Raw genomic sequence first — 131,018 nt, forward strand, 5'->3', positions numbered from 1 at the left:
CTAGGCAAATAACCAACCTTATGACTATGTTCTTAATTGTTTATTTTTGACCTTATTGATATAGATGTATATTGACAAGTGAAAATAAATTTGAATACTTCCATGAATATCTCATTTTGCGATATGGGTATTCCCTCTAACAGTGCACAATCTGTACCCCCTTGTTTATAAAATTCTTGTCTATGTCTCCCCATAAATCTTCCACAGATTATCAATCCTATTAATTTGAGGCCTTATCCTCCAGGAATCTTCCTGTTCTTCTCCTTGCCCATGATTCATGATGACTAATCAATTTTTTGGTCATAGGTTTCCAGGATGGTATCCTTTCACCCTGCTTCACTCGCTCATTTAGCTGACCTGGGTTTCTTGAAAGTTGTGCTAACAAAACATGTCTCTGGCAGGTTCTATCAACCTGGTAACACTTTTAGGACTACCCCAAAAGAAGACTGTGCCTGCCGTCTCAGAAACAGCCTAGTACAAAGAGGCTCATCACCAGTAATAGGTTGGTCATTAAATGATGAATACACTCTTTAAAAAAGAATGCATCTCCTTTCTATGACAGCACTGTAAGAATACTTGCTTTCAGACTGCTTTAAATGTCTCAAGAATGGATGCCCTGCATAAAGGGATGAGATGGGGTCTCCCTGGACATCCTGGTCAAGCTTTAAGTTTCTTCCCATGGTCAATGAACACAACACTAAAGAGCTCTCAGTACTGCTAAAAGCTTGCTGCCCTCTTGTGGTCTATTTTGCCCTATTTCTCATCACCTTCTAAAACTTAGATTTACTACTTATTTTCAAACACTTTTTTTCCCCTTCTCATTCTAGGGGGTGGCCAATAAAAATTTTAAAAATCTTAGGACATGGTTAAAATCCAATATAATGTCATTGTGTTTATTACTCAGATAGGAAAATACCTTACTTCAGAAGACCCATCATTTCATTTAAAAGGATCTCATTCCTGTTTCATTCCTTTTGCCAGGCTAGGAACATGTTCTTTGTCCTAAGTCTTCTGGTTACATTTAGGAAATAATCCCATTATGTAATAGGAAACAAAGAATACACAAAATGAAAGCTAAAGTTTTCAATGAGTTTTTTATATATGAAGAATGGTGGGAATGTTTGGATAGGATGCATTCAACAACCTAAAGTTGAATAAACTATAAAACATGAAAGGGAAAAGGAATTTTCACAAATGTGGACTTCCCAGAGGCCCCTCTTCCAAAAAGTCAAATCTATGTTAATTGTACAATTACATACATGTTGGGCAAAGCCCCTGTGAGAATCTGAGTCATCATATCATCATATAAAGGGGCTAGGAAGATAGCCAAAGGGGAAAAAAGTAACATAGTCCTCTGCATTTAGCTTGCCTCTTTACTTTTTGTCTGACTGCTCATCTACATCAGCAAACTAGACAAATCTAGGGTTTAAAAATTGGAGAAACCCAAACCCCAACCCAAAGCTATTTTATTTAAGCAAATAACCATTATCTGGCTAATAAGCTGGTCTTCAGGAATGAAAATTTGGGAAATATATTACATTGTCACCATAAGCTAGTATGAGGTCTCTGAGGGTACCAACCCCCATATCAGTCATAATAATAGAAAAAAAGCCTAAGGGCATTAGCTATTTGGGAGGGATCTACTCTTGTTCTCTAAAGTTTAGCTTCTTGTCCACAAGCATCTTCTGCTCAGGAGACGGGAAGTTTCAGAGCCCACACTTGGTGAGAGAAAACTAAGGATTTGAGGTTTTCTTGAAAAGCTGGCTAAAATAACATAATGACACTTTAGCCAAGGATCTCAGCGAAGCCAAAAACTAGAGGTGGTAGAAACTGAAGTCAAGTAACATATGCAAGAACTCTAGTAGAAGACAGTGTGTGGAAAAAAATGTAGCAGTATGCAACAGTAACTAACATGTAGTGGAGACTGAAAGATAAGCATGGAGCAGTCTCTATCAGTGGGAACAGTGTAGCGATATCACTAGAAAGTGTGGCCTTGATCACACCAATTCCCTATGTATATATCTCTCCACTTGTGTTCTCTAGACTATGTAACTCTTCCTGATGATAGTGGTGGGTAGACAGTTTTATGGGAGAAATGTTATACTGATATTATTCTTACCCTGGCATTTTCATTAAATGCTTTTTGTTTGAGTTAATTGTGTTCTGTGACAAGGAAAATCCAGGGGTGGGGGCTCATGAGCTATAGCTTTAGAGATATACACCCACAGCATACTTTGAATCTGAGGTAGCTTTCTGCTAGGGCATTCACCCAGGGGGTTGTTGACAAATGTTTAACAACTGCCTATGACTCTCTGCACTATTAACATTTTATCCATTACTTCCGTAAGTTCAAATAATCAACAAAATAATAAATCAAGTGATGTAATCTATACAACAATAAATCAAGCCCTGATTTGTATTCTTTGGTGAACTGAGGTATAAATGTTCATATTGTAAATTTAAAATTCAGCTCTCAAAAGCTAGTTCAAGATGGCTCCAGCACACACCTGAACTCACCCTACAAGTGAATGCACAGTCACTAAATATTAATATTATATTCTCATGATAATCTGTTTACATTAATAAAAATGCTACCACCTCTATCAACTTCTGTAAAAGTAAATGAGAAGTAATCTCTGAATGTCTAGGTGTACTTAGAGCAAGAAAAAACTTAATTATCATCAATATCACCTGGACTTTGGAACAAATAAACAGGAACTAGACAGAGCACATGTGCTTTTCATTTGTTCTAAATGAAATATTTTAAATACTCAAAAGAATCCATGATCTTAATGATAATGAATATTCCCTCCAAAACATCTGTCCATCCTGTATAACTCTCAACTGTAGTCCCATAAATTTGTCGTGGGAAATTTATCTGATATGCTGGAGACCTTATTCATGCTCTCTTGACAGTTGAAAGATACCAACAGAGCATGGGCCCATCCATGATGTGAGCAGGTCATCTTTTTTGGTCAAACATTTCTTTATGTAAAGTTGATTAATGTCTTTTGCCTTTACACCACATTCATTTCTTAAGATACCCCTCTTTTCCTTTCCTAATCTACAATCTTTCCTTTGTGAAAAAGATTCTGAAAGAATAAACAGTTCAGGAAAGACAACAAACACAGAATTAGTCATAGACTTTTTTCAATTACATCCCATACACCAGACTCTTTCTTTTTATATAATCCTTTGTTTATAATGTGTCATGGCCTAATCATAACTACTACACATGCCTCTTCATTGTCATTTGGGTGATGCTAGGTTTAAATTCTTCATAGATTAGAATCACCCATGACTCACTATGACTCTAATAACCACAGAAGAATATTGACATTAAGAAGATGCATCTTTGATTCAGGGAGAAGCTTGAGGTTATTAGAAAGAATTTGGTGATTTCCCAGAGTCCATCCCTTCATGCTGTTTAATTTTGACTGCAATTTATAAAACGTTTACAACATTTTTCATATAGATATATATCCATATGTATATGTGAGTATATATGTGTCTGTATACATACATATACACATACACATGTCTGTAAGTTGTCCATCCAACTACAAAACAAGTCAGACTTATACCATCCACCTCAATAATGTTTTACATACAAGTCAACTCCTATGAAGTTTTCACTGACCTGTCATTTTTTTAAAAATACATTTTCACCTTAGTCATGTTGCACAGAAGAATTACAGTGAATAGGAGAAACCATGAAAAAAATAAAACATAACACAAGAGAAAATAGTCTGCTTCATTCTACAATCCAATAACACAGTTCTTTCTCTGGATGTGGACAGCATTTTGCCTCAAAAGTTCATTGGGAATTTTTTAGGTCCTTCATTGCTGTGAAGGGTTAAGTCTACCAGAAAAATTCTTTACATATTGTGGTTGTGGCTGTGTACAAAGTTCTCCTGGTTCTGCTCCTTTCACTCAGCATCAGTTCATATAGGTCCTTCCAGGCCTCTCTGAAGTCTTCCTGTTCAGCATTTTTTATAGTACAATAGTATTCCATTACATTCATATACCATAACTTGTGCAGCCATTCCCCAATTGATGGACATCCCCTTGATTTCAGTTCTTGACCACCACAAAGAGAGCTGCTATAAATATTTTTGTACATGTGGGATCCTTTCCCATTTTTATGATCTCTTTGAGATGCAGTCTTAGTAGCAATATTGCTAGGTCAAAGGGTATGCACATTTTTGTAGCACTTTGGGCATACTTCCAAATTGCTCTCTGAAATGGTTGGATCAACTGACAACTCCACCAACAATGAATTAATGTTCCAACTCTCCCACATCTTCTCCTTTTATCGTCTTCCTGTTTTGTCATGTTAGCCACTCTAATAGGTGTGATGTGGTACCTCAAAGTTGATTTGATTTGCATCTCTCTAATCAATAGCGATTTAGAGCATTTTTTCATATGACTATAGATAGCTTTAAATTCTTCCTCTGAAAACTGCTGTTCATAGTCTTTGACCATTTATCAATTGTAACCCCTCGTTTTTGACCTATTATGTTCTCTCACAATTCTCATAGAACAGTATTTGTACCTGTGTGATTCATTCGATTTTTATTTTGCATCATGGTTATATACATGTCTCTTTCCTCTTTAAGACCAAAAATAAGGTCAAAAATCTTGTTTTATTTTTCTTTGTATCACCAACAGTGCCTAGCATGGTGTTTTGTACATGCATCCCAGGCAAATGCCTGATACCATACCTAGGGCAGGATGTCAGGGATTTGCTCCAGGGATGGATTGGTAGGGAAGGGGAGTGTTCATTTCCTCCTTCCTGTGGTCCTCAAATCATTATTCTCACATTTCATGCTCCTAAAATAATAAAAAAATCATGCTTCCCCTATGATGGCTGAAAGGAAAGATGGGAGAGGGCAAGGAAACAGGTCCATTGATCAAGGGAGGTAAGGGGAGAAAAGGAAGCAGGGAAATAAGCCTTTATTAAGCACTTACTATGTGCCAGGGCACTGTGCTAAGTGCTTTACAAATATGATCTCATTTGATCCTCACAACAACCCTAAGTGTTATTATCATCATTGTATCATTGAGTAAACTGTGGCAGAGAAAAGTTAAATGACTTGCCCAAGTTCATGCAGGGGAATCAGGAAGACACTAGCACAGATGGGATCACTGACTGATGAGCTTGCCTATGCTCTAGCTCAGTAGAGGAGATCTCCTGTGGCCAGACCACCCCTCCCCTATACTTAACACAGCTAGCTCCAGGGTAACTCTGGGGTAATCCAAAAAGACTTCACCTAGCCTCTGCTTTCCAACACCAGCCAGCTCAGCACCAGGTAAGATGCACCATTTTAGCTTCTAGCTAAAAGAACCAAAGGCTACAACATATAAAGCCTCAAGTTTTAGGCACAAGAACTTTGGGACAGAGCCCTCAGTGCCCCAGACGCAGAGATTTACTTTAAAAGCCAGGAAACAGGTGATCATCATGAGTAAGAAGCAAAGCAGAAAAGAAAAGACCATAGAATCTCTCTATGGGGACAAGGACCAAAACACAAAGACCAAAAAGGTCAGCTTTGAGACTGTACTCTCATCTGAAACTTCAGAAGGAAATATAAACTGGTCAGAAGCACAAAGAGCATTCTTAGAAGAGCTCAGGAAGGATTTTAAAAGCCAAATTAGAGAAATAGAAGAAAAATTGACCAATGATTTTTAAAATATGAAGAAAGAAATCACAGAAGAATTTAAAAGGAAAATTGGACAAATGGAAAAGGAAGTGCAAAACCTAACTGGAGAAAGTAACTCTTTAAAAGGAACAATTGGACAGATGGAGAAGGAGATGAAAAGTTAACTGAACAAAAAAATTTGATAAAAATTAGAATCAGGCAAATAGAAGCTAATGACTCTATAAGACATCAAGAATCAGTCAAACAGAATCTAAAGTATGAAAAGATAGAAGAAAATGTAAAGTATCTCACTAGAAAAACAATTGATCTGGAAAACAGATCCAGGAGAGAAAATCTAAGGATTATTGGTCTACCAGAAAGTCATGATGACAAAAAAGCCTGGACAATATCTTTCAAGAAATCATCAAGGAAAATTTCCCAGAAGTCCTACATTCAGAGGGCAAAAGTCATCAAAAGGATCCACTGTTCACCTCCTGAAAGTGATCTCAAACTAAGAACACCAAGGAATATCATTGCCAAATTCCAGAACTATCAAGTGAAGGAGAAAATTCTGCAGGCAACCAGAAAGAAACAATTCAAATATTGAGGAAATACAGTCTGGATCACACAGGACCTTGCAGCTTCTACATTAAAAGATCAAAGGGATTAGAATACAATATTCTGTAATGCAAAGGAGCTGGGATTGCAACCAAGGATGAATTACCCAGCAAAGCTGAGCATAATATTTCAGGCAAGGAGATGGACTTTCAATGAAATAAGGAATTTTCAGACCTTCCAGATGAAAAGGCCAGAGCTCAAGGTCAGACCTTCAAATACAGGCCTTAAGAGAGGCATAAAAAGGTAAACAAGGGGAAAAAAACTTATTATTCAATATGGGCAAACTGTCTACATCCCTACAAAGGAAGATAATGCTTGTTAATCTTGCTAATTGTATATTTATTATGATATACAAAAAGGATATGCATAGATAGAGGGAGCAGTATAAAGTAAATGATGTCATAATAAAAATGTGATTTAAGAGTACAAAGGGATTGTAATGGGAAATGTGAAAAGGAGGAGTCAGAAAAAGGTAAATTACATCACAGGAAGAGGCACAAAAATATATTACAGTAAAGAGAAAGAGGGGAGGAAGATGAGCATTGTTTGAGAGTTACTCTTACCTGACTGGGTTCAAGGAGGGAACAACAAACTCAATTAAGGATAGAAATACAACTAGCACTACAGGCAGTAGGAGGGAAGGGGGGAAAGAAAAGGTAGGGGAGGCTAAAAGGGAGGAAAGAAGTAGTAAGAGGAAAAGGGATTTAAAGGGAGGGGGGATGAAAGAAGGGAAGGAAGACTGAGGGAGGCAGTGGTCAAAAATTAAAACTCTGTTGTGGAGGGGAAGAGAGAAGGGAGAACTAAAAGCATAAACAAGGGAAAGGGGATGGAGGGAAAGACACAGATAGTAATCGTAATTGTGAATGTGAATGGGATGAACTCTCCCATAAAACAGAGACAGAGAGCACAATGGATTAAAAATCATAATCCAACAATATGTTGTTTACAAGAAACACTTTTTAAATAGGGGCATACACACAGGGTAAAGGGAAGAGGTTGGAGCAGAATATATTGTGCTTCAGTTGATGTAAAAAAAACAGGGATAGGACTCTTAATCTCAGATAAAGCAAAAGCAGAAATAGATCTAATCAAAAGAGATAAGGAAGGCAACTATATCCTGCTAAAAGGCACCATAGATAATGAAGTAATTTCATTACTAAACATATATGCCCCAAGTGGTATGGCATCTAAATTCTTAGAGAAGAAGTTAAGGGAGTTATAGGAAGAAATAGACAGCAAAACAATACTGGTAGGGGACCTCAACCTTCCCTTCTCTGAACTTGATGAATCTAACCTCAAAATAAATAAGAAAGAAGTTAAGGAGGTAAATAAAGCTCTGGATAAGGTAGATATGATAGATGCCTGGAGAAAACTGAATGAGGATAGAAAGGAATACATCTTTTCCTCAATGGTACATGGCACATATACAAAAACTGACCATGTATTAGGCCATAAAAATCTCACAATCCAGTGCAGAAAGGCAGAGATAGTCAACACATCCTTCTCAGATCATAGTGCAACAAAAATTATATGTAATCAAAGGCCATGGAAATATAAACCAAAAACTAATTGGAAACTAAACAATTTAATCCTAAAGAATGAGTGGGTTAAACAGCAAATTGTAGAAACAATCAACAACTTCATTCAAAAGAATGACAATAATGAGACAACCTACCAAATCTTGTGGGATACTGCAAAAGCAGTTCTTAGGGCAAGTTTTATATCTTTGAATGTCTACATGAATAAAATAGAGAAAGAGGAGATCAATGAATTGGTTGTGCAGGTGAAAAAGCTAGAAAAAAAATTGAAAATCCTCAAATAAATACCATATTAGAAATACTGAAAACCAAGGTAGAGATTAATAAAGTTGAAATTAAGAAAAATATTAAACTAATAAATAAAACTAAGAGTTGATTATATGAAAAAAACAAAAAAATTAATAAAACTTTGGTCAATTTTATTTAAAAAAAAGAAAGAAGAAAACCAAATTACCAACATCAAAAATGGAAAGGGTGAACCAACCTCCATTGAGGAGGATATTAAAATAATAATTAGAAATAACTTTGCCTGATAATATGCCCATAAATTTGACAATCTAAATGAAATGGATGATTATTTTTAAAAATATAAATTGCCCAGATTAACAGAAGAGGAAATTGAATACTTGAACAACCCCATCTCAGAAAAAGAAATTGAACAAGCCATCAATGAAATCCCTAGGAAAAAATCTCCAGGGTCAGATGGATTTACAAGTGAATTTTATCAAACATTTAAAATACAGTTAATTCCAATACTATATAGACTATTTGGGGAAATTGCCAAAGAAGGAGTCCTACCAAATTCTTTTTATGATACAAATGTGATTCTGATACCTAAACCAGGAAGAGTCAAAACAGAGAAAGAAAATTATAGACCAATTTCTTTAATGAATATAGATGCAAAAATTTTAAATAAGATATTAGCAAAAAGAATACAGCAACTTATCAAGAGAACAATACATTATGATCAGGTAGGATTTATACCAGGAAAGTAGGGCTGGTTCAATATTAGGAAAACCATAGGCATTATTGATCACATCAACAACAAAACAAACAGAAACCACATGATTATCTCAATAGATGCAGAAAAAGCTTTTGACAAAGTACAACACCCATTCATATTGAAAACACTGGAAAGCATAGGAATAAATGGAACTTTCCATAAAATAATAAGCAGTATCTACCTAAAAACCATCAACAAGCATTAAATGCAATGGGGATAAGCTAGATACATTTCCAATAAGATCAGGAGGTGCAACAAGGATGTCCATTTTCACCACTATTATTCAATATGGTATTGGAAATGGGTCTGTTGCAAGAACAGAAGAAAAAAGAAATGGAAGGAATTAGAATAGGCAAAGAAGAAACTAAATTATCACTCTTCACTGATGATATAATGATCTACTTAGAGAATCCCAGATAATCAAGTAAAAAACTACTTGAAATAATAAACAACTTTGGCAAAGTTGCAGGTTACAAGATAAACCCAGATAAATCATCTGCATTTCTATGTATTCCTAACAAAGCCCAACAGCAAGAGATAGAAAGAGAAATCCCATTTAAAACTAGGGTAGACAATGTAAAATATTTGGGAGTCTATCTGCCAAAAGAAACCTAGGGACTATATGAACACAATTACAAAACACTTTTTGCACAAATAAAGTCAGATCTAAGTAAGTGGAAAAACACCAGTGACTTGTGGGTAAGCCTAGCTAATATAATAAAAATGACAATTCTACCTAAATTAATTTACTTATTCAGTGCCATACCAATCAAATGACCAGATAATTATTTTCTAGAGCTAGAAAAAATAATATCAAAATTCATCTGGAAGAACAAAAGGTCCAGAATATCAAGGGAACTAATGAAAAGAAATGCTAGGGAAGGTGGCCTAGCCCTACTAGATCTCAAACTGTATCATAAAATAGCAATCATCAAAAACACTTGATACTGGCTAAGAAACAGAGGGGTAGACCAGTGGAATGTGCTAGGTACTCAAGACACAGCAGTAAAGGAAAATAGCAATCTACTGTTTAATAAACCCAAGGACCCTAGCTTCTGGGATAAGAACTCACTGGCTGACAAAAATTGCTGGGAAAACTGGATAACAGTGTGGTGGAAACTGGGCATAAACCAATGTCTGACACCGTAAACAAGAATAAAATGTAAATGGATACATGATCTAGGTATAAAGATTGAAACTATAAACAAATTAGGGGAGCAAGGAATAGTGTATTTGTCAGATTTATGGAGAATGGAGAAATTTATGACCAAACAAAAGATAGAGAACATTATGAAGTGCAAAATGGATAATTTTGACTACATTAAATTGAAAAGTTTTTGCACAAACAAACCCAGTGCAACCAAGATCAGGAAGGAAGCAGAAAACTGGGAATGAATTTTTGCAACTGGTACCTGTGATAAAGGCCTCATTTCTAAAATATATAGAGAACGGAGTCAAATGTACAAGAATACAAATCATTCCCCAATTGATCAATGGTCAAAGGATATGAACAGGGAGTTTTCAGAAGAAGAAATTAAAGCTATCTATAATCATAACAAAAAATGTTCTAAATCACTATTGATTAGAGAGATGAAAATCAAAACAAATCTGAGTTACCACATTACACCTATCAGACTGGCTTAACATGACAAAACAGGAAGATGATAAATGTTGGAGAAGATGTGGAAGAGTTGGAACACTAATTCATTGTTGGTAGAGATGTGAGCTGATCCAACCATTCTGGAAAGTAATTTAGAACTATGCTCAAAGGGCTACAAAAATGTGCATACCCTTTAACCCAGCAATTTCACTTCTGGGACTCTATCCCAAAGAGACCATAGAAATGGGAAAGGGTCCCACATGTACAAAAATATTTATAGCAGCTCCCTTTGTGGTGGCCAAAAACTGGATGCCCATCAACTGGGGAATGGCTGAAAAAGTTGTGGTATATGAATGTAGTGGAATATTACTATGCTATAAGAAAGGATGAACAGGAAGATTTCAGAGAGACCTGGAAAGACTTATATGAACTGATGCTGAGTGAAAGGAGCAGAACCAGGAGAACTTTGTACACAGCAGCAACCACAGTGTGAGAGGAATTTTTCTGGTAGATTTAGTATTTCATTGCAATGCAAGTTTCCAATGGGCTCTTGAGGCAAAACACCTTCCACATCCAGAGAAAGAGCCATGAAATTGGATCACAGACAGAAGCAGACCACTTTCTTTTGTGTTATGTTTTGTTTTGTTTTATGGTTTCTCCCATTCATTTTAATTCTTCTATGCAACATGTATTTAATAGGAATGTACATGTAGAACCTATATAAGATTGGATGCCATCTCAGAAAGGGAGGAGGGTATGAGGGGGAGAGAAGGAAAAAAATCTAAGATATATGGAAGTGATTTTTGAACACAGAAAACAAATAATTTAATTTTAAAATAATTAATTAATTTTAAAACAAAGATTTCCACCCTGATCTTCCTAATTCCCAAGTCCAGAACTCTTGAATATACTAGACTGTCTCTGGTTCAAGAGTTCTTAGCCTGGAGTCAGTGACATTTTCTAAACCTATTTTTGATAATTGTAAAACAAAAAAGACTTTCCTGGGAGGTTTGCATACCTTCCCCATCAAAGTTTGCAGGGACACCATCTAGACTTTCTTGGAAATAGTCCCAATACCTTTCTCCAGGTGCCAGGATTCCTAGTTCTGGCTCTGTTACTAAATATTTGTTGAATTTTAGAGTTCACAAAATAGCAACCTAGTCTTTTTTGTTTTGCCATACCTTTCCTTTTTTGCATTTTTATTAGCATACTACCATGAACAGACTGATTTTTGTTTTTGTAATCCTCTTCTATCTATTTCCATAATGCACAAATTCTGGGTTACTGATAATTCACATGAAAACAAGCTCATTACTGCCCCTAAACTTAGCAATAAGTTTAACATTATTAGCTCTCTGTTGATTATTATTCCTCAAAGAGCCCAATGTGTTCAAAGAAAATGAGCAGCAATAAATGTCATGAAGGTATACTCCTTTATGGGACAGGGCATTCTATTTTAAGAAATTATTATACATTTGTGTAGAAATCCATGAAGCCAAGAAAAAACTCAATGGCAAATAATTTTAGTGAGGAAATAAAAGTGATATTTTGATGGAAATATACAATATACTTTTAAAAACTTAAAGAAAGATATGGTCAATGGAGATGCCAACTATCAGGATATATGCAGGATGAGTCATGCTTTTTTAAAAAAATAAAGTACTACAAGTGATAGAAAAGACTGGAATGATCCTATGGCAATATATAGAAGAGAAATCGGTTTAAGAGGGATTGAGGCATAAAATTCTATACAAGGCTTAAAAATTTGAATTGGTCAAGTATAGTATAAGGGAGACCTGGATAGATAGCATTTCATGTGAAAAAAAAGTAATGGGAGTTTTAGTTGACAACTAACTCAATAAGAACCAACAGTATGACATTATTCCCAAAAAATTGTTGAAGGAGTTGTGGAAAGACAGAAACACAAACTTTGTCCAGCCATTTTGGAAAGCAATTTGGAATTATAGTAAGTAACTAAAGTAACTAAAATATCCACACCCTTTGAATCCAGATATCCCACTACTAAGTAGGTATGGCCTCCCTCCCCTGTGGTAGAAGATAGAAAGGAAACTACAATGTTTACCAAAATATTTATAGCAGCAATTTTCAAAGTTTCAAAGAAATAGAAACACAGTAGGTACCTATCAAGTGGAAAATGGATAAACAAACTGTGGCACACGAATGTGATGGAATATCAGTATGAGGTAAGCAACTATTAATACACTGGGCAACATGGTGATGCTGGCCTGTAATCTCAGCTACTGGGAAAGCTGGGTCTAGCAGATTTCTTGAACTTTGTACTACACTGCGCTAAGCTTATCAAGTTTCCTCACTAAGTTTGATATTAATATAGTGATCTCCACCCTTACCCCAACTTCAAAGCAAGGAAGAACACCAAGTTACCTAAGGAGGTATGAACTATCCCATGTTTTAAAAAAAAAAAAGCAGATCAAAGGTCCATGCCAATCTGCACTTTCAGTCTGGGTGAGATTGAGAGACAAAGGCAGGGAGGGAGGAAGAAAGAAAGAAAGGAAAGAAGGGAAGGAAGGAAGGAAGGAGGGATGTAAAAATATATAAACTGATGCAAAGTGAAGTAAGCAGAAACAAGAAAACATTATACACGACTACAACAATGTAAATGAGAAGAACAAAAACACTGAAACTGAATCCAAATATTGTGTAATCATAATGATCAAATTTGGCCACAGGTTATTCCTTGCTAGCCCTTCCCTTCTTCAGTGGGAGACTATGAAAGTAGAACACAACGTACATTGTTGGATTTTATACATGTGCCTGTTTTGCTGAACTCTTTTTTAAAATTTTTGCCATATAGCAACAGGGCTGATCAAAGGATCCTTGATCAATTAAATTTCTCCAGCTCACATAATGAAAGTACTGAATGAGCAGGCAACAAAGACAATGAAATGTTTCAGATTCAGTTGTACTGATACCCTGTGTAGGGTTAAACCTTGAATAGTTCCCACTCTGAGCTGCTTATCCACAGATTTTAAAGGGTTAGAGATTGAGAATCAATTCACAACTTATAAAGGAAGTATATATAAAGAAACCAAAACATTACATTTCATTGCTCTTTTAGGAGGTAGAAATTTCTTCTGTCAACTAGATCAGCAACACCTCTGTCTTTAAAAAGCAAATGACCCAGCTCTGCAAACATACTCACTAATGGAATTCGTTATCACTGAAAGTTGAGAAATTGCTTATATTTTCCTTTATACCTCTCAAGAGGAGAAAGGGACAGATGGAGGAAGGGAGAAAGGGAAACCTCGGTAGGAGAGACTTCCCCTCTTCTCCCCACTCTCATCAGTCATGGCATCTTTCAGTGAGGACCAATAGGAGATGCTGCTTCTGAGAGAGATTCAAATCTAGGATGCACACCTATGGAATGGAACAATGTCTCTAGCAAAGATACTGTGCCCGACAGGAATCAACTAAGACATGCCAAGAAACCATTTGCAGTCCAAGGGTACTAGGGGTTGTGAGTCCCCTGACCAACCAGGATCCCTCTGAGCACCTCTCTAATATATGAACTCACTCTTACCACCAATACTCTATATTTGTGGAAGAGTATACCCTGGGTTTTGGGGAGGAATGTTTTGTAGCTACTATTTTTACTACGCTACTTCAATAAACACCTTGCTTTAAGCTAATGTCATTGTGTAGTTGACTATTAAAAGTAAGCCCGCTGCTGGGGGCTTATGAATTATAGTTTTAGGAGCGTAGATTCAGAGAGTACCTTGAAACCTAGGGTAGTGATTCTTCAAAGGAATCCGAGTACTGAGGGGAGTGGGACAGTCCAGAGAAGGTGCTATAACTATAAGGGTTGGGTTGCAGAGGAGAAAAGGATATACTGAAAAAATGAAGGTGATACAAGAACAAAAGATATCAATAAAAGAGGAAAACATTATTAGCTTAAACCACATGTCCTCATTTAGGGAAGTATAGTCTCAATACTCAGACTACATATGGAATACTGTGTTCTATTAGTGACATGCCATCTTAGAGAAGGACTAACAAACTATATTGTGCCTAAAGGAATGTAACTAGTGTCATGAATGATACAGAAACGATCCTACAAAAATAAAGAAGAAACTGTAGTATTTGGAGAAGGGAAGACTTAAAAGGTACATGGTGGGTGTCTTCAAATATTTGAAAACCTACAGAGGGCAATGGGTTCATGATGTAGTACAGTAAGGTAATGTAAGAAAGAACTTTTAGAGGGCAGAGCCAAGATGGCAGAGCAAAAGTAGGGACTTGCTTGAGCTCTCCCCCAAACCATGTCAAATACCTGTAAAAACTGACTCTAAATAAATTCTGGAACTACAGAACCCACAGAATGAGGAAGTGAAGCAAATCTCTAGTCCAAGACAGCCTGGAAGGTCAATAGGAAGTGTCTATTGTGCTGGTCTGGGAGCAGAGCACAGTGTAGCATGTGTTGCACCAGCACAGATGGCACCTGAGCAGGCTTCAGGGGACTGAATCACTGCAAGCTGTGGTAGTTTTCATACTTCTTGACCACAAAGCACCAAGGACAACTGGAAAGGTCAGTGAAAAAAACCTGTTGGACCTGGGTGAGAAAGCAGCACCATCTAGCCCCACCCCCAGGACAGCAGAAGAGACTGCAGCAGCTGCAGCAGCCACTAGAAGTGGTGCCCATCAGAGGAAGCTGCAGCCACTATTTCTGGAGCTCTAGGCCCACAGATTGTGAAGGGATACAGCTACTGACAATACACTCCCCCACCCCACTGGAAGCAGACAAGTACCCATGACAAAGAGCTCAAAAGTCAAGTAATTGGCTGGGGAAATGAGCAAAAACCAGAAAAAGAATCAAACTATAGAATCTTACTTTGGTGACAAGGAAGATCAAAACATACAACCAGAAGAAGATAACAAAACCAAAGTTCCTCCATCCAAAGCCTCCAAGAAAAATATGAATTGGTCTCAGGCCATGGAAGAGCTCAAAAAGGATTTTGAAAATCAAGTAAGTAGAGTAAAAAATTGGAAAAAGAAATGAGAGTGATGCCAGAAAAATCATGAAAATTGAGCCAACGACTTGCTAAAGGTGACCCCAGAAAATACTGAAGAAAATAACATCATAAAAAAATTAAGTAGCCCAAATGTCAAAAGAAGTCCAAAAAAGCCAATGAGGAGAAGAATGCCTTCAAAAGCAGAATTGGCCAAATGGAAAAGGAGGTTCAAAAGTTCACTGAAGAAAATAATTCCTTCAAAATTAGAATGGAGCAAATGGAAGCTAATGACTTTATGGGAAATTATAATTATAAAACAAAACCAAAAGAATGAAAAAAATAGAAGATAATGTGAAATATCTCACTTCTGGAAAAGTAACTGACCTGGAAAATGGATCTAGGAGAGACAATTTAAAAATTACTGTACTACCTAGAAGCCATGATCAAAAAGAGCTTAGACATCATCTTTCAAGAAATTATTGGGGGCAGAGCCAAGATGGTGGAGTAGAAAGACAAAAAAAATGCAGGCTCTCCCCACACAGCCCATAAAATACCTGTAGAGAGGGACTCTCAACAAATTTTGGAGCAGCTGAAATGGAGAACAACAGAGTGGAGGAGATTTCCAGCCCAGGGTGACCTAAAAAGCCCATGGGAAAGGTCGGTTGCACCAGACGCAAGCCCAGCGCTAAGCCCAGCCCAGCCTTGGCTGCTTGGCACTGCGTGATGAGACTCTGGGAGGAGGATACATCAGGGGTGAAATCTCCAGGTGCAGCAGCGGGTCCTCAGATCCCTCAACCCACAGGCACCAAAGATCAGTGACGAGGATTTTTTCAGGTGGCCAGGAAGGGAGAAGGGCCTTCCCATAGCTCCTGCCTCAGGCAACGGCCCACAGAGGCCACATCAGGCAGGCAGCAGCAGATCTCAAGACAGCCCCTACAGCAGCCCAAGACCATTGCTGGATCGTAAAAACCCCTGGGAGCACTGAGGGAGCTGGTCTTTGTCTTGCACTGAATGGTGGCCCTAGCCCCACAGCTTGATGGAATCCCACCCCCCAGTGCTAGCTTGGTGGAACTGGAGATCAGGTGCCTGTGGAGAGGAAACTCTGATAAGATTTTGGGCACAAAAATCCTTCCCTGTGCCCAGACCAGTACATGCTTGATTGTGCCACCTTGGAGGAACTGATAACTTACAGGTCGCCAGAGTATACCCTACTCTTGACAAAGGACCCAAAAGTCAAGTAACTGGTTGGGAAAATGCCCAAAAAAGGGAAAAAAAAATAAGACCATAGAAGATTACTTTCTTGGTGAACAAATATCTCCTCCCATCCTTTCAGATGAGGAAGAACAATGCTTACCATCAGAGAAAGACATAAAAGTCAAGGTTTCTGTATCCCAAACATCCAAAATAAATATTCAATGGTCTCAGACCATGGAAGAGCTCAAAAAGGATTTTGAAAATCAAGTAAGAGAGGTGGAAGAAAAACTGGGAAGAGAAATGAGAGGGATACAAGAAAAGTATGAAAAGCAGGTCAACACCTTGCTAAAGAAGACCCCAAAAAAATGCTGAAGAAAATAACACCTTTAAAAATAGGCTAACTCAACTGGCAAAAGAGGTTCAAAAAGCCAATGAGGAGAAGAATGCTTTCAAAAGCAGAATTAGCCAAATAGAAAAGGAGGTTCAAAAGCTCACTGAAGAAAGTAGTTTTTTCAAAATTAGAATGGAACAGATGGAGGCTAATGACTTTATGAGAAACCAAGAAATCACAAAACAAAACCAAAAGAATGAAAAAATGGAAGATAATGTGAAATATCTCATTGGAAAAACAACTGACCTGGAAAATAGATCCAGGAGAGACAATTTAAAAATTAGGGGACTACCTGAAAGCCACAATCAAAAAAGGGCCTAGACATCATCTTTCATGAAATTATCAAGGAAAACTGCCCTGATATTGTTGAACCAGGGGGCAAAATAAATATTGAAGGAATCCACTGATCACCTCCTGAAAGAGATCCAAAAAGAGAAACTCCTAGGAACAATGTGGCCAAATTCCAGAGTTTCCGGGTCAAGGAGAAAATATTGCAAGCAGCTAGAAAGAAACAATTCAAGTATTGTGGAAATACAATCAGGATAACACAAGATCTAGCAGCTTCTATATTAAGGGATCAAAGGGCATGGAATATAATATTCCAGAGGTCAAAGGAACTAGGACTAAAACCAAGAATCACCTACCCAGCAAAACTGAGTATAATACTTGAGGGGAAAAAAATGGTCTTTCAATGAAATAGAGGGCTTTCAAGTATTCTTGATGAAAAGACCAGAGCTGAAAAGAATATTTGACTTTCAAACACAAGAATCAAGAGAAGCATGAAAAGGGAAACAGAAAGAGAAATCATAAGGGACTTACTAAAGTTGAACTATTTACATTCCTACATGGAAAGACAATATTTGTAACTCTTGAAACTTTTTTCAGTATCTGGATAGTTGATGGGATTACACACACACACACACACACACACACACACACACACACACACAGCACAGAGTGAATTGAATAGGATGGGATCATATCTTTAAAAAAATGAAATTAAGTGGTGAGAGAGAAATATATTGGAAGGAGAAAGGGAGAAATGGAATGGGGCAAATTATCTCTCATAAAAAAGGCAAGTAAAAGACTTTTTAGTGGAGGGGAAAAGAGGGGAGGTGAGAGAAAAATATGAAGTTTACTCTCATCACATTTGACTAAAGGAAGGAATAAAATGCACACTCATTTTGGCATGAAAACCTATCTTACAATATAGGAAAGTGGGGGAGAAGGGGATAAGCAGGGTGGAGGGGATGATGGAAGGGAGGGCAATGGGAGAAGGGAGCAATTTGAAGTCAACACTCTTGGGGAGGGACAGGATCAAAAGAGAGAACAGAAGCAATGGGGGGGCAGGATAGGATGGAGGGAAATATAGTTAGTCTTACACAACATGACTATTATGGAAGTCATTTGCCAAACTACACAGATATGGCCTATATTGAATTGCTTGCCTTCCCAAAGGGAATGGGTGGGGAGGAAGTGAGAAAGAGAAGTTGGAACTCAAAAGTTTTAGGAACAACTGTCGAGTACTGTTCTTGCTACTAGGAAATAAGAAATACAGGTAATGGGGTATAGAAAGTTATCTTGCCCTACAGGACAAGAGAAGATGGGGACAAGGGAAGGGAGGAATGTTAGAAGAGAGGGTAGATTGGTGATAGGGGCAATTGGAATGCTCAGTGTTTTGGCATGGGGGGAGGGGAGAAATGGGGAGAAATTTTGGAACCCAAAATTTTATGGAAATGAATGTTGAAAAGTCAAATAAATACATTTTTAAAAAAAAGAAATTATCAAGGAAAATTGCCCTGATATTCTAGAACCAGAAGGTAAACTAGATACTGAAAGAATCCATCAATCACTGCCTGAAAAAGATTCCAAAAGAAAAACTCCTAGGAATATTGTAGCCAAATTCCAGAGCTCTCAGGTCAAGGAGAAAATATTGCAAGCAGCCAAAAAGAAATAATTCAAGTATTGTGGAAGCACAATCAGGATAACATAAGATCTAGCAACTTCCATATTAAGAGATCAGTGGGTCTGAAATGTGATATTCCAGAGGTCTAAGGAGCTATGATTAAAGCCAAGAATCACCTACCCAGCAAAACTTAGTATAATACTTCAAGGGAAAAGAATGTCCATTCAATGAAATAAAGGACTTTCAAGCATTTTTGATGAAAAGACTAGAGCTGAATAGAAAATTTGACTTTAAAACACAATCAAGAGAAGCATGAAAAGGTAAACAAGAAAGATAAGTCACATGAAACTTACTAAAGTTGAACTGTTTACATGCCTACATGGAAAGATAATATTTGTAACCCTTGAGAGTTTTCTCGATATTAGGGTAGTTGGAGGGATTATATAGGCAGAGGGCACAAGGTGAGTTGAATAGGAAGGGATGATATCTGAAAAAAATAAAATTAAGGGGTGAGAGAAGAATATATTGGAAGGAGAAAGGGAGAAACAGAATGAGGTAAATTATCTCTCATATAAAAGAGGCAAGAAAAAGCTTTTACAATGGAGGGGAAGAGAGGGAGGTGAGAGGGAATGAGTGAATGTTATTCTCATTGGATTTGACTTAAGGAGGGAATGACATGCACACTCAATTGGATATGAAAATTTATCTTATCCTACAGGAAAGTAGTGGAGAAGGGTAGGGGGGGTGGGGAATGACAAAAGAGAAGGCAAATGGGAGGAGGGGGTAATTAGAACAAAACGTTTTTGAGGAGTGAAAAGGCCAAAATAGAGAATAGAATAAATGGGGGGCAGGATAGGATGGAAGAAAATATAGTCAGTCTTCACAACATGATTGTTATGGAAGTGTTTATATGACTACACATGTATAACCTATTGCTTGCCTTCTCAATGGGAGTGGGTAGGGAGGGAGGAAGGGAGAAAATCTGAAACTCAAAGTTTTAAAAATGAATGTTAAAAATTGTTTTCACATGCAAGTAGGAATAAGATATACAGGTAATGGGATATAGAAATCTATCCTGCCCTACAAGAAAAAAAAGGGGAAGGGGATGAGAGAAGGTGGTGTGTGTGATACAAGGGAGAACAGATTGGTTGAAGGGTTAATCAGAATGCACACTGTCTGGGGATGGGCAGAGGGGAGAAATGAGGAAAAAATCTGTAACTCAAAATTTTGTGGAAGTGAATATTGAAAACTAAAAATAATTTTTAAAAAACCTAGACAAAAAGAAAGAACTACTTTTATTCTAATATTTTGAGCGATACAACAAAGAAACTGTTATGAAGGGAGAAATTAACCTAGTCATTACTGAAAATGTTCAGGGAGTAGATGGAAGATCATGTCAGAGTTGTAGAAATTATTTCTGAATTCAGGAGGAAAGTCAAGACTAGAGGATCGCAAGGTTCCATTCTAAACAGATGATTTCTGGTTATATCTTGTCAAAAGTGGAACTAACAATGATAACTCTAGTATGAATTGCCTATGGAGTAGATTTTTATCTAATTTGTTTGTTGAACTGAATTTTTCTTCACAGAACTTGTAGTTTCAATATCTCTAAAAGGTCATATGTACCTTATTAACAATTTGTGAAGGGAGAAAAAAATGCTCCTAAATGTCCACTTGGTTCATGTGAATTAGTGGGATTGTTCGCCTGGTGTAATAGAAAGAGCAATGGACTGAGAATCAGGATTCTACTTAGCTGATTACATAAGCTTGAGCAAGCCTTGCTCGGCCTGTTTCCTCATCTGTCAAGTGAAAGAATTAAACTACATAATCTCTAAAGTCCCTTCTTCCGGTTCTAACATTAGAAAGGTCTATCACTTCTAGGTTTACTCTACTTTAAATTCTCTTTTTAACAGGGTATTTAATAATATGAGATTAGATAAATGTTGCTAAAATGGTACCCAAAAATGAGGCAGGAGTTTTTGAGAAAAAAACAACTAGCAAAGAAACTTTTAACATCGGAACTGCTTTTAATTTGGATAGGTATAGAAATTTTTGTGTGAATAAGAAAATAGTCCATTAAAATTCATTTCATGGTAGGTGATTTAAAAACCAACAATAATTCTGATGATTATATTTTCGAGCTATTCTGAAAAATATATACACAGATTCTTCATAAACAATACTTTGGGAATGACAATGTGTATTTCCTTTTAAATTCAACAGGTACGAAAGTGGCATTTTTCTTCCATTTAAAAATATTGATTTTAGTAGCAACATTGTAGTCAATAGTAAAATGAATTATATACAGAATATATATATTCTATATACAGAAATATACATGCACATATATATAGTAGGTATTAAAGTATACACCTCTTAATAATACCTAATGCATTTTTAATTATTGAACAAAAATTCCCTGGGTAATGCTCATTTTTTATGAATCCCTCAGAAGACTATTTTTCTGTTTCTAGAGGGCATCCTGCAAAAACAAACGCAGTCTCTTTTGCTCTTCCTTCTTGGGTGATGTCCATTTCTTCTTCAGGTACTGAATTTCAATCATCCCAGATGTTTTGGCCAGTGCCAGACCAAGGAATCTGTTTGTCTTTTCTGGATTACCCATGACTGTTGCAGTTATGAGCCTAAAATGAGAAAGCATTTATTTGCAGTCAGATCAATTATGAGGATACACACAAAACCCCATGTTTTCTTTTCCATTCCCCATGAAACCCTTTTGACCTCCAAACCAAGGAACAAAAATGGAAAATTAAAAAAAAACAACTCTGGATTAATGTTTGAGTACGTAAAAATGAGTGCTCTATGGCCTGCTCTCAGACCCATAAAGGGATCAAACATTAATTAATCAAACATTTATTAAGCACATACTATATGCTAGGCACTGCACTAGGTGCTGGGGCTACAAAGCTGGTAAAAATGAAATGGTCCCTGGCCCTCACAGACCCTGCGCTCTATTGGTGGAAACAATATGTACATATAAATACATACAAGATAAATACAAGATAATCTGGAGGGGAATCAGGAAAGGTGTTCCACAGCGAGCGCAGCTGGAGATGAATTGTGCAGGAAAACAAGCGACACTAAGAGGTTCAGGTGAGGAAGGAGAACACTCTGGGGGGGGGGGGAAGTTTGACAGTATGAAAGGACAATGCACATAAGACCGGAAAGGTAGGTTGTAGGTTGTGGCGCAGTAAGATGTGTGCTTTTGGGGAATCACTCTGGCAGTAGAGCGGAAGACGGACTACACTGGGGAAAGCTTGAGAAGAATAATCGATTAGGAAGGGACCAGTTTTAGAAGTACTACATTCTCTTGCCAGCCTGGAAGGAATTAAAGGCTAGGTCCAGAGAGGCTCCCTGAATTTCCAAGCTTCTGAGAAATAGGATCAATTTGGCTGCATTCCGTTATGGAACCACCCCAGGAGCAGGAAGCCATTAATTCATCTATTCAATAATTTAGTCAAGTGCTTATTGAAGTGATTGTAGTGAAGAGCTACAAAGAACTCCAATCCCACATCTTGCCTGTCTGCCAAACATCTCCATCTGGCTGTTCTATCAGTACTTCACGTTTAACATCTCCAACACAGCAATTCAGCTCCACCTCCACCACCACCCAAACATGCATCTCCTCCACACATCTGTATTTTTACTGTGACCCTGTCAGATTCACAACATAGGAGTACAAACTGAATCTTGAATCAAAAAACCTGGGTCCAAATCCCCACTATCCCCTGTGACCTTGGGCAAGTCATTCATCCTCTCTGGGCCTTGCTGTGCTCATCTTTAAAATGAAGCTCTAAAATTACACTGCTTTGATCTTATTGTCCCACATATTACAGACACATATTACCCAATCACAGATGCTAGATTCAGTTGATTCTATTTCCGGAGCATTTCTCCCATTCTCTCCATTCACACAGCCACTATTCTGGTTCAGGGGTCATGATTTTTCACCTTGATTTCTGTAATGGCTTCCTAACCGATTTCCCTATTTATAGACTCTCCTCTTCCCAACTCATCCTTTCATCCATCCAACTGCCAAAATTATCATCCTGATATTAAGTAAGGTCTGACCAAATCATCCCCTGCCCCTCCAATACAGTCCATGGCTCCCTGTTGTCTCTAGGTGCTGGGGCTACAAAGTAGGCAAAAATGGGGAGTAGAAACACACACATACGCTAGCTCCGAACCCACAGCCCATAAAATATCGGTAAAAAAGAACTGCCAATAAATTCTGCAGCAGCAGAAGCCACAGAACAGCGGAGCGGAGGAGATTTCTGTTACAGAGAGCCTGAAAACCTCTTGCAAAAGGTTCTTCACGCTGTGGACACGGAGCAGAGCTCAGCCCTGCGTTGGCCGCGCAGCGCCGAGAGGAGAGGATCCGAGCAGGCTTCAGGGACAGAATCTCCAACAGCCGCGCAGGTCCCCCACCCACAGGTGACAAGGGTTGGTGAGAGGGTCTCTTTGGAGGGTTGAGAGGGGAGTGGGGTGCCCCCATAACTCAGGACCCCTCAGGAGGCAGCAGCGGAGGTGGGAGCAGACCAGGGCTCCCCAAGCAGGCAGGAGCCTGGATCCATTGTTGAAGGTTTCTGCATAAACCCCCTGAGGGAACTGAGCCCATGAGGTGGCGCTGCCCCCACCTGAGCACCTGAACTTGATCTCACACTGAATAGCGGCCCCGCCCCCGCCCCAAGCCCTGAGGCTGGGGAGCAGCATTTGAATCTCAGACCCCAAGCGCTGGCTGGGCGGATCCGGAGGAGAAGTGGGTGTCAAAAGGATATTCAGAAGTCAAGTCACTGGCTGGGAAAATGCCCAGAAAAGGGAAAAAAACCAAGATTATAGAAGGTTACTTTCTTGGTGAACAGGCATTTCCTTCCTTCCTTTCTGATGAGGAAGAAGAATGCTTACCATCAGGGAAAGACACAGAAGTCAAGACTTCTGTATCCCAGCCCATTCAATGGGCTCAGACCATGGAAGAGCTCAAAACGAGCTCAAAAAATTTTGAAAATCAAGTTAGAGAGGTGGAGGAAAAACTGGGAAGAGCAATGAGAGACATGGAAGCAAAGCATGAACAGCAGGTCAGCCCCCTGCTAAAGGAGACCCAAAAAAATGCTGAAGAAAATAACACCTTTAAAAATAGGCTAACTCAACTGGCAAAAGAGGTTCAAAAAGCCAATGAGGAGAAGAATGCTTTCAAAAGCAGAATTAGCCAAATGGAAAAGAAGATTCAAAAGCTCACTGAAGAAAGTAGTTCTTTCAAAATTAGAATGGAACAGATGGAGGCTAATGACTTTATGAGAAACCAAGAAATCACAAAACAAAACCAAAAGAATGAAAAAATGGAAGATAATGTGAAATATCTCATTGGAAAAACAACTGACCTGGAAAATAGATCCAGGAGAGACAATTTAAAAATTAGGGGACTACCTGAAAGCCACGATCAAAAAAAGAGCCTAGACATCATCTTTCATGAAATTATCAAGGAAAACTGCCCTAATATTCTAGAACCAGAGGGCAAAATAAATATTGAAAGAATCTACCAATCACCACCTGAAAAAGATCCAAAAAGAGAAACTCCTAGGAACATTGTGGCCAAATTCCAGAGTGCCCTGGTCAAGGAGAAAATATTGCAAGCAGCTAGAAAGAAACAATTCAAGTATTGCGGAAATACAATCAGGATAACACAAGATCTAGCAGCTTCTACATTAAGGGATCAAAGGGTGTGGAATAGGATATTCCAGAAGTCAAAGGAACTAGGACTAAAACCAAGAATCACCTACCCAGCAAAACTGAGTATAATACTTCAGGGGAAAAATTGGTCTTTCAATGAAATAGAGGACTTTCAAGCATTCTTGATGAAAAGACCAGAGCTGAAAAGAAAATTTGACTTTCAAACACAAGAATGAAGAGAAGCATGAAAAGGTGAACAGCAAAGAGAAGTCATAAGGGACTTATAAAAGTTGAACTGTTTACATTCCTACATGGAAAGACAATATTTGTAACTCTTGAAACTATTCAGTATCTGGGTACTGGGTGGGATTACACATACACACATGCACACACACACACACACATAGAGACAGACTGTGCAGAGTGAATTGAAGAGGATGGGATCATATCTTAAAAAAAAAATGAAATCAAGCAGTGAGAGAGAAATATATGGGAGGAGAAAGGGAGAAATGGAATGGGGCAAATTATCTCTCATAAAAGAGGCAAGCAAAAGACTTCTTAGTGGAGGGAAAAAGAGGGGAGGTGAGAGAAAAACATGAAGTTTACTCTCATCACATTCCACTAAAGGAAGGAATAAAATGCACACTCATTTTGGTATGAAAACCTATCTTACAATACAGGAAAGTGGGGGATAAGGGGATAAACAGGGTGGGGGGGACGATGGAAGGGAGGGCATGTGGAGGAGGGAGCAATTTGAGGTCGACACTCATGGGGAGGGACAGGATCAAAAGAGAGAATAGAAGTAATTGGGGGCAGGATAGGATGGGGGAAATATAGTTAGTCTTATACAACATGACTATTATGGAAGTCATTTGCAAAACTACACAGATTTGGCCTATATTGAATTGCTTGCCTTCCAAAGGGAGGGGGTGGGGAGAGAGGGAGGAAAAGAAGTTGGAACTAAAGTTTTAGGAACAACTGTCAAGTACTGTTCTTGCCGCTAGGAAATAAGAAATACAGGTAAAGGGGTATAGAAAATTATTTGGCCCTACAGGACAGAGGAGAGGATAGAAACAAGGGCAGAGAGGGATGACAGAGGAGAGAGCAGATTGGTGATGGGGGCAATTGGAATGCTCGGTGTTTTGGGGTGGGGGGAGGGGACAAGGGGGGAGAAAATTTGGAACCCAAAATTCTGTGAAAATGAATGTTAAAAGTTAAATAAATAAATTAATTAAAAATTAAAAAAAAAAAAACCAAAGTAGGCAAAAATGAAATGGCCCCTGGCTCTCAAAGACCTTACACTCTATTGGTGGAAACAATATATAAGATAAAATATCATCTCTTTAACCTGGCATTTAGTACCTCCCATAATCTATCCAACCTCATTACATATTGCTCCCCTTCACAAAATTCTCTTTCTCAGTCTCCTTTGCTGGATCTTCATCCAAGTCATGTCCTCTAACCATGGACATCCCATAGGGCCCTAGACTGTGTCCTGTTCTCCCTTTATATTACTTTGCATGGTGATCTCATTAGCTCCCTTAGATTCAATTATCATGTTATGATAACGATTTTCAAACCTACTTATCTAGCTCCAACCTCCCTGCTCAAATTTCTAACTGCTTATTGTATATTCTCGAACCACATGTCTTCTAGACAACTTAAACTCAACATATTCAAAATCAAACTCATCTTTTCCCCCAAACACTTCTCCTTTCCCAACCTTCTCTATTACTTTTGAATGCACCACCATCCTCCCAGTCCCCCCAGAATTTCAATCTAGCTGTCATCCTCAATTTCTGTCTCTCTCTCACCCTGCTCCCCATATCCAATATACTGCTAAAGCTTGTCAACTTTGACTTTGCAACATCTCTCAAATAAGTCCTCTTCTCTCCTCTGATAAGGCCACGACCCTGGTGCAGGCTCTCATCTCCTCATGCCTGGACTACTGCAAGACCACTGGTCCATCTGCCTGACACAAGTCTCCCCCCACTGTAGTTCATCCCACACTTAGCTGTCAAGACGATTTTCCTAAAGCACAGGTCCAATCATGTCACCTATGAAAAAACTCCAGTGGTTTCCTATTACCTCAAGGTTCAAATATAAAATCCTCTAGTTGGCATTCAATGCCCTTCATAACCTATTCTCCCCACATCATTTTCAGTCTTACACTTCACAATCCTCTCCGCGTCTTCCATCCAGTGATTCAGGAACTTCCCCTGGCTGCCCCTCATATAGGGAATCCTCTCCTTCCTCTTATCTGCTTCATGGCTTTCATGGTCTTCCTTAAATACCAGCAAGAATCCCACCTACTTCAGGAAGCCTTTCCCAACCTCTCTTAATTCTAGTGTGCTCCCTCTGATGATCATTTCCTATTTGTCGTGTATATGACTTATTTGTACATAACTGTTTGCATGTTATCTCCCCCAAAAGACTGGAAACTCCTTAAGGGCAGGTGCTATCTTTGCCTCCTCTGGCATACCCAGCACTTAGCACAGCAAATAAAATAAAATAGAATATATTTATTGACTGAAACAGCTAGGTGGCACAGCACACAGAGCACTGGGCCTGGAATTGGGAAGACCTGAGTTCAAATTCAGCCAAAGACACTTACTAGCTGTTTGACCTTGGTCAAGTCACTCTGTTTGCCTCAATTTCCTTAACTGTAAAATGGGGATAATAATAGATAATTAGAACAGCAATATAATACCTACCTCACAGAGTTGTTGCAAAGGCCCAAATGTATAGTGCCTATCACATAGCAGGGACTACACAAATGTTAACTATTATTTTAACTGTTGTTATTATTGTTGACTGACACTGTAGATTCCTACCAAATTGGATTACTATCCAATTCCCCTCTATCTCCTGCCTCCATTCATCAGTACAAACTGCGTTTGCCAAGGACACCCCTAATCACCTCTTTTCACTATACCTCACACATAAACTTGAAAAATCTACATCAAATAAAAATGTGATAAGATTTAAAACTAGATAATGCAGGTTCAGAAATAACGCATCATTAAAAATGTTTATAGAAGATGTTTCATTACTCATTATGCAAGGATAAAAATAGTTTTACAGATGAACTCCATAAACTACAGTTTTTGCTTTACGTAAATTTGCATTAAGCAAATTGGTTTCTGTATTCCTTCAGATGAAAAGGCAGGTTTCCACATTAAAAAGAAAAATAATATTCGTAGGAACAGATCCACCAGCTGAGACAAAGTATGTCCTGGAACAGGAGTTATTTGTTTGAAAACTTGAAAATTGCATGAGAAGGTATAAGATTTTGAGACCACTCTGAAATCCCTCTTCCTTCTAGGATTGTTAGAGAAAGATGACCTTTCCCTGGCCTATCCTGTGTAGGTATGGAGAGAATACAGCAATTCCTGTTATTCTTCTAGGTCTTACAGATAAGAGGGATAAACCAAAGGTAACTGACTTACTTGCCCAAGATTGATCTAAACTAAGCATTAGCTTAGAATGAAAATGTCTTTCAAGATCACGCATTTTACAGCTCTGTTACCATCTCCTTGGTGAAGTTTTTCCCAGTTGCTAAAGCTTTCTCCTTTCTTAACTCAGCACATGTAATCTTAAAGATGTGTACACTGTATATCCCCATATATAGTGCCCGGGGGCAGAGACAGTTTAGTTTCAGCATGTGTTTTGGTGCCTTGAAAATAGGAGGTGCTAACAAATGCTTGCTGAAAGGACAAGTAGGATAGACTTAGTCTCCATCCTGAAGGAGGAGTTATAATCTAGATTAAAACTATTCTCAGGCATTAAAGGATGAAGTCATGACAGAACAGAGAACAAAAATATTTATACTACTGTGATCTCCTGTTCCTCTCTCCCTCAGAAAGTGTGCTGAATCTTGAGGTAAAGGGCCCAAGTTCAGATCCCAGTTCTGCCACTTTGTAATTGTGTGACCTTGGGTAAGCTACTTCCCTTTTCGGGACCTGAGTTTTCTCCTCTGCAAAATAAGGTTGATGGACTCTAAGGTCCCTCCCAGTTCTACATCTATGATCTTATGATGCTGTGACAAAAATACAGTGCAAATCAAATGCTATAGGTTTCCAAGAAGAAACACTGGCTGCTGCTGCTTTTGTCCTCCACTCTCAAAGAGGACCATGACATCAGGGAGGTGATGCCATGACACGCAAGTGAACTGGATTTAAGTGAGGAAGGGCTGTGAAAAGTCCTCAACCTCACTTCCTCCTCCTGAGCCATCTGGGTCCAGTGACCAGATATGGATCAGGACAAGTGGAGATGACCCAGGATGCAGTGGGAGGATCTTGGCCTCTTCAAGTTAAGGTCTTTAACAGGTCTCTGACTGGGGCAGTGCTCATTTAGTGATTAAGGCTTAATAAAAAAAAAAAAATGAGACAAAAGAACGGCCTCTTTAAAAAAAAAATCTGTGAGGGAAGACCCTCAAAGTCTCTGGCCAAAACAGAAACAGTTGTTATTTACATTCATTCTGAGACAATCAGGGCCTGAACAGTGACCAAGCAGAGCTTGGTTTGGAACCAAAAAATGATTTGGGGCTAAGGTCGGTCTTTAAGAGAAGAAATAAAAAGTTTTAGAGATTAAAATTGACATTCCTTTTGGGAAGAGCACTGGCAGGTAGGGCTGTGATACTCTATATGAAGAGGAAAGGAAAGGAAGGGAAAGGAAGGGAAAGGAAGGGAAGGGAAGGGAAGGGAAGGGAAGGGAAGGGAAGGGAAGGGAAGGGAAGGGAAGGGAAGGGAAGGGAAGGGAAGGGAAGGGAAGGGAAGGGAAGGGAAGGGAAGGGAAGGGAAGAAGACGTGTTACCCAATTGGAAGTTTGGTACCTAGTGGGCAGCTCCTTCTCTACTCACAGAGGTTGCTGTTTGTCCTTCACTCTGGAAGAACATTTAGCTGCAGCTTGAAGGATATAAATAGGTTGAAAAGGAGAGGTGGAATTGCACAAGAAATAAGTAGTATTAGAAAAGGCACAGAGGAAATAAAGAATGAGACAAATGTGAATAAAGTTGAACAATCCAGCTTGGCCAACATTGCCTGATTCTATCACATTTCCCAGTGTCTGTTCCCAACCTTCTCTTCTTTTCTAAAGCCCCCTTTGCTACCACCTTCACTCCCCTCCTCTTTACATGCCTACTTTACTAAGAAAATGGAATCTATTCAATATGAGCAAGCCCTTCTGTGTCACTCCCCAAGTCTCCCCTTCTTCATGCCAGTCTCTATGGAAGAGGAGACCCTGTGCCTTGGATCCCCTCCCTTCTCTTCTAGGAGATTCTGTCTTTAACCATTTTCCCTTTCTCACATCTCCAATCTTATCTACTGACTCCTTCCCTGATGCCTATAAGCATGCTCAGATATCCCCCATATTTAATAAATATTCATTTAACCATGCCACCCCATTTCAAACTACTGCCTTTTCTTGCATCTCTTTCTCCCCACTCAAACAATCATGGCAATACCCTACTTTAGGGCCTCATCATCTCTCACTGGAATATTAGAATAGCCTCCTAATTGGTTTCTTTATTGCATTCTGCCCCTTCTCCAATCCATCCTTCATACAGTTGTTGTATTAGTATCCCTAAGACATAGGTCTGCCCATGCCACTACTCTACTAAACATTACTAATGACTCCTCTTGCCTTTAGGATAAAATACAAGCTCCTCAGACTTCCATTTAAAGCTCCCTACAATCTGGCTCCAGCTTGTCTTTCCAGACACTTCATATTTTTCCTTCACCTATTTCACGTTGCGGTCCAAACTTGTCTTTCCTTTCATTCCACATCTCATCTCCTATTTCCAGGTGTTTTCCCATTTCTTATGCCATGCATACACTACCTCCTCCACTCTGCCTTTGAGAATTTGGAGCTTCTCTTAGGGCTCATCTCAGGTACCTCTTCCTCTGTGAAGCTCTTCCTGACTCCCCTCATTGTCTTTGTTCACTCTATCTTCAGGTTATCTTGTTATACAAGATAATTATTTGTGTACATATTCTGTCCCACTCCAGCCTCACACATGATTCTCTTCTGTCTCTTCAGATTCTTTGTCTTTTCTTGTTTTTACCTTGAATCTCTTTATTCATTTTATAAAGGAACCTATTATAAGGGAAGCTATTTAGAGACTACAAGAATACTTATATAACATGGTCATATCTTGCAAACGAAATACTCAGAGAAGTTTGGTGTATCCCTACCTCTAAATCCCACACCCATTAAATAACTAGGGAACAATGTGTGCTTATAAATTCCTCAAAAGCTGAAATATAACTTATGTTCTTCAACTGATTTTGCTCTCAGGTGCACTTCAATTCTTGCATATTAAGTATGAGTCCAACACCCAAATAACCTGAATTTAGCCAAACATGAACAATAATTAATTTTTAAAAAGAGGAGGAACAAAGTTGTAGGTTGTGATGTATAAATATAGGTAGTCTTTCTGAATTCATAACATTTTGATGTGGCCTAGTGGTGTCTTACATCAACTGAAAAGAAAAAGGAAAAATCAAAGGATCACAGAGTGACCATCAAAGATCTTATGCAAAGAAATGCTGCTGACAATCCATCGAAAATTTTATCTGACTTACTTATCTGGGGAGATGAGTTGTTTGGCTACAGGTCCTAGATCATTTTCTAATAGGTCCCAAATATAAATATTGGATATGTCATCCTGGACCAAAAACACAGCAGGCCTTGTCTGTGTCCACTTTAAGGAGATAACTGCCTGGCCATTGGTGCTGTTATTCCACTGACAAATTGGATATTCAGAATTTAGCTGATGTAATCTAATGCTTCCATCTGAACAACCAGCCTGTAACAGAGAAAGAAATAAAGTAAATAGGCTAACCAAAAATAAACAACTCATAAAATTTATACTGTTGAGAGTTAAAATAGATGTTGATTACTAATAAAAGCTGAAATATTAGATATTAATGTACAGAGTACCAACGTCGCCTTTGGATACAAAGGAAAAGCTAACTATTTTTATAGTATCACACCTCTGTTCTATCCATTAGCTACTTACACTACCCAAGTGAAAATCTCCACAGAAGCAAAATCCACTAAGTTATCAGCCTTCACACTTGCAAAATGATAGGCTAAACTGAGGAGTTATGATTCCTTCTGGCCAATATAACATGAATCAAATGTCCCTTGAAAAAAATGTGTAATTGATTTCACTCATTTTCAAAGTCATTTCCCAAAGGAGAAAATATTCAATGGCTAAAATCCAATTAACATTCTCAACATATAGAAAACAAGGGACAACAATCTGGAAAAGTTAAGTTATTGAGAACTGACAAAATTTAGAAATTCAACAATTGTTTTATCATTATAACCTCAGATAATTTAAGTAGATCAGTAATCTCATTTATCACTTGACAGCTACGGCTGAATGAAAACTATTTTGACACCACTATAGTTCTCATATTATCTCCTCCCCCCAAAAAAACCTCACTGCTTTTTTTTAGTGTTTTTTGGAATGAGTGTTTGGGTTTTTTTTAACTTATAACCTTTGCAGAATATGGCTTGCCACATTCACTGATATGTAATTATGAATGAAATTAGGCAACTTCTTCAAGCAAAAAAAAAAAACACTGATTTTTTTTCCTACTGAGCCTCAGTTGTTATATCCTCAGAATAACAATAATAACAATAACGAATTCTGAATTTAATTGAAAAAGAACAATATTATTATTAATAATTCATATTTTGATTAAACAGAAAGAGGAGTATCAGAAAATCATTATTACACTTACCTTTTTGATCATTCTCCCTGGATACATGATCTTTGTGATTCTCTAAACTGTAGGGTGCAGATTTTGAGGGGCACATATAAAGAGGTGTTGAACAAGGAAGATTTTACTTAGTGAGGCACTTATTTGTTTTATCTCCCAGGGCAAAAACCATTACTAATATACCAATGCACTATTTGCAGTGATTATACATTCATGCTACAATCAAGAAAGGTCAAGTCACCCAATCTGTATATTCTTTGGTACATGCTTCTTGAAAATTGGGGGAAAGGATTAAAATTGGCAGGGGGAAGACAGAAAAGCATGAGCCACTATTTATTTCAATTCAATAAGCTATTTTAAAATACAAATGTAATTAAGACGTTACAAATAGTGCAAGGCTAAAGGAAGAGGAGACGATCAAAAGGCAATTTTACTGTTTTGCAAAAGATAATCAAGGGGAAATTTCACAGAACTTAACCTTGTACATTTAATTATATAGTGTACTTCAAAACTATAAGGATCTGTGATTTCATCTGCCTATGTAAACCTCTATCAGTCCAAGCCTTGGGAGGTGGATTTTACAAACCAAAAAGAATTTAGTGTCTGGGAGCCGGTCTTCTGATAACAAAAGCACCTTTTGACTGGTATTTATATGATTTACAATCACCCCAGCATACACTCCAGGCCCTTGGCAGCTTGGTAAAGCCTGGTCTATCACAGCCTTCCAGAACTCAGGACTTTCTCCCTCCTACAATGACGCACTGAAGTAGGATCTTCAGTTTAGTACCTGAGAAGTTACTAATTAAAAAAAAAAAAAATCCCACTGTTTTCCCTAAAAGTCTAAGTTATTGGCATCCTATTTGTTTAAAGAACTGGCATAATGTTTGCATGTGCAATATTTTTACAAGTAAATCTTTACAAGTATCATGTTTCCCAAACAGAATATAAAATCAAATATGAATAACACATTAAAAGAGAGACTTTTATACCAAAAACACTGGTTCTCCAAACGGTGAAAAGTCAATCACAGTAACTTTCACTGGTCTTTCTTCACGTTGCTGGGGTTTGAACAGCTTTGGAGACACTTTGGAATCATGTCTTGCACCATGACTTATAACACCCTATTAACATGAAGAAACTGATGATAGACATCTAAAGTAGATAGAAGTGTTTAGATAAATGTATTCCAATCATTCAATCAAAAAGAATTTATTAGAACCTATTATTTCTAATAAATAATTTTAAAAGTTATATAATTCCCAACCTGAAGGCACTTAAATTCTAACATGAAAGATAATGTGCACGTGTATAAGTATATACAAGGCCCAAATAACAGATACAATGTAATTTTGGGGGTTGGGGGTGGGACAGGGAGGCACTTAAGAGCTGAAGGGAGAATAGGAAAGGCCTCCTGTGGAAAACAGGGTTTGAGGTGAGTCTTCAACTACAACAGGATTCTGAGAAGCAGACACAAGGTGGAAATGCATTCCAAGCATGGCAGACAGTCAATGCAGGGGTGATAAATATGACATCCTACATGAGAAAAAATCAGATTAGACTAGAGGATAGTAATGTATAATAAGGCTGGAAAGGTAGAATGGGGTCAGGGTTTGACGAGCTTTAAATGCCAGAGAGAGGAGTTTTTATTTATCCTACTAGTAAAAAGAGAGTTCACTGGAGTTTATGGGATCACTACAGTCAGACCTACACTTTTGGAAAATCACTCTGGCAGCTGTGGAGGACAGACTGGAACAGGAAGAGACATGGGTCAGGGAGAATAATTAGAAGGCTCCTGCAATAGTACAGGCAAGAAGTGAAGAGGATGTAACCAAGGGTGGGGCTACGGCCCCCTTCTCTTTTCTCTCTAAAGCTTCCCCCTTGTTGACTTTATTAGCCTCCAGTGATCATCTGTGTTCCCCACCCTTGAATTATTCAAATAAAGTCTAGGTCTATATATCCAGCCCTGGTCTATTCTGGGAATAGTGAGCTCATTAAATTTATGAGGAAAAATCATTTGCTCAATCACGCTGAAAACATGGAATGATTTTTAAACACATTTTGGAAAAATCTCAAGAAAGGAATCAGTTACAGAAGGAAATTTTAAATATTACTTACCATATCTGTACCAATAATGAAACGATTAGAATCTGAAGGTAAAAACTTAACGATCAGTGTCTGCATAGGCCTCAAACTTGTCTTAAGTTTAGGGGGAAAGCTAAGAAAATACAATGGAAAAGCAATGTGGATATAATCTGTCTTTAAAAACCTCAAGGATACATAAATAGCATTAACAGTGCATCAAATATTTGGCATAGGCATTCATTTCAATTAGGTTACATAAAGGAAACTACTTCTCTTTATCTTATTGGAAAGCCTACTAACTTATGCCCCTTAGAGAGAATTCTTACTCTTGGTTTTAAATAGATACTATTTATTATTTTTAGGAAAGCTCTATTCATTCCTATACCTTCTACTGTTTAACAGGGATGAGAACTGCATTTTGTCAAAAGCTTTTCTTACATCTATTGAAATAATTATTTGGCTTTTGTTGGTTTTGCTGTTAATATGGTCCCTTACGTCCTTATGTTTCTAATATCAAAGAGCCCCAACTTCCTGGTGTAAACCCAGCCAGGTCACAGTGCTGACCTTGGAACGTGTTACCGCAGTCTCCTTGCTAATATGTTATCTAAAACTTTTTTTTATCAGTATTCATTAGAGATATTGATCTTCAGTTTTCTTTCTTTATTTTGACTCTCCCTGGCTTAGGAATCAAAACTATATTTGTGACACAGAAAGAATTCAAAGAATTTCTCTTGTTTGCCTATTTTTTCAAGGATTTTATATAGTATTGGAATTAATTGTTCTGTAAGTGTTTGGTAGACTACACTTGTAAATACATCTGGTCCTTGTTTGTCCAGAGAAATAACTGGTAGAGCCTGAATGCAGAAAAAAGCATATTTTTGTACTTCATTTCTCTTGGATTGTTGTTTTTTTGGGGGGTCTGTGTTTTCTTTTGCAACATGACTAATAAGGAAGTATATTTTGCAAGATTACACATGTATGATCTATATCAAATTGCTTGTGTTCTCAAAGAGGGGGAGAAGTGGGAGAGAGAAAATTTGAAACTCAAAATTTACAAAAATAGATTTTGAAATTGTTTTTACATATAATTAGAAAAATACAAAAATTTTAAAAAGAGAAATGAGAAGATTTGGAACAGCTGTTATGGAGAGTGGAACAGTGAATTGACTGGGGAGCAGTAGAATGATTTCCTTGATGCATTGAAAGACCAGTTGAGATCAAAACATATAAATTTGTAGTTCACCCAGCACTTGGTACTGGAGTAAGATAAGCATGTCCATTATCACCAATAATACTGATGTCTTCAAAACTATGGGATTTTGATAACTACAGAACTAATTTCAAGGGGAAAGATAATCAGCACAATAAAGACATCAAAATTAATTCCTATTTTCACACTACTAAGTGATACTGTTAGAAGATATACTATGAAATAGATGCCACAAACAAGATAAAGTTCTGATGAAATCTGCTCAAATTTTCAGTTAGCTGAATATAGCAAGAAGGATTTATACACACAGAAGGAGGAATTTTTATTTCTGAAGCAGTTCCCAGACTAATAAAGGTTTCACATAAATATTACATTCTGCTTCCAGAAACTGAATAGTTTAAGGACAATTTAACTTTAGTATCATATTATCTAAATAGAGGCCATACAGCATGGCGGAGACTGGATATCAAGTCAGGAAGACTTGGATGCAAATCTCTCCTCTAATGCAGTCACCACAGGAAAATAAAGCAGCCTCTCTAACCCTCTGGCAATTTCTAAGACTCATCTACTAAATTACACACAGGTTGCAATCTTCATTGGTGGAGGGAGTTTCCTCACTAACAGAATCACAGATTCTTGATATATTGACATGGCATACTTTAAGCAGATTTAAAATACAAATGAAATAACAATGATCTACAAAATTTAAAGCATCTCTGTCCTAAGGCAGGGATTTTTAACCTGCAGTCTGTGAACTTTGGTTTTAGTTTCTTTAATATTTTGATAATTCTTTCAATATAACAGGTCTCCTTCGCAATCCTACGTATTTTATTTTATACACTTAAAAATATTTCTCTGAGAAGGGTCAGATTGAGAGGGTTCATAACACCAAAAAGGTTAAGGCCCTAAGGAACAAAATCATCAATCCTTCCGACACTTCCCTAGGTACATGTGCTTCTTACCAATGAACCATTTCATAGTACAAAGAGTATAATGACTGCCAAAGTTATCATGTATTCATTTGTAAATGCAAATCTCATTTCTATCTTGCTTTTAAGGGAAGGTAATGAGCCTAATAAGATAAAAATGTTATTTTTAGCATATTAAACATGATATACATGACTTACCTATTATTCAACTGAATTGTAGAGCTGTGTACCAGCTTTATCTTTCCTCCTGGTATTAAACCTAAAAACATACAGACCAAAAACAAGTTATTCTATTTGTACAGGTGGACTAAAGAACCTAAAAAAATAACATCACTTGACATTACTTAAATGTCTTACACTAGGAAATGATGGCAAAGTATGAATCAATAGAATTAAAATGCACACATAGAGTCATACTATGAGCAAGTAAATAACAATTATTAAATTTATAACTAAAAACATGTAGATTTAATGTGTACTTTGGTCTAATATATCTGCTGAAATTAAATATATATGTTTTTATGTATATATTCTGTAAAATACTTTGCTGATATACAACATAAAAAGATGAACGTAAAATCTAAAGTTTGATTTTTTATCAATATTCTTCAGTAAAACATTTTCTTGCACAATGGAGGAGCCTAGTTCTGAGTTAAAAATGGAATACTAGTTGTAGTTTCTTGATCTGTTCCCTAACACTTTGCATAAAGGTTCTTAATAAATGATCTTGAAATGGGACATTAATTTGGAAATATTAACCAAGGAATTACCCCCCTTTATTAAAAGCATATTTTTTTCAGCTCATTAAAAATTATCTTTTGTCAACATTACATGAAGAAATAGCCTAAAACGGTAATTTTTTTCTAATTAAAATGTGTTCCCTATTTCTCATTAAGGGAGAGGTAGAGCATGCCTTTACAGAATACTATGCTCTTTCTACAAATCATATTCAAAATATTTTGGACCAGCAATATTACAACCTAACCCATCTAAAAGCTACTTTCACATTAATTCAAACCACATCTCTGCCCTAAACTTAAGAATTTGTCAAAATTTCTTATGTTTTAATAAAATTATTTTGCATCTCTTATATTGCTTTAAATTAAATTTGTGGTGAAATATTCCTGAAGGACACTTGATTGAATACAGAGCTACTTTCAGAAATTAAGGAAATATATAAATATTAAATTCATTATTAAAAATAAAGTTTAAAAGATAAAGAAAAGGAGATAGAAGCTATTTACTATTTTACAGAAGTTCAGTCTATCACTAAAAATGTGTTTTCTCTACAACATACCCCACACAAATGGTCATCTAGCTTTTGCTTGGAGACCTCCAGTGAGGGAGAGCCTGTTTATCTCCTAAGGGCACTCCATTCCACTTTTGGAAAGCTATAACTGTCAGGAAATGTTTCCACACATCAAGTCTAAACTTGTCCCTTTGAAACTTCTGTATCCATTGCTCCTGGTTCTGCACTCTGAGACCAAACAGAACAGCTCTGATTCATCTTTGCTAGGTGACGAGAGGCTATCAGATACTTGAAGATAACGATTATGTTCCTCCTTCTGTTCACTCTCTTCTCCTCTTTGGACCAAATATCCCCAATTCTTCTAGTTGATTCTTATATAGCATGAAAGTGTGGGCCTTCATAAGCCTGGTTGCTCTTTCTGGGATACCCTTTGGCTTATCTATTTACATCCTGAAATATGACACCCATAACTGAATACAATATTCAGATGTGATCTGACAAAGGAAAGGACATCACCAGTTCAAACCATTCTTGCCGTCTTAAGGAGAAACCAACCTGACCTATGTAAAGCTTACGTTGCTCTTATCTCAGTTTCAAAGGTCCCTTCCACAGCTACATCTCCGATAAAAATAAAGTGCATACAGCCAAACACAGAATACTAGAGCACTCCACTAGAGAAGCTCAATCAATTAATTTGTGGCTATTTGTTGGGTCTGGCCATTTCATTAGTTGTGAATCCATCTTATATATCCTATAACCCACATCTCTCCATCATTTCCACAAGAATAGTATAGCATTCTCCAGATTTATAAACTTTTTCAGAAAACTAACACTTTTTTATTTTTTGACAAAGTTTATAAATCCAGAAAATAACATATTCTAGAATTCTTCCAGGAATCAAAGTCAACTCACTGTCTTATAGTGTGAAAACTTCATTCTCTTCATGTTTTGAAAACTGGGAATTGGCCCTTTTCCAATCTTGCAGCACTTTTCATATTCTCCCTGATCTTTCAAAGATTAATGATGGGAGTATGGCAATCATATCAATTAATGCTTTCAGTAACCTAGGATGACATTCATCTGGGTCTGGGGACTTGACTATGATCATCAAGGCCAACTACATAATCTCTCTTACTATCTCCTTACCTATCTTGGGTATGAACGCTCTGCTCATTAGATTTGTCCTCTCCTTTCTAGTCCAAAGATCATCATCCATGGCAGAGAAAACAGAAGCAAAATAAGGTAAGCCTACCTCCTCTGGTGCCAGTGATTCTTGTTCTGTCTACCTAAGTACTGACTTGATGCTTTCTTTAATTTCCCTCTCTTCCCAATATGGCCAACAACCAAAAAAACCCTTATTGCTGCCATTCGCTTTCTCTGCCAGTTCATTCTAAGCTTTCATATTACTAATACTATTCACTTCTGAACTTCTTATCTTCAGTGGTTAGCAGTAATGAAAATAACATCTATTTCTCTAATGTCTTTTGCCTCCAGATCAAGACTCTGTAATCTTTATCAGCAGTTATCCCTTTCACATTATGGTTATTAAGGGCGCAGTGCTCTCATCATCTGGAAAATCCATGTAAAATTTTTTGGCCCTCCCTTTGTAACAGAGAAGAACTCTGAATTATTATGAAATTAAAAGATAAATTATGTTGATATTACACAATATTTACACATATATTTTATGCATTTCTGAATTTCTAAACTTTTTCTGGGCCATCTGTTGGCCTTTATGTGTTGTCTGTGATTTCTGCAAAACTTGCAAAAAATTCCCATTTAATCTCTTACACCAATCTGTGATATACTGAAACCATGAAGGACAAAGTCAAGATGTGGAAAGGATAACTGTACTTTCTAAATACTTTTTGGAAATATCTGGCAGATCTAAGTCACTACTATTAAACTACAGTTTCTTATTGATAATTAGATGCTTACATGAAGGAAATAAGATTAAATGAAGAAATCAAGTCTGAAATTTGGGAAATCTTTGACTATAAATATTATACTTTGTTGAAAATACACCTGTACTGTAATTTCAGATTCATATTGGAACTACAAGCCACAAAGTAAAGAATGAACTAAGAAATGGAGACCAAATTGTATTAGTCAAAATAATTTTGAGACAACATAAAAGCTTTTAGCGTTTAGTATGCTTTAGCTTACTGTTACTTTCTTACTTTAGGTTTCCAGTTAAGACTTCAAATGATTTCATATTTACTTTGTCTGAAGTAGTCAAGATTTAATCCAAATTCTTCATTCATTAGAACTCTAGCTAACTAGGTTTAACTAGACCACTCAAATAAATGGTATTTTCACCATGGAGATAGCCATAGAAAAGGAGGGGAAAAAAAGCTACTCTGTTGTTTACAAATTTTACAAAATTTACAGAATTTTACAAATTTTGCAAAAGTTCTTATACTTGATTTAATATATTTAATGGCCTTGACGTTTTGTTTAGGGAAACTAAAAACAGTAAACATCATGAAAATTTGTTTGAAAATAAAGTTCTAAATAAAAATAAAGTTCTAAAACTCTGACTTTGCAGTTACAAGCACAAGATTCTTTCTCAGCTTCGATTATGGAAAAAAAGTAGTTTCCTGGTCTGTCAGAAGTGTTAGGAAGTATAAATCTCCCTTATCTTAGGAAAATACTACTAACTAATGTTTTCATAACAATGGGGATAAATAGGATCTGTTATTGATCTGTCAACTAAAAAGTATATTCATAATAATAAGTAGCATTTTATAAAGTGCTTTATTTTGCATAGCTCTTTACATACATTATATACAATTAGACCCTCACAACAATCCTGTGAGGTAGACATTATTATTAACCCCATTTTATAGATGAAGAAACTGAAAACGCTTAAGTGACTTGCCTAGGGTCCCACAGCTAACGAAATGAAATGACTGATATGAGATTTTGACCTCATGTCTTCCTGACTCCAAGTCTACCACTTTACCATTTTATAACCTAGTGTCCCATTCCTTGGTCACATTAGCTTAACAAAAGTGTTACTCAACATACTTACATAACTTGATGCAATCCAGTAAAATACTTGAAAACTTTTAAGTTAGCTAGCTCTAATGTATTACAATGGCATGTTCCCTTGAACACGTCGTTTCAAAGTAACTCAGAACTTTTGCATTTCTCTTGAAGAATTTTTCTAAACATTCACAATCATAACTGTTCCTTTTATAATTTGTATTTACCTAGATCACTTTGGGAACCTGCAAAATCCGCTTTTGGTAGTTCAACCACCACCTAAAATTAGAAAATTAGCGAACAATAGTAATTATAAAACAATCTAAGCAAAACTTGACCACACCAAGTTTCCTTGGCTAACATTCAACAGTGACAAAAATACCGTAAGAACTACATTTATTAAACTCAATATAACATTCTGAACTCGGGTTAACATTTGTAAAGTGCTTTACAGATCTCAAAGTGCTCCATGGATGCCAGCTAGAATTATTGTCATTATTACTCATTCTATTTTACTATTCTCTTCGTTCTCTCCCTCTGTAGGCTCTTATATTTCTATGGCTTCAAGTATTACTTCTATGCAGATGATCCTTAATTCTTGATTTACAAAGAATTTGCACCTTTCAAGTGGACGCCAGGGAAACCACAAACTTTCCTCCTTGTTCATCAGACATATTTTCCTATTTCTGTTATTGGTCTCATATTATTCATAATCACCAAGACCCAAAACTTCAGAGTTCAGAGAGAGAAATTGTATTGGTGTTACTGATCACTGACTCACATGACCTCTGATCATCTATTCTGCTTCACAATTTCAGGGACCTTAATGTTTTAATGTATATCATACTAAATAGCAGGAGGAGGAGCAGGAGGAAGAAGGAAAGGAGAAGGCGTGAATAGTATTTGCCAAGGAAATGCCCAGAGAATGTTGCATAAAATGTACTATGCAAAAGGAAAGACCTAACAAGATAAGACCTAACATAACAAGAGTCCCCTTTTTAAGTTATGGGCTTTGAACACACACACACACACACACACACACACACACACACACACACACACACAAAATGTAATTGGTCATTTCAGTGATCGAAAGTGCTTCTTCATTATTTTTAAGTTTGAAAGCAAATATTAACTTTTTCCATGTAGTTTACTCACCCATATATTAAGAATTCCATTTTCATCCAATGAAGCAATGTGGAATGACAAACCGGATATTTCTAATTAAAATCCAAAAAAGAACATGAATTTCAATTATTTATAAATAAAAATATATTTAATATTTATTTGAGAATTACAAATCACACACCTTCTTGATTAGAGAATGGTGAAAGAACAAAGCTCTGTTTTCTGTAGACCGATGTTGAAACTGGTTCTATTGACTGAACAGGACTTCTGTGGTTTACTATAGTAAGAACACCATCTATTGTTTTAAAAACAAAACAAAAGCCATTGTACTTTTTTGAACCTTCACATTTGCACTCACATTATAGTATAAATATGAGAAATAATTTATTCCAAAAATCCGTAAAAAGGTCAAAATTTATGTCATAAAAACCTTACAAGAGTTACTTTCCCAGTCTTAAAACTTTAGAGTTTTTTATCAACAACTTTATACTGTCTCTTCCTCTAGTAGCCCTCCCATCTTTGTCATATTAACACTCGTGTACAATCTCCAAACTTGGATTATTCACATCACTCACCACATCTATCTATGCCTGCTCACATGCTGCTGAACCATCCTGATATAAGTCCTACAACCATACTTATTAGATCCATTGCAAATATAATTTCTCTAATCTCAACTTGACCTTCTTTGCACTATGGGAATAGTTTTATCCTTTTCTAACCAATTGTCTCTATTTGCAATGGCTTTTCCAAATCTTTTCTTTTCTCAGTTTTGCCACTCTGACTTACCCTTCTGACCTGCCTCCTTAACTGCCAAATCTAATGGACTTTTCTCAGTTCTTAGCTTCCTTGTCCTCTCCATAACATGGACCACCTTCTCCTTTTGGAAAATCTCCTTTATCCTCTTCTTACTTCTCTGGTTGTTCCTTCTCAGTCTCTTTTGCTGAGTCATCATCCATGTTCCACTCACAAATGTGAGCATACCACAAGGTTCTATCTTGGGTTAACTCTCCATGATCTCATCAATTCCCACTGGTTCAATTATTTCTCTAAGCAGATGATTCCCAGATCTATTTATACAACCCTGCTTTGCATCTAACTTCAGATTCACTTCACCAATGGTTAAATAGACACTTTTAAGTGGAAGTTCCAAAGGCACTTTAAACAACATATTCAAAACAGAAATCATTACCTTGCCCTCAAAATCCACACACATTCTTAACTTCCATATTTTCTTCTATTAGCTCAAGTACTCTTTTTTAAAAAATATTTTTTATTTATTTTTAACATTGTTTTCTGTTTGAAATGCTTCCCAAATTCTCTCCTTCCCTTCCTGCCCCATCCACTGAGAAGGTAAGCAAAATAATACCAATTACACAGTGAAATTATGCAAAACATTTCCATATTAGCCACATTGCAAAAAAAAGAGAAAAAATGATACTTCAATTTGTGCTCAGAGTTCATCAGTTCTCTCTGGAGAGTGTTTTTTCATCACGTAACTCAAGTCCTTTTGCCTGGACTACTGCAATAGAAACCCAATTGCTTTACCAGATCAAGTTCCCCCCACTACAATCCAATCTCCACACAAATAAAAATAATGACATTCTCAAAGAACAGGTCTCAGTATGTCACCTTGCTGTTCTAAAAACTCAAGGCACTACCTTTTGGTAAGAATAAAATACAGGCTCCTTTCTTTGGAATTTAAGGCCTTTCACAACTGGCTCCAGCTTACCTTTCCTGTCTTATTACACATTACTCCCATTCAACAACCCAGTCCAATTTGACTACTTGGTGTTCCTCATGCATCCAGCTGTTCTCTCAGTGCCTAAATGCATTCTCTTTTCACCTCTACCTCTTCAGTTCTTCAATGTTTTTCCAACTTTAGCTCAAATACCCCTTCCTACAAATACCCCTTTTCTCCTAAAATTACTTTTTATTTATTTTTACATGTGGGGCATTTACTTTTATACATAGAAGTGGTTTCCCCAATAGAATATAAGCTTCTTGAAGCCAGAGGCAATTGCTTTTGTCTTTGTATCCCCAGCATCTACTATGATTAAGAATATCTAGCATTAATATAGCATTTTAAGGTTTGTAAAGCACTTTACATGTTATCTAAGTTGATCCTGACAACAACCTATGAAGGTGCTAGGAAACTGAGGTTGAAAGAGGTTAAGTGAATTGCCCAGGGTCTCACAGCTGGTAAGGATCTGAGGCAGGATTTTTAACTCTGTTCTCCTTGGTTCCAGGACCATTACTCTAACCACTGAACCCCCATAGCTGTAATGAATGCTTGCTTAATTGATTTAGTGATGCATGTATATACTTCCCTAATATCCATTTCCGTTAAGCAATATGTTATTTCATTCAATTCTACTGGATTAATGATTTCCTACATTTTCTCTCCACCAGTCTAATTACACCATTATTTTCACCTATGTTGTTCAAAGCTGTATCAACCAAACCAGTTTAATGCTTAATGCCTGTAATCTTTTGGAGAGTGTGAAGAATTTAGTAAAGTTATCAAGCACAAGGTCACCTGAGACAATTTTTTTACTCAATCTGGAAAACATTCATTAAATGCCTACTATAGGCATGCTATGAATACAAACAGATATGTGATGCAAAAATAAAGTTCTCAGGAAGCTTACTGGGGAGCTTGTATTTTAAATGTTTTAATATTTTAAAGAGCCGTTGTGGTGAATATGAAGTCAACAGAGATAAATAATAGGACTGCCATGCAAACCAGTTTATATTCCATAGCATAAATTTGTAATGGGTCTAGTCTGCAGTGTTTTGTTATTTCCTCCAAAAGCTTTTAGCTACTCAGAAGCTGAGAAGAGGGAGAGATTTACTCAGCATTCAAAGTTTTAAGATAAAAAAGAACAAAAGGTCTAGGAGGCAAGGAATTCAAGTGTGGAAAATACAGCATTATTAAAGTGGTTGGCCACTGAGTCAAAACAGAGTGGTAGAAAAGGAAGTGAAGTCAAAATAGCATTGAGAAAATGGGACAATATGGAAAAATCAAAGAACTTTAAAGGTCATAATGAGGGCAAAAAACAGGCATAGAAATAAGGAACTGGAAGAGGTGGGAGAGGAGACTGTGATCCCAGAGGAGAATTTCAGAACTGATTATCATGAACAGACAGCAGTTTCAAATAAGGGTGAAGTTGAAAGTTAACCACCCTAGTTTGTCAACTGAAGAAAAGTAGAATTGGTGGTTACAGGAAATGAGTTCAAGAAACTCAACTAACCTTCTTTTAGAAGGATGATAAATAACAGTTACTAAGCATAGTGGCAGAGAGAGGGTGGAGGAAAGGATGACTGTTCTAGACAAAAATGTTAAACTAATACATTTGAGTAGTGTAAACACAGTATAATCATAAAACTTGTAGTTTTAAGATACTTTTAAAATTAGGCTGACATAAAAGCTTATCAAAGCTTAAAAGGTGTCCTTAGGACACATTGCATGTGGACTGGAGATTTACTATAATAGAACCTGTTCTAGCTGTGAATTTGGAATAACTCAGAAGATCCTTGAAACTCATGGGAGACAGATTCTTTAGAGGACAGATTAATTAATTATGTAATCAGAAGTACTGGAAGTACGTCTGTAGAGCTTAGTCTCATCTATTGCATAAATCCAGTGTGTGGTAATATAACAACCTTCTGTTATATAACCATCTGATTTATCAGGCAAATGAAAACCTAACATTAATTTAAAGACACATGTTTACCAAAAACAGGAAGAAAAAAATGTCACAAATTACTATATTCCCAATGAAGTAAAGAACTGTGATTTTTGTACTATATTTAAATGATTACCTTGCTTTAAGTTATTATATTTCTACAAATAATCACATTTTAAACATAACCAAGAATGATTTTATAATTCAACTACCTGTATAGACCTGGCTACAAAAGCAGCTGCAAATAAACAATATTACCGCAACATTAAGACTCAGTCTACAATGCTGAATTATTAATGACGTTGAAAATCAAGCAGTAAGTAAACAGAGACATAATAACTTCAAGCTCCATTAGAAGCAGAGAATAACCACTAAAACTCAGGAAGGAAAAATTGGCAAAAATAATTTTTAAAGATGGATTATTTTTGTCCCCCAAATGAAAGCAACTAAGTTAAGAGTAAGATGCATTATTCGTATCTAGACATCAAGTCTACTGTGTAAAGACTATGAAAAAATACTATGAAAAAATATTTTTTCCTTGGACAAAGAAAATAAATAGAAATTTCAGAAGAGTTAGTACAGGTTACTTTACAATGTAATTTTGAGCCCAATTTTTTCCCAGTGAAGCTGAAGCCTAACGAGGAAACACCTCAGTGGTTGCTGTTCTGGGAGACATGTATGTGAAATGTTCTATTTCTGCATAAAACCTAAAACTGTGACAATCCAGCCTCTGATCTGCAGGCTGAATACTAGACAAAAAAAAAAAAATACAGGTCATTTACAAATAATCCAAACAACTCTAAAGTAACTGGAACTGTTTTCTGCCACTGGGACAAAGAGACAAATAACAAAAGCACAAGCTGAGAGCAGGAAAGTCAAATCTCCTGCACCTTCTATATTCACAATGCTTTACCATCACAATAAATGTTCAAAATGACATTCTGGAATCCTTTGATGTGTTAAATGCTTTAAAATTACTAGTTGGTGAGTTAATTCAGTTGGTACATATGGCAGAAGCCAGTTATGTGGTAAGAGTGATATATAAGCTAGCATGTAGCAAGAATGACAGACAGCTCATGCACTTCACTGATATTAACCACTGAAACATTTATTAAGCACTCACTGGGTGTCAGGCATTTTGCCAAGCTCTGGAGATTTAAGTACAAAAGTGAAATAAGTCCCTGTCCCCTAATGAAATTCTAATGGAGAAGACAACATGGAAATATAGATATAGTTAGATATGTATATATATGTATGAATGCATATATGTGTGCATGTATATATGTGTGTATATGTATACACATACATATGTGTGTATGCATGTGTATGTAATCTATAGTACATGTCATCATGAGTATAATTTGTATTATATGTGTACACATATACTATTTTGCACATATGCATTTATTATACACACATATATACATAACATACATAAAATGAATACAAGGTGGTTTGGGAAAGGAAACCACCCTGTCCATCGGAACGCTCTCTCCTCTCTTGGTTTATCTATCAAGCACTGTAACTCAGTTTCTTTTACTGAGTCATTATCCTTTCTGAAATATTCTTCCAATGCACGCTTGTGCTGACAGGGGAGTCAGTCTCCAGAGGGAACCTACTGCATCTCCCCTCAGAGTTCTAGCGGTATCCTTGAGGACTTTGGAATTTTTTTAGTACGATATTATAGCTAACATGTCACCAAAGGCATACGCTACTTAATGATCATCAGGTGAAATCAATGTTCAGCTAGATTTAATTTGTTTTTCAAAAGATATTTTCATGACCTAACTGCAATATACTTTTCCAGTATTATTATACATTATATACTCCTCTTCACAAACTCCTCAGTCTTTACAAACTACCCTTTTTGCTGCGCATCCCAGATGACATTCCACCTCTTATCTCCATGCCTTCACCCATGCCTGAAAGGTACTCTGTTCTCATTTCCACCCCTTAAATTCTCAAATTCCCTTCAAAAATCATAAGTGTCAGTACCGACATGAAACACTTCTAGATTCTCCAAACTGCTACTGTCTCCTTCTGGAAATTACTTTGTATTTTGCATATACTGCCTATAGACTTTTATGTGTATGTATCATTTCCCCAAATAGTTCCTTAAGGGAGACAACTGTATTCATTTTTGTCATAGCATCCTTTGAGCCTTACAACAGTAGTTAATAAATGTTTTCTGACTGAGTGGTCAGGAAGAAGGCACCCATCATGATGGGTGGACTCCTGTGAAGAATTTAATATAAGATGTGAGTAAGTGCGATAAACTTCACTGGAACAATCATTTATTAATCACTTGCTATGTGCAAAGCACTGTCTTAGTCACTGGGAATATGAAGACTGAAACCAAAAATAGTCCTTACCCTAAGGTCTTAATATTCTACTAGACTCTAGTAAGCAAGAGGGATATAATATACACACACATATTTTATACATACATATGTGCATGTTCGTATACATACACGCATATGTACATGTTCATTCATTCATTGATTCATTATAAATAATTTGGAGGATTAAGAAAGGCCCTGTGTGGGGCAATGGAAGCTGAACAAGTCTTAAAGGAGACTAGAGATTCTAAGAGGCAGAGATGAAGAAGGAGAATAATCCACAACACAGCCTAATAATAGCCCAAGCAAAGACATGGTGATGGAAAACCGGCTATGGGATGAAGTCAGTATGTCACTTTTGCTGGAAGAAAGGCAATGTCCACTTTTGCACCTCATCCAACCATCTAGTTATTCTAACTAGGCCATGCTGCCACCTGCCTCCTACCTCTTCCTCATTTCTCTCCATCTGAACCAGCTCTCTCCACACTACACCTTGGTCTCTGTACCCAAGACCTCCAGGTTTCTTTGGAAAGTTAATTCAGCCCCTGGAAATGGCTCCTAAGAATACAAGACTTGACTTCAGTTGAGGAATAAAAATAGTCTTTCCCTATCCTGGCATCATGGTCTAGCAAAGGCCTCTCGGCCCCCACTACTCTTGGGCAGCGTGGACCCAAAGGGACCATGGTTTATATCAGAAGATTCCAGCTGTCTTGCCTCTCCTTCTGTGTCTCCTATCCTCTAGTACAGACTTTGTGGAAGGTCCTGGAAAACCTGCAAATTCTCGCAATGGTGTCAGAGAAGGCGATCCCCCAAAAAGAAGAGCCACTTGAACCCATCTTGTCTATTTGGACAATGCTCATTCAAAAGTTAACTATACAACAGCTAGCCTTGCAAATTAAAAGATGTTCCAAAGAGATTTATATATTAGCTTTACAACTAGTTATACTAGAAGTCATGAGTTGTTGGATTAATTCTAATTAATCTATCATTCTTTACAGCTCATTTTCCATGTGGGAATAAAGTATATGTTTCATTTTTTAGAAAAGTTAATCCACTCATCTTTGGAACATCTGCCCTAAAGCCTGTACCCTTTGAAAGTTCACTTACCCCACTACCTCTACTAGCTGGCCACAAATCATGCTTCCCCTTTCACATCTGAACAAGGAATCTGCTAGGCCACCTTGCTACCTGCATGGCACCATGTGCCTACATACCCTGCAATACCCTTAAACTACCTGCCTCCCCTTGCTGCTTTTTACCTCTTTCTTTGTCACAGTAACCAAATCAATAGCATCACTCTTTCTAGAAAGAGCATATCGATTGGCTGCCCTATATTAGGACTCTGAATTTTCATTAGAAAATTCCCTTTTCTGGCTAATATTCCTCCACATGTGCCATCTTCCTCTATTAGAATGTGAATTCCTTGAAGACAAGGACTGTCTCCCTTATTGTACAAGCTTAGCACATTCACAGTAAGCATTTAAGAAAAGTATCTTCCTTCATTCATTCAATGTGAAATCAGTTTGAAAAGAAATACTGGAACTGGATTATAAAAGGCTTTAAAGGACAAACTAAGGAATTTTCATTTATAGTAAAGGCAATAATGAGTCGCTGAAGTTTCTTTAGCAGAGCGTTAGCTTAGATTTTGTTTATGAAATATCAACTTACAAATTGAGTGGAAAATGGATTGGAAAGGGAAGCTGATTAGGTGGTTACTGAAATAAAACAAGTAAACAAAAGGAGGGGACTGAGCTAGTGTGACTGTGGACTGCATGGAAAGAAAGGCATAGATACGAGAAACACGGGAAATGGGAACAACCAAAGTGAGCGCTACTGATGACATATGGAATAGAAAAGAAGAGTCAAGGAATACTTTGTGAACTTAGGTCACCACAAGCATGAGCATCTTCTCAACAGAAAGAGGGAAGGTGAGAAGAGAAGTGGACATAGGGGGAAAGTCACTTCTACTTTGACTGTGTTGTGTTAATATATAAATTACTATATTCAGTAAAATCAAGGATATAAAATTGAATTATACCATTCTGATTACTATAATTCTCAAACAGGAACCATAACACATCAAACGATATTTCTCAGGGGAAGAACAACAAAATTAAGAACTGATATTTATTTATAAAAGGTCAAACCTATAGCCAATGCTAGTTTTGAGGTCTATTTTGGATGGGCTGATTTTGTGATGCATGTGGGACATCCACATGAAGATGTCCAGCACACAGCTGATTCAAGAGAAAAGCTTAAGGGAGAGACAATAGCTGGATATATGGGTTACCTTGGAGAAAACAATTTCAGTAGTGTTAACACCACAGTCAGACTGCAATTGCTTGAAAAATAAGTAGGAAATGAGGAAGTAGAAGCAATGAACACAGATGACATGTTCTAGGAATCAAAGGAGATTCCATGATCAAGAAGATTTGCATATGGGAAATTTGGGACATTAATGCATTGCTGGTAGAGTCATGAACTATTCCAACCATTCTGAAGAGCAATTTGGAACTATGCTCAAAGGGCAACCAAACTGTGCATACTTTTTGATCCAGCAACATCACTACTAGGTCTGTAGTTCAAAGAGATAATAAAAGAAGGGAAAGGACCTATATGTGGAAAATATTTAGCAGCTCTTTTTGTGTTGGTAAAATATTGGAAATTGAGGGGATGCCAATCAGTTGGGTAATGGTTGAACAACCTGTATGTGGTATATGAAATGTAATGGACTACTATTGTGCAATAAGAAATGACGAACAGACTGATTTCAAAAAAACCTGGAAAGACTTGTATGAACTGATAGAAAGTGAAATGAGCAGAACCAGGAAAACATTGTACACAGTGTCAGCAACAATTTGTGATAATCAATTATGAATGACTCAGCCTTTCTCTGCAACACAATGATCCAAGTCAAATAAAAGGGACTCACATCCAGATAAAAAACTGATGGACTCTGAGTGTAGATCAAGGCGTATTTTTTTACTTACATTATTCTTTCTCACATTGTTTCCTTTTGATCTATTTCTTCTTTCACAACAGTGACTAATATGGAAATATTTTTGCATGACAGCAAAAGAGACTATATCAAACTACCTACCATTTTCAGAAGAGGGGAGGGAGAAAAACTGAAATCTCAAAATCTAATAAAAATTCATGCTAAAAACCTTCACACGTAACTGGGGAAAAAATGAAATACTATTTAATTATTTGCCAACTGAGAAAAAAAGACTTGCATATGATAAGGTCACAGCAGGTGACAAACTACACTACAGGAGGAAGTACCCATAGATGGTATCACATATAAATAATGAAGTAAATGTGTTTGGTAGTATTTTAGTATTATTTTATTGTATTTAATTTCTTTAAAACTGACAGTCCACACATGGCATATATAAAAACTTTTAGCCAAGATGTCAGATTATTCAAAACAGTATATTTCCCAATCATTCTGTATAGACAATTAAAAATGTGAGATTTTAAGTGGCTCCAATTGTGTAGCATAAATGACTCTAGAAAACAACAACAAAAAATATTAGCCATCTTGCACCTTTTTTAAAATTCTAATGAGAACTTACTAAGTATTGACTAGTTACTTCCTATCAAAACAGCGGTTATATATGAGAGTCCCTTTATCAGTCAATAATCAGCAAGGTGGTACAGTGCATACAGTGCCCAGTCTGCTGAAAGAAAGACTCCTCTTCATGGATTCATATTCAGCCTCAGAGACTTAGTAGCTGTGGGATCCTGGGCAAGTCACTTATCCCTGTTTGCCTTAGTTCCTCTTATGCAAAATGAGCTGGAAAAGGAAATGGCAAACCACTCCATTATCTTTGCCAAGAAAACCCCAAATGGGGTCAAAAAGAGTTGGAAATTACTGAACAACAACAACAAATATTTATTATGTACCAACTATGTCAGGCACTGGGCTAAGCACTAAGCATACAAAAAGAGCCAAAAGGTATCCCTAGGCCCCAACAAGTTCACGATCTACTGCAAGAGGTAACAAGCAAACAAATATGTACTAACAAGCTATATACAGGATAAATAAGAAATCATTTTAAAAGGGAAGGCAATAGTTCCAGAGCTCCCAGGTCAAGGAGAAAATACTGCAAACAGCCAGAAAGAAACAATTCAAATACTGCAAAGTGGAGTCAGGATAACACAAGACTTAGCAGCTTCTATATTAATGGACTGCAGAGGGCAAAGGAACCAGGAATATAACCAAGAAACATCTACCCAGTAAAACTGAGTATAATCCTCCAGGGGAGAAAACAGACTTTCAAGAAAATATAGTACTTTCAAGCATTTCTGATGAAAAGACCAGAGCTGAATAGAACATTTGATTTTCAAATATAAGAATTATAAGAAGCATAAAACTATAAACAGGAAAGAGAAATCACAAGGGATTTTATAAGGTTAAACTATTTACATTCCTATATGGAAAGATGATAATTATAACTCCTAAGAACTTACTTTCTCATTATTAAGGCAGTTAGGAGGAGTATACATAGACAAAGAGCATGTGTAAAAGTTGAATATGATGGGATGATACATAAAAAAATAAAATTAAGAGGTGAGAAGGAGGAATGCACTGGGAGAAGGGAAAAACAGAGGCAGAATGAGGTAAATTACTTTACAGAAAAGAGGTACAAAAGGAAAGTCATCAGAATTAAGAAGAGTTGAGGAAAGGCTTCCTGTAGAAGACAGAATTTTTGTTGGGGTTTAAAGAAATAGAAAGAAGGCAATGGGTAGAGATCAAGAGGCAGAATATTCCAGGGATGGAGGGAGAAAATTACCAGAGCCAAGGGATGAAAGGTCTTCTTCATGGAACAGCCAGGAGATCAGTGTCATGAATCAAAGAGTATGGAGTGAGATATAAGATGTAACAAAACTGGAAAAGTAGGATAGGGTTAAGTCATGAAGAGCTTTGATAGCTAATCAGAGCATTTTGTATTTGTTCCTGGAGGCATGACAGAAAGCCACCAGAGTTTACTAAATATGAGTATGACATGATCAGATCTGTGTTTTAGGAAAATCACACTGAAAACTGAGTGGAGGACAGACTGAAGTAGAAAAAGTAATGGTCTGTTTACGTCAAAAATTCCAGAGTAGATATTATAAAAGATATTACTCAGAACTTGCTGGTGGTACAGCAGATAGAGCTTTAGGCCTGTATTAAGAAAGACCTGAGCTCAACTCCAGCCTCAGACACTTCCTAGCTATGTGACCCTGGGCAAGTAACTTAACCTGTTTGCCTCAGTTTTCTCAACTGTAAAATGGGGATAATAACAGTATCTACTTCACAGGGCTATTATGAGAATCAAATGAGATAATATTTGTAAAAGTTACAATTTAGGATCAGTACATTTATACACAGCAGTTAATCCTAACTGTAAACTTAAAGTTTTTTTAGGAAGGAAAACAGCATTACAAAATATTTTACTTTGGATTGGGAAAAATCTTTTAACATAGGTACACAGTTATTAGAAGAGAAAAGAAATATTATCCAGTTGAGGCTGTCACTAGGCTACTACAGTTAAGAAACCTTCATTTACAAAAACCATCACTGACTGTAAAGATGACACAGAGTAAAAGAAGACTGGGTGTTTCAATCACGATATCCATCTACATTCTTTCCCCATATCTCATCTCTCCTCACTCTCTAGCCTACCAGCTCCTATTTTACATGCTGCTTGTGACTGTACACAAAAAAGCTTTCCATCTATTTAAAACAAAAGTGAGCGATTACAGTGACTGTCCTGGGAGGGGGGGTTGTCTACAATTTTGTCAAAATAGAATATGATTGATCAGTGGATCACTTTCTCAAGCCTAGGAATATGTGTCTTTAAAAGATTTTAACAACAATTCTATTTGTGGGAATTCTATTTGACCTATCAATAATTCAAAATAATTTTAATAAGTATAATTAGCTAGGTCTTTCATTAACACAAAAATTACTTTCCTTAATACAGTTAAGGATACAGTGTTAAGCTACTTTTTTTGGACATTATAATCCCCAAATGGATACCACAATATCACTTTATGAAGGGGAAAGATGAAAAAAAATATAAAAAATAAATCAAGGGGAAAGTTGATAAAACTTCAAGAGTTGATTCTCTTTTATTTGAGTTATTTATACACAACAACAATGTTTTTAAATAATCTTTTTAGTTTTTTAGTCAATAAATTTTGTTTAAAAAACAATCATTCAAACAAGTTGCCAGGCAAGTGATTAAATGATTAGCTAAAGATTATTCTTTTATTCCCCAACTGATAAATGGTCAAAGGATATGAATAGGCAGTTTTCAGATGAAGAAATCAAAGCTATCTAAAGTCACGTGAGAAAATACTCTAAATCACTAATGACTGAAGAAATGCGAATTAAAACAACTCTTGAGGTACCATCTCATGTCTATCATATTGGTTAATATGACAGAAAAGGGAAATAATGTTGGAGGAGATGTGAGATAATTAGGACATTAATGCTGGTAAAGTTGTGAATTAATCCAACCATTCTAGAGAGCAATTTAAAACTATGCCCAAAAGGCTATAAAACTGGGCATACCCTTTGATCCAGCATACCTCTACTACAGCTGTATCCCAAAGAGATTTTTAAAAGTGAGGGTAGGGGTAGAGATGGGGAAAGGAACTATCTGTACAAAAATATAGATCTTTTTGTAGTAGCAAAGAATTGGAAATTGAGGGGATGCCCACCAAATGGGGAGTGGCTGAACAAATTGTGGTACATAATTGCAATGGAATATTACTGTACTATAAGAAATGATGAGAGAATGACTTCAGAAAAACCCAGACATACAAACTGATGGAAAATGAATTGAGCAGAACCAGAAGAACATACACAGTAATAACAATACTGTGTAATGATCAACTGGAAATGGCTTAGCTCTTCTCATCAATACAATGATCCAAGACAATTCTAGAGGACTCATGATGAAAAATGCTATCACCTCCAGAGAAAGAACTGACGGAGTCTGAATGCAGACTGAAGCATTCTATTTTTCACTTTCTGTATGTTGCATGCGTGTATGTGATTTCTTTGAGTCTGTGTCTTCTTTCACAACATGACTAAAATGGTAAGATGTTTTGCATGACTGAACATGTATAACCTATATCAACCTGCTTACCATCCTCAGGAAGAAGGGAGGGAAGCAAGGGAGGGAGAGAGAAAATTTGGAATTTAATTTTTTTTAAATGAATGTAAAACATTGTTTTTACATATAAGTGGGGAAAAAAAATACTATTTTTTAAAAAACAATTCTTTTTACTTTTCAAACTCCTAGAAAAAAGTTTACATTCATTGTCTTTACTTCTTCACATTCTAAGACACAGTTTGTAAGTAAATTTGACTGAACACTGGTAAATAAGTTTAACTTTAAAATACATATTATATATAGTATAAAGACACATATAAACTACAGTAATCGTATAGTGATATATGTGTATATAAGTATATGTGTGTATATGTGTGTATATGTATGTACACCATTTCTTGAAAAGAAAACAGAGACTACTGACCAGTAGAAAATGTTGCTGTCCTAAATGTCCAAATACAATCTTTTAATTTCACGTAGTGATGCATCCTGGAGTCCTCTCGTAGATCCCACAAAACTACTGAACCATGAATTGTTCCAGCAAACAGTAAAATTGCTTTAAAAGGGCTAAAACAGCAGCACATGACCTTTCAAGAAAGCCAAGAAAAGAAACTCTTTTAATTGTTCTAAGACCACAATTACAAAACAAATACAACACTTGTTTTTTGCTGAGCTGCAGAAACTTCTGCATTAGCCTCTTCTTATTCAATTGATTTGACTTCCCTTTTCCCATCCCCACCATTTTATTTATATTAAGTACTGCATTACGGAATATATTTTCAATCCCTGACAACAAATTTCTAAAGAAATTAATCTTATCCACAGCCTTGGGCAGGAGCTCTAGGTTGGAAGAAAAGAGACAGAAGGAGCAAAATAATTTAAAAATTTCCCTATTCTCAACCCAGACCTTGAGAAACAGCATGCCCTTCAAAACCTCCTCCAGACTTTGCTAGTCTTCTTACAACTTATATCTCTACCCCTTTACATACTCTGCAAACTAGTGACACTGGCTTCCTTGCTATTCTTTGCAGAAGACTCTATCTTCCAACACTAGACATTTTCAATGGTTATCCCCCATGCTTGGAATGCCCTCCATCCTCATCTCCGCCTCCTGGCTTCTCTGGCTTCCTTCAAGTTCCAGTTAAATTCTCACCTTCTATAGGAAAACTTTCCTGATCCCCTTAGTTTTAATTCTTAATTCTCCCCTCTGTTGATTATCTCTAGTTTGTCCTCTATGTAGTTTGTTTGTACATAGCTGGTTATATATGGTCCCTCCTGTTATACTGTGAGCCTGCTGAGAGCAGGGACTACCTTTTGCCTTTCTTAGTACTTTCAGCAGTCACTACAAGGTCTGGCATGGACATAATAAATGTTTCTTGACTGACTGACTCTTCAAAAGTACCCTGAGGATCGCCAAAGCAAATACCAATAAGTGGGCAAAAAAGTTCTTAAATTGATCATTTTCAAGGGAAAATCCATAGCCTTCTTAATTACAATAGTAGCAAAAACACTAGTTTTTTTTCCCCCCAAAAGGTCTAAAGATATTAATGTACAGAGTAGCCATAGTCCAAACCAAATAAGAGAATAAAACAGAAGGCTATAAGACCATAGTCAGTTTGAAAAATATTCTTCTCAAGTTCGAAACTTAAACTTTTCAAATAATCTTGCTTGACCACAAGCATTCCCTTCAGACAATCACTTCTTCCAATAATAGAACAAAATAGGTTTTCCTGAGTCAAAGCACTGAGGAGAGGGACCATCATTCTACTTCATTAGTAAGCTGATGAAGCAGACAACCAGTGAGACACTGAAAGTCATCTTTTATATCTTAAGTGTCTTAACAAAAAAATGCAAACTTTTTCAAAAACACTCTCTTCTTCCTTTTTAAAATGTTCACTGATGCTCTTTATTATCATGACTTTTTCTTTCTTTTCCGCTCCTGTTTCTTATCAAGTCACATCTAAATCAATGAATTACAAAGCCCTCCACCCCCATCCTTTTAGCCATTAAGTATATAGTTTCCAGACTGAAAAGATCAATCTTTAACTATACCTTTGATTCACAGATTAAAACTTTCTGAGGGCTGGAAGGCTGCCAAATATCCCATACGCAGAGAATATATCTTTTATCCAGTATATCAGAGAATGGCTTTTCAGGTAACTCATGAACAGAAACTAAAGTCTGTCTCTGAATTTGAGAAACATGTAAAGAGGACACTTTTCGATCTAGGGAAGAAATGAAGGAAAAAAATCATTCAAATGAAAAGTAAGTAGCTGAAATAAAATCTCTATTAAATCAAAGCTAACTTAAAATATCAAAATGGTGAAAAGTTCAATGTTTATGATCTAACTGTAGCTGTTTTAGTATGGTTGAATAAAGTATTATGCTTTTTTTCTACTGTGTTCAATCCAAATCAATTCAGAAAACATCTATTAAGCCATTAACTATATACAAGGTACTGTGGTAAGCACTGGGGATAAAAAGAGCAAACCAAAATAATTCTTAAGCACATGGCACTTACTACATTCAAACAGGTTTGATCAGGAAATAAAACTTTTAATAAGTGACTATCCACAATTTAATAGAGCAAGCACTTCAGCTGGCCTGAAATTTTGTTTAAAAAGAAAAACTTCATTAGTTATAAACTGTTCCAAGTCAGGCAAGTTTCTGACACTATCATCTCCCAAAAATATATAGATAAGTCATCGTGTGGGGTACTGTGCTTTCACGGAATCTCAGTGTACTGTAACTGGAAGAGATCTCAAGTGACACGAAAGATCGTGTGCTAAGATATGGCACATGTGGTACAAAAGGAGTGCATGAGGAAGAGTCAGATGTGGGTTCTAATCTTGTGTCTGCTCTGAATTATCCCTACAGCAACAGGCACTTCATTTCACACCCTGCTCTCAGTTTCCTAATCTGTAAAATGACAGGATTGTTTCAGATGATCCCCAATCTAATAACTCTACAAATTTCCCTCTGGAATTAGAACTTTCTTAAGGCCTTTCTTCTGTTTATAAACTTCAATTCTGTATAATAATAAAAATCATGTAATTCACATTTCTATTTTGCATATGCCTAAACTGTTTAGGCATATGCAAAATAGAAATGTGAAAAATCTTCCTTATACTAAGCAAAAATCTGCCTTTCATCAGTTGTTATTATTTTCTGCCTTCTGGAGCTATCCAGAATAAAATGAACCCCTCTTTCCACAGAACAGCTTTTCAAATACTTAAAGACAGCTATGAAATGTCCCCCTCTGGCACCACTAAAGTCATCTGTTCTCCAAAGTCAATGTGCTTGGTTCCTAAACCATTCATCACTGACTGACCATATCACTTAAGGCTTTTAGATGAAGATACATAATAAAGTCTTACTTTGTAGGAATGGGAGGTTAGTGTTCATCTGGGCACAGCTTTCACTAATATTAAGGGCATTTTCTTGAGACCTGAGATTCCAACTGGGTTCAGTTGCAGCACGATCTTCCTCAAGTAATACAGCAATCACCTGTCCAATACAAAGAATTATTATGCTTTAAATATGGAATTTTCACACTTATTGACTTTTCTTTGAAAATTATTTTGCTTTTTTCCACCCTGAAAATTTGTTGGCTAAAAGCTTATTCCAATAGTTAAATCGGTCCAAGTATTTAAAAAGTTAATTTCTACTTTTCTGGAGAGTAGCTGAAGTTGATTTAAAATGACTGCAATATTATAACAACCTCTGTAGGCTATTTAAATTATTTTATTACAGGAGAACTTGCTGTAATTAATATAACATTTGCTTTGTAGCACTCTAGTGTACTTGACTTGTCTTGTCATATTTTATTATGATGATCAACCTATATAGCTTATCTTCCTATTTCAATGTTATCTCCGTTAAAAAAATAGGAACCATCTTACTTCAACTGAATATTGTCCCCAATGCTTAACACAGAGCTCGGCATGTGGTACGTAGTCAATATTTGTTGAATTTGATTGAATTGCTAAAAATAACATTTCTAGTCTGAAAAAGCTGAAGAAAAAACAGGGTCTTGTCTGCTCTGAAGTGAACTGGAAGGTGAAAAAAAATGTCATGCACCTTTTGTTATTTATATCTGAATACAACAAATGCTATATTTTCACATCAATATTTTAGAGATGGTTGTCATTTAAAGAGAAAAGTTGAGATATGATAAGATATTATTAATCAGTGGTCATTTCACAATCAAACATTTGCCTCCATGGATCACTGAGAAATGACCATCCTCTTTTCAAACTTTCCAGAGCACTTAAGTTATTATATCCCTCATTTATCATGTATTATAGCATAGTTTTAGAATATGTGTCTTATTCTCCTACTAGACTATAAGCTTCTGTGATTAGATACCATGTCTTATTTATTTAATTTTTTGGTTAAAGAACATACAACAAAGTCCTCCTTTGAAGAAGTGAGTTAAACCATGAGCTAAGTTCCATGTGGTTAGATACCATGTCTGACTTATTTTGTATCTTTGCCAATCCCTAAAATGGTGGTCAAAACACAGAAGACTTTTAACAACTCTCAGTATCCTAGGCAACTCTATAAGACTACAAGTTGCAGAACAGTGACTAGTCTATACTGTTAAGAGGGGTTTCCTCACTCATTCATTCAGTCATGTCCAACTCTTTGTGACCCCAAGCACACCAGACCTTTCTATCCTCCACTATCTCCCAAAGTCTGTCCAAGCTCATGGTCATTGCTTCCATTACACTATCTATCCATCTTATCCTCTTTTCTCCCCTCCTCCTTTTGGCTTCACTCTTTCCCACCATCAGGATCTTTTCCAATTTTCACGTTATGTGGCCTACAAAGCTTCAGTTTCAGTATCTGTCCTTCCAATAACAATCTGAATTGTGACCTTACATAGCCCTCCCTCCCTCAAATCAATGTCAACTTCAAGTTGATGTCATGCACCTCTTTGAGAATGAAGGACAAACACAAGTCTGAATTGATTTCTTTAAATACTGACTAATTTGATCTTCTTGCTGTACAAGGAACTCTTCAGAAATCTTATCCAGTACCATAATTCAAAAGCATTGGTTCGGTGGCACCCAACTTTCTTTATAATCCAACCCTCACAGGCATACATTACTACTGGAAAAACCATAGTTTTGACTATCTAGCCCTTTGTCTGCTTTTTAGTATGCTCTCCAGATTTGCCCTAGCTTTCCTTCCAAGGAGCAAGTGCCTTTTAATTTCATGGCTGTAGTCACTATCTGCAGTAACCTTTGAGCCCAAAAGTATAAGATCTGGCACTGCTTCCTTTTCTTCTCCTTCTATTTGCCAGAAATTGCTTTCTCCTTCCACCAGTAACCCTGAGGGTTTTCTCTTCCCATTCTTTTTTTTTTAATTAAAGGGACCATCCCTGGACTCAGTTCTTAAAGAAGCTTATTCATTGAATGGGCTGTGGCCTCACCCAAATGAGAACCTGGAAAGACCTTAGCTTAAAAGGGCCAAGGTCTCCCACTGCATTCTGGACCCTCTCCAGTCGTCCTGATCGATATCTAGCCACTGGACCCAGGTGGCTCAGGAGAAAGTAAGGCTGGCAATTCCGCCCAGTCCTCCCTCACTCAAATTCAAGTCAACTGCAAGTCACATCATCATCTCCCCAATGTCATGGTCCTCTTTGAGAATGAAGGACAAACAATACGCAATTTGCTTGAAGTGATGGGATCAACTGCTATGATCTTAGTTTTTTCAATGTTAGGCTTCAAACAAACTTTTACACTCTCCTCTTTCACCCTCATCAAGAGACTTTTTAATTCTTCTTCATTTCTACCATCAAAATAGCAGCATCTGCATCACTGATGGATATTTCTCATGGCAACTTTATTTCCAGCTTTTTGATTCATCCAGCCTGGCATTTCTCATGATGTGACAAACAAGGTGACACATATACAACCTTCTTGAATGCCTACTGAACCAGTTGTTCCACATTCAATTCTAACTGTGGCTTCTTGACTGGGATATAAGTTCCTCAAGAGATAAGCAAAATGATCTAGTATTCCCATCTCTGAAGATTTGCCACATTTTCCTGTGATTCATATTGTCAAAGGCTTACATGTAGTCAATGAAGCAGAAGTAGATGGGTTTTTTTTTTTCTGAAACTCCCTTGTTTTCTGTATAGTCCAGTGAATGTTGGCAATTTGACCTCTAGTTCCTCTGCCTCTTCAAAAACCAGCCTGTGTTTCTGGTAATTCTCATTTCACATCTTGCCAAAGCCTAGCTTACAGAATCTTAAGAATAACCTTGCTGGCATATAAAATGAGTGCAATTGCTTGATCATCTGAACATTCTTTGGCATTGCCCTCCTTTAGGACTGGGATATTAAACTGTATCTTTTCCAATCCAGTGGCCACTGCTGCATTTTCCACTTTGCTGGTATACTGAGTACAGCACTTTAAAAGCATCATCTTTTAAAATTTTAAAATAGCAATGCTTCCTAAGTTTCACCTGACTTCATTCTCCAGGATATTTGGCTCTAGATCAGGAACCACACTATCATGGTAATCAATGATGTTAAGATCTTTCTTGTATAGATCTATGATGTTAAGATCTTTCTTGTATAGATCTATATATTCTTACCATCTCTTCTTTTTTTAATTTTAATTTTTTCCCAATTATACGTAAAGATACTTTTTTACATTAATGTAAAAATTTTTCTGAGTTCCAAATTCTCTCCTTCTCTTCTCCCCTCACTGAGATGGCTACACACGTACAAGCATGCATTCAGACTTCATCAATTCTTCCTCTGGATGAGGATTGCATTTTTCATCAAAAGTCCTTCGGAATTTGCCACCCCTTCTTAATCTCTTCTCCTTCTATTAAGTCCCTACCATATTTGTCATTTATTATACCCATTTTTGCATGAATGTTCCTTTGATATCTCTAATTTTCTTGAAGAGGTCTCTTGTCTTTCCCATTCTATTGTTTTCTTCTATTTGTCTGCATTACTCTTTTAAGAACTTTCTTATCTCTCCTTGCTATTTTCTGGAATTCTGCATTCAGTTAGGTGAGTCTTTCCCTTTCTCCTTCTTGCCTCAGCTATTTGTAAAGCCTCATCACACAGTCATTTTACTTTTTTCCTCTTTTGTGGGGAAGGGGATTTTTTTTAATGATCTAAATAAAATTCTTTATGAATACAACGTAGAAGTGATGAACAGATTTAAGGGATTAGATCTGGTAGATAGAGTACCTGAAGAACTATGAACAGAGCTTCACAATATTGTATAGCAGGCAGTGACAAAAAATATCCCAAAGAAAAAGTTCAAGAAATGGAGGCAGTGCCAGATTTTATATTCCTGAGTTCAAAAACCACTGTAGATGGCAGCTATACCCATGAAATTAAAAGACTCTTGCTCCTTGGAAATGGCAAGTCTGAACAGCATACTAAAAAGCAGAGACATCACCTAGCTGACAAAGGTCTAGATAGTCAAAGCTATGGTTTTTCTGGTAGTTATGTATGGCTGTAAGAGTTGGACTATAAGAAAAGTTGAGCACTACTGAATAGATACTTTTAAATTGTGGTGCTAGGGAAGACTTCTGAGGGTCCTTTGATGGCAAGAACAAATCAGTCAATATCTGAAGAAATCAATTCAGACTATTTATTGGAAGGACAGATATTAAAGCTGAAGCTTAAACACTCTGGCCACATAATGAGAAGACAAGACTCACTGAAAAAGACCCTGGTGTTGCAAAGACTGAATGCAAAAGGAGAATGATAAGATGGATTGCTGGCATCATGGAAGCAATGAACATGCGTTTGGACAAACTTTGGGAGATAGTGGAGGACAGAAGGGTCTGGTGTGCTCCAAGGGGTCATGAAGAGTCAGACACAACTGAACAACTTAACAACAACGACATATGAACTGATGGATTTCCCTATTTTCTTCAATTTAAGTCTGAATTTTGCAATAAAAAGTTAATGATCTGAATCACATTTAGCACCAGGTTTTGTTTTAACCGACTACACAGAGTTTCTCCACCTTTGGCTGCATGGTATGTAATCAATCTGATTTTGATTCTGACCATCTGGTGATACTGACCATGTATAGAATGGCCTTCTGGGTTGTTGAAAAAGAGTGTTTGAAATAACCAGCAAGTTATCTTGACAAAACTCTCTTAGGCTCTAGCCTGCTTCATTCTCTACTCCAAGACCAAACTTGCCTGTTATTTCAATTATCTTTTGATTTCCTACTTTAGCATTCTGATCCTTTATGATGAATGTAACCTCTTTTTTTGATGATATTTCTAGAAGACATTGTAGGTCTTCATAGACCTGATCAACTTTGGTCTCTTTGGCACAGTTGAAACATAAACTTGGATTATTGTGATATTGAACGGTTGCCTTAGATTCGAACACATATTTCTCATTGAGCAGTGTCCTCTAAAAATTATAGCACAGGAAGAAAGAGATAAGGTGGATAGGCAGAATGGGACTAGATTATGATGGTCTTGAAAGCTTAGCAGAGAAATGAAATGGTAGATAATGGGGCCCTACTATAAATTCTTATGCTAGGAAATATCATAATTAAAACAATCTGCTTTACTACTGCACCATAAGAACCCCTGAGCCTTTCTATCTGATCTACAGATGAAACCTCCCATATGTGTTGTATCTCCCATTAGCCTGTTAGCTCTTGGAAAAGAGCTTTCCTAAAGCTAAAACTGGCTTTCCTAATTGTATCCCCAGTGCTTTGCATACAGAAAGTATAATTAACATTTTCCACTCATTCAATGCTTTAGGAATATTAATCTGGCAATATGCAGAATGGATTGGAAAAGAAAAACCTCAGAATCAAAAAGGCCTGTTTAGAAGACTAATTGAATAATTTAGTTGAGAAATGGTACAAAACGAAAGAATGAATCTGAGATACATCTGGGGAAAAAAAACGATACAATGTAGTGATGGAATTGATGTGGGAGGTAAAGAACAAAGGGGTAAGAGTAAGACCAAGTACTCCATCCCCAAGACGACCTATTATGCTTTTACCTTCCTCCTTCAATATTCTACTATAACCCCTCTGACCTCTTTAGGTCACCCAAGCCTCAATTTCATTGTCTCCTTGACCTCACCAAGAAACTAAGCAAGACCTGGCATAACCAGAAAACACATATCAAAACTTGTAAAATCTCCAAAATGAATACATTTTGTAAATGTAAAATTTACAATAAAATCCTTTACGACAATGGGGCTAGATCACTGAAGTAAATGTGTTCTACTAGTGGTTACTTTATTTTATGCGGTTATATTTTATTGAAGATTTCACCATAGTTTATCCATATTCCCATAACTATAAGGCATGAAATAACAAAGTACGACTGTCTTCTTTTCGTTTCATTACTATGTTTATTTGCTACAAATAATGCACTATGCTGTATGCATGCCTGTCTAACATTTCAGAACATACAAAACAAATAGATTGCTGGAAAATTTGGCATTTTACTTTATTGTAAACATACAAAATGTAAAGAGTAATTTGAACAGTGTCATGAATACATAAATATTTAAAATATACTATTCTGATCATCATTTTTATTGTGCTTTGTCTTAGGCAACATAGACAGCCCAGATATTTAACCTTTCCCCATATATTATACATATAAGCATTTGTAGAACATTGACTATACCTGACAAGCAGCCCGGAGAAAATTGGCTAACCTTGGTGTGTCAATCTTTGTTACAGGCGTACCATCAGACATATCTCTGCTGTTTTTAGTACCTAAAAAAAGATATTAGGTTTCATTAATTATTATTACAATTATTATAATTACTATTATTACTATACCACAAAATAGTAAGAACAGAATCTGTAAGAGACATATTGTGATTTAAAAGGTTTTAGTAACTAAAACTTTCAGCTCAAAGGTATGTAAAATAGGTGTAAAAAAGGTGGGAGCTAGGTGGTACAGTGGATAGAGTGCTGGGCCTAGAATAAAGAAGACTTATTTTCCCTAATTCAAATCTGGCCTCAGACACTTACTAGTTGTGTGACCCCGGACAGGTCTCTTAACCCTATTTGCCTCAGTTTCCTCATATGTCAAATAAGCTAAAGAAGGAAATGGCAAACCATTCCAGTATCTTTGCCAAGAAAACCCCAAATAGGGTCATGAAGAGTCAGACACAACTGAAAGTGACTGAACACCAACCAAGTAACTAAAAAGCTTTCAGGAAATAGAATATAAATTTCTAAATCTATTAATGACTTCCTATGCAGACTTTCCCTCAGTTTCTGCAGATGTATTTTTTTAACCAGACCTGAGATTTCATTGGTATAGGTAATCCCCATGGGGAAGCTTCCTCATCAATACAGATCAGAAGGCCCACCTCTGAGATAACTGAATTGTTCAGGATCACAAAGTCAGAAGATCTCAGGCGTGGGGCTTGAACATAGGTGTTCATGACTCTGAAGTTGGTCAGCTATCCACTACCCAATGCTGCCTCTCCATATTCACACCCCATGCTAATTCTTGCATACATGTCTTTTTCATATAAGTATTATTGTCATTATCACCATCCATTAAGGTCCTACTCTATTATCCCATGTAGAGATAAGGTAATCATCTTATGGTTGGAATGACAGACTACGCATCTGACATCTGATAAGTAGTCTAGCTAAATTCAAAGAAGCTCATGACCAGAAAGTTTGTGTGTGTGTGTTTGTCCTTCATTGCCGAAGACCATGCCATCAGAGAAATGATGACATGACTTGCACTTGACTTTGTTTTTGAGTGAGGGAGGGCTGTGCAGGTCACCAGCCTCACTTCTCTTCCAGAGCCATCTGAATCCAGTGACCAGATATTCATCAGGATGACTGGAGATGACCCAGGATGAGGCAATTGGGGTTAAGTGACTTGTCCAAGGTCACACGGTGAGTGTCAAGTGTCTGAGGTGAGATTTCAACTCAGGTCCTCCTGACTCCTGCACTGAGTGCTCTATCCACTGCACCACCTAGCTGCCCCCTACCAGAAAGTTACTACTAGGGGAACTTGTTTGGCCACAGTTAACTTCTTAACCATATACTAAGGCACAGGGGAACTGTGATACACATCTGTAAATGGGATATGAACACATGTATCAAATTACAGATCCTTGAAGTACTAAAGTATAATAACAATAATATAGATAACATTCATATAGCACTTTACAGTTTACAAAGTCTATGATATTATTTGATCATCACACAAGATTTGTGGGAGTTAATGCAGGTATGAGTTATCCACTGGTACAATAAAGGAATTAAGCCAAAGATAAGTGAAGAGACTTGTCTGTCATCACACAGCTACTAAGTGGAAAGATCAAGATTCAAATCCAGATCTCCTGGCTCCAAACGAGGTACTATTTTGTATGACTAAAAATTTAATTCTTGTAAATTTAGTTCTATTTTAAATGTACTAAGGAAGTTAATTATTTAAAGGGTACCTATGCTGATTCCTTTTATAAAATAGTTACTGCTAATTTATCTATTTCATAAATTCATGTATTATTATTATTATGTGTACATTAGCTTTTACAAAGTAGGGCTCATCTTTATAAAGAAGGACAGTGATCATTCCTTTCCCTCACAGGGATATGTTGAGGAAATAACAGTGAGTAAGCAATTTCAATTGTAACTGCACAATAAGGATCAGCACCTAGCACAATGCCAGGAACTCTATGAGCCTTTAGTGGATAGCGACTGATTTTATTTTAAAATAACACTGAAAATTAAGTAACTGACATATATGAGTAGAGATGTGCCCAGTTTACAACTTGGCTATGTTCCAAAAACTCATTTTTAAACTGGCTTGTGAAAGGCAATATGACAGAGGGCAAAGGGCACTGAGCTATTTTAGTCTCATTTCCTTGATACACTAGCCATAAGACATTAGACAGGTCACAATTTCTCAAAGCCTCAAAATTTACAACTACAAAATGGATATAATACCTGGTCTGCTATTTTATGTGAGTATATAATGATAAAATGAGATAACATCTGGCCAAATTCTTTTAAAAGTCATGTAATTTTAAGACACACATCTATAGTCATATGAACAAGAAACTAATCATTTTTCCATACCCTCCCACTTCAATGCCTTCTATACATAATATATTCCCTAAAATTTGCATCCTATTGGATTGCATCTTAAATTCATTAGAGGAGATTTCTACTAAGCTTGGAACATCTCTCCCTCACTACCTCTTGGATCCCTACCCAGTTTTTAAATCCCAAGGCAAATGCTACCTTTTCCCGTGAAGCTGGCTCTAATTCCCCTGGTAGATAGCCACCACCTTCCCCATCAGACCTCACATTGGCACTTTGTTTTACAACTATTGCACTTACTTTTTCCTGCTGTATATTTCCTTCATGGAATTTTGTGTTTTATCCCCAATTCCAGACCATCTCTAGGCCCTGTGAGGGCAAAGACTATTATCTGAGCTAAACGTTGCATCTTCTCCAGCAGTTAGTGGGGTGCTCTCAACTTCGTAAAACTGGGACTCCATCAATGTGCATGCTCTTTCTTTCTATCAATGCATATCAAGACCCTATGCTGCTGTGGAGTTGCCATAGCCAAAAAATTCATTATCCTGCAGCCAATTTGAAGGTGACTTTCTCCAAACTAAGCTAAGCCAGTTCTCAGACAACAGACATATAGTCTGCTGTGGAACTCATGCTCCAATCCTCTTTAGGTGTACATACTTGACAATGCTTAACAATACAGTTGATGTCTGACAAATGTTTGTGGCAGGGAAGAAGGGAATTTGGACTACATAGAAGCAATGTTATAAATAAATTCCAGGGTAGCTCACCAAAGTCTATGTAATTTCCATTTATGTTAATTCTTCAAGGATCTGTGAGTTCATCAGTCTGGGTTCTCCCAACCTCTCCTATAACCTAGCATCTTTTCAACAGTTACTATTGCTAAAAAATGTTTGATCCTACAATCAACCTAGTGATTGCCTCTCAGCAGACATATGGTCCATTATCAAGCTCATACCTGAAACCTTTGCAGATTGTTAGCAGCTGCCGAAAGTTTTTTACTCAGCTCCTTTCTAGGTCACCTACCTAAATGCCATAAATAGGCATGAGAAAGATTTGAGTGGAAGATTCAACTCATACTGTAACTAAAATAGTACTAAACAGTTACTATTAAATCCTCTTAGCCTTAAATCCATCAGGAAGAAGTTGAGGAGACCTTTTGACAGCTGGAACATTTCCTGTGAAAGCCTTGGAGAGGGTACCAGGGTGATTTTAAGCATGTATATACAGGTAATATATACCTTATGGAAGACCTACACTTAATTTCTATTTTAAAAGGCTGGTCAGGGAAAATGATTATTTACTGGCTTAAATAACAACGCAGTGCATGAAGTCCTTCCCACGTAGGCACTGAACATGTAGATTCCAAAATGTCTTGGTGGGCATATATAATTTAAAAATTCTTCAGATAAAAAGTCAACCCTGTAACTCTTCATTTACTTTAAGTACATTATATGGACCCCATCTCTATGATGGAACATGCCTGAAATTGAGAGGACCACAGTCATAGAAAGGACTCGTAACTGAAAAGATTGTTTATTACAAATGCATAGAAATACATTGTTAGAACATACTTTGAATAGCTATGTGTACATTACTTAACTATTGTCATAATATTTTATGAAATTAAAATTTTCAAAGTTAAAATGAATACATTAAAATAGAAACATAATTTATTTCTTTAAAACAATAAGGAATATTTTTTCCATACCAGCAATATAACGATCTGAAAGATATACATTAAGGGGAAAGGCACATTAAAAAAATAAATATGAAGTAACTCCAGGCTTTTACATAACTAAAAATTTACTCACCTCCTGACACAATGGTACTTTCACCAGGATGCTGGGTCCATACTTCATGAGTTTCTATTTCATCAGTCTGAATATCTCTTTCCACATTATCTTCATTATATTGAACATATGCCTAAAGTACAAAGATATACTACACTTATTATTTTAAAGATTATGGTGATTCCTTATATTTGACATGGTTAGTATGGACTCTCCCTCCACCCATGCATATGTGGTCCTCCACTCAACAGATAGCCTCTATGACTGCTCTACCAAAAACATCCATGCCTGGTTTCTAGTGTTCTGGTGATGAATCTTCCTAAACTTAACAAGGTTGGTCTTCAAATAAAAGACATACAGACTCATATTAGAATCCTTTATAACAAAGGAGGAATTGGCAGTGATTCTACTATACTATGGCTTAGTTTCCAAGGATCCAGGGTGACATCCTCATATGGCACAGTCTCAAGGTCCTTCACCATCTTGGGTGTCCTTCCTCTGGACTTATTTTTTTCTAATTCTAGCTCATCATTTTTTTTTCCTAAAATGTAGCAACAGATCAGAATATGATACTCTATCTGTAATCTGGCCAGAACAGAGTAAAATGGTATTACTGTATCCACAGGCCTGGATACTCTGCCTCTCTTAATGCACCCTAACATTGTCTTGGCTACCATAACATTCTGGTGATCTATAATATGTGATCTGTTTAAAACTCCTGGATATTTTTAAGAAACACTGCTCCCTGAGGCATACATGATCCATTCTGTACTTGTGAAGTTGATTTTTAGAACACAACTGTAAGATTTTATGTTTATCTCGATCAAATTTCATCCAATAATATCAGGGAAGACAAAAGAATCGGTCTCTGGGGAGTTTGCTTCTATAACAAAATAAGGCATCCAATGACGATGTAAGTGGAAGGAGCCGATTTCTACAAAGCTGATATATATGGTGCTTCCTACAGTGCTTAGGAACTTAGTTTTTTTAAGCAATGCAGATATAGATATACATACAGATGTACATATACATATGCATAACCTCACACGTGTGTATATGTTATATGTCTACCCAAAGTACCTAATAATCATGACAGGAGGAAAAAAAGTCCAGATAAGTTCCCATATGTCTTACACATCTGAAAATTTTGTTTTACTCAATTATCCTTCACATTAAACAAGGTTGTTTTATGGCTTTAAAATAAAAATTTTATTCTCAAGATTATCTAGAACTTATGTGTATTACCGCTTTAGCAACTGTTTTTCCTAAAGCAAAATATGTAATTTTTTGTGATTCTAAAAAGCATGTCCCTTAACAAAGCTATCATTTTTAGAGTTTATAAAAACAAGAATCAGTTTAAGGTTCAAGAAAAAAGGAATAAGAAAGCTGAATAAGTTACTTTCTCAAGATCAAACACTGGGATAATAATTGTCAATATATTACAATTCATACACTCATTCCAATCAAGTTCAGTAAGCATGCTTGGTTCTATTTTTCTATCATCAGTGCCTTATACAGAGTAGACACTTCATAGTGAATAATGATTAAATGACAGTCACTCTTTGACCAAAACCCTATCCTGATGCTTCGTAGGGGCATGAAGATAATACTGGCTCCTCAAATGCTACAGCAGGGGAGCAGAAAATCTGGCAGACCCTAACAAGCAAGGAAGGCCCCACTGTGGTCCCTGAAATGGACTGACACAAAGCATCTGTCACCCAAAAACTTAACTGATTCAAGTATTCATAATCTGAAGGTTTCAGTTCACAAAGAACGACCTTCTAAAGCATGTGTGAGGAACAATACACAGTGGAGGAAGTACCCAGATGGATGAAATCGTAGCTCTGTGAAAGTTTAAAGACACACTAGAGACTCTGGCTGACCCAAGACAAAGGGAAGCCACAATTCTTGCCCTCAGAAAGCATAAAGTCTAATCGAGGAGATGAGAAATACACACGAGGGGTAAACCATGGAGTGTTAGAGAACACAGCCTCTGAAGGAGCAATAAGGGAGCATCAGGGTAGGTTTCCATGGAGATGCTAGAATTTAAAGGACTTTAAATTTAAAGGGATTTAAAGGGAGAACTGAGATATGTAGAAAGAAAAGGAGGGTACATCACATGAAGTACAGTGAAGAAACAGATCTGCCTCGCGTTAAGGATGGTGCTAAGGAATGGGAGATATGGTTAGATAGGTATTTTAATTCTGCCTTTTAATTTCATAAGCCACAGACTTTTAACAAAATATTCAAAGAAGCACATATTGTGGTAGCAAAGAAACGATAACACAGAGAGCAATGTTACCAGAATTCCAGCTTTATTCCTCTAATTGAGGAATAGCAAATAAAATGTGGCACTGGAAAATAGACAGTATTCTTATAAACTAAGAAATGACAAATAGGAAGAATTAAGGGAAACCTGAAAGACACATATGAAATGATACAAGATGAAAAGAAAATGATAAAACAATATTCCCTCCTCATTCTCACCTCACAGAAGACTTCACTTCCTTCAGGAAGCAACTCAAGCACTACTTATTTATTTCATATTATATATACATATATATATATATATATACATACACATATATACATATATACACACACATATATACATGTGACACATGTGTACATAAATATACACACATACATATACACATGCGTACGTATATTCTATTTGTACTCTTATAGGTATATGTTGTCTCCTTAAGAGTAAAGATTGTTTCTTTTTTTTTGTCCTTGAATCCCCAGATATGCCTAGCACAGTACCTGACCCAGCTTAATCAATGTTTGCTGACTGTGGTTTGGTTAATCGTTTGACTGAGAAGAACACCAAGAAGAACAGGAATTCAAAGTAACTGTAAAAACCAATAAATGTCCTAAAGAAAGTGTTAGGAAACAAACTTTCCACTTCTGAGCTAAAAAAAAACCAAGGAACTAGGGGACAGAATGTTGCAGACACTAATATTAGATTTATTTTATATACATACATTTATTATTATATTTATCAGACATGATTAATGTAGTGGTAGTTTCTGAAGAAATTTTTGTTACAATGAGGAAAAGGGGAAATTGGAAAAGATTCATGCAGAAATTACTATAAAATTCAGAAACATAAAGCATAAAGGAAGTTTATTTTTTAAAAATTAAGCACTCACCTGCTTAGTATTTCTTTTACCAAAGTTTCTTATGTACATGTCATACTCATTTACTGGTGGCAGATCCAAGAGAGAAAAACTAAATGAAAAATCCAAGTCAATGAGTCGAAGTAATTTTGCACTGCGTGTCCTTTAAAATGAATTAGACAAGAGAACACAAAAATAAGCATAGCGTAAGTATTCATGATCCTTTAATATTTGACCTTAATATTTCTACACCTCAACTATGTACAAGACACAGAATTACTCTAATATCTCAAATGCGGCCCCTCACCATTCTTATCACCTCCCTACTGAATTTTCCACAGCCGCTATTCCAAATCTTTTACCATACTTCTCAATCCCATCCATACCTCTCTTACTCTCAGGAGATAAACTGACTCTACTGAGGAGACAAGACCATCCAAGAAGAATTTTCTCAGTTTCTTCCATCTTCATCTAAAAAACTGTGGATCTTCTCTTGTTCCTTTCCTCCTGCCTCAGAAGAAGAATTGCTCTTTCTTTCTAAGGCTAAACTTTCCATTCATGTTCTTTATCACATTTTTTCTAACCTTGGGACCGTGGCTTCATCAACAACCCATTCCCTCTCTTTTATCTTCAATCTCCCTCTTTCCACTTGCCCTTCACCTTTTGTCTAAAATATAATCAGATCTCCCCTATCTTTAAAAAAGCAGAGGGAAGCCTTTCCTTGGTCCTAACTGGGCTCTAGGCTACTGCCTCATTTCTCACCTTCCTTTCACTAATAAACTTTTCTAAGAGTCATCCAAGTTGCTTCCTTGGCATCCAATGACCCCTTCTGATCAGGCTTCTCCTCAATCTTTCTATTATATTTGCTCTCCAAAGTTATCAGACTCCTAATAAGCAAATAAAAGGCCTTTGTTATCTGCAGGCCTCAATCCCCTTGATACCTCAGTAACAGATATTATTAACTTCCTCCTCCTTCTTGAAACTCTCTTCTCTCTTGGCTCTCCTGTTCTATATCATCCCAGTTATACTACTCCATGGATGGAATTTTACAACAGAAGAGATCTTAAATATCATATAACCCAGCCCTTTCATGGTCTAATTAAATAAACTGAAGCCCAAAGATATTTTTAAAAACTTATCTAAATTCAACTAGTGGCATGACTGGAATTGAAAGAACCCAGTTCTGTCACACTACCCCATGCAGCCTCAGATTATTCTCTCTAAATGTGGACATGCCCTAACATTTAATCTTCAATCTTTCTTTTTCATTCTCTTGTTATACTCCCTCCTTCCCCATGATTTCAACCTCTCTGAAATATATACCCACATGTATACCTAACCTCTCCCTACATAGCCACGTCCCTATTTCCAACAGCCTGGTGGACAGTCCTGTGTTTTCTGCAAAGCATTTAGCACAGAGCCCTCGCACACAGTAGACTTAATAAATGTTTACTGACTAAAAACAGAATCATTTTGCTCTCTACCCTAAATGCCCCCCCCCAAAAAAAGGAGCCAGTTCCTCTCCAACTTCCTTATTTCTATTATTATACTAACTATTTTCCCAGTTACCTAAATTTATAACCTTTGAATCATCTTTGGGTCCTTAGATTCTCCTTTCTTTCATTTGTTAATTCTTCCTCGGAAATGTCTCTTCCTTTCCATTCCCATGACCACCATCCTAACACAGGTCCTTACTTACCTTAACCTGGAACTACTTCAATAGTCTCTTAGCTAGTCTGCCTGCTTCCAGCCTTTCCCCCTCCAATCATGCTGCATTCCTCTCCCTATGGGAACCCAGGAAACCACAGAGAGGAGGATGTGTCAGTGGCAACTAGTTTGGATATCTACTAGGTAATGTTTTGAGATCTCCTGAAAGATCCCAAACTATTGGGTAGGACCTTGGAATGACAACAAAGTTTCATTAATATATCAGAATATATTAATTTTATTTTTGCATTTAATTCGGCATTAAAGTAGCTTAATAATTACACTGTATAAACTATATTTCTATAGTGTATTGTTTATATATTTTACATGTATCCTCTGATGTTATTTTCTTTTTTCCATAAGATGAAACTTTTAAACAAGTTTTTAATACATACTATTACCAATAAAAGGAACAACATGAAGAAAACTCAGAATTTCACAATGTTTGACTCCTACATATAATCCTAAATGTATTTTTGCCTCATAAAGAAAATACTTTCTTAAGCGTTTCCCAATTCTCCTGAGAAAAGGAAGGTGTAGATACCATTCCAATTTACGCTCATTTCATAAGATTTATATTAGTCTCTTACATATATATGTATGCACACAGTGTGTACATGTATATGTACACATGTGTCTATGTATAGACACATATGTACACATACATAAATAGACAGGATACAAGGGGCTGGAGCTTCTCCCTCAGGTTTCTGACTTTGGGCAACAAAATGCAGGAAAGCCATACTCGACTGAAGCAAGGTTGCATCTTGTTAAGGATTCTTTCAACACAATAAATGTTCTCCCCTACTATGACTAAGTAAAAGTCCTTCTGTTAATGTTAGATGGATGAACAAATGTCTCATTCACTTTCCACCTCAGCCTTGAGTTGCCATCCCAAGCCCGCGCTGGCCTACACATTTAACACTCCAAATCCAGCTGAATGGCTCCACTGTAGCTCTAACTCAGACATCGCAAATATTTACATAATGGTTTGTTTCTCAATTACTTAGAGGACAGGTTGAATGGACATCTGGGATTTTAAAAAGACAGGCAGTTGTATTTTTTACGTCATTATCATAATGGGATCATACCATTATTATGTTCTCACATCTGTCAAATCATGTCTTCCTATTGACTAAGGATTCTTTGTACTATAAAGAGACTCAGATAATGAGAAAAAAACACTTATTTTGGAGGATCTTGATAACAGGATCCATATTCTCACTTTGAACTCCTCACAAGAGTCAGGTAATTTTCAGTTTATTCATGTTCCTCTGAACGTTCAGCTTCAAAAATTACCCTCCTCCAAGAGATCTTTGAAAAAGACCATACTCTAATTTAACACAGTATAATTTACATTTGGAAAAGAATTACAGAATAGCAATGGCATGATTTTATAGAAAATATAATATAAACTACATATCAGGTTATCAGTACTAAGTGGTTAGGTATTAAAAATATGACAAAAATGAAGAAGACAATTTTGGTAAAAAACCATAATGGCATGAATTTATTTAGACCACCCACCGTTGTTTAAGGGCATGATTACGACAACTCTGTCGTTGGGAAGCTGCAGCAAAGTCCATAAATATTCCACAGAGAGAACCTCTAGAAGGGGATTCTTTTGCTTCTGTATGAAAATGGAAATTGTTTTAGTGAAGTGTTCTATTAAAAATGGAAATAGATTTAGCAAAGAAAAGATTATTAGCACTTCTAACCATTATATTTAATAGGGCATTAGTTTAAGAGTAACAAAAACAAGGTGTAGTAAAAGGATCTGTGCCATAAGCATCTACAACTTTTATAGTTTTGACCTTTTATTTGAGATATTTATTCAATAAATAAGTATTTATTTGGCACTATATCACTAGCTCTGCAAAAAAAAAAAAGGGAAATATAAACCACAGTTCCTACTGGAGTTTACAACCCAATTGAGCAATCAAATCACACATTTTTTAAATAACCAGAATATTAAAAAGAGTAAAATAATGTGAAATATATATCCTGAAATGGCTGATATTTTTTACAACTCTCACAATGTCTTAATAAATGATTAACTAGTGTCTAGGTAGCCTGAAATTTCAATGTTTAATACATGTTCATATCAAACAATTTGTATAACCTATTAGGCTACTTTCACACTGACCTATTTTAAATAACAATTTGTTTCAATTAGTTTTAAAAGCAGAGAAAAAAAATAATTCCTCCAGGAGAGCTTCTTAGGTGTTAAACACGTAATTCAGACTACTGATACTATATGGTACCAAATTTAAATATAGCCAACCAATACTGCAAAGTAAAATCTTATGGTATTTCATTGTCTGCTATGGAACTATGGTACTTAAAGAAAACTACATAACAGTTCTCAGCAACTTAGAGGTATAATATGTAGCCACTGGACTTTGGTTTGATGATGACATGGTGCCTTCTGAAGGTCCTTAAATTTGGATGTTTCCAGGCAACAAAGAGCACTCTGAACAAATTATTAGGGCCAGCAGAAGTCAATGATTAGATAGCAATATCTCCAATAAAAACATCTTTTGCTTTATAGAAATCCATTAAGAGTATTCCAAAATTAAGGAATTAATTAATTTACAAATGCTGTCTATAATATAACATATCCCAATTTAACCACGTCTGTGGGCTTCTTCCCATAACTACTTTGCTCCCGCTCTTGTTGCTACAGGACACTACCTTGCTATACCATATGTGCTATGGCTAAATTCTTGTGGAACTCGGGTCTAACTATGAGTAACACTTCAAAACACTCAACAAAATATGCTATCAGCCATCAGATAAGTCACTGGATGCAGTCTATTGATGTGCTGCTCACTGTTTAGTGTCAGTTGCTAGACAACTATGTACAAATGAAATGATATATGTAAAGAACTTTGTAAAGCAAAAAACGACATAAATGTCAGTTATTCCCATTACTATTATTAATCACAAATTGTGTATTAACCTATTTGACTTGTGGAACTGAAATATTCCATCAAAATTTGCTCTAAAGAAAACGGCTAAGTGAATCATGTTTTACATACACGGCTTACTCGTAACTTGCAAACACCAAAGTCAGAACCCAAAGCCTCAGCTACTAAGTAAGGGACTGACATCTGTGATCTTAACCTTCATGTGTTTATCTTCTTCAAGCAAAGCTATGCTAACAAAATGCACGGGCACAACCCAACAGAGATGTGGGGAAAGAGGGCAGTAAGTTCAAGTGATAAAAAACAAACAACATTGAGATAAAGAGATAGATACACACACATACATACAACATAAAAATATACATATATGCAGATATGTACACACATCTTTCAGGCAAGTTAAAATTTTAAGACAGTTTATACTTTGTGAATACAGGAGGTAAATTCATAAAACTTAAAAGATTGCTACTATGTGTACTTCTTTCATACTTCTACATGACAGAAAAATACATAAGGTGGGGTTCACACAGGCATTTATATGCAGTGCCAGAATTCCTAGTATTCTGTATCTTTCACTTTCTATAATTTCATTGCACAAATTGCTTGGAGGATTATTCTAAAATTTTGAGCGGTATGGACTATAATTTTTCCTAATGAAAATCAACAGGAAAGTAGGATTCATTTACAAATCTCTTTACAACAAACTTTGTTGAAATATGTCTAACTCCATTCACTAGGCAATTCCTAGCTATGTTAGAGAACCTTGCTCCCTTCCTCCTCCAACAACATTTCTGAATACCATGGGCCACTATGGTCATTTAAGTTCCTGGCTCCATCATTTGGTCAATAAGGAGACAGACTAAGAGATAATTCAAATTAAAGGCCACAGTCAACTCAAACTAGCAACAATAAAAATTTGGTATGAACTGTAAGTAAAGCACTACACTAGTTTCTTAGACCAAAAAACAGAAAAGAAAAGAAATACAGTCTAATGTAATTGCCCTCCAGCTCTTGGCTTCTGACTCCCAAGTGCTCTCTATTAACCTCAACTCAAATAGTGTCATTCTTAACAATCAATTTATTGAGAACTTAGTAAATGCTCAATTATGCTAGACAGTAAATCATAATGAATCCACAAAAATCAGTTTTACCAATAAGAAACTGATTTTGGGATGTGAACTGAGTATATGGATTATTACCCAAATAGTTTGAAATAATAAAAGAAATCATTTGAGTTTACTTGTATACCTGTTCTTGGTTCTCTTTCAAGTTCTGTTTGAAATTGCTTCTGAATTCGCTTTGAAGGTAATGTACCAATTCTTTCATTTTCTGCATTAATGGCTCTTTGGATTTCTTGTATCTCCATTTTTCTGGCCAGAGGAATTTCTTCATTCTTTTCCTTTATCTGTTCTTTAGCACCACCAACACTATTGTCATCATCATCATCGTTATCATCATCATCATCATTACCATCACCATCAAAATTATCAAAATCATCTTCATAATCCTTCAAAAAAATAAGGATTTTACAGATTGTTTTAAGGTCCTAATTAAAGTTTGAGCAATTTCAGAGACTGTTTTTAGAATTCAGGAATATTTCAATTCAAATGACAGAATCACTAAGGAACAACTTCATTACGTTAGTGATCTTGAAACTCCATAAAAATATTTGTTAAAACTCCCACAAAAATTACACTGTTCTAAATATCTGTGGGTATTTTAACATGAAAAAAAAAATAACTACTGTGGATTTACTTTTAATAGGACTTCTCCACAAGAAGACTTTAGTTTTTAAGTGATTTAGAAATCAAAATTTTGGACCAAAAACAATCTATAAAAACAGAAAATATATACTTCAGTTTAGCACCATATTTTCATACTTTTTGTGTTCTGTTACATTTTGAATTATGTTAGGAAAATCATCATCACACATACACACACACACACACACACACACACACACACACACACACAATGAAAGTATCCTGGCATCATAGAAATTAACTATCCAATGTTGCCAGATTCTTAGGTATTGTAAAGAGAATGTGCAAATGCACATAAATATTTTTGGACAGAGTACAACAGAAAACAAAATAAATTTTATAGTCCTTGGATTGTTTTATACCATTGGGTTTAGTTAAAAATATGATAAGGTATTTATGGACAAAAATGTATTCAAAGAGTTCAAATACAGAATATTAATGGTAATAATAAGAAATGAAATGCGAGGAAATTGCTACAATATAATTATGGCTAAGAATCAAAGATTCAGCCTAAGAAAAACGTCTAGTTTTTATAAGTACTTCAAAATCATCTTCATAATTGGCAGTGTAGTCATCAGCACCATCATTTTCTAAATCAATGACTTCCTTTTCAACATCCTAGAAAGGTAAAAACAAAACACAGAATAAACCAAAAGGAGTAAAAACCGATGACCTCATTTGAACTTACCGAATGGGTTAAGTTAATTTTAGAATATTAAAGAAATATAGAAACTATTATTGTCATTATTGTTTAAAAGATATATTTTCTTCCTTACATCAGTTTCCTCACTGGATTGCCTTCGGGCAGACTTCCATACTGACATTCCTTCATCACCAGTGTGCTAAAAGATACATAAACAAAAAATGCAAATAAAGGAAAGAGTCTAAAAAGTAGACTTCAATGTTACCTATTACACAGAATTCTCAATTTAAAATATAACCAGGAGACATCACATTTTTCTAAAAGAAAATCTCTAGGGAAGCTACTATCTAAAACTATTTAAATACTATTTGAAAATGAATGATAATATCAATAATTGTAAAGGATGAAAAGAATTCTCTAGAGTGAACTTGAAATGTCCTACAGGTAACCTCTGCCCTCATGTTCAGAAAATTCTGCTGATACACTTTGATAAGGATAGGCCACATTAAAGTTTTAATTGTGTTGATATTCAAGAAACATTACAGCTCTGAACATGTGGTGAATATAAATTTTCAGATCACAAAATAATTAGAAATTTTGCCTTCTGGCCTTAGTAACTTGATATCCTGAAAGAGTTAATGATGAGCAATTCATTTCCAGAAAGTGGTATCTCTCCCATTTTATCTACATGTTATCAAACAGACAATATGTTTGCTCACTTTGCTTAAATGTACTTCTTTGCCTTAAGAAGTTCTAAGGTGAGGTGACAGCGTGAGGGTGGAGGAAGAAAGAGTAGTAACATGTGATAGTGACATATATTTTTAAAACCATAAAACACCTCTAAAGACAAAGGCATGCATGGACTTCTCTACCTCCTGGAGAGTCACTATAAACAGTTTTATAGCTCCTCTAAAATATTAGTAACAACTTACAAAGATTGACTCACTAACCTATTGAATGCTTTGTGACTTAGATAAATCATAAATATCATGATTATATTTGAAAAAGGAAGAGAAAAAATCATTTTCACTAATTCACATTTAAAGAATTCTTAGTTGTCTTGTAATGGGAAAAATACATTATATTTTCCTCCTCTTGAAAGTTTTAGACTGATAATTTCATTTAGATTCAAAATCCAAGTTACGTTAAATTTACATTACAGAAAAAAAAAACTTGAATCCTACAAACTGAAACATTAAGTCAATGAAAATCTGACTTATAGAGAAAAGTGATCAAGATTTGATAAAAAGGAACTGAACAACAAGGAAAATAAATACCTATAAACACCAGTGAATCTGTAAAAAACACATTCTACCAATCAGAGGTGCAAATATTTCCTTGGGCAAGTAAACCTACCAATCATTCACAATTTACTTGAATTACTTTAATCAAATAATCAGGTTGACTAAATCTTCCTGTAATAAGTAGTAACATGAGAGTTTTAATGAAATTGCAAAGGAAAGAGAAGTAACTTTGGATGATGGGGCACTCAAAGGAAGGCAAGTATAGAGGAATGACACAGTAAGGACAATAATGACACAGCTAGATGACAGGACAAGAGCTAAAAGGAGGGAAAGGGGTTAAAAAAAATGAGAAGGCACCAAAAATAAATTTTAAGATTTTTGCTGAGGAATGGTTTATCCACATACTAATTGAAATCATCTACAGTAAGGCACAAACTGAAACTGGTCACACTATAAAAAACATGACTCAGCAGAACATTAATACTTAGGGATCCAATTGTCTAAGTTAAAGGTGATCATTTTTCAAGTAAAGTACAGTGTATACCAGAGAAGACTTGCAATGACCAATCAGTTGGTCAGTAGACATTCATTAAGTACCTACCATTGTGTTCTTTTAAATGTACTGTCCATGCTTCAATAAGAGGATAGATTTTTTTAAATCAATAATCAATAATGTTATTAATACTATCTTTGAAATGATTAAGATTCTGCCCAAGAATGAGTTATCTACATACTAAATTAAAATCATTTAGGGTATGACACAAGTTGAAAATGGCCATATTAAAAGAAATATAACAGCATAACAGAAACACCTGAAACAGGGGGTCCAATTGTGTAAATTAAAGATGAAAATTTTTCCAGAGAAGTAAAGTTTTCCCTCTAAATTTAAAGTATGAATTTCTCTCTCTTTTCATCCTACCATGACTACATAGTAAAAGATAAATTGCTTCAATTATGTACATATGGCCCTATTTCTTATTCAATCATGACACTCTCTTAGGCTACAAGTATCTAGTTTATACACTCAAATGTATGACCTAATTCCCAAAGCAAACTGTTCTACCTTTCTTCTTGTGTCTTTGTTCTCCTTTCCACCAGTCTTTCCTGAATTCTCTGCATGCCTAGAAAGCAAACATTACAAAGTTTAGATAAGGCTCATCATATTTTTCACATGACAAAAAGAGTAAATATCTTCATAGGCAAAATATTAATAAGGTGTCTCCAGACTAAAAAAGTACAAGCCTGTCGTTTTAAGTACTTATGGTTGAGTCTGTACTCTTTAGGAGACTTGTTAGCAAATCTCTGAACTCTCTTATTATATATTCCATCCCCATTTGGACATAATGTGAGACTTGTAACTCTACAAATCAATATGAGCTCTCCTTTAGAATTAGCCCTATTTCTTATTCAATTGTGTACTTCTAAATGGCAAATTACTTGGCTAGCAAAAAAAAATAAAGGCTATCAAAAATTTTGACATTTAATATTTGTCTTTAAATGATTTTTTTATTAGAGCCTTAAAAAAAAGCACACAACTCTCAGCAAAAGCTTTCTCACATTTTGTAATGCTCTTAAGCAAGAGTTGTTAACCTTTTTTTATGATGAAACCCTTTGGCAGACTGATGAAACCTATGGATTCCTCCTTAGAATAATGGGGTTTTTTTAATTCATAATTGAAGAAAATGCTCAATTTCAGCTAGAAGTGAAAATAAAGATGTAATTATTTTCTCATCTAAGTTCACAGATAGACCTGTTGGCAGTCTATAGACTATAGGTCAAGAAATTCTGCTCTAAAGCAAGAGTTAGCAACTTTTCTGAAGTGGGGGGCCAAGCTGCTAACATCAATTCTTGATGTTATTGAGGGAAAGGGAAAGTTATTGAGAATGATACTATCAAATGCCCTTGATTTAAAAACCCTTCTCACTCCCAATATTTAGGTTCATTTATCTTTAAGAATTCTTTTTTTAATTATAAAAATTCTGTGGAACAGTTAAACCCCCAATTCACTCATAAATGACTGTATATTAATTTTAACAATAAGCTCTCAAGAAAGATCAAACAATGTTAAGGGCATCTTTTGATTTGGGGAGGACAAAGGTTGGTGCCCTTTGATGGCATAAATTGGGAAGCAAATGTAAGAAAGGAGTACAAAGTTCCAGGAATCTCACAAGCCAGAGATAATGGGCCCTGGGAATCTGAATATTTTGAAAAAAAAAAAGGTTGTCAAGACAACAAAGATAAACTTTATGGAATTTGCAAATTTGCCTAGAACCTATATTCAACAAAACAAATAAGGGACCTAAGTGCATTCTGGTCAAATTTTAAAGAAAAAGCCAAATGTCTTTAGTCACAACATTCAAATGAAAAAACTCTTTGTAATAACTACATTTGTTATATTTCTATCTATATGGAGGATAATTAATTATTTCATGCTTGTGACAAAGGAAATAAATTGCTCTTTACAAGAGCTGTAACTTTTTCAGGCTATTGGAGTATACTAGATAGCAAATCAATCACCTTTTCTGGCACAATATTAATATTCCGAAGTTGGTCACACTTCCAAAAAAGTATGCATCATAAACTCCAAAAAATAGAATTATAGAAAATATAAAATAAAGATAATATTTTCTATTTTCAATTACTCTCTAAAGGTTTCCTTTAGATACCAAAATCTCCCACTGCACTGAAAATATTTTAATTACAATAATCACATACAACTTTTCAGAAAGATGATTATTACACACAATGAGTCCCTCCAGGGAAGGGATTGAACTGTCTCTCTTCTGTATTTATATCCCCAGCACTTGGCACAGTCCTTGGCACATAGTATTTAATATAGGCTTTTTCATTCATTCATTCACCTATAATTTTCTCTAATTAAAATTAGAGCCAACATGTAGAGTTTATAAGCAAACTCTAAAAGAACTGTGAGACATGTATCTGAAATCAAATTATTCATCTTCCTTACTGGTTGCCAGGTATGTTTTCTCTTTTGAAATATGCTCCTCCACTTCTGTGTTCACTAGTCTGTGAAACAAAGTAATAATGAATTTCATTATTTTTCTTAACTATCTTTGGGAAAACATCAACCATAAAACAGATATGAATTCAAATTTCAAAGCAGTACCTAGAGGGGAAGAGGAGAAAGATACACTGGGAAATGGGAGTTATATAAAAATGAAAGTTATCAATAAAAATCAATGTTTTTAAAAATAACATATAATGCTGCTATAAAAAATACACAAACTGCAGTTCCAACTGGTCCTAAAAGAACCTATTTTATGATCTAGTAATCTCTGAAATAAATTAGTGCCCCGTGCCTGGGGGACAAATGAATAAAGGAATGCTAACAATTACTTTTTTCAGATAGTTCCAAGAATTTATAATAATTTCTTTTTTAAGAAACATAACAACTTGCTAGGTATTATTTCAAAATCTGACAAATATTCTTATTGAAAAATTGCTTCTAGTTACATAATTTTGTACATTTCACTTTTAACTTTTCAAGATGATCCCAAAATTTCTAGTACTGATGTATCATAATGCCCTTTACGTAGAGGTATTTGGCAGACACTTTCCTTTTTCCATTCTGATGACATAATGACACTTGAAAACTCACTTGGTCTGCATTACACAGCTCATATTTGTACATCAAAAGATTTAATCTCTGTTCAAGTCAACTGTTCCAACTCAGAAGCCCTCGCCCCCCTCCATCTACTCAGCTCCTCTGAGCACGTCAGAAGAATGTATCAAAGCCAAGGAGGAGAGAAGGTTGGATAGACATAGTGGGACCAGATCTGGGAATCAAGGAGATGAGCCTGAACTTCATATAATAACAGGTTTTGGAAGAGATGAGTAAAGAATGAAAATCTTATTTAGGGAAGACTAACTTGGCAGTGGCAGGGAGAAAAAAACTGAAGGCAAGATGGAGAGAGGTCACAAAGACTGGCTACTGGGCAGCAAACACATTCCACATTTGCGGTGATAAGGGTCGAGAACAGTGAGGTCAGATTAAGGAGAGCAGTTTGAGTGTGAAAGAACCTACTTAAACGTTCTCTGTAGTCAATGAGAGCTTTATTACTTGAAAGCTACATGGGTCTTCTTAGCAAGAAAGCTGAGAACCTGATATTTGGAGAGTTATGTTTATACAGAAGTTTCAGAATGATGGCGTAGCTTTTGGAGGTTTTTGTAGAAGTTAACAATTAAAAATGGGACAAGAAAGAATTTTATGACATAGGATGACAGAGACAAAAGGAATTCTTTATGATACAGGATGGTGGGTTAAAGATTAAAGGACAGGAGGAACACAGGATAAGGAACACAAAAGCAATTCTTTTGGGAAAAGTTAAAAAGTTTTTATGGTATTTCAAGATAAGGGGAAAAGGACTTTAGGACATGAGCCCCAACCCCCTCAGGAGGGGCTTCACAAAGTACTGGAAAAGCAACCATTAATATTCTTTTAACTCTTAGAGCGTACCTTTGTATCCACATCATAGATGAGAGTAGAATAGAAAAGAAGGTAGTACTAACTGAAAAAAAGACACTTCAAAGTACAAATGACAGGACAGGGTGACTGGATATGGGAAAGAAAAGAAGAGAATGAGTCCAGGAGACTCCAAGATTTCAACCCCAAGATAACTACGATCATCACCATAAATTGATATGCCTGAAACCATTTGAAGAGATAAGTTCTCCAAGAGAGGAAGTATATGGAAACAACACGTGTGTGTGTTCGTCCTTTGTTGCCGAAAAAGACCATGCCATCAGAGACATGATGACATGACTTGTACTTGACTTTGTTTTGAGTGAGGGAGGGCTGTGCAGGTCACCAGCCTCACTTCTCCACCTCCAAAGCCATCTGAATTCAGTGACCAGGTACTCATCAGGATGACTGGAGACGATCCAGAATGAGGCAATTGGGGTTAAGTGACTTATCCAAGGTCACATAGCTAGGGAGTGTCAAGTGTCTGAGGTGAGATTTCAACTCAAGTCCTCCTGACTCCTACACTGGGTGCTCTATCCACTGCACCACCTAGCTGCCCATGGAAACAATAAGGGAACAGGAGAAGGAAGGGAAAGAAACAAGTACCTAGAAGTAGAACCCAGTAGAGTAGGTTCTATTACAGAGGGGGGGGAAGGACCCTTCAAGTGGAACAAGTAGTCAAGAGGATCAAATGAAGTAGTCAGGTCTAAGAAAATTAAGGATGAGAAAGGCCTCTGCAGCTTTGGAAGGTATAAGGAGCTTTCAAGAGAATAGTTAGGATAAGAGTCTGGGAAAGAAAGCTAGATTCCAAGGCATCCAGGAGAGAGTGGGTAGTGAGGAACACAGTAGGGAAAGCAGAGCAGTTCACTGCATGGAAGTAGTAAGGAAGCATTAGGGGGAAGGGAAGAGGGCAGTTTAGGGATCCCTAGATGACACCCTGAAGACAATGGGCACCTGAGAAGCAGGAGGAGTGGGAGTGGTACTCGGAAGAGGAGAAAGAAACTGAAAGGAAGAAGAAAATGTTCAAATCTCTAGCAGAGACAAAGATAAGGGGCAGTCAATCGTGACACTCATCAGTGAAAGGAAGGAAAAAAAATAGGAGCAGAGCTAATGTAGGCAACAGTTTCAAGTGAAATATTTTCAGGATGACATTTTTAACATGATTTTCTATCCATCTATATACTATGATTTGAATTCATAAAGCTTAGTTTAATAACTTGGCTTCTAAAATTAGAATGATAATAAAGACTTAAGTAGGGAAAGCAGATTGACTAAGTGCTAGTTCCATAAATGTCCGTTCTTACTTGGACTTCATCAGTCTTGTTCTGTAAGCCCAAACATTTACTTTACTTTTCTGTCCTAGAAGTTTATAAAATGGAGCTAAGCTACTTTTCCTTCAAAACAATAAATGTGAAAATGTCTGGAATTCATGTGAAAAGAAACATTAATCGAAATTATTATTTTAAGAAAGTAGCATCAAAAGGAAAAGGACTTGGTTTCTAATTCACTAAAGAGAGCCAAACAATGGACAGATAATTATTGATTTTCTTTAAAATTCAATAATGAGATCAGAATTACATTAAGCAACCACAGCATTTAAACCAACCTATGTGTGTAACAATTAGACCCTTTACAGTCAAGAGCAATTTTATACAAAGTGATAATAAAGCCACACTTCTTGCTTTTTCAACATTATTTCCAGAGAAGTTTGGAGCACTTTAAAGCATTTTTCATTAATGTATGTATTCAACATACAAATGACAGGTATTGCTTTATTTGTCAGTACATCAAGATTTTATCATCTTTCAACACTAATCAAACAATCTTAATTTCAGTTATGTTTGTCTCCAATATTCAGAGCAATAAATCTCCACATTCACTTCACTGGAATCAAACATGCCTGCCACTCATACACTGGTATCCACTACAATAAACAAGCTTGAGGGCTACATGATAAAATTCAGTTTCTAAGTAAGAGAAAATTTGACCTTAGATTCTTTTTTCTTTCTGTGCTCTTCTTTGGATGTTTTTTCTTTCTTGTCAGTGACATTTTTTAGTCTCTCGTCCTCAAAAGACACTCCGTCTTTATGTCGTCTCTCTTTTTGTTTATCTTCCACATCCTTGTCATAGGCTATGCTGTTTTTTTCTTTTGACACTTTTTCTCTTTTTTCCCTAGTGCTGCTTTTTTCTCTGTGTTTCTTCTCTTGTTCCTGTTGTTTCTTGTGCTTTCTTTCTCCATCTTCTTTATGCAGATAATATCTGAGAGTAAACTCTTTATTTTCACCATACTGCAATATTTAAAAATATTTAAAAAACATGAAGTCACTAACTACACAGAAGACACAGTTTAATTGTCATGAAAAGAAAAATGGATACATTTATATGCCTACAACTACAACTGTAAATCTCTGATTTACATATATCTTTTACATATGAAAGTAAGCTAGTCTTAGCTAATGGGCATCTAGGTGACATAGAGGATATAGTGCTAGGCCTGAAGTCAGGAAGATTCATCTGGCCTGAGACACTTACTAGCTGTGTGATCCTGGGCAAGTCATTGAACCCTGTTTGCCTCAATTTCCTCATCAGTAAAATGACCTGGAGAAGGAAAGGCCAACCACTCCAGTATCTTTGCCAAGAATAACCCAAACAGGGTCATGAAGAGTCAGACATGACTGCAAAACAACTAAAGTGAACCTTAGCAGGTGGTCGTGAGAACTTTCTTTCTTCATCAAGTTCACAGACCTTAACACAGCCTGGGAACAACTCACTGCTTCTCACCTTAACTCAGTACAGCACAGAAGACAAGGTAAACTTTGTACCACTGTCATTCCACTGATCCCAGAACTACTGTACACTGAATGTATTAATGATAAACATCTTCAAATGTGTTAGTTGTGGCTTATCAGCCACAGCAAAAGGCAGCTGAAGGGAGAGGAGGAACAGAAAGAAGGAAGGCAAAGCAAACCCTGTCTTAACATCATAACTCATCCTAAGTCAATGAGAGGCTGAAAGCCGTATAGGATGTTTCATAGGAAAGGAGGTTACATTACTTCTGGCTAGGGGTAATCAGGGAAGATTTTTTATGTTCTACCTAATTACCTAGTTAGGTTTCCTTATTTCTTTTCCTCAATTCAATTTTCCAAAATTAGAAATGTTTTTTTCCTAAAAATAGCCTCTTGTTTGTCATCCTGCCAAGTAGGGTTTTGAGCTGAAGTCTCTGTGGTCCTTCTGATTTATAGTGACCATTTTCCCTCAGCTTTTTAATGTTATTAAAAATAGACCTCGGCTTTCTCTGGAACGTTTACTTTAAACTCTTCAATTTTTTTTCTCATCACATTTTGTCACAATTATCGTAATTACTATGTGATCTACTATTGTTACATAAGTTTGACCACAGGTATATCTGTCCCTAATTGCCTTTGCTACTCAGGAAAAAATATAAATACAAAGGAAAAAGCAAACCAGTATATTTATTTTCTTGTAAGGCCAAGACTACTGGTCCTAGGAAATAGTCTTTGGTGTTCTCCTAAAAGCCTTTCCATCTCACTGAAAAGAGGTATTCCAAGAGTCTGTGGTCTTTTTCATTTTGACAATTTTTCCAGTTCACTTTTTTTACCTGAAGGACTCTGTCACCCTGATACCTCAAACTCAGGAGGAGGGTGTGACATCATCAAAAGAACATGAAAGTGAGAATCACCTTGTCCCAACTGCTCCACACTAACTAGCTGAATGACCTTGAGCAAATCACTTAATCTCAGTTTATCTGAAAAATGGAAATAAGAGAATTTAAAAGATTCCCTAATCTAGGGTTCCCCCAAACAGCCATTTCCTTTTCCCCAGAGAGGTTATTCACCGCCCTTCAGCAGCACAGCAATCACGTGCGTTCTCATGGATTCATTCAGCAAACATGGATATAGTACTATATCCTAACTGCCTTCCACAGACTTGGCCTAATAGATTAATCAGGTAGCCGAAGGTTAAGGCCTGAAGCACTACAACAAGTATGACAGGAGTTAGCTTCTCCAGTACTTTTTCAAACTTCTCTCTTCAGTTAGACTTCCATCAGCCTCTGGCAGGTCATAATGGGCCTAAAAATATTATTTGCTACTGAGCGCCTGACATTAGCTCAGATAGTTCAGCTCTCTTCTTCTAATGGGTCTGCCAGTCATCGAGATCATACTTCCTCTCTAGCAATCTCATTGTTGTAAGAAGATGAAATGTAAAAAGACCACATAAAAAAAGTCAAGCAAAATGCCTTAATTCCTCATTCATATTGTCTACCTGATAATGTCCCCTTTTACTACATTTTCTTGATCACTGTGAATCTAGGACCCAAATACTAGGGCAAAAGAGAAAATCCTTTATATATTCAGTACCCATTGCATTCCAGGTTCTAACTGTACTAATGTATAGATAATCACGGCCTGGTCCTGACTTGTTTGCATCTTATGTTTAGAAAAGCTCAAACAAGAATCCTTTTTAGTCATAATTATTAAAGCTCCCCACATTTGGAAGGAATGTAGCATTTAGTTCCTGATTTGTTTACCTTCTTTTCTCGGTACTTTCTTTCTTTGTCTTCATCTTTTCTTTCAGAATCATGTTTTTGTTCTCTGTCTTTATCTTTTTCTCTACTTCCTGTAAAAATGAAAATTTTCTTATTTATACTCTAAACATAGAAATTCTAACACAAAAATATGGTTCTATTACACCTTTGCAGTTTTTCAGTATATACTGTATATATTAAAAGATTACTCCTCAGTGGCTATGATTCACTGAGTAAGGAAAGAATAGTGAATGTATGTAGGTCCCAACACTTCCTGATACTGGGGTCAAGAGGTCTGGCTAAAAACAAATGGCTACAGCATTTCTGGAAAGAAGGAAGGAAGGAAGGGAGGAAGGGAGGGAGGGAGGGAGGGAGGGAGGGAGGGAAGAAAGAGAAAAACAAAAGTAATTTATTTTGAGGGAAAAAAGATTATTCCTTATTCTAAGGGCTTAATATTTATTATATTTTAAATGTCATACCTTACTTTAGAATTTTTATAAATAAAAAAAATTATACATAAAAATTTATTTTTTAAGATAAGACGAAACCTTGCAGGGCATATCACACAAGGAAAAAAAGCAACATGGTATTTTTTCTATTTAATTGATATTTCTTATTTCTAGGACAGAGATTTTTTTTCCTTTTAAATTAAAATACAATGTTAAATTGACATTGGTTCGGTAAATGAATGATAAAGATTAGGAGTATGAATTGACAATTAATTGAAACAAAGGGCATAGATTTTTTTATCTTACACTATTTTCTTCCTATTTAATAAATCTGGCTCGTATATTGGACTGCCAACGCTCTCTCAACACAATAATAAACAATATCATGAAGTAAAGAAAAGTTACTTTTTAAAATGAAGTTGATAGTTTCTGAAGCAACATACTTTCCATCAGCATAATATAATTTTCATTTCTTTAAATTTATTAAAAATATTTTATATGTTCATTTATTTAAACTAATCCAGGGCATAATCAAAGAACCAAACAGATTGGCCAGTATTTTTTTACAGAAATCTTTTCTCATTCTAGATGCTATATGTGCTATATGAATAATTTTAAATGACACTTAAAAAGATAAAGTCAGGAAGAGAAGGTAGGCTAGAGCAAGAACACAAAAAAGGAATACGAGCTAGAACAGACACAATTTTGAAAGCACCAAAAGATCAACTTCAGGCTGTATATAAAAGAAAAAGATGCCAAATAAATGGAAAAATTATGTACAGTATCATTACCCACCCCTCCAAGAAAAGATGATAAGTACACCAGCAAGCAACTCCTCACACACGTATCAAGAGTAATCTTCATAGAAAACACGTAACAGGAAGAAGTAGGCTTTCATGGACAATTTTCCATACCAGAACGTGTACACCTTCATGCTCACACAAATTAGTAAGAGGTATAGAAAACACAAGACCCTACAAGATCTACTGCATGTTGATTACACATGAGCAACTGAGTCATAAGGAAAAAATGCAGGCTTGAAGGCCCCTTTCCAAGTTCCAAGTTTCCAAGTTCCACTGAACATGTTAAGATAATGCAAGACTCCTTTATAGATGTAACCACAGACATGTTTGCTCAATAATCATCTAATTAACCTTAAGAAGCAAGACATAAAACAAGAAGACATAGCTTGGCACACAGTTCACTACTGTCAGGGAACATGACTCCTGTCTCTCCCTCAAAGTCTCACCCCCACCCCACATTTAGCCAGAGGCCAAGTCAATGCCCATCTTTCTAACATCTCCCACATCCAAACCTTCCTCAGTATCTGCTTGGACTATTGTATAAGTTACTTTATGAGTCTCTCTGCCTCCAGTCCATCTCTCCTTCAGTCCATCTACCATGTAGCTGCCAAAAATCATCTTCCTAAGGCACATTTCTGGAACTCAGTTATGCATGAAATAAGGAGTTGGACTAGAGAGTCTCTAAGTTTCTTTCCAGGTCTTTATCTGTGGTCCTATGTCTTGAGAACAGTTCGAATAAAAGAGAGATTTCCCTATAGATCAGAGGTTCTTACTCTTTTCAGTATTGTGTCTTCCTTGGTAGGCTGGTGAAGCTTATTGACCATTTCTCAGAATAATGTTTTAAACACATAAATATATAAAGTCACAAAAGAAACCAAAAGTTAGTGAAAATATATATGTAATTTTTTCCCATTCAAGTTTATAGACTCCAGGTTAAAAACCCCTTCTATAGGTGATGTCCTCAAGGTATGCTTATTTGGGAATTATACAGGGCAAAATGCATCAATGCCCCATCTCTGCAAATCCTCTTCAGTGAGACTCATGATTACTTAAAGGAAACAGAAGAGACAGGTCTTGCATTTTACACATAGAAAAAAAATGAATGAATAATACCAATTATCTCAACTATGACATGCATCTGGATAAATTAGTCCATTGAATTAATTGAAATAATTAACTAACTAATGGTAAATGGACCATGAGTTGGGATCAAACTTGATTAGAAAGAGAAAAACAGGTAGAACTTTCATTTAGGAAACTGTTCAAGGGTTTCAACAAATATAATAAAATTCATCTGGAGGAACCAAACATCAAAAATCTCAAGGGAAAATGGAGGAATGAAGGAATCTTGAACCACACTACTGTATTATAACCATCAAAACCATTTGGTACTAGTTAAAGAATACAAGATTTGGTTAATGGTACAGACCAAGGAAGCAAAACCAGAAATAAAAGAAAATTGTACCCCAGTGTTTAACAAACTCCAAAACACAAACCACTGATATAAGGATTCACTATTCCACAAAAACAGCCAGGAAAACTAGAAAGGAATTTGACAGAAATTGGGTTTAGAAAACCATCTTACACTACATGTCACAAACAAAACCCCTCTATATTAATATGACGTAAATATAAAAATGTCACATTTAAAAATCAGAGAATGCAAGGAGACACCTTTCACAGGTATGACAAAGGACAGAGGAGACTATAAAAAGTAAATAAACAACTTCTACTACATAAAGCTTAAAAGCTTTACACAAAGAAAATCAATGTATCTAAGAAAAGGAGGAAAGCTGTCAAGAGCACCAAATATTTCCACTACAAAGGCCTGATATTAAACACTAAGCTAATTCCTTTGAGACTAGACTGAGAAACTAATGAAAACGTCAGAACAGGATGCACTTCCCAAAAGATAAATTAATAACTTTAAGAATAGCATACTGCTGACAATTATATGAAAAACGACTCCAAACCACTATAACAAGAGAAATTTAAACTTTGACATTTCACCTCACACAACACACCAGACTGGAAAAGATGACAAATGATAAATGGGTAAATTATGGAAGATGTGGGAAGGCAGGCACACTAAGACACTGCTGGTGAAGCTGTAAGTTAATTCAATTATTCTGGAAAACTACTTAGAACTAAAAAATATTCACTAACTTATACATAGCTTTTAACTGAAAAATGCCCATGCCAAAATAGGACAGGGATTTCAACAAAGGTGAGGACTAAGAAGACACTGGATGTGGCACTTAAAGAGGTCACTGGTACCCCTGAAAAAGCATTTTTAAAGGAATGATAAAGTAAGAAGTCAAACTGCATGAGACTGAAAAGTGAGTGACAGGAGAGGAAGTAGATGCAATGAGTGCTCACAGCTTGTTCAAGAAGTCTGTCAGTGAAAGAGTACACAGATGTAACAAGACAGCTTGAGGAAATAGTAAGGTCAGGAAAGGTTTATAAGAAAAGGGGAGTTTGGGGTATGGTCATAGGCAGCAGAAAAGGAGAAAAAAGAAAAAATAACTTTAAAAAAAACCCAGGGAGAGTGATATGATTGTAATGGATGCTACTGTGCTATAAGAAATGAAAAGCAGCATGATTTCAGAGAAACCTGGAAGGACTTACATGAACTGATGCAAAGTGAAGTGAACAGAACCAGGAGAACACTGTACGTACACAGTAACAGCAATACTGTAAGGAGACAAACTGTGAATGACTTAGCCATTCTCAGCAATACAATGATCCCAGAGAATTCCCTAGGACTCCTGATGAAACATGCTATTCACTTCCAGAGAAAGAACTGATGGAGTCTGAGTGCAGATCACAGCATTCTATTTTTCGTTTTCTTTTTTTATGGGGTTTTTTTTGAGGGGGAGGTCTGTTTTCTTTCACAACATGACTAATATGGAAATATGTTCTGCATGATTACACATGTATAACCTATATCAAATGGCTATAATTGCTATATGCAAATTGCTCACTTTAGGGAAGGGAAGAGGTGGAAATGAGGAGAGAATTTGGAACCGAAAATTTTGAAAAACCAATGTTAAAAATTGTCTTTACATGTAACTGGGGGAAAATTGAATATTATTCAAAGAAAAAAATAACAAACGGAGGAGAAGATGATAGTAGAAGCAATTTGCTAGAGAAGATGGGAAAACAGGATCAAAGGCATAAGTATAAGGGAAAGAAATAGAGCTTCTTCCTCAGAGACCAATGCAAAGGAAGAAAGCACAAAGAATTGTAGCAAGATGTTTTAAGAAACAGAACAGGGAAGAAAAGGAAGCTTAATACAAATGACCTCTATTTTTCTTAGAAAAGTATGAAACAAAGGTCTTCTGCTGAGAGGGTAAGGTGAAGTGTGGTGCCGCAAATTTAGAGAGTAAAGCAAAGGTTTGAAAACAGTTGCTAGGGGAGTGTGATAGTAAAGAGAAAAGAGAAACAGATTACTTTGCAGTGAGAGTGAAAGGAAGATTAGAAAACCCATAGTCTGTAGGGTTGTGTGACTTCCTCCACCATCATTCAGCAGCCAATGAGTAAGAAAAGAGAAGGCATATAGAAATCTTAGAGTATGAGATTTAATAGGACAAGATGCTGAGGGATTCAAACATGGAAAATTCTATGTATCTGAACTGGCTGATTATAAATTCAGGATTAGGGAGAAAATAAGAGTAGAAGCCAGAGAAGTGGTAGCCTGGGAGAGCACTGACATTACCAGCCATAACATGTGCCCAAGGAGGACTACAAAGGATGATATGCTTGTAATAATGATCAGAAAAAAAAACTGCTACTATGACATGGTACTGAGAGTAAGGGACAATAGACAAACAGCCAAGTACGACTACTTTCCCTTGAAATGGTAAATGACCAACATAAAAGAAAGCCTTTAGCATGTTCTTTTGATTCTCTATAATAAATTGAGAATTTATACATGGAACACAAAATTGCAGATTTAGAGATAGAAGGGAACTTAGTCACATTTTAGGATGGCTAACCCTCACAGGTAAAGAAACTGAGAGGGTGAGTGACTTCCTCAAAGGTCGCTCAAAGTTGTATATGTCAGAGTTAAGATTTAAGCCCATATGCTCTGACTCAAATTTACTTCTTTTTCCAACGTGCTTCCAAACATAGACAAGAATTGCACAGGATGAGCAGTTATGAATAGGTATATTCAACTTACTGATCAGCAAAAATTTATTAAGTGGTTACTTTTCTGCTAAGATATCATGAACCACTGGAGGAAAGACCCAATTAGAAAAGATCATGGATCCATTCTGAAGTAAATTATAGGTAGTATTGAGGAATCTAAGTTTTCAGTGGAACAATGAACCTAAATTGTTTTTTATTAATAGCATGTAATTTTCTGCAAGAAAATAAAAATTATTTGAAACATTCACAGAAAAAATATTGATGTCTAGAATTTTCTATAATTTTTTTTTACTTTTAAAATTTTATATAACATCTTACTATAAAGAAAATTATCCATTATAATATTTATGCTTCATCATATAGGAAGGTAGCAAACTGCATATTTAATAATAGCTTTTTATACAGACAACTGGTTAATTTTGAGCAGTGGGTAAAGGTATAAAAACATATCTTTTCACTTAATGTCCTCCTACATAGCGACTTTTTCAGAAGATATTATTTTGTAGCTGTATGTTCATCCTTCGTTGCTGAAAAAGATTATGCCATCAGAAAAATAATGATATGACATTGCACTTGACTTTGTTTTGAGTGAGGGAGGGCCGTGCAGGTCACCAGTCTTACTTCTCTTCCACAGCCATCTGAATCCAGTGACCAGATATTCATCAGGATGACTGCAGATGACCCAGGATGAGGCAATTTGGGTTAAGTGACTTGTCCAAGGTCACACAGCTAGTGAGTGTCAAGTGTCTGAGGTGAGATTTGACTCCTGCACTGGTGCTCTATCCACTGCACCACCTAGCTGCCCATTTTAGAGCTAGTTACCAAATAAATAGATATAGCTATAGATGGTTATAAATTTACCTTAAGTATTATAACCTCCAACACACTAATAGAATTCCTGCTAGCAAAATTTCCTAAGATTTTTTTTAAACTGGCAAAATTATATTCAACTATTTTATAATGGTTCATTTGAATGGTTTTTCACATAAGCTCAAGCAAAATTCATTTATTTCACTTGCTTTAGCCTTTGAAAATAGCATTTTTGCCTACATGACGGAGATGTACATAAGCAATAAAAAGATGACAAAGAAATCATCTAGAAATCCTAGAATTCCAAACAAGGCTTCAGGAACAAAATCCAAAGTTGATATCAGATAGGAAAAAAAATTCCCAATATAAAAGTAGATGCAGAATATCCAGAAAAGGCCCCCAACTGAAAACATTTCCCCAGATGCATGTCTCAGTAAAGTGGACAGATACATACTTCCTTCCATAATTGATCTGGGTTGTCTTGAGAATGTTCTATTACAGTCATTAATATCTTGATACAATTCTGAGACATCCTGAGTCTGATTATCTTTACCAAATACTTATAAGAATGAGGTAACCATATGTCTGCTGATTGGACAACTAATGGTCGCAAACCATCAATCATATTGCCAGTATAAAATAATGCAAGTACCACAAAAAAGACATTCACAGTTTGTTTCAACAGGAATAGAAACCTGATATAAACAGACTGGACAGGACATATCAGTGTATAACTGCAGCTGAACAGCAGATAGTGTCCTGTCTGAAGTTCACAAAGCACCCATACTAGCTCTTGGTTATCAGGGTGAATGTTTTGTTTTACATTTCTTAAAATGTGTGTATATGTGTGTATACATATATATTTATACACATGTATACATATATGTTTGTATGTATGAGTGTATACACACACACATATTTTCAGTATAACAATGAAAGCGAAACTGATCACAACTGCCACAAGGACATGGTCACTTACTCCTTCTATAACTGAATCGTCCAGTTTCAGACTGAATTCCAAATTAATGTTTCATCATTCCAGTTCCACCACAGGGAGTGACAGCCTCCTGCCCGCACCATGTCCTTATATCTGAGGCCCACAGAATCAACGAAAAAGCCCAGGGAAGGGGCTAGTCAGGATCACCACTACAGAAGACCAGCAGGGATATGGGGACAGGCACTCATCACACACCTTGGGTGGCCAGTCCATTGTGGGCCTGCCCCTGGGCAGTCACCTGGTCCAGCCTCCAGTTATTTATCTGTAAATTCTTTCAATAAAAACCTAAATTCATGAAAATGAAATTAAAATAAAACATTTTTAAATTTACATACAGCAAAATTTTCCAAAAAGTAAATAATTTTTTTTCCAGAGAAATACACAAGATCATTTTGGTAGCTAACAATACCAATAATTGAAAGCTACACCATCATGGCATGGAAAATAAGGGGCAGTTCTAAAATTGCATTCAATTCCAGCTGACCAATTCTAAGTAATTTTGCTAGACTGAAGAGAAACAGCCAAGATGTGGCCAATAAGACAAGCCAACCTACCTGACAAAACCTTCTTTTCCAGATCTTTATCTCGCGTTTCAAATCCCTTTAAGTTATGATGTGAAACTTGCTTAAAATCCTCTTTCTTAAATTTTCTTTCTTTATCTTTGTCCTTCCCTCGGTAATATTTTTCCTTTTCAGCATCTTGTTCACGATGTTTCTCTTTATTTTTTTCTCTCTCTCGTTCTTTTGTTTCTTTTCTCTTTTCTTTTTGTTTATCTCTATCACCATAAGCTTTCCCAGTATCTTTAGTTACGTGACTGTCTCTTTCCCCTGTTCTTTCTCTGCTTTTCAGTGTCTCTTTTTCTTGATCTTTGTGTTTATACTCTTTGTACTCAAACAAGTCACTCACTTCTGAATCTCTGTGTGATTTCTTTTCTCTATGTTTCTTATCTTCTTTTTGAGTATCTGACTGTGACGCCTAGAGTAAATAAAGAGGGAGAAGGTATTACTTTGTTACACTAGGAAAAGTCTTTCCCCTTGAAGAGTCCAAAGTATATTAGACATTGGGTAAGGATCATTATTCTCCTTCAAAAGAAAAACCACATCCACCCAGAAACATTATGTCAGAATATATACATTCACATATAGCCTATATCAGATTGCATGCCATCTTGGGGAAGGGGGGAAAAAGGGAGGGGGAAAAATTTGGAACTCTAAATTTTATAAAAATGAATGTTGAAAACAAAAAATAAATTAAAAGAATATATGCCTTCAAATCAACTTCTTTCAAACCTCAGAAAGATGAAGAGCTAAATCAATTATTTTAGACTTCAATGGTGTTTTGATTCACATTGTTTCATATGTAATATTATGGGTATTAAATAATCCTACATCATAAACATATGGTGTTCTATATATTATAATATGTTCTACATGTTAGTAGAATACAACTAACCTATCTTTTTTAATGTTCTTATAAACTCCTCTCCCCAAACCCCTTTCTGCTTACCCATCTTGCCTCCCACAGGGCCAAAGCTTGGGCCCTCTTTTGGTTACCACTCTTAAAATTTTCATCTCCTCTTTGCAGCTTTTAGGCTCAATGATGGCAGGAACAGGTGCTGCTGACACTATGACAAAAAATCTATCTCTAGTCTGGTTCAGGACATTCATTTCCACTTTTAGTTTCATAAAATACAAATGATGTGGCCATAAGACCTGTAATAAACCAAGTTACTAGGCAACTGTTAGGAATCTGCTAATACCTCTGGGAATCCTGGTTACAGATTACAAAGGAGAAGCCCTTGAAAGGCGGCTATTTCTATCCCTTTGTCACTGTTCAGTCATTTCAGTTGTGTCCAACTCTTCATGAGCCCAATTGGGGTCTTCATGGCAAAGATACTGGAGTGCTTTGCCATTTCCTTCTCTGGGTCATTTTACAGATGAGGAAACTGAGGCCGACAGGGTAAAATTACTTGATAAAGGTCAACAGCTAGTGTCTGAGGCCAGATTTGAACTCAGGCCTTCCTGACACCAGGTCCAGAGCTCTATCCACTGTGTCACCTCTCTATGTGATATGCCATCTTCCACTAACTCCACCCTACTCTCAAAAATACCTAATAGAAAATTGGGAGCATCTGATACACTTTACTACTGCAATAAATCGCAGTAGGTTTAGCTATGAATTATTGCTAGGTATGAATTATTGAATTATTATGAATTATATTAATTAGCTATGAATAAAGAGTAATAACTCATCCCACAATGTTCCTACTATCATGATCCCTGCAGTAGACCCATTCTCAACCCCATGTTTCTTACCCTATTTCTGTAACTGCTGGTAGTCATTCAATAGAGAAACTCATTTGAACATATAATAATATAAAGACATAAAAGTAGGAGCTATATCATTTAACTAAAACCCCCTTTTAAAAGATAGTGTACTCACATGTAATACTTATTAATGAGCCAAATAAAGTTATCAGTAAAAATAATTCAGAAAGTAAGTAAACCTTTATTTAAATCTTTGGAACATTACCCTAAGGTATTTCTTGAGATCATCAGTTCTCCAAGTGTCATCTTTGGTTCTTCTCTGAAAAGAAAAACAAAATAAAATTATACAAAGGTAGTAGAATAAGCCATTTTGACAGTGTTTTAGTTTCCATATTTTCTTCTCTCATTCATATTTTTAGAAATTAATACTGTTGAGTTTTATTCAAAGAAGTACATACAGGACATGTATCAGAGAGAATCTTCAAAAAAATAATAAAGCCTTGCTACTCTGAAGAATAATTTGGAACTATGCCCAAATGACTATAAAACTGTGACACCCTTTGACCCAGCAACACCATTACTAGGTCTATATCCCAAAAGATATTTTAAAAAAACAGAAAAGGAAAAGGACCTATATTTATAGCTCTTTTTGTGTTGGCAATAAATTGGAAATTGAGGAGATGCCCACAAATTGGGGAAAGAGTACACTGCAGTAAATGATTGTGATGGAATACTACTGTGCTACAAGAAATGATAAGCAGGAAGATTTCAGAAAAATCTAGAAAGACTTATATGATCGACACAAAGTGAAGTGAGCAGAACCAGGATAATATTGTACACAGTAACAGTAATACTGTGTGATGATCAACTATGAATGACTTAACTATTTACAGCAACACAATGATCCAAGAAGATTCCTAAAGACTTGTGATGAAAAATGCTACCCACCTCCAGAGTGATGAAGTCTAAATGAGGATCAAAGCATGGTTTTCTAAATTCTATTTTTCTTAGGTTTTTTATTTTTGGTCTGTGTTTTCTTTTGCAATATGGCTAATTATGGAAATGTGTTTTGCATTGCCTGCATACATATAATATATATCAAACTGCAAATCTTCTTAAGGAGGGAGGAGAAGAGGAAGGGAGATAATTTGAAATCCAATTTTTTTTTAGTAAGTAATACTACTTACTTTGTTTTTTCCACTTATATGGAAAGATAGTTTTTCAACACTCATTTTTCATAAGATTTTGAGTTCTAAAATTTTCTCCCTCTCTCCCTTTTCCCCTCCCTAGGACTGCAAGCAATCTGACATAGGCTATACATGTATAATCATATTAAACATATTTCCACATTAGTAATGTTATAAAAGAAGAAAAAGAACAAAAGGGAAAAGCCATGAAAAACAAAAACCAGAAAAAATTTAAAATAGCATGCTTCAATCTGCACTCAGACTCCATGGTTCTTTCTCTGGAGGTGTACACCATTCTCCATCAAGAGCCTCTTGGAATCGTCTTTGATAACTGTACTGCTGAGAAGAGCTAAGTCTATCATAGCTGACCACTGCACAATGTTCTCCTAGATCTGTTCACTTCCCTCAGCATCAGTACATGTAAGCCTTTCCAGGTTTTCCTGAAATCTGCCTGTTCAGGGTTTTTTACAGAACCATAGTATTCCATTATATTCATATATCACAACTTATTCAGCCATTCTCCATTTGATGGCATTTCCTCAATTTCTAATTCTTTGCTACCACAAAAAGAGCTCATTTTAAGAAACAGCACTATAACTACTTTTCCCTTTTTTATGATCTCTTGGAGATACAGACCTAGTAGTGGCATTGCTGGATCAAAGGGTATGCAGTTTCATTACCCTTTGCCCATAGTTCCAAATTGCTCTCCAGAATGGTTGGATCAGTTCACAACTCCACCAATAACACATCAGTGGAACTCAAAATTTTTAAAAACAAATCTTAAAAATTCTTTTCATATGTAATTAGTAAAAAATATTTTTAAAAAATTTAAGTTCCTGAGTCCAAGCCTTTGAGTTCTATTAGTATAGCAATTTGTTTGCTATTTATTAAATATCTCACATTATGAGTATCAACAGTTAAAATGATATTTTTAGGTCACAAAAAATGGTGAGATTCTTAATACCTTTTGCCCCTCTTTCTGCTACTCTGCCACCATCACTATGAAATCAGACATAGGACTAAGGCCCAAATTGTCTTTTATCTAGTTCATGTGTCACCATGGCCATTACCTAGTAGCCAAATTTCTGTTGATGTATCTTTGCATCTATAAACTGGTCTTCAAAAATAGTCTGTCACCTCAAGCATAATTAACTTCTCTAATGATTTAGGGATAAATATATAAAAAAGACTTCTACAAGTCTATACTACAAGTTTATTATATAATCACACATATATGTGTGTGTGTATATTATAGTTCTATAAACTATTATACTGCAAGTGTATTATGTGTATAAAATGTAATGTTAGGCTGCAAGCTCCTTGAAGGCAAGGAAAGTCTTCCCTTTGGGATGTGTGTCCCCAGCACTAGGCCTGGCTTATAGTTCTTCATCCATTCTCCCTTACCCAAAAATGCCCCAATGAAATCCGTTCTCCACATTGCTGCGGAAGTGATTTTTCTGTATTCTAAGACTAACCATGTCACTTCCTTATTCATAAACTCCAGTGATTTCCTATCTCCTCTGGAGGAGATAGAAACCCTTGTCTCTGTTACTTAAAGCCCTTCACCATCTGGCCCCAATTTGCCTTTCAGTCTTATTGCAAGTTCCTCCCGTTGCCCCACTATAGTTAGTCACACTGACCTTAGTAATGCTTGATGTCTAGTTTCTACACCTTCCATACATTCTGCTCTGCATCACTGGAAATCTCTTCATCTTCACCACTGTGTCTTAAATTTTACTTCGCTTTCTTTCAAGCCTCAACTCAACAGGCACTTTCTAGAAAGAGCTTTTCCTGACCTCCTTAGTGGCTGATGCCTTTTTCGGCTGCAAGTACCAATAACTTTCATGTGTACAACCTATATATGCACATTTTTTACTTAATAAAATATAAACTCGCTTTGGGCAAGGTCTATTTCATTCTTCTAAAATGCATTCTGTATTCCTAGACCTTAGCACAGTGCCTAGCACATAATAGGCACTTCATAAATGCCTGGTGACTAAGTGGTCATGCCATTCATCTGAAAACCAACTTTATACTAATGATAATTAAAATTACAGAAAGCTAAAAATTTTAAAGCTTGAAAACTGCATAAATATAACTTTTAGAAACTTTCACCATAAAAATCATTCCAATATCTTCAAGTCACACATTTTTCTTTATTTATGAGAGAAAAAGCACATTACGAATAACTCTAGATGACATTTTATGTTACTAATGACCCCTGGGCTGTATCCTGAAAAGTTAATGACAATCTTAGAACTGAGAACCTAATGCAAGAATGCTTTGAATGAGAAGAAATGTCTGACCCTGAGGACAATGCTACATTTAAATTTTTATTTTTTAATGCTATATTTAAAATAAGCCTCCAACTAGAGATATAAAAACGCAAATGTAACTGACTAATGGCTTGTATCTGTGGCTTCCAGAAAGGGAATAACTAGAGAGACAAGAACTAAACAGCATATCTTGAAGGTTGTCTCTAGGGAATACTGTTCTCTAATCCCTAGAGTATAATGTAGAGAAAAGTCAAAGTCCATGAAATCTCAATTTACATTAGAGAAATGACACAAATGTATAACACCCAGAGTCATTCCCCGATAGATGAGCAAAGAATATAAATAGCTTTCAAATGAAGAGATACAAATTATAAGTAACCATATGAAAACATGTCCTAAAACATAAATAGCAAGAAAAATGCAAATCAGAACTAAGTTTCACCTCTCATCACACTGACAAAGACAGCCAAAGATCAAAATAGTCGTGGTTGTTGGAAAGGTTATAGGAATATAGGTACATGGATGCTTTTTTGGTAGAGCTATAAAGCAGTCCAACTGTTCTGTATTTCAATTTGAAATTACTCAAGGAACGTGACTGATTCAGGCCCTTCTGACAGAACAATCCCACTAATGAATGTTTATTTATTTCAAGGAAATCAAAGACAGAAACAAGGTCTGCTATATACCAAGATATTCACAGCAGTACTCTGTGCAGCAAGCAGTGAGGTGGTGTAGTAAATAGAGTACTGGGTCTCAAGTCAGGAAGACCCACAGTCAAACTGAGCCTCAGGAACTTATTAGCTGTTTGACTCTGTGCACATCACTTAAACTTGGTCCTCTCAGGTTTCCTGGATCTATACAACAGAAAAAACAAGAGCACTTGCTTCTCAGGGATGCTATGAGGATCAAATTAAATTATACTTGCCAAGTGTTTAAGCACAGTGACTGGCACATGACAGGCACTTAATAAATGCTTGTTACCTTCCCCATTGGTAGAAGTAAAGAATATAAACAAAGAAGGTTCCCTTTAGTTGGGGAATGAAAAAACCATAGCATGTGAATGTAATGGGATACTCTTTTTTGGCAAAACATTACAAATATAAGGAATCTGGAGAAATGAGAGTATTTGGATGAACTTTGGGGCAAAGCAAAATAAGCAGAACCAAGAGAACAATGACTGCAATGAAAAAAATGAGACTCATTTTAAAGGAAGCTGACCTCTTAAGTAATGGGAAAAATCAGCAAAGATTGTGGCAAAGAGATCATAAAACAACTCCTTCAAGGCAGAGGTGGAGGACTAGTAGGACATGATAGTATCTACACTTCCATTCTAGCAGATATTTCTGCTGAGTTCTTTGTCACAAGGAAAATTTCAGCCTAGGTGTGTGTAGGGGGAGGAGGGGGAACTGGAAAAAACTGGGATGTCATAAGACAAAGGCATCCAAAAAAAATCTCTCCTTGGGCAAACATACATTGTTGTGAATTATAATTTCAACACAATGACATGCAAACAAAGCTATCAACCTAAAAAATCAGGGAGATGCAGGAAGGAAAGGAAAGTCTTAAGCAGTAGGAAATTAATCAGTAGGAAAAGAAAACTGACTAATAACATTAAATTATCAAACAGCAAATTTGATAAGTGAAAGATACAATATGTAAATTAAGCTTCTTCAAGGATTCATGCTTTATCAGTGGGGATATTTTTTTAAAAAACATAGATCGCAGTCTCTTTATGTCGCAGGAGAAAGTCCATGGCCAAAAAAAAAAAAATGGTAGGCAATCTTCTAGTGATGAAACCCTCTGGATTTAGCTAGACAAGTATTCCTCAAATTTATTCCTCTCAGGACCTTTTTATACTCTTAAAAAATATTAAGGACCCCCCTACCACCACCTAAGAGCTTTTACTAATAAGAGGTTACATGTATTGATATTTACTAAACAGAAATTAACATGTTAATGTAACATTTTTACGAAAAATAACCACACTTTCCCAAACAAGAAAATTAGTAAAAAAAAAATTGGTACTGTTTTACTATTTTTGCAGCTAAAAAATTTTAGATTAATATTAAGACAGCTAGATTTTCATTTCTACTTCTATATTTAATCTGTTGCAATATGCTGTTTTAATCACAACATATGAAAAAACTAGCCTCAGATAGGTATGTAGCTGGAAAAGAGGAATATTTGAGTAGGCAAATAACATCTTGCTATTATGATGAAAATTGTTTCAACCTCTGAAAATGCATGCACGACACTTTGAGAATCTCTGAGCTGGAGTGTTCATCAGTACATGGCACCTGTAAAGCCTCCCTACCTTTACATGGCGGAGTTAGTGACTAACATAGTCTTCAAAGACCCAGGGTTAACTCCTCACCAAGAAGATTTGCAGAAAATGGCATCAAGGTCAGTTTTTACGTGAAAAAACTCAAAAGACTAAAGTTGAGGGAGAGTTGGTGCTGACTTTTTTGTTCAGATGATTGATTGTGCACTTAATGCAGCCTCTGAGACGTGGATGCAACAGAGAATGGATTGATCCTCTGCTGCCCATGCTAATTTTGGCCTGACAACCAACATCCAGAAAACGGTGCTTCTCTACCAGCCAGCACCACACCATCCATATTTGGAATATTGGTTACAACATATGGAGAAGTTATGAATGCAATATACATTCCAGGAATACACACAGATGATGCGGTTGATGCACGTACTGCCAGAGCTAGCTCAGTGTTGGGAAAGCTCCCAAAGAAAGTGTAGGAGAAAAGAGGCATTAGACAGGCTACCAAACTGAACGTCTACAGGGCCCCTGTACTGACCCCCTTGCTGTATGCCTGTGAAAACTGGCTGACATATCAGCACCATGCCAGGAAACTGAACCCCTTCCATCTGAATTGTATTAGAAAGATTCTGAAGATCACCTGGCAGAGAGTGCAACTCCAACGGGCTGGCCAAGTTGTTTGAATGTCAAATACACACTTGCCTAAAAGACTATTTTATGGAGAATTCACACAAGGCAGGAGCTCACATGGTGGTCAGATACTCTAAGGTCTCTCTGAAGAACTCTGGAATCAACTGTAGGGTATGAGAGACACTGGCATAGCATCATCCAGCATGGTACGCCAGCATTAAAGAAAGCCCTAGGTTCTATGAGCAAAGCAAAATGGCAGTAGCTTAAAAGAAACATGAGATATGCACATTTAGAGATATCTCCCTCCCCACTGTTCATGTGGACTATTTGTACCTGAGCTGTAGCAGTGCCTTCAAAGCTCATACTGGTATGATCAGCCACAGCCAGATACACTGTGTGTTGACCCTGACATCGTGATGACATTTTGGTCCTTTTTAATTACAGATGACACCACCACCAGAGCTAGTCACTGGCATAACATTCAAAGAACAAGGTCAACTCCCCTGCAAGAAAATTCAACAAAACAGAACCGGAGTGGAGAATAAATTAACAGGTAATATTTTCTTACCAAACACCATGGTTGTCATCTGTATTGTACAAGACTATGTATTCAATGAAGACAGAAATGTTTTATCTAAATTCTGTATTTCCCCTACTGCTTAAGTGTTCTACATCCAAAAAGTACTTGTTTAATGGAAAGAATGATTGGGGGAAAAAAAGCATTTATTAAGCTCTTACGGTCTGCACTGAGTTAAACACTAGGAATACAACTAGAAAAACAGAGATAATCCCTGCTCTCTAGGAACTCACATTTTAAAAGGGAGACACAGCATATACAGGTTTTAACTTCAAGTAAGTACTAAGTTAAAATGATGAATAATAAAATAATAAAAATAACAACAGCTAACATTTGTATAGAATGTTTTACAATTATCTTATTTGATCCTGATGACAACCCTGGGAGTTAGGTGCTATTATTATTCCCAGTTTACAGTTGAGAAGACTAAAGCAGAGAGAGATTAAGTGACTTGTCTACAATCACCACACACCAGCTAGTAGTATCTGAGGCCATATTTGAACTTAGCTCTTCATACCTGGTGTTCGATCTACTGCAGTGCCTAGCTGATGATTTTTTCTGCCTTAAGACAATACTTTAACAGACTTGAACATTCCTGAGAAAAATTCTTTATGTAATATTCATGTTCTTAAATGAAGTTGGATTATATACTGAAAAATGAATGATTTATTTTATAGTGCTTGAAGATTTACAAAGTTCGTCACGTTATCTCACTTAAATACTCATCATCACCCTGTAAAGGAGGTGCTGTAGATATTATTGTGTATATTTTACAGATGAGAAAACTGAGGTTCAGAGAAGTTTTAACTAGCCTATAGTCACACATAACACATATTAAGAGGCAGAATTTAGTCAGACCTCTCCTGACTTCACATCAAGGGCTCTTTACTCTGCACTAAACAGTCTCACATATAATTAAACTACTCCTGTTTATCATGAAAAAATAACATATGAAGCACCTAAGTTTAAGATGTGCTAGAGAGGGCGGAGCCAAGATGGCGGAGTAGAAAGACGCAAATACACATAGCTCTGAACCCACAACCCATACAACATCGGTATAAAGTAACTCACAGCGAATTCTGGAGCAGTGAGGCCACAGAACAGTGAAGAGAAGGAGATTTCTGTTCCAGAGGGACCTGCAAACCTCTCGCAAAAGGTCCATCGCGCTGCAGACGCAGAGCCCAGCCCAGTGCAGACCTGCTGCGGCCGCGGCACCAAGAGAAACAGACCCGAGCAGGCTTCAGGGACGGGATCTCCAGTGGCCGCACAAGTCCCTCCACCCACAGGTGATGGGGGTCGGTGAGAGAGTCTCTTTGGCGGGTCGAGAGGGGAGTGGGGTGCCCCCATAACTCGGGCCCCACCCCCCACCCCGGGAGGTAGAGGCTGGGAGGCGGCTGCAGACGGGGGCTCCCCAAGCAGGCGGGAGCCTGGATCCATTGTTGAAGGTCTGTGCATAAACCCCCTGAGGGAACTGAGCCTGAGAGGCAGCCCTGTCCTGACCTCAGCACCTGAACTTAATCTCACACTCAATAGCAGCCCTGCCCCCACCAAAAGCCCTAAGGCGGGAAGCAGCATTTGAATCTCAGACCCCAAACGCTGGCTGGGAGGATCAGGAGGCGAGGTGGGTGTGAGGAGAATATTCAGAGGTCAAGTCACTGGCTGGGAAAATGCCCAGAAAAGGGAAAAGAAATAAGACTATAGAAGGTTACTTTCTAGGTGAACAGGCATTTCCTCCCTGCCTTTCTGATGAGGAAGAACAATGATTACCATCAGGCAAAGACACAGAAATCAAGGCTTCTGTGTCCCAGCCCACCCAATGGGCTGAGGCCATGGAAGAGCTCAAAAAGAATTTTGAAAATCAAGTTAGAGAGGTGGAGGAAAAGCTGGGAAGAGAAATGAGAGTCAAAGTATGAACAACAAATCAGCACCCTGCTAAAGGAGACCCAAAAAAATGCTGAAGAAAATAACACCTTGAAAAATAGGCTAACTCAATTGGCAAAAGAGGTTCAAGAAGCCAATGAGAAAAAGAATGCTTTCAAAAGCAGAATTAGCCAGATGGAAAAGGAGATTCAAAAGCTCACTGAAGAAAATAGTTCTTTCAAAATTAGAATGACACACATGGAGGCTAAGGACTTTGTGAGAAAGCAAGATATCACAATACAAGCCCAAAAGAATGGAAAAATGGAAGATAATGTGAAATATCTCATGGGAAAAACAAGTGACCTGGAAAATAGATCCAGGAGAGACAATTTAAAAATTATGGGACTACCTGAAAGCCATGATCAAAAAAAAGAGCCTAGACATCATCTTTCATGAAATTATCAAGGAAAACTGCCCTGAGATTCTAGAACCAGAGGGCAAAATAAATATTCAAGGAATCCACAGAACACCGCCTGAAAGAGATCCAAAAAGAGAAACTCCTAGGAACATTGTGGCCAAATTCCAGAATTCCCAGGTGAAGGAGAAAATATTACAAGCAGCTAGAAAGAAACAATTCAAGTATTGTGGAATTACAATCAGGATAACACAAGATCTAGCAGCCTCTACATTAAGGGATCGAAGGGCATGGAATAGGATATTCCAGAAGTCAAAGGAACTAGGACTAAAACCAAGAATCACCTACCCAGCAAAACTGAGTATAATACTTCAGGGGAAAAATTGGTCTTTCAATGAAATAGAGGATTTTCAAGCATTCTTGATGAAAAGACCAGAGCTGAAAAGAAAATCTGACTTTCAAACACAAGAATGAAGAGAACCAAGAAAAGGTGAACAGCAAAGAGAAGTCATAAGGGACTTACTAAAGTTGAACTGTTTACATTCCTACATAGAAAGACAATATTTGTAACTCTTGAAACTTTTCAGTATCTGGGTACTGGGTGGGATTACACACACACACATGCACACACGCACACACACATAGAGACAGAGTGCACAGAGTGAATTGAAGAGGATGGGATCATATCTTAAAAAAAATGAAATCAAGCAGTGAGAGAGAAATATATTGGGAGGAGAAAGGGAGAAATGGAATGGGGCAAATTATCTCTCATAAAAGAGGCAAGCAAAAGACTCATTAGTGGAGGGATAAAGAGGGGAGGTGAGAGAAAAACATGAAGTCTACTCTCATCACATTCCACTAAAGGAAAGAATAAAATGCACACTCATTTTGGTATGAAAACCTATCTTACAATACAGGAAAGTGGGGGATAAGGGGATAAGCAAGGTGGGGGGGATGATAGAAGGGAGGGCATGGGGAGGAGGGTGCAATTTGAGGTCGACACTCATGGGGAGGGATAGGATCAAAAGAGAATAGAAGTAATGGGGGACAGGAGAGGATGGAGGGAAATATAGTTAGTCTTATATAACACAACTATTATGGAAGTCATTTGCAAAACTACACAGATTTGGCCTATATTGAATTGCTGGCCTTCCAAAGGGAAGGGGTGGAGAGGGAGGGAGGTAAAGAAGTTGGAACTCAAAGTGTTAGGATCAACCGTCGAGTAATGTTCTTGCCACTAGGAAATAAGAAATACAGGTAAAGGGGTATAGAAAGCTATCTGGCCCTACAGAACAAAAGAGAAGACGGAGACAAGGGCAGAGAGGGATGATAGAAGAGAGAGCAGATTGGTCATAGGGGCAATTAGAATGCTTGGTGTTTGGGGGGGGAGGGGATAAAAGGGGAGAAAATTTGTAACCCAAAATTTTGTGAAAATGAATGTTAAAAGTTAAATAAATAAATTTAATAAAATTAAAAAAAAATAGTTCAAAATATTTCTTCTAAAAAAAAAAAAAAGATGTGCTAGACTGTGCATATAAACTGAAAACCTTGGTAGACTACTACTGCAATCCTGACAATGATTCTTGCAATCTGGCTGCCAACCTTATCCCTCAACAGAAACTCTCTCCAAAATAACCAATAATCCCAACTGCCAAAGCTAATGCTCCGCCCCCACCACCACCACCAACACTGCCCTGTCCCTCTTGGCCAATCTGCTGTACTGGACACTCTGGGCCTCACTTCTAGATGCTCTCTCCTCTCTGGATTTTCACATCACTTCTTTTTCAAAGTTCTCTTACCTGTCTGGCTGACCCTTGGCTGGTTTATTATTCCCATTAGGAACTATCACAGTGACTTTTCTTCAAATTTCTGTCTGGAGGCTATTTCTCAACTCCCTCAAAATTCTTTCTCTTTAACTCTTAAAGCCCTAAACAAGTTTATATGAATTAATTGACATACATTTATAGCTTTATAGAAGCCTCTGCATTTTTTAGTCAGTACAAGAAGGAAGTACAACTCTGCAGGTATTTTGATAAAGTGTATACTCAGTTTCAACGCTGACAAGTCATTTATAAGTTTAGACAGAAATATGTCCCTTCTTATTATCATTCAATAAACCTAACAGGTGACCTAGCTGAATCATTGAATGTATCAACTAGAAGTGCAGTACCGACATAACAAATAAATGAATAACTGGACAAATAAATAATGAAGTGGAAAAAATTAATAAAATTTCAAATTAAAAAAATGAAAGTCCTAAACAACTTGTTCCCAGCCCCTCTTTCTAGACTCACTGGATGTTCCCCCATCCTCAGCCTTGTACAACCAAACTGACCTTTGCTCTTGGGTCTTTGCACACTATTCCCCAATATTCCTTGCTATTACACTAGCAATCCTGCATGTCAGGTCCCTCCTCACCTGAGCATCACAGAATCCCTGTTTTCTTCAAGAAACAACTCAAGCACTACCTTCTACATGAAACATTTATTGATTCCCCCCTCACACAAATGCTAATATCCTCCCTCTCAACTCCCATGTATTTAATTACTTTGTGTTTGCTTGAATTTATTCTCCTTATATTTACAGTGTATACTTATGTGTACTTGTCTCCCCTGTTACAATGTAAACTCCTTAAGGAACAAGATGGATTTTTAAAATTTTTTTTACATTCTTTTAAAAAAAATTTTGAGTTCCAAATTCTCTCTCCTGTTACAGCCCCTCTCCTGTCCATTGAGAAGGCAAGCAACAGATCAACTGTAAATGTGAAATCATGTAAAACATGTTTCCCTTTTAGCCACTTCGCCAAAAAACAGCGAGAAAAATAAGGAAAGTGAGAAAATCACAATTCAGTTTGTGCCTAGGAAAGCTTTCTTCCCCCACCTTATTTTGTGTCCCCAGAACCTAGCACGGAGCCTTATGAGACAGTGGCCACTGAATAAAGGACTGACGGCAGGCTGATAACGGTTTCTCATTATTTGTCATCTAATATACAGTGTGGATGAGACGCCTGGGTTTGAATTCTGCCTGGGGCACTATTTCGTTTCTCTAGGCGAGCTTGGGGGCTCATGATACTTAGGGTAGCCATCTCCCATTCACCGAAGGCACTCTGCAAACCTCCCAGTGCCCCCTAAAAGCGCTGCGCTGCTCACAAACACAGGACTCCGGCTTCCAACAGAGCGCCGGGCGGGGGTCTCCCTTATCAGACTGCAGCCACGGAGCAGAAAACAAGCCCGTCCTGCCCCTTCGAAGCCCCGAGGGAAGGCTGGGATCTCCTCCAGGCAACGCAGAGCCAGGGCTGCTGCCATCCTCGGGGGCGGGCCAAATGGGGGGGACGGGGAGGGCAAGGGGAGAAGGAAGGATTCCACGTAAAAAAATGAATGGCTCCCTCCATGTCCTTCCCCAAGTCCACCGCTCCGCGCCCAACCCACTTTTACATCAGTTTCCCCTAGGGGTGACACTGCTAACACGTGAGCGGCACCGGCCGCCCCGTTTTGAATCTGCTCTCCTCGCAGCGAGGGTGGGAGACGAAACAGGAAAGGCCAGGGAGCAGAAGAAGCAGCGCGGGCCCCAGTGGCCCTCGGAAGGAGGGCTCTCCCAGATGCGCCCCGGCCCCCTCCCCGCACTGACCTTTCCTGACTCCATCTTTCTCCTCAGACCCACACCTCCTTTTCTCCCCCGTCCAGAGAGGACGGCGAATTGCGCGACCTGGTCCCAGAAGGGGAGAAACTCCAGAAAAGACCCAGCTAGGCCTGGAGTGGACGCCGCTGAGCTGCAGCCCAGGCGCCTGCGCTGAGCCCACTCCGAGGGGCCTTGGCGCGCGTCCCCTTTCTCCCTAGCAACGGCCAGGCGGAAGCAGGAGACGGCCGAGCAAGCGATCGATCCCTCCGCTCTCGCTCCCCCCAGCCCAGGCCAAGCCCTTTGCTGCGGCCACCCGGGCTACGGGGGGTCTGTTCTCGCTGCCGTGCGGGCGGGGTGCTCTGAAGAGGCGAAGGTCCATCTGTCTCCACCGCCCCCGGTAAAACACCAGCCGGACTCGGGGGGTGCAGAGGCAAGGGATTAGAGGGAAAAGAGGACCCGGCGCCAGCTGTAGCTGTGAGCCCGCCCCAGCTGATCTTGTGTGACATTCCCTTTCCCCTGGCCGTGCCCGAAACTGACGCTCCTGTTTGAGTCGGCGCGTGTGGAGCCCGGAGCCGTGTGCCCGGACTGCCCTGGGGGGCTCCGCTGCTAGACCAGGGGGTAGCGCTAAGGCGCCCTGAATTTACGTTAACACAGCTTAAAAAAGGGAGTTTTAAGAATAATACTCTAGCATTCATAGGTTATTGTGAAGATCAAATGAAATGGATATGTGAAAGAAAGCCTGTATGTGCCTCTCAGCCAGAATCAGATCTGGCAGAAATAAAGGTTTCTTCTCGGTCATGAGGTTCCTTATGGAAGTCAAATGATTGAAAAAGAAGGCCACGAAGCTCATTCACTAATACAGCTAGCTCTCCAGCTCCGGACATGAAAGCTGGTTTGGCATGACTAATAAAAAAAATGCCATTAAGATTGTCGAAAATGTACTTGTTGAAATATGTCAACTTTGTGGAATAAACAACTGACCGCATAAATTCAATGTGAGCTAGTATCGATGTTTCAAATAATTAACTAGCAGGGTTGATAGATTTTAAAAAGAAAGTTAAACTACAGCCTTTCTAACTTCCACTAATGGATAATATTTAATTACATTTCTGGAAAATTCATTTTGAAATTACTCATATATGCACACACATCACATAGGTAAGCTTCCTTCACCTAAATATTTTCACAAAGGGAAGGATCTAAAATCATGTCTGGGCCAGCAAGAAGGATACATTCTCTAATGATCCAGACTTGGCTTGAAAGGTAGGAGGGAGGCCAGAACCAGCATGCAATGAAATCTGCCTGCAGGCAGTAGGTCACTGAAACCAAGGTCATGCTATCACTGACTTGGCAAAGTCAATGACATTTTCAAGGAAAATATATAGAGAAAGCTCCAATGTCCTCTCCGTATTCAGTGACCTGTACTGGATCCTCCTAAAATCAGAGGCAAGAGAACTATTATGGTCCTATACAAAGGGCCCTAACTTGGAAGTTAAATGACCTAAGTTCTGGTATGCTGACTTGCTGTGTGATGTTAGACAAGCCCCTTCCCCTTCTGGACTGCAGTTTCCTCATGTATAATATTGAAGGGTTAGACTAGATGACTTTTGAAATACTTTCTAACCTAGTGGAGAGAAGGAAAAAGGGGTAGGGGGGTTGGGGGAAGAAACTTTAGACCTAGATTTAGGTTTCTCTCTTCTGTCTTCAAGGTCCCGTTAGAAGACTCAAAGAAATTAAGTGATTTCCTCAAGTTCATATAAGCCAGTTAATTATGTCTAGTAAATGGCAGAACCAAGTCAACTATTGACTCTTAAAGGTTCAGGGTTTGTTACACTACAGCTACTGCCTCTTAAAAATTTTGACTCCAATGAGCTACTAGTTCGTCAGGGCTTCTTACTCCTAGTTCAGCTGTACAAGGAAGGGTGCTACAGTGGAAGAAGTAGAAAAAGCCTGGAGCTTAAGTTGGAAGAGTTGGGTTCCAATTATATTTAGTTCTACTAATTAATACTACCTGTGGATAACCTGCCAGTAGAAGCAATCAATTAACAAGCATTATTTAAGTCTCAGTTATGTGCCAGGGACTGTGAACTAGGGATTCAAAGACAGAAATAATCTCAGGTTCTTGTCTTCAAGGAGTTTACATTCTGTTAGGGGAAACAAAACATACATACATAATTGTATACTTAAAAAAAAATGAGAGTATGGGGGAGCAGGGAAAAGAACCAGCAGTTGGGAAGTTCAAGAAAGACTAGGTAGAAGACGGTACTTGGACTGACAACACAGAATTTTAAGAGAGGAAATGTATCCCAGGAATTAGGGACAGTCAAAGCAAAGACACCAAGATCAGAGATGGAATGTCATGTGTGAAAACAGTAGGAAAGACAGTTTGGCTACACTATAAAATAGAGAAATAAGACTGGAAAAGTAGGTTGAGGCCAGGTTGTGAAGGGCCTACAAATGTCAAAAAAGATTAGTTCATTTTTTATCCTAGAGGCAATAAAAGGCAACTAGGGAGTTGCAGTCAATATGGCAGTCTGAACAGAAGGATGACTACCAACCTTCTACATACTTCCTCCAGTAAAAACTTTGAGACAAACACCAGAACAAATAATGATCAAGAAATCTAATGACAAATTATTCCACCCCAGAACTGTACAAAAATTCAATCAGAAGTTCATGAGCCCTTCCAGCAAAATAAGCTCCAATCAGCAGAGACTGGACAAGGGATAGCCAGCAAGGCTCTTCGTGTCCAGTAGCAGCAAAAGAGATCTACCCCTGATAAAAGTCCCAGGGTAGTCAGAAAGCCCCAAGGTGGATGATCAGGTAGTGGGTAGGAGCCAGTAGCTTAGATCACAACAGCCCAAACTCAGGGTTTCTGAGGTTCCTAACATTTTGTCCTGAGATACCAGAGAAGGTTCTGAACCTCAAAGATATGAGGGAGGGAACAACTCAGGAGGTATCAGCACAAGAACCCAGGGAATTCAGGACAAGACCAGGGAGGACCAACCACTCCATTGAAGAGTAAAGTAGAGGGCAAAGATTAGACCTAGCTGAGAGTCCAAATTAAGGAACTAAAAGCTAGAGAGATGAGCAAATTAAAGGAAAATGCCACCCAACATAATATAAATATATGTATATATATCCATATATATGTATATATAATATGTATTATACATATAACATGTATAACAACTCTAATTCCATAACATGTTAAACAGAGACTTGAGGAAAAGGGGGGATTTACCACAAGGACTACATAAATATCTAGAAGAAATTAAGAAAGTTTAGAGAATTAAAAAGAAATCAATAAAAAGAGTTTAGGGAAGAATTAGGAGAATAAGTAGTCATTGGAAGGAGTAGTGTGATGATGTAGTACTAAAATTCTAAGATAGGGAGAAAAAAATATATCCCTTCAGAGCCTTATTGTTTCTAAGGGGGTATTAAGAGAGTCAAATAAGAAAAATGGAGGTGCTAGACATATGCTTTATGAAGAAATGTTGTCCGTTTTCAAAGAGGACCATGACATTAGAGAAATGATAACATGACTTGCACTTGACTCTTTTTGAGTGAGGGAGGGCTGTGCAAGGTCACCAGCCTCACTTTCTCCTCTTGAGCCATCTGGATTCAGTGACCAGATATTCATCAGGATGACTGGAGATGACCCAGGATGCAATGGGAGACCTTGGCCTTTCTTGAAGGATATCAATAGGTGGAAAGGGTGAGGTGGAATTGCATGAATAATAAGTAGTATTAGAAAAGGCACACAGGAAATAAAGAATGAAACAAATATGAATAAAGTTGAATAATCCAGCTTGGCCAACATTGCCTGACTATCACATTTCCCACAGTGTCTGTTCCCAACCTTCTCCTCTTTTCTAAAGCCCCCTTTCTCACCACCTTCACTCTTCTCCTCTTTACATGCCTACTTTACGAAGAAAATGGAGTCTATTTAATATGAGCAAGTCCTTCTGTGTCATTTCCCAAGTCTCCCCTCCTTCATGCCAGTCTCTATGGAAGAGGAGACCCTGTGCCTTGGATCCCCTTCCTTCTCTTCTAGGAGATTCTGTTTTTAACCATTTACCCTTTCTCATATCTCCAATCTTACCTATTGACTTCTTCCCTGATGCCTATAAATATGCTCAGATCTCCTCCATATTTAATAAATGTTCATTTAAACATGCCACCCAATTTCAAGTTACTGCCTTTTCTTGCCTCTTTTTCCACACTCAGACAATCATACCACTACCCTATTTTAGGGCCTCATCATCTCTCACTGGAATATTAGAATAGCCTCCTAATTGGTTTCTTTATTGTGTTCTATCCTTTCTCCAATCCATTTTCCATACAGCTGTTATATTAGTATCCTTAAGACATAGGTCTGCTCATGCCATTACTCTACTAAACATTTTTAATGACTCCTCTTGCCTTTAGGATAAAATATAAGCTTGAGGAAATAAAGGAAAGGGGGGATAACAGAAGGAATGCACTAATATATAAAGGAGGAAGGAATTTTGCTACTTCCTAATTGGGGTGCATGAAAAGAAGAGTATACAAACTTGGAAAAAAGGGTTGGGGAATTAATAGACATCAGATTAGCCTCAATCTTATCTAAAATAGACAAAGGAGAATTGAACACACACATGTTAACAGTGACTTATATACAAGTAAGCAACACTGTAAAGAAAAATGACTTTGAAAGATTTAAAAATTGTTATTAAACAATGATCAACCATCTCCTCATAGGACCTACAATAAAATGTGTTAACTACCTCATGGCAGACATTACATAATGGACATAATGTGCCGAAACATACATTTTTGGATGTGGGCCCTTTGTAGATTTGTTTTGCTAGACAATACTTATTTGCTGCAAGACTTCCTTCCGCTCCTTCACTCTTTGTTGGGGGGGAGGGGAGAGAGAGAAAGGAATAGAGAGCTTAGGAATAGTGATGCCAAAAAAAAGAGAAAGAGCTGTAACAATTTTAAAATATACATAAGGAAGTTCAGAAGATAAAGAGGACAGTTTCAAAAGTAATAATGCAGAATTTATGATATATGCATATATTTATTTGTAAAAGCAACTGATGTGAAATGGAGATTCTTGATTTCATATATAATTTTTTGTGTTCTGAATGAATAAGTAAATAAATGAATGAACAAATAAATCATTTACTAAGTACATACTGTATACAAAACACTGTGCTAAGCATTGGAGAGAACAAACAGAAAAGACAGACAGTTCCCTGATCTCAAGAAGTTTATCTTCTAATAGGAGGACAACACATAGGAAAGGTTTCATTGCAAGCCAAATGGAAAAGTCCTCTGATCCTTAGAGTTCAGTAGCAAAGCAGACGTTAATACCCCTTTTTAAAATGTCATCATTTAGTGTCATTCTTCATAGGGATCTTAGATTCAGGGTCCTGGACTGGCAGCATCAGGGTGAAAATGTTATTTTCTTGGCATTCAAAATTTTTTAAAAAGTTCATTGAGTAGAAATTTACCTGTGCTTCACTCAGTTTGGTATGAAAATCTATCTTACACTACAGGAAAGTAGGGGGAAAGAGGATAAGACAGGGTAGGGGTGGGGGTGATGGTAGAAGGGAGGGCAAATGGGAGGAGCGGGTAATTAGAAATAAACACTTTTAAGGAGGGACAAGGTCAAAAGAAAGAATAGAATAAATGGGGGGCAGGATGGGATGGAGGGAAATATAATTAGTTTTTCACAACATGACTGTTATGGAAATGTTTTGCATGACTACACATGTATAACCTATATCGAATTGCTTGCCTTCTCCGTGGGGATGGGTGGAAAGGAAAGAAGGGAAAGAAATAGAAACTCAAAGTTTTAAGAACAAATGTTAAAAATTACTTTTACATGCACCTGGGAAATAAGACATACAGGCAATGGGGTATAGAAATCTATCTTGCCCTACAGGAAAATAGAGGGAAAGGGGATGACAGAAGAGAGGGGTGTGATAGAAGGGAGGGCAGATTGAGGGAAGAGGTAACCAGAATGCATGATGTCTTGGGGTGGGTGGAGGGGAGAGATGGGGAGAAAATGTAGAACTCAAAATCTTGTGGAAGTGAATGTTGAAAACTAAAAATTAATTAATTAGTAACATTTTTAAAAAAGAAATTTACCTGTGCTTTATAAAAATTCACTTTGGCATGGCAACAGTGGGAAAAATGGATTCGAGAAGGGAGATACTCTAGGTGGGGAGTCCTATTAAACAGAGGCAGCTGATGATATATAGTGGATAGAGTGGTTGGCCTAGAATCAGAAAGATCTGAATTCAAATCTACCTCTATGTACTTACTAGCTATGTGACTTTCGGCAAGCCACTTAATTCCTGTTTGCTTCAATTTCTCTCTAATATAAAATGGGAATAATAATACCACCTACCATACAGAGTTGTTTTGAGAATCAAATGGGATACATATAAAAAGCACTTAATGCCTAGAACATAGTAGGTGCTATATAAATGCTTATTCTTTTCCCTTTCCTTCCCATTCCTCCCAATTAGAAGACAATTTCCAACAGTCCAAGTGATATAAGCTGATATAAGATGGTTTGTTATGAGTAAAGAGAAAGGAAATAATGTAAGAGAATTATATAAGTAGAAATGACAAGATTTGGCATCTTATTAGAGATGTGACATGAGACAGAGTAATGAATTGAGAATGGCATGAAGGTTGGGAACCAGGGTGACTGGAAGGGTAATAACTGTACACTACATAGAAATAGATAAGTTTGGCCAGAAAGATTAATAATGAGTTCACCCTTGGACCAATTGAACTTATGCACCTTGAGATAACAAATATTTTTCATAAAGTCTTTAAATCTTGACAATCTAGTGGTGTTAAATCCACAGTAGTATGGAATTATAATTTTTATAATAGATATGATATGTGTAATTAATATACTGATAGATTAGATTTTCCAGAATTGCCTCTCTTGTGAGTCAGACTTACAATGCAGTTTAAAATGATAACTCAAACTTTGACAGTGTTCACAATCACTGCATGTGTACCTGAAGTGAAGGGAATGAAAGACTGTAGAACCCATTCCCATCATAGAACTCTGGTCCTAAGACCCACCAAGTAATGACCCCCAAACACTTGAACTTGGACTAGAGGACATCTGTACTTTAGTATTGAGGGGTTTGTGGGCTGGTCATGGGAAACTATTCTGGCCCTGGAAACGATTGTTTCTAATCCACCTTACCCCCTCTCTTGCCACTTGTGACTTACATGTATATAATCTCTATCTTCATTTCAGCCATGTGGAATTCTGATTAGGAGAATTCCTGATTTGCACATGTGTTCCTCATAATGAAACTAATTAATTACACGGCTACCTGATTACAGGCACTTTGTCTCTGACCTGCTGTTTCCTCACTCAGGTTAGAGACTGGCTTAGTAAAATCATGTTACAAGTAAGTACTTAAATCCCAGTTGAATAAAATGGCATGGAAATATAATAGAATTGAGCCAGTCTTTTCCTTTCTCTGGGTTTCAGTTTCCTCATCTGTAAAGTGAGGGCATTGAATCCAGTTTTTTCTCCCTTCTAGGTCTAAAATTTCTGGTCATGGAATCATAGAATCTTAGATTGGGACTGGACTTCAGAGGATTTCATTTAAAATCACACCTAAAAAGGAGTCCTCATTACCAAGAAGGTAGTTGCCTCTGCTTAAAGAGTGATGATCTCTGTTTGAAGACTCCCAGTGACTGAAAAGGAATTCACTTCTTCAGCCCATTCTATTTTTAAGTAGTACTAATTGCAAAGAAATTTATTCTTATATCAAGTTTTGCAGTTTCTACCCATGGGTCCAAATTCTGCCCTCTGTAGCTAAACAAAAAAATTCAAATCCCTTTTCCATATGATTGACTTCAAACACTTGAAAATGACTATGATGACCTCTTAAGTCTTCTTTTCCACTGGCTAAATACCCTCAGCTCCTTTGACTGTCCAAGGCGTGATGCTCTTTAGTCCCCTCAAGACCCTGGCTGCCCCTTTCTACCTAATCTAGTTTGTAAAAGTCCTTCCTAAAATATGATGCCCAGAACCAATCAAGTATAGTCTGACCTAGGATTATCAGTTCTCTGGTTCTCAACTCTTTTTTGGGGGATGGGGGGGGGGGGGCGTTTGCATAGGGACCTCCCAATGAGGAAATTTCCTCTACCAATCCAGATTGTCACCATTCTCTGCAATTTTGAGTCTTTAAGAGTTAACTGCCTGAGGTATTGAGAGGTTAAGTGATTTGTCTAATGTCATACTTGCACCCAGTATAGATTAGAGGCTAGCCTGGAACACATCTCCAGAGTCTAAGGCAAATTTTCTATCACTATGCCATTCTGGTTCTCTAAAATATAATCCCAGAACTAAATAATGCTCCAGATATGTTCTGATCTATCAGTCCTCTCTTGCATGTCAGTGCCTCTTGGGCACTAGGCTTCTACTGATGCATCCTAAGATCATATTAATAACCATCTACCAGGTCACACAACAATCATTCCTAGGGAGCTGGAAATACCTACTTGATTAACTGAGCCAGACATGAAAAGATCCACTCAGCTCCTTTTTTTTTAAGGTGGTAGTTCCCAGATCAGTCAGACTGCTAATGTTGAAGTCAGCCTTCTTTTCAACTTTTATATCAGGTTCACCCTTATCTCAGTCATTCATCATGTCCCTGAAAAGGAATCCTTCTAAAGAAAGCCTGAAGAGGATAAGAATGAGAAGGTGTGAGAAAAAAATGAGTCTATGAAAACAGGGTTATGGATGGCACATTAATAAAATAGCATATTATAAAGAAAACAAGACCTGCAAGTATGAGGGATTCAAAGAAATGCAGAAAAACCTCTATAAAATTATGTTTTTTTAAAAAGAGGCAAAACCAGGAGAATGAACAATGCTCTATAACCATATGAAAGGAAAAAGTGAGTGAGAATTAAAGACAAAAACCTCTAGGAATCTGAAGGGGAGGGAGCTTTTACAGTTATTCCCTCTACTGAATTTGTTAATTTAAATGAAAATAGTTGCTAAGGTACTTTAGTTGGCTGTACTGATATTTGATGTTAAATTTCTAATAAAACATTTATATTTTTTAAGGAAAAACAGGGCTAGCTATTAGTGGACTTTCTTTTTGGGGTTCAAGTTAAACCTGTTTGCAAGGATGGTGGGATGGCATGAATGAATCAAAATTAGCATAGTAAGTGATAGGGTATTCTCTCTTTCTCTTTCCCAGATATGTTCATTGTGAGAAGGGCTGATAGCTGAGGAAGACTGTTAAAAGGAGAAAGTAGGAAGGGAATATTGGGTTGGAGAATAGTGGCAACCTTTGACAAAAAAATTAGTCCTGGATAAGGTAGGATTTGTGGGACACAGCCTTCATTACAGGAGCCCTTATACTTGGAACTGTACACTTCTCTAGGTGACTGATATTCAAATTATGAACCTACATTCATACCTCTTTTAGAAAAATGGTTATTCATTCAAAGACTTATTTGTTTGTTTTTTTCCTTTTAATAAAACTTCATCCTGTTCTCAGTGTACTGGAGAGTACTGTGAACACCCGATCTCAGAATTCTAGGATAGGGCAATGTACCAAGAAAGTGAGAAAAATCTCCAAAAGCATACCTGTGCTCTTCATGTCAGGAGGGAGCAGCTGAGAAAATAATTACATTTTGGAGGCTCATCCTAGATGTACATTTAGATATATATCTTCTTTATTTGTATTCTCTGTCTATATTCTGTAATGTAATAGTTGAGCCTGGAAACACCCTGACTCTTCCACACACCCCAAGACAAAGAACAAACACCTTCAAAACTAGAGCAGTGAGCTACTACCCTGAAGCAGTTCCATATACTGCAGCATCCAAATGATCTCCTGCAGAGGGCGATGAAGCAGGGAAAGGACTACAAATTTTATAGGAAAAGGCAGACTTACTTTCACTCAGGTGTCACTGATTGTTTCCTTTTTTTGAGGTCACAGGCAAGGGAATGCTTGGGATTGGTTAGCAAGTTTCTCAGTGGATCATAGAAGTTTCCATTATAGAAGATTCTAGAGTTTCCATTAGAAGGTGAGGGTGTGGTTGGGGCAGGGAAGATATTGGCAAAGAGGTAGAGCAAAAATGGCCTGTTGTAGAAAAGGCTGTTCCCGGATCTCATCCCCACACAGGGGAGGTTTCCTGAACTGTCAAAATTGTAGCTTCCATTACATTCTTATTCTTTCCTTATAAAAATGCAATAACATTTTAGAGCTCTTTGTGTCCTTTCTACTTTGTTTAAATATTATCATAGATGGATATTTTGTATTTTAAAATACTCTGCTACAAAACTGCCCCCCACCACCCATTACCCCAGCATTCAGTATACTTAGATGTTTAACTTTAGGCAGCTAGATAACACAGTGGATAGTGTGCCAGGCATGGAATCAGGAAGACTCATCTCCCTGAGTTCAGATCTTGTCTCAGACACTAGTTGTGTGACCCAGGGCAAGTCACTTAACCTTTTTTCCTCAGTTTCCTCATCGGTAAAATGAGCTGAAGAAGGAAATGGCAAACCACTCCAGTCTCTTTGCCAAGAAAGCCCTAAAGAATTGGACACAACTGAAACGAATGAACATGTTCAACTATAATTTTACCTTGTAGACACAATTTATACATGCTTATGGTAAAGGAGTAACAGGAATTAAGAATTTGATTCCTTATGGTTGGCTCACATTAGAAATTCTGAAGACTCAGTTTTCGGAGAGAATCAAGTAAATTGGCTATCACTGTGTGATGGGTACTTGTAGCTTTGTACCAGAATTGCCCTGAGGCCAGTGTCTGTGTCACTCAATGTAAGAGTATCTTACTTAGGCAAGGGTAGAAATCCTTATAGTAACAGCAGGACACAGACAATTTGGGGGTAAAGTAAGAGTAAACATTTAGGAAATCAGATTACTTTAGCAAAGCTAAAGGGACTGAGGAGTAACAACAGTATATTTTGTGCATCTTTCCTTCACACATGTAATTTAATAGGCAAAAAGCTTCAAGGATAGTAGGTCATTGGAAGATAACACTCCCAGAAGTGCGGATTTGTATAAAACAGTCACTTGTCTTTGATTTACTTTGTACCCCAAGAACAGAGGTAAAATACTTTATTACATATGGTACATACCCATTTGCAAGGTCGATTTTCTAATAAGTCACTAGCAAATCAATTCAGTGAATCTGGCACCTATCACATACAGAATACTAATAGGTCAGGCACGAGGTTTTATTTAATGACATCATCTCTGTGTTCAAGGAATTTGTCATTTAGGCACTGAAGGAAAGGAAATATATTTCAGTAGATAGAGATGGGTTAATCTATTCTAGACATGAGGAATAACTTTTGGAAAGGTATACAAGTGGGAAAGGTTAGGCTGAGCATATGGAATATTTCAGTTTGACTAGACACAGTTTCTCTTTCCCTCCCAGTTTGATTTAGTTTCTTTTGCTTATTAAAAGGGCCATTCCCTGACTACTTCTTAAAGAGGCCTGTTCACTCAATGGGTGAGTACATGAAAAGGCCTCACCTAAAAAGGCCAAGGTCTCCCATTGCATCCTGGGCCATCTCTAGTCATCCTGAAGAATATCTGGTCACTGGATTCAGATGGCTTTGGAGGAGAAGTGAGGCTGGTGACCTGCACAGCCCTCCCTCACTCAAATCAAAGTCAAGCGCAAGTCATGTCATCACTTCTCTGATGTCATGGTCTTCTTTGAAGACGAAGGACAAACACAACAACAACGCAGTCATGAAATAATGAGGGGAGGATCTGAGTTAGAGAGTTCAGCTATGGGATGATAATGAGAAGTAAAATCATGATAAATAGGAGTACCAAAAAAACTCGTAAATGCAAATATATTAGAGATGTAAAATCAATGGAACCTGATAACTTCTTAGAAGTAGAAGATGAGGTAAAATGAAGTCAAGAATGATTTTTAAAACCCAGTAGGCCACTTTATCTTTTATGTCTTCTTCTATGGAAAATTCTGAACTACAAAGACAGCAGAAGTGGTCATAAAAGACAAAACAGATAGTTTTTTTTTTATATAAAATTTCAAAAAACTTTCATGAACAAAATCAATACAGCTAGAATAAGAAGAGAAGCAGTTGACGGAGGATAGATCTTTGGTGCATATCTTTCTGAGTAAGGTCTTACATGCAAGATATAGAGAACATTGAAGCAAATACATAACAAAAGCCATTCCCAATAGAACAATGGTAAAAGAATATGAATAGGCAGTTTTCAAAAGAAAATTTGTAAGCTGTAAAAGTATTATGAAAGAATACGCTATCTCACAACTAATCAGATAAATAAATGCAAATTAAAATGCAATGTTTCACCTCATACTCATCAGATTAGCAAAGATAAAACAGTGAACCATGGAGGGGCTATGGAAAGAAATGCACTTTTCACTGCTGATTGAGCTATGAAGTAGTTCAATTCTTCTGGAAAGCAGTTTAAAATTATGCTTAAAAATTAAATGACATATTCTTTGAATCAATGATATGCACTAAGGATGTAAAAGATCTCCTTTTAAAAAGGTCCAATATATTAAAAATAATAATAACACTTTTAGCAGCAACAAAGCTGGAGAGAAAATGGGTATTCATTAGTTGAGGAATGGCTAATAGCTAGTGCTATGTGAATGATATATCAATATACTGGCATTTTATTGCATAATAGGAAACAATGAAGAACTCAGAGAATCTTGGGGAAAATTGTAATTGAGTGTAGAACCCAGAGAACATATTAAAAGATGACCACAAAGGGAGGCAACATTCAAAAGCTTCAGAAATCTGATCAATGCAGTGACCTATCATAATAAAAAATGACTCTCAGTAAAGCATGGCTCCTACTTCTCAGCAGAAAGATGCTAGACTTTAGGTATGCCATGAGGCATACATTTTTAGTCAAGCTCAGTATGTTGATTTCTTTTGTTTGACTGTACTCATTTCATACAAGCGAGGGTTGTTCTGTCTAGGGATAGGGGTGATATGGAGGGAGGCATTGGGAAGTAATGGTGAAATTTTTAAAATTAGCATCAAAAACACATCTTTTTTAAAAAAGCTAAATAAAAAGACTTTTAAAAAAGAGATTAATTCCAAAATTTTGAGTATACATGACAGGAAAATGGTAGTGTCAATCAAGAGAAATCAAGAGTTTCTGGAGAAAAAGTTCAATTTTGAGTTAAAGGTATTATAACTCATGGTGGAATATCCAAGAAAAAATGTCCATAATTTTGCCAATTGGAAATGAATAATGATAATAATAATGAGTATTTCATATAGCATTCTGAGATTTCTGTATTTTTCATATGTTATCTCATTTGAGCTCCAAAAGCACCCAGTGAAGTAGGTGCTATTATTATCCTCATTTTACAGATGAAAAAGATGAGAGAGATTTGTTCCTCTTTATATAGCTAGCAAGCACCTGAAGCCAAGTTTTGGACTAAGATCTTCCTGGATCCAAATCCAGGAAGCAGTTGAAGTGCAGTGAAGAGGTCTGAACTGGAGATACAGATTTAGGAGTCATTGACGTGAAGGTATAATTGAAATGCAGGATGAGGGCATAGAAAAAGAAGAGACCCCTGGAAGAGCTTGGGGGGAATCATACTTCAGAGGTAAGAGAAGGAAGTGAAATCTGAGAGAAAATGGCAAAGGTTGAGAAATAGAAATAGGAAATAGCAGTGTCATGGAAACCAAGGGAAGGGAGTAATAAGGAAGAGGGATGTCCATCAGTGACAAATATTATACAGAAAAATCAAAGAGGATGAGGCCTAGAAAAGTACATTGGATTTGGCGATCAGGAGGTCACTGATGACCTTGAGAGAATAATTTCAGTATAAGTCTATGTGGAAGTTAAATTAAAGGGCACTGAATACTGAATGACTTGGTTAGGAAGCAGAATAGCACATGTAAACTTTCCAGAAGTTTGGCAGTGATTTTTAAAAAATAATATTTTATTTTCCCCCATTACATGTAAAAACAATTTTTAACATTTGGTTTTTCTTTTTAAGTTTTGAGTTCCAAATTCTATCCTTGCCTTCCTTTCCTGCCCCACTCCCTAAGATAGTACACAATTTAATATGTGTACTGATGGAAAATAGTCATTTTGTGGAAGAAAACTCAAAAAAAGAAAGAAGAGAAAAAAAGAAAAAAAAGTAAAAAATAGCATGCTTCAGTCTGTATTCAGATGCCATCAGTTCTTTCTCAGGAGGCAGATAGAATTTTTCATCATGAATCTTTGGGATTGTCTTGGATCGTTGTTGAGAATAGTTAAGTCATTCAGAGTTGTTAATTGTACAATATTACTGTTATTATGTACAATGTTCTCCTACTTCTACTCTCTTCACGCTGCATCAGTTCATATAAGTCTTTGCAGGGATTTCTGAAATCATCATGCTTGTCATTATGCCCTCTTGGTCCTCATCTAAACTTCATAGAACAAATGTTCTTAGATTCAGTCAAAGGGCCACACTTAAGAACGTAAAAGACCTTGGTTTTGAGGCTGCAGGTTCCCCACTCCTGGTGTAGTCCAAACAGTGAATTAGGGTGATAAGGTATCAAAACTATTTTTTTGTTTGTTTTTCAACATAAATAAATTTTTGTTGATGTCTTTTGTTTTGCATATCACCAGAGTTTCTCCCAAAGTGCCTCCCTTTCACCCTTCCTACAGTCATCCAATATTACAAATACTTTTTAAAAGAGAAAAACAAAAAAGAGGGGAAGAGAAAAAAATAGATAAATGAATCAATACATCGAAAAAGTTTGAAAATATATGTAATTTGCCACCCTCTTGGACCTCTGCTTTCAGCAAAGGAGTGGGATAGGGACATCTTGTCATATCTTCTCTTTGAAACCATGCTTACTCTTTTTAATTTCACATTCATTTTTTATTGTTTTGTGGTATCATCCTTTCCATTTATATTATTGTAATCATCGTGTATATTGTTTTCTTGGCTCTCTTTACTTCACTCTGCATCAGTTCAGATGGATCTTTCCATGCTTCTGTTTGTCATACACATCATTTCTTATGGCACGGTAATATTCTGTTACATTCACATACCACAATTTGTTTGGGCATTCCCCAATTGATGGACCTCTATTTTGTTTTTAATTCTTTGCTACCAGAGAAAGTACTGCTATAAGTATTTTGGGGTATGTGGGAACTTTCTTCTCCTCAATACCCTTCTTGATGTATAAGCCTGGTAGTGGAACCTAGGGGTCAAAAGATATGGACATTTTAGTCACTTTATTTCTATGATTTCAAATCGCCTTTCAGAATGGTTGTATTGATTGTACCTCCATCATCAGGGTGCCTATCTTCCCAGAATCCATCCAACATTGACTTTGTATTTTCTATTTCATTGAGTGTAATATCCATTATTTCTGCTGTGTAAGTCATAAATTCTACTTTAACCCTCTTTTGAACCATGGAGGAATGTCCTGCTGTGGTTCCATGCTTTCCTGGGACTCCAAGAAATCTTCTTATCAGGTATGGTTTCATTTTCCTTTGTCTTGCAATATATAGTAGGAGATATTTGGACTCATTAGGATGATCTGGAGATCACCTTTCTGTTTGTTTCTATATTTTCAGTGCTGATTTATCTTTGCTCCAAGTTTTTTTACTGAGTTTTAATCCTTATGGATTATTGATAATTTCCTTCTGTTTCCTCCTTTATATTTTCCCAATGTTCATATCTCACTCCTCCTTCATTGGAAGATTCTCCAAAAACTGAACCTCAAAACCTCAAAACCATGAAGGGGAATTCATTGTTCACCAGCCTCAATCTCTGCCCCAAGTGACATCTTGTTTTGGAGGAAAGGGCTGGTTCCCTACTGGCCACTACACAAATACCATATTCTTGCTTAGCGAGTGACTTAAATGATGGTGATGTCCTGGTGCAGGGGCATCATATTCTGTGGAGTTGGAACCAGGCAGAATTCAACAGATGCAAAATGGAATCAGTATCAAAACTATTACATGAAAAATGCATTAGAGATTTCCCACAGTGCTGAGAGGTCTGAAGACGAAAGTCAGTATTCATTGGAGTGATTAAGGAAGCTTTCCTGGGGAAGGTAGCCTTGAATTAGGCCAGAAAAATAGGTGTGGCAGTGTTTTGTTTTTTTTTTTAAGTGTGGTTTAGGAGAGGTGCAAAATGTATCTACTTTGGGTAGAGCGCAGAATCTATAACAGGAAGTAACCTAAGTCTAGACAGTTGTGGTAGTGCTGTTATGAAGGACCTTTAAAACCAAAAAGTGACATTTAGCCTTTTTATTTATTTTTTTTGACCAGACCAGTAATTTCACTGGTGTAGGGCATTGTGGTGTCAATGGGTATATAAGGATCCCTGTGGGTCGCATAGTGACTTAATTTTAAAATTTTGTTAAATATCTCCCAATTACCTTTCAATTTGGTTCAGCTGTACTCAGAAGTGTTGTGAGGGTTTGAGGCCGGCCTGCCCCATTTGATACTGTTTGGTGTAGAGACCTCAAGGTAAAAGGTCAATTCAAGACAACATATATATACATATATACACACACACATATATACATATATATGTATATGTATGTGTATGTACACATACATATACATATATATGTGTGAATATATTGCAAGTTATACTTTTAAAGTTGCTTGGGGCACTGAGAAACTGAGTGATTTGCTGAGGGTCATAGAGCCAACATATGTCAGAAGAAGGACTTGAACCCAGGTCTTGCTGACTCTGAGGCCAGCTCTCTCTCCACTAGGCAGGCCGCCTTTCACTTGGGTTATGTCCTGGGAACAAATAGGGACCCAGGGAAGAATTTTGAGTAGAGAAATCATGACTGATCTAGTAAGAAAGTTCATTCTGTCATTGGAAGGAAGTCGAGAGAGGATGATGAAACTGAGCAGTTCTGAAGAACAGAAGAGGGGAACTGAGGGAATTCATGGCCCCATCTTAGTAACATAGGAAACCATGTTATCTGATATGAGCGTGGCTCAAGGTTAGCTAATCCACAGAAAAAAGAAGAAAAGGTTTAACTGTCACTGAAGAGGATAAGATAAGGAGCTGCTAAGGGTAAAGAAGAAGTTTTATATACATTATCCACATAATGAGAAGATGGGATTTATTTGAAAACGACCCTGAAGTTGGGAGAGATTGAAAGCAAAAGGAGAAGGGGATGCCAGATGATGAGATAGATAGAAAAGTGTCATGGAAGCAACAAACATGAGCTTGGACAGACTTTGGGAGATAGTAGAGGACAGAAGGACCTGCTGTGCTACGGACCATGGGGTCACGAAGGTTGGCCATGACTGAACAACAAAAGACTCTCTGGGGGCAGAATAAAGGAGCCAGAAGAAAGGGAGGAGAAAAAAGATTTTCACTGAATAAATTCTAGGAGAGGCAGGAGGGTGTGGTATCCGCAACATAAGGGGTGGACCTCAGCAAGGATCAGCTAGCATAATGCCTTAAACATACTTGAGCTGAAAGAGGGATTTGTCTCTTCTTGAGACCAAAAGGAAAAAAAAGTCCCATAGATAGTCTAATCAAGAGGGCTTTGGCAATTCCGTAGCAGATGAAAAAATGTGGCATGCTGCCCACAACATTCCTGACTATTGCCAGAGAACCAGGTAAAAATGTCGTTCTTATCTGAGTTTAATGTGTTGATGTATTTTTTAAAAAAACACACATAAATATATATGGTTTTCCAAAGCAATATGTGACCTGGGGGGACCCTTAAATGGCTTTCTATATGAGTTTGACACCATTACTCTTTACCAGTTCAGATAGCAATCAATCTATGATTTAGTCCGTTAGTCTTGGGGAGTTGCCTAAGGCACTTAGAAGTTAAATGACTTGTCCAGGGCTACCAATTAATAAATATCAGAGACGTGATTTAAACCCAAATAGTCCTAATTCACTGCCCCTCCTTGCTTCCATGTTTCTTTATGCTCTAAGAAATAGGGCAAAATAGCCCTTTACTTTTGACAAGTGTAATCATTGGCTTCAGTTGGAAAAACTGCTGATCTTGAACAAAAGCTGGTTGTTTACATTAAGTACACCTTCATGGGCAGAAGCCAAATGAGAAGGAGCCGAAAGTGTGTTCGATCGAGTTTTTCAACTTTTTTTTTACTCCAAGAGACTAGATTCTATATAATTTCAAGCTGAGATGAAGAGTTGTAAAGACAGAAAAATGAAAGCTGTTTTTCTTCTCTGTCTGCATCTTGGTACACTCTTGGGCATCATGCTCTATAGAGAAAGGTCTTAGGGCTCACTGAAAAGGACCTGAGTTCTAAGCTGGTCTTTGTTACTTACTGACTTTGTAATCTTAGGCTAGCTCTATAATATCCCAGAGCCTGAGTCTCATCAGTATTAAAAAAAAAAAAAGATAGAAATCTGTTCTACCTATTTTAGAGGATCAAATAACAGTAATAACAGTAATTGTGTAGAATTTATATAGCACTTTAAGGTTTGGAAAGTGCTTTAGAAATATTATCTTATTTCATTCTCACAGACCTGGGAAGCAGGAGCTATTATTATCCCCATATTCAGATAAGGACACTGAGGCAGGCCAAGGTTAAATTGCCCAGGGCCACACTGTTAGTATCTGAGGCTAGATTTTAACTTCAATTTTCCAGATTCCAAGTCCAGTATGCATTTTACTCATTGTATCAATTATCTGCCTCTAACATACATGCTTTCTATAAAGTGCTTCAATACAGAACTATTCTTACATAGTCATAAGACACATATGCATAACTCATTCATATAAACACATGGAAAGGAGGTGGTGTTTTTTATTATTGGCATTTTATTCAGGTGTAGACAAAAGAAATGCTAATAAATGAGTAATTGTAGTCCTTTGTACATTGTATATGAACTCTTAGTTACAGGCTGTTATTTGTGGAATATTCATTCAGTTGAAGACATATTTTTGTGTATACTGTATATAAAACATTGTGCTAGATGCTAGTGATGAGGGGATGAGATTAGATCAATGATTTCAGTTGTATAGAGAACTCTCAGCGTGTTATTTTGCCTACAGGCATCTGCTCTGCAATTTACTGTCTTAGAGACTTCCTTGAGACACTGGGAGATTAAATTGCTTGTCCCAAGTAAATGTGGTCAGTATGTCTCAGAGGCAGGATCTGAACCTTGTACTTCTAGATTCCAAGATTTATCTATATCACGCTACTTTTAGGTTCTAGGGGATAAAAATGACAGTCTCTGCCAGCAGAGAGTTTATATTTCACTGGGAAATATATTACAAACATTTTCTGTGGTAAGGGTCAGGGAGGGTTATATGGAAAACATAGGCACTGAAACTTCCTTGAAAGAAGATAAAGCTTCTGAAAGGTGGAGCTGAGAGTGAGACAACAGTTTTACTTAGGAAA

The 131,018-nt window shown here is 36.8% G+C and overlaps 1 protein-coding gene and 1 pseudogene across 4 annotated transcripts; both read right to left on the reverse strand.

Moving 5' to 3' along the window:
* Positions 1-20,881: 20,881 nt before the first annotated feature.
* DYNC2I1 (dynein 2 intermediate chain 1) lies at positions 20,882-121,627 on the reverse strand. Of its 4 annotated transcripts, XM_072652071.1 has the most exons (27): positions 121,554-121,627; positions 120,145-120,323; positions 105,470-105,639; positions 99,034-99,087; positions 97,056-97,476; positions 89,294-89,382; positions 86,733-87,032; positions 83,230-83,288; positions 81,325-81,382; positions 79,151-79,216; positions 78,915-78,992; positions 77,860-78,118; positions 75,212-75,314; positions 72,011-72,140; positions 68,877-68,988; positions 64,673-64,764; positions 58,399-58,528; positions 57,074-57,246; positions 55,446-55,608; positions 42,060-42,173; positions 41,909-41,970; positions 40,978-41,029; positions 36,712-36,772; positions 34,408-34,507; positions 33,282-33,413; positions 31,144-31,367; positions 20,882-21,516 (listed from the first exon to the last, which is right to left on the reverse strand). In XM_072652071.1, the coding sequence occupies exons 3-27, from the start codon at positions 105,557-105,559 to the stop codon at positions 21,345-21,347; spliced, it is 3,294 nt and encodes a 1,097-aa protein (XP_072508172.1). In that variant the 5' UTR covers positions 105,560-105,639; positions 120,145-120,323; positions 121,554-121,627; the 3' UTR covers positions 20,882-21,344. The 4 variants fall into 4 exon arrangements, with proteins under 4 accessions (XP_072508172.1, XP_072508174.1, XP_072508173.1 ...); XM_072652073.1 differs by lacking the exon at positions 105,470-105,639 and having other exon boundaries at positions 121,554-121,626; XM_072652072.1 differs by lacking the exons at positions 105,470-105,639; positions 121,554-121,627 and adding an exon at positions 121,244-121,519.
* LOC140532927 (E3 ubiquitin-protein ligase RNF170 pseudogene) lies at positions 95,662-96,474 on the reverse strand (annotated as a pseudogene).
* Positions 121,628-131,018: the final 9,391 nt, after the last annotated feature.

Source organism: Notamacropus eugenii, chromosome 3, assembly GCF_028372415.1.
Source record: "Notamacropus eugenii isolate mMacEug1 chromosome 3, mMacEug1.pri_v2, whole genome shotgun sequence".
NCBI classification, from domain to species: domain Eukaryota; kingdom Metazoa; phylum Chordata; class Mammalia; order Diprotodontia; family Macropodidae; genus Notamacropus; species Notamacropus eugenii.

Bases quoted from the DNA above. Each gene is read 5' to 3' on its own strand.
- DYNC2I1 (XM_072652071.1), bottom strand. From the start codon at position 105,559: ATGTCATCACGATGTCAGGGTCAACACACAGTGTATCTGGCTGTGGCT. The intron at 78,993-79,150 runs GTAAGGAAGAAA...TTACCTTTCTAG, and splicing joins AATCCAGTGAGGAAACTGAT to GATGTTGAAAAGGAAGTCAT. The intron at 64,765-68,876 runs GTGAGTAAATTT...ATCTTTTTTTAG, and splicing joins AAGTACCATTGTGTCAGGAG to GTACTAAAAACAGCAGAGAT.